Source organism: Nicotiana tabacum, chromosome 5 (assembly GCF_000715075.1).
Source record: "Nicotiana tabacum cultivar K326 chromosome 5, ASM71507v2, whole genome shotgun sequence".
NCBI classification, from domain to species: Eukaryota; Viridiplantae; Streptophyta; class Magnoliopsida; order Solanales; family Solanaceae; genus Nicotiana; species Nicotiana tabacum.
This window is the reverse complement of record NC_134084.1, coordinates 161,699,568-161,843,746: the sequence shown is the minus strand read 5'-3', so window position 1 is coordinate 161,843,746 and position 144,179 is coordinate 161,699,568. Positions and strand designations below refer to the sequence as shown.

The window sequence follows — 144,179 nt, the reverse complement described above, 5'->3', positions numbered from 1 at the left end:
CAAGATATGTACAGTTACTGATCTGGTAACTGGTGAAGTGATACTTGTGGCCAAAAGATACAAGAACATCTATGTTGCTGATTTCGAGTCCTTACAAAGTGATGATCTGAGTTGTCTGAAAGCTATTGATGATGATGCTGAACTATGGCACAAAAGACTGGGCCACACAAGTTTTTCTCTTCTGAACAAACTAATCCAGAAGGACCAGGTCCATGGTCTGCCTATGTCAAAATTCAAAGCGCAAAAGGTCTGTGATGCCTGTGCTAGAGGAAAACATGTGAAGTCCTCCTTTAAGTCTAAAAGAGATGTGAGCACCTCAAAGCCACTACAGCTTCTGGATATGGATCTATGTGGCCCTATGAGAGTGCAAAGCAGAGGAGGAAAAAGATATATTTTTGTGATAGTGGATGACTACTCCAAATTCACATGGACTCTGTTTCTCAGAACTAAAGATGAAACCGTTGAGGTGTTTGTGGCTTTTATGAAGACAATTCAGGTGAAGATGGAGTCTAGAGTTGCATGCATTAGATCAGATCATTGGAAAAAATTTGACAATGTCAAATTTGATGAGTTCTGCAATGAAAATGGCATCACTCACAACTTCTCAGCTCCTAGAACTCCCTAGCAAAATGGAGTAGTAGAAAGGAAGAACAGAACTCTGGAAGAGATGGCAAGAACAATGTTAATCGACAATGGAATTGCAAAGAACTTCTGGGCTGAAGCTGTCAACACTGCCTGCTACTTGGTGAACAGGTGCATGATCATATCACTTTTGAACAAAACCCCCTATGAATTGTTGAATGGAAGAAAACCCAAGCTGACTCACCTAAGAACATTTGGGTGCAAATGTTGTGTTCTCAACAATGGAAAGGATCATCTTGGTAAATTCGATGCCAAGAGTGACGAAGGAATATTTCTTGGCTACTCTTCTCAAAGCAAGGCTTACAAGATATATAATAAGCAGATTCAATGTGTTGAGGAAAGTGTTCAAGTTATTTTTGATGAGTATTATCCATCCTGTGAGAAGAGTGCTGAAGAAGATCAAGACGGAGAACCCTTACTAGTCTCTGGTGAAGTCATTGACATGACAAACAGAAAGGCAGATATGATGAGTCAAGTAAAAGAGCTGAGTGAAGACAATACTGCCTCATCTCCAATGGAACCAAGTACTTCAATTACAACCACTGAAGCTGAAGAAAGAGTGGTTGATGCAGTTCAGGGAACTCCACTAGCAGCTGAGAGAAGAACGCTGGAAAACCAGCCAAACGCACCCACATCCTCTCAAAATGAACCTCAGACGTCTAACTGGAGACACCAAAGCTCTCATCCAATGGACAACATCATTACTCCTCTAGATTTCGGAGTACAAACCAGGTCAAGAGCCAGAAATTTACTTGCCTTCTCAGCTTTTCTTTACCTAGATAGAACCCAAGAATATCAAGGAAACTTTAAAAGATGCAGATTGGATTATAACCATGCAAGACGAGTTACATCAGTTTGAGAGGAACAATGTTTGGCATCTGGTACCCAGGCCCTCAGATCGAACCATTATAGGAACCAGGTGGGTATTCAGAAACAAGCTTGATGAACATGGAATTACCACAAGGAACAAGGCTAGGCTAGTGGTTCAAGGCTACAATTAGGAGGAAGGGATTGACTATGATGAAACGTTTGCTCCGGTCGCTCGCATGGAAGCTATTAGAATTCTAATCGCTTTTGTATCTCATATGGAATTCACCTTGTTCCAAATGGATGTTAAAAGTGCTTTTTTGAATGAACTTCTTAAGGAAGAAGTCTATGTGAAGCAATCTCCAGGGTTTGAATATCATGAACACACTGAATATATTTTTAAATTGGACAAAGCATTGTACGGGCTGAAGCGGGCTCCTCAAGCTTGGTATGAAAGGCTGTCAAAGTTCCTCTTAGAAAATGGCTTTAAAAGAGGGAAAATTGACAACACCCTGTTTCTAAAGAAACGGGGAAGGAACCTGCTCATTGTTCATGTCTATGTTGATGATATCATTTTGGGGTAACAGTTGATTCTCTGTGTGAGGAATTTGCAAAACTCATGGGAAGTGAGTTTGAAATGAGTATGATAAAGGAATTGAACTTATTCTTGGGTCTTCAAGTAAAACAGTCCCCAAAGGGTACATTCATTTGTCAGCAAAAATACATCAAGGAGCTCTTGAATAGGTTTGACATAGAAGCATCAAAGGTGATAGACACTCCCATTGCTACGACCACTCGACTGGACATGGATGAAGCTGGGTCTCCTGTGAATCAAACTATGTATAGAGGCATTATTGGGTCTTTTCTCTATCTTACTGTCAGTAGACCTGATATTGTCTTCAGTGTAGGGCTATGTGCAAGGTTTCAATCAAATCCCAAGGAATCTCATTTGAAGGCAACCAAAAGAATTCTGAGATATCTTAAAGGAACACAGGACCTGGTCCTTTATTATCCCACAGGTGACAGTTTTAACCTTATTGGATATGTTTATGCAGACTATGCAGGTTATCTTGTAGACAGGAAGAGCACTTCTGGAATGGCTCATTTCCTAGGTTCATGTCTCATCTCTTGGGGAACAAGGAAGCAAAACTCAGTGGCTCTTTCAACAACTGAGGCAGAATATGTAGCCGCAACATCCTGTTGTGCACAACTTTTATAGATCAAGCAGAAACTAGAGGACTTTGGGGTACTCACTGAGAGTGTGCCCCTTCTATGTGATAACACCAATGCACTCAACATGGCCAAGAATCCAATTCAACACAAAAGGACCAAGCATATTGATGTGAGGCATCACTTTCTGAGGGACAATGTGGAGAGAGGGTTGATATAGGTTTTGTAGCACAGAAGATCAAATTATAGTCATATTCACCAAGGCATTAAGTAGGGAACATTTTGAAAGAAATAGAGTGAAGTTGGGGCTTTTAAATCCCAATTGAGAACCTGATTCCTCCCATTATTTGGCTATGAAAATCATCTTCAAGAAAAATTGGCTAAAAGTATTTTTTGGCCCTGTCTAACTCACTTCAATACCATTTCTGGTAAACGCGCATGATGAGTATAGAAGTTGTAGATGCAGTGCATAGATGATAAATGAGGATTAATAATTTCAAATAACAGGTCAAGAACCTGGTTCATGTACCAAAGGTTAGTAGTTCTGTGCATCCTTTAATACACGTCTTAAAAAGGTACAAAACACAACTGCCATGTCATTCAACTTTTCAGATCCTGTTGTCACGTCTCTTCACTTCAAATCGTTCCATCTCTCTCTGAAATGTTGCACTTCTCCACGCCCAACCGCCATTTCAAAACTGATGCTTATTCCTCTCTCTTCATAATTATCCTCTCCTCATAAAAACCCTTTTTTGTTCTCCCTAACCATAAGTCCTCCATTAGAACTTCCCAAAGCATTTTCACACTATTTATTCAATGGCTGAGACAAACTCTGACCTCCCTGCCTCAGTCGTACCTGCTACTGATAAACCCATAGAGACTTCCGTCTCTATTGAGCCTTCCTTACCCACTCTTACCCTTCCCGCTGAAATCACACCTTACCTAGATTCTCCGTCTCTCTATATTTCAGAAACCCCTAAAATTGTTGATCCGTTCTCTCCATCTTCTGAGAATCCCACTAGTCAAAGACCAAGTGGAGAACAAGGTCAAAATCCTGAGGTCACAGAGGGTTCTGCCATTGTTGCTACCGATTCCATGGTGGCAGTAGTGCCAATTGAGGAAGAGAATGTTGCAACCGTTTTTGTGGTGTCTACTGATGGTGTACTGCATGATATCATCTCTCAGAAAAATAAGGTACAAGGTGTAGGGGATGAAGGGTCTATTGTAACTACTGAAGGCGCTGCACTAGCAGAAGCTACTGGGCCCTTACATGAGGAACCTGATCCTTCTCCGGAGGACCTAGGTTAGGATTCTCATGACCAGGACAGTTCTGCTCCTGCATTCTCTATTGTGCCTTTGGACATACATGTACCTGAGATGAGGTCCAGTGATGAGGAGGATTTAGATAATGTGGCTTATGATGCGTTCATAGTTAAGAGGAGCGTTGTATCCACTCCTGAGCCCTCCACCAAATGACCTACTACTAGATTGCAAGATAAGGAGGCCTACGACTCTGCCTTTCAAAAGAGCAAAAAAAGTAGTAAAAAGCAAAGGAGGAAGCTGGTGAAAGATGGTGTGCCCGTAAGTGATAAAGGGATTCATGTGGTAGATGTGGAAGAGGAAACCCCAGATGAACTTGGTTCACTGGTTAGATGGTCTCAGAAAAAGAAGCAGCATGCTTCAATAGAGAAGGGGTCAACCTCTAACTCCAAGTTGCAGAAGGTGGTGAGTGAGTTCTCGATGTCTGATGAGAATGCGGTAGTCAAATCCAAAGAAAAAAGGAAATTAAGTGGTGAGAATTCCGGCAAACGCAAGTCTGAAATTGTTCAGGAACCTAGTTCTATCAAGAGGATGAGAAGTGAAGTCAGACTTGGCTCAGAACGCCTAAGGCACCAAAAAGTTCTACTAGGTCGTACTTTTGACCCAACAATCTCTGAGATGGCTGTTATGCGACAAATTCTTGAAATGGTCGAATTTCAATGATGGTTGCATCTATTCCAAATAGATTCACCTAAGGTATATGAGGATGAGGTACAAAGCTTCTTTGCTAGCCTCTTTCCCGTTGAGACAGACCATATCTGTGTTGTGGTGAATGAAGTGGACATTGTGTTCGATGTAAAGTTGCTTGGAGATATTCTTAAAGTTCCTACAGCTGGTGTGTCCAGTGTAAAGGATGTGTGTTAATTTAACTTCAAAAATGTCGTGGTAAAAGACAATGCAAACCAGAAGGGGGACCAGATCCATAAGAAAGCGCTACTCCCTGTCTATCAGTTGCTGTTTGAATTGGTTAACAAAGTTCTATTGCCTCGAGTTGAGAGGACGTCGGTGTTTTCTAAGTCTGACCTGTTCTTGATGGAGCAACTGGATAGCTTTACTCCTGTGAGTCTTCCTGCTATTATGATTGAACACATGCAAAAGGTCGCCACCTTCAAAGATGGTAATCATGGCCTTCCCTACGGGTTCTTACTTACGCAAGTGTTTAAATTCTTTGAAGTGCCACTAGGGCCAGCAAGGTGGGGACTAAGAAGCAGACTTTCTCACATACCACTTTGGAAGAATACGAGTGCATAGAAAAGAATGGGGGGGGGGGGTAGGAAGTACATCAACCGTCTCACAGCTTATTAATGCTCAGAACAGTGCAGCTGAGGAAATTCGTCGGTTGAAGGCTAGGAATGCTATCCTGGAAGGTCAGCAAGCCCAAAGGGGTCCCGGCATCAAATGATGAAGTAGCTCGTTTGACAAAGGAGAATGTTGATCTCAGGGCGCAAGTAGAGAACCTGAAAGCAGAACTGCTCAATGAGCAAAAGTCGGTCAATGCCCGTATAGACCTTGTTCTCCAAACACTTGATGCAGCTTCCAAGCCCTTTACTCCTAGTGCCCCCAAGTACCCCTTCAGTGACCAGTTTCTGGAAATGTTTTTTTAGTTTTTCTTGTTTGGCAGATGTTTTTTTTTTTTTTTTTGATGTGGTTGGGATGAAACGGTGCTGCTCCCGTCTTAACAGTCCAATGTTTCCTTTGCTTTTTAAGCAAAGACATATAAAATTTTCATCAATATCAAATCTATCCTCTTTTATTATCTCAAAGCTTAATTTCTATGTTTCTCTTCTCTATCATGTTGTGTGCACATATGTGGCATGAGTTAGCTCGGCTAGACTTCTTTATGTTGTTTATCTGTTTGTGCCTTTTTAGTGATGCCAAAAGGGGGAATAAAGTCTGGGGGAACTAATCGTGAAACTTTTAGTTAATCTTGTTCTCAAATATGTGTAGTATTTAAAAATGAGAAATAAGGAAGGCATAAAGTCAGGGGGAACTAATTGTGAAACTTGTGTTCTCCTGTTACTTAATCTGGTTCTCACTGCTCTAAATCCACATTTTCGATGTTAAGTTTGTCATCATCAAAAAGGGGGAAATTGATAGGTTTTAAATGTCCTTGCCTTATGTTTTAATGATCTAAAACTTACTGTTAAGAACCAGATAAGGAACTGACCCACTTGGACTACAATGCAAGTTTAACGGATTCCAGCTAAATGTGAATTGCTACAGCTTCAGGAGCTAGGAAACCAAACAAGGACATGATACCCTTGTGGTTCCCTCACAGTAGTACAAAGTTAATTGGACACAGCTGGAAACGAAGTGACCACCTGCACTGTTTCTGCCGCACTGCACTATTTCCAGTGCCCACTCATTCCTTGACCAACTAAAGTGCTCACATCATTTCAAGTGATGTGATCAAGGTGTACCAACAATGAGTTGATATTAAAACATCACTTGAATGTTTCAGTTTCTCATTTAAGACTTTTGCAAAAACAGAGAAATCAATTCTCACGAGCTTGAAGAACAAAGTTGAACGCTACTACGGACCAGTTCCTAAAGTCAGTATTTTGTTGTCCTTAGTTGAGTTGTAACTTTGTTATTGTACTTATTGTATTTCCTAAATTTCTTAGCTAGAAATATTGATTAGGAATCTTTTTGTAAAATCCGTAAACTCTTTGAGTTTATATCGTGACTAGGTCTAGTCATAAGCAAAAGCCTTTGTAACTGTAGAGTGACAAAGTGGCTTATAGTGAGAGCATCACAAGTTAGTGAAAGTCTTTGTAACTAGGGAGTCACAAAGTGGCTTGTGGTAAGAGTACCACAAGTTAGTTGAGTTGAATTCTTTGTAATGGAGTCATTACAAATTGGCTTGTAATAGGTTTTTACAAGTTAGTGAAGTTGAAAGCCTACAGGTGTAGGTCGTGGTTTTTGGTCCCCTTGTGTGAGATTTTTCCACGTAAAAATCCCTTGTCTCATTTACTTACAGTTTATTAGCATTCTCGGCAGAATCTCGAGGAGGACCAGGTACTCTACTATTTGGTAGACTCATACAAACTAACAAGGTATCATGGTGTCAGTCCCATAGACTAGTGAATATGGCGTTTCGTTTATGCTCGTTTTTGGCATGGTGCGGTAGGCCCATAGTACCTTTGGTAGCAATTCCAGCCATAACCCTTTGGGGTCCTCGAGCTTTTTCTTTAAGATGTTCAATATTATTTTGTTAGAGGATTCGGCTTGACTGTTGCCAGCGGGATGATATGGCATGAAGAGTATTCGCTTGATGTGCCATTTTTCGAAGAACTCGGTGGTCTTTTTCCCAGTGAATTAGGGCCCATTATCATAGCTGATTTCTTTGGGGAAGCCGAAGCGGCATATGATGTTCCTCCTTATGAATGTGATGACTTCCTATTCGCGTATTTGGGTGAACGCACCTACTTTCACCCATTTGGAAAAGTAGTCAGTTAAAATCAAAAGAAAATGTATCTTACCTCGCCCCGCTGGGAGGGGTCCGACAATGTGTATTTCTCATTTGATGAATGGCCATTGCAAAGTGACAGAGTGAAGATGTTCACCAGCTTGATGTATCATAGGTGCGCACTTTTGGCACTGCTCGCACCTTTTGACGTAATCTGCAGCTTCCTTTTTCATAGTGAGCCAGTAATATCCTGCCCAAGTGAGGCATCTAACGAGGGCTCAGTTGCATGTATGGACACCACAATGACCTTCGTGCACTTCTTCGAGCACGAGCCTTGTTTGATTCGGCCCTAAGCATTTCGCCAAGGGGCCCCTGAACGTTCTCTTGTACAGGTCGTGATTTATGATGTTGTACCTGGCCGCCTACTTTCAAAGCTTTTTAGCTTCCTTTTTGTCTTGTGGGAGTACTCCTCCTACAAATATGTCATGATGCGGTTGCGCCAGTCCCAAGTCAAATTTATGGAATGTACCTCAAGTTGGTCTATTGACGAGTGGAGGAGGGTGACCACATTTTCTTTAGTGATATTTTGGTGGCTGGTTCTAATTTGGCGAGGCCATCTGCCTCGATGTTTTGCGCTTGAGGTATCTGGTCGAGTTGACATTCATCAAATTCTGGAAGTAGTTTATGAATTTCTGTCTGGTACTTTTGTAGCCTTTGCTTTTTGATTTGGAAAGTCCCTATAACTTGGTTAATGACGAGTTGTGAGTCGCATCTGAGGATGACTCGTCGTGCTCCGTATTTGAGAGCTAGCTTTAATCCTGCAATTACGGCCTCATTGTTAGTCATATCGGGGAACCGTATGGATTGGCGGATTACTTTGCTTCTTGGGACCTCGAGTACGAGTCCCAAGCCAGATCCCGACGCGTTGGATGTGTCGTTGTTGTAAAGGACCTAGAGGTCGGGTAGCCCTGGGGGGTACGAGAAGCTTCCTGATCGACCTGGGGCATTATTTTGGCACTGAAATCGGCGACGAAGTCGGCGAGTACCTATGATTTTATTGTTGTTCGCGGCTGATATGTTATATCGTGCTCGCTCAATTCTATGGCCCACTTGGCTAGTCTTCCTGACAATTTTTGTTTATGTAGGATGCTCCGCAGGGGGAAGGTCATCACTACCGATATAGGGGTGGCACTGAAAATAGGATCTAAGCTTTTGTGAAGCTATAACCAATGCTAAAGCCAATTCTCGAGGTGGGGGTACCTCATTTCGGCGTAGACGAGGGTTTAGCTAATATAATAAATTGGAGATTGCATACCTTTATTTTCATGGACCAACACTGTGCTTACTGCGACTTTTGAGATGGCCAAGTATATTAGGAGGCATTCGCCAGGTTCTGCTTTGGCGAGCAGTATATTAGGATGCCACAAGTATGCCTTTAGTTCTCTTAAGGCATCGATGCATTCTGAATTCCATTGGAGCTCGTTGTCGTTTTTCAGCACATTGAAGAATTTGTGGCATCTATCGGATGACCGTGAGATGAATCTCGACAGGGCGGCTGTACGGCCAGTCAGGTTTTGCACCTATTTCTTGCTGGTTAACACTTCAGGTATCCTTTCAATGGCTTTGATTTGATCTGGACTGACTTCGATGCCTCTTTGTACACTAAGAAATCGAGAAATTTGCCCGAGGTTATGCCGAAGGCCTATTTTCGGGGTTTAGTTTCATGTTGTACCGCCTTAATATATCGAAAGCTTCCTTCAGGTGGTCGATGTGGTCTTCTTTCCTTTTTGATTTGGCCAACATGTCATCGATGTAAACTTTTGTTGTCTTGCCGAGTTGATCTTTGAACATCTTGGTGACCAACCTGTGGTATGTTGCCCCTGCATTATTCAACCCGAAAGGCATGACTCTGTAACAGTACATTCCCTGATGGGTGATGAAAGTAGTTTTCTCCTGGTCCTCTTCCTCCATGAGGATTTGGTTGTAATCCGAGTAGGCGTCCAAGAAGCTTAGCAATTCGTGCCCCGTTGTTGCATCGATGAGTTGGTCAATGTGAGGCAATGGAAAGGAGTCTTTTAGGCACGCCTTGTTTAGGTCTGTGAAATCCACGCACATTCGCCATTTCCCGTTTTTTCTTTTTTACCATGACCACATTGGTGACCCATTGGGGGTATTTTGATTCCCGGATGGAACCGTTGGCGAGCAGCTTATCCACTTCATCACTAACGGCCTTGCTGATTGTGACATTGAATTTTCTTCTTATTTTTTGCATTGGTGGATAGAGTGGGTCGACGTTCAACTTGTATGTGGCAACATCTTTCGGGATGCCCGGCATTTCTGCATGGGAGAAGGCGAACAAATCGGCATTGTTAATTAAAACCTTGTAAAATTTACCTGGTTCTAAGAGTTTATGTCCGATGTAAGCCTTTTTGTTGATGTCATTGTTGTTCAGTTGGACGGGATCGAGGTTTTCTGCGTTTGACTCAGTGGCTTCTACGATATCGAGGTCCCTGATGATGTCTGTTTGTATGTCGAGTCCGATCCCCGACTTTGGTAATTGCTATGTTTCTGCGTCTGTTCCCGTTAGTTATTGGGTGTACGTGCAATCCTGGGCGATACGATAACATTCTTGGGCGGTGCGTTGTTCGCCTCAGATGCTGAATATTCTTCATGGAGTAGGGAACTTGATTACTTGATATAGGCTTGATAGGATGGCCCTCATGGCGTGTATCCATGGCCACCCTATGATGGCGTTGTAAGTTGTGTCTTGGTTCATGACATGGAACATTGTTTCTAGGGTGACACCCCCGGCCAGTACGTGTAGCGTTATCTCCTCAGAGGTTCACTCAACTGCATTGTTAAAATTTGTTAGTTTTATGCAACGCAGTACTATCTTGTCTTCGAGTCTCATTTGTGTGAGGACTCGATGGTGGATAATACACGCATCGCTTCCATTTTCTACCATTATTCTTTTCACATCAGTATCTGAAATACGTAAAGTAATACAAGAGCATCGAAGTGAGGTAAAGTCAAACCATCGGTATCTGACTTATCAAAGATGATACTGTCTCCGAGGTCGTCATACCATTTGTGAGTGATTGACCGCTTCAGTTTGTGTGTGGTGGTGAACTTCACATGGTAGAACGCTACTTCATCGCCTCCGTTAATGATCATTTGGATGGTACGGGCAGGGGAAGGTGGCTTTAGAGGTCCCTGGTGTTGTTCATGTCTGCGGCCGAAGTTGGCTCGTCCATGGTCGCTCATCAGTTCCCTCAGGTGCCCTTGATTCAGCATGTTTACTACCTCTTGCCGTAGAGCTATGCAGTCCTCAGTTTTATGACCCCACTCCTGGTGAAATTCACAGAGGACATTTGACTTTTGAGTACTTGGGTCGGACTTCATCTTTTGTGGCCATTTCACCTTTGTGCCAAGCTTTTCTAGTGCGTACACCATTTCTGAAGGGGAAACACAAAAATTGTGAGCAGATAAGAGTGGAGGCATACATCTTTCATTTCGCTGAGTCCTTGTGTGAGACCTAGGCGGCCCTTACGCATGTCGAGGAGATGGTGGGATGGCGATTCTGATGTAGGGCTGATGTATTTCTTGATTGAGAAGGGGGCCTGACTGATCTCTTTGACCGTCATCATGACGATCTTTTCTCGACTCTGTTTGAACTGATGTTAGTCGTTGGGTTGGACTGTTAAGGTTGTCCTCGTCGGCTCTCACCTCAGCGCAATAGGCATTGTGGATTTCTTCCCAAGTGGTGGAGAGTATTTCATGAGCTTGCTTAATAGTTTTCTAGTTGCTCTCGACCCGGTCCTATTCAACCCTTTCTGGAAAGCCGATACCGCCATCCCTTCTAATACATTTGGTAGGCTCATTCTCACCCTGTTAAACCGGGTGAGGAAGTCCCTGGGTCCCTCGCCAGGCAATTGCCTAATGGCGAATATGTCATTCACCCTGGCTTCTACCTTTTTAACCCCTGCATGGGCGGTGACGAACTTGTCGGCCATTTCCTCAAATGTTGCCATTGACCGCGCCAGCAGTTGTGAACACCAGGTTAAGGCTCCACCCATTAAGGTTTTGCCAAACCTTTTTAGCAACACTGATGGTACTTGCTCCTTCGAAAGGTCGTTGCCCTTCACTGCTGTGACGTAATGGATGATGTGATCATCGGGGTCTGTAGTACTATCGTATATCTTTAGGTATGGTGGCATTTTGAAGGTTTTGGGAATGGCATGTGGAGCCGCTTCCTCGCTATACGGTTGTTTGACGAATAGACCAACATCTCGTTTTGGTAGCAACTTTGAGGTGCCCGGTATCTTATCAACCCTTTCTTGATGCTCCCTTATTTGATCGCGTAGCTCCTTGTTTTCATTTTCCATTTATTCCATTTTCTTTATAATGGATGTGAGAGCATCATTAACTGCATCAACAGTGGTGTAAGTGTTACCTATTTGAGGGACGGGCTGCTCGCTAGTGGTTGTTGTGATATATGCTTGTGTTGTGTTTCTGTTCTCCCTTTGAACGGGTCTGTCGAGTATGTTGTTTAGAGTGCTTGTCAGCCACTCTTCCAGTAATTTTTTCACTACTGGTGGTGCTTCCTCAGCTGTAGACATGGAGGCTCCCCTTTCGCGTGAAGTTGTTAGACTTTTGTAAGGGGGAAGTGAAGCACTCCGCTTGGGCATAGCGTTTGGTGCCAGGTTCTCGTTGTCTTCCCTGCCATCTTCGTTGATGGTGTTCAAGATGTTGGTAGTGACGTCTGCTATCGCTTTCAGTCTTGCATCTCCTTTTCCTGCCATCGTTAGTTTGTGCAAACGAAGAATAGATGGTTGTCTTTTTTTTACGATCTAGAAGGAACTATAATTTCAACTAAAAATTCCCCACAGACGACACCAAATTGTTTGAGCAAATAAGTGCTAAACCAATTAGTGATAAGTTAAAGGGTGAATCTTAGTTGAACTTAATAAATTTTAGACCGAATAAGATAGAGCTCTAGTATAGCGAGTAGAGCTCAAGAGCATTAAATAGCAAACTTAATGTGCTATGATTGACAATAAATAAGATAGCATAAATGTATAATAACTGTAAGTAATGACAATGAATGTAATGGGAAAGGATCTACCACCCAATGATTATATGATTGGGATATTCGTTTTCTTTGACGGTAACGTGGAGAAGTGAGAAGTCAAGATGTATATGGGATCTTGAGATTTATGGATAAAGATTGAACAACCTGTGCTTGAATAAATTAATGAATAAGACAACTTTTTCGTATATTCTTCTCTCAACCTTTACAATATGTTCTAGTTCAGAAAAATCAAATCCCCCTTTGTTCCCTATCTCTTCCTATTTATAAGGGATATTTCCCAAAAACCCTAAAAAGTACAGCATAAAGAATATCCAAAGGAATATTCTTTATGTCCACTTCTGAATCTATGCTACCATTACTTTCTTATCTCGGCTGCCCACCTTTGGCATCAACCTTTATGAGAACAACCTTTAGTTGTTATATCATGGTCGACGGCGTCCTTTGTCTTGCTTATCTATTACCGTGGTCACCAAATTCGGACCTATACAACTTCGTCCTGCAAATATGACATAATACGGTTGCTCCAGTCCCAAGTCAAGTTTATATTGCGTACCTCAATTTGGTCTATTGACATACGGAGGAGGGTGACCAAGTTTCTTTTCCTGCTTATGTTCTTGGTGGCTACTGCTAATTTAGCAAGGCCATCTGCTTCGATGTTTTGTGCTCGTGGTATCTAGTCAAGTTGGTATTTGTCGAACTCGGGCAGTCGCTTATGAATTTCTGCCTCATATTTTTGTAGCCTTTGTTCTTTGATTTGGAAAGTCCCTCTGACTTAGTTGACGATGAGTTGTGAGTCACATTGGAGGATGACTTGTCGTGCTCCATACTTGAGAGCTAGTTTCAGTCCTACAATTATGGCCTCATACTCGGCCTTATTGTTAGTCATGTTGGGACACCGTATGGACTGGCAGATGACTTCGCCTATTAGGGCCTCGAGCACGAGTCCCAGTTCAGATCCTGACACGTTAGAGGCACCATTGGTGTACAGGACCCACATGTCAGATAACTTGGGGGACGTACGGGAGGCTTCCTGCTCGGCCTCAGGCATTATTTTGGCGCTGAAGTCGGCGACGAAGTTGGAGAGTACTTGCAACTTTATCGTTGTTCGCGGCTGATATATTATATCGTGCTCGCTTAACTTGATGGCCCACTTGGCCAATCTACCTGACAGCTCGGGTTTATGTAGGATGCTTATTAGGGGGAAGGTCATGACCACCGAGATGGGGTGGCATTGAAAATAGGGTCTAAGCTTTTGTGAAGCTACAACTAATGCTAGAGCTAGTTTTTCGAGGTAGGGATACCTCATTTCGGCATCGACTAGGGTTTTGCTAATGTAATAGATTAGAGATTGTGTACCTTTGTTTTCACGGACCAAGACTGCGCTTAATGCGATGTCAGTTACGGCCAGGTAGATTAGGAGATGTTCGCCAGGTTCTGCCTTGGCAAGTAATGGGGGTGAGGACAAGTATGCCTTTAATTCTCTTAGGGCATTGATGCATTCGGAATTCCATTAGAGTCCGTTGTCCTTTTTGAGTACGTTGAAGAATTTGTGGCATCTGTCAGATGATCGTGAGATGAACTTTGACAGGGCGACTATACGGCCGGTCAGCTTCTGCACCTGTTTCTTGCTGGTCAAAATTTTAGTTATTCCCTCTATAGCCTTGATTTGGTCAGAATTGACCTTGATGCCTCTCTGTGACACCAAAAAGCTGAGGAGCTTTCTCGAGTCACGTCGAAAGCACACTTTTCGGGGTTCAGCTTTATGTTGTATCGTCTAAATATATCGAAGGCTTCCCTCAGGTGGTTGATGTGGTCCTCCTTTCTTTCTGATTAGACCAATATGTCGTTTATATAGACTTCCATCTTTTTGATGAGTTGTTCTTTGAACATCTTGGTGACCAGCCTCTAATAGGTCACCCTTTGCATTTTTTAACATGAACGGCATGACTCTGTAGCAGTACATTACTTGGTGAGTGATAAAGGTGGTCTTTTCATGGTCCTCCTCCTCCATGAGTATTTGGCTTGTAGCCTGAGTAGGCATCCAAGAAACTTAATAATTTGTGCCCTGTTGTTGCACCAATGAGCTGATCGATGTGAGGCAACGGGAAGGAGTTTTTTGGGTAGGCTTTGTTTAGGTCCGTAAAGTCTACGCACATGTGCCATTTCCTGTTTTGCTTTTTCACAATGACCACGTTGGCGACCCATTAAGGGTACTTTGACTCTCGAATGGAACAGTTGGCGAGCAATTTTTCTACCTCTTCGCGGTCGGCCTCATTGATTACAGCATTAAACTTTCTTCTGATTTGTCATACCGGTGGGTAGAGTATATCGACATTCAGCTTGTGTGTTGCAATATCTTTTGGGATACCTGGCATATCTGCATGGGAGAAAGCAAACTGATCAGCGCTGTCAGTTAAAAATTTATGGAATTTACCTAGTTCTGTGAGTTTGTGGCCGATGTACGCTTTTTTGTTGTGGTCACTTTTGTCTAGCTGAACGGGATCGAGGTCTTCCATTGTTGAACCTGTGTCTTCCACGACGTCAGGGTCTTTGACGACGTTTATTTGTTCGTCGGACTCAAGCCCCAACTTCAGTAATTGCTATGCTTCTAAGTCCTCCCCTCTTAATTGTTGAGTGTATGTGCAGTCTTGGGCGATGCGATAGCATTCTTGAGCCGTGCGTTGTTCTCGTCCACAGTCGTCCTATAATGGTAGGGAACTTGATGACCTGATATAAACTAGACGGGATGGCCCTTATGGCGTATATCCATAGTCGTCCTATAATGGCGTTGTAGGTTGTTTCTTGGTTCATGACATGGAATGTTGTTTCCAGGGTGACGTCCTTGACAAAACGGGCAATGTTATCTCTCCGAAGGTTCGTTCAACTGCATTGTTAAAACCTGTTAGTGTTATGCAGCGTGGTACTATCCTATCCTCGAGTCTCATTTGTGTGAGAACTCTAGGGTGGATAATACATGTGCCGCTCCCATCGTCTACCATGATTCTTTTTACATTGGTATCTGAATTTGTAAAGTAATGACAAGAGCGTCAAAATAGGGAAAGGTCAAATCGTGGGTATCTGACTTATCGAAGACGATACTATATTCAAGGTCATCATACCGTTCATAGGCGATCGACCGCTTCAATTTGTGTGTGGTGGTGAACTTCACATGGTTGATTGTTGCTTCGTCGCCTCCGCCAATGATCATTTGGATGGTGCGGGCAGGGAGGGTGGCTTTAGGGGGCCTTGATGTTCTCGTCCACAGGCGAAATTGGCTCGCCCTCGGTCACTCATCAGCTCCTTTAAATGTCCTTGGTGGAGCATGTTCACTACTTGTTTTCGTATGGCTATGAAATCATTGGTCTTGTGGCCCCGTTCCTGATAGAACTCGCAGAGGGCGTTCGGCTTTCTGGAATTTGGGTCCGACTTCATCTTTTGTGGCCATTTCATCTTGGGACCAAGCTTCTCTAGGGCATAAACTATTTCTGAAGGAGAAACACAAAAATTGTGAGCAGATAAAAGTGGAGGCATACCTCTTTTGTTTCGGTGAGTCCCCGTCTGTAGCCTGGACGCCCCATCGGCTTGGCGGGAGGTAGTGGGATGGCCGCTCTGATGTACGGTTGGTGCCTTTACCGATTGAGGCGTGGGCCTGCGTGATCTCTTCGGCTATCATTCCAACGATCTTTCCTTGGTTCCATTTGGACTGTTGTTAACCGTTGAGTTAGACTATTGAGGTCGTCTTTGTCTGCTCTCACCTCGGCACAGTAAGCATTGTGGATTTCTTCCCAGGTGTTGGCAGGGTATTTCATGATTATGCTTAATAACTTTCTGGTCTCTCTCGACCCATTCGTATTTAACCCATTTTGAGAGGCTGCTACCACCATCCCCTATGACACGTTTGGCAGGCTCATTCTTACTCTATTGAACCGGGCGAGGAAGTCCCTGAGTCCTTTGCCAGGTGATTTCTTGATGGCGAATATGTCATTCACTCTGGCTTCTGCTTTCTTGGCCCCGGCATGGGCGATGATGAACTTGTCGGCCATTTCCTCAAACATCATTATGGAACGTGCCGGTAATTGTGAGTACCATGCTAAGGCTCCCCCCGTTAAGGTTTCGCCGAACTTCTTCAGCAGCACCGACAGTACCTGCTCTTTCGAGAGGTCGTTGCCTTTTACCACCTTGACGTAATGAATGATATGGTCTTTAAGGTCCGTTGTGCCATCGTATATTTTCAAATATGGTGGCATTTTGAAGGTTTTGGGTATGTCATGTGGGACTTCTCCTCACTGTATGGTTGTTCCACGAACCGGCTGACGTCCCATTTTGGTAGAAGTTTCGGGGCGCCTGGTATCTTATCAACCCTTTATTGGTGCTCCCTCATTTGGTCGAGGAGTGCTTTATTCTCATTCTCCATTTCTTTCATTTTCCTTAGAATAGCTACGAGGGCATCGTTACATGCATCAACAACAGTGAGTGTTACCTATTGGGGGAGGAGCGCATTGCTCGTTGATGGTTGTTGGGGTGTCAACTCGTGCGGTGTTCCTACTCGCCCCTTGAGCGGGTTTATCGAGTATACTGTTTAGGGTACTTATCAGCCAGGCCTCCAATAACTTTTTCAATGCGGGCAGCGCTTCCTCTGTCGTGGACGTGGAGGCTCCCTTCTCATGTGAAGCGGTTACACTCCCATGAGGAGGAGGTAAATCACTCTGTCTGGGTGAGGCGCTTGGCGTCACATTCTCCTCGTCTTCCATGTTCACCTCGTTAATGGTGCCTAGGAGGTTAGTAGTGACACCCATCATTGCTTTCAGTCTTTCCTCTACTTTTCCTACCATTATTAGCTTGTGTAAACAAGAAAAAGGAAGCTTTTGTTGTTGTTTTTTAAGATCTAAAAGAAACTAAATTTTTTAACTAGGAACTCCCCACAGATGGCGCCAAATTGTTTGATCAAAAAGTTTTAGACTCTTTTTGTTAAACTAATTTAATAAGTAGATAAAGGGTGAATCCTAGTTAAATGTAATAAATCCTAGATCTGGAGTTCAATAATTTTGGTAGTACAGGACCGTGTTCAAGTCATTGAATATCGAGTTAATGCACAATGACTATCAATAAATATGAGAATGAAAACATCAATAAATGTGACAAATGACATTAAAATGTAATAAGAAAGAATTTGTCACTCAAATGTTGAAGGAGATGGATGATTCATTCTTTTGATTATAGTGTATGATAACAGACTATGAAAATGAACAAAGTGTTCTTGGATTTTGTGAATAAAAGAGGAATGTTTAATAATGAAATCAAACAGAGGAGAGAAGACAAGCTTTTTTGTATATTCTTGATAGTCAAGCCTTTACAAGATGTTCTCTCATAAAAGTCCAGAAGCCCCCTTTTTGTTCCCTCTCTCTTCCTATTTATAAGGGATATTCCTAGAAAACCTTAAAAAAAGTACAATTGGGGGAATATTCCTATTCATAATCCTAAGATTATTAACAGTTGTTGTTGTTTGTTCTCTACTCGACTTTGGCACTGGTCCCTCTCTCTAGGCGACTCCTCGCCACTGGACCGTATTTGGCTTCGATCTCGGCCTCAGCTCGTCCATTTGCATTCATTAAACCCGACTTAATTTTGATCCATACAACCCCAAAACTCTTATTAGCCCCATTTCTATCAATTAATTCAACAATTTCCAAATCGACCATCCTAAAAATTTCATCATACTTAATTATAATCGAGTCTCTGAAATTTTCACGCAAACCCAATCCAGTCCTCAATATTTAAAGCATGCAAATGTATAGTACCGTTAACAGACATCATTAAAATCTTCCTTATTATCATCACCAGCTCATGTTCATTTTGTGATATAACATCCTTTTCTTGCTTAAGCAAAATAACAAATTTATCCCTAAACTTGAAACATAAATTACGCTTATTATATATGCCATAAATCATATAAGTCCGAGAAATGTGATATATAAGATTTATAATACTTTTATACGCGCTTTATGAGTCGCAATAGATGGATGTGATGTATAAGTCGCAATTGAAGAATGCGATTATTATAAATGCCATAGGCCATAAAAGTTCGAGAAATGTGACATATAAGATTTAAAATGCTATATGCACTTTATAAGTTGCAATAAACGAATGCGATTTATAAGTCGCAATTGTTGAATGCGATTTATAATATAAAATGTGAACCCTATCAAATCAGATCAAAAAGGCATGAGCGGTGGGCCCTATGTTGAGTAAGGGGGGATCGCATAAGAAGAGTTGGTGAATACTATTTATAAGTGGCAATTGAGATTTATAAGCCGCAATTGTTGAATACGATTTATAAGAATGCGAGGTATATGAATGTGATTTATAAGATGCAATTTCTAAATGCGATTTTTAAGTCGCACTCCACTAATGCAATTTCTTTTTGCGATTTATAAGTTGGAGTCGCCTAATTACCTGTCGTACTCGGTTAATCGATTTACATATGTTTCCCTTCTTATTCACCAGTGAAGGGGTTGTTGTAATAGGCTTAATCCAGAAAAAAAATTCCAAAGCGGGAGAGATGGCCGTACTGTGCAATACCACTCCAACTACTCCTATGTCCTCTCATCCTCTGATGCATCCTCCATAGTTTCCAAGTGCAATCTCTGATATGTTATGTAGGATATAACTTCACCTACATGTATCGGTACATTCTTCTACTATTAGTAAGCTAAAATGTTTAGTTGCATAAGTTATCAACTAATCAAAGAATAATTAGAAAACAAACTTGTCTTTTGTTGTTAAATACTAATACTGAAAATGAGGTAAGCTATTCATATATACCAAGGCAAGCTAGGAGGGAAGAGACGGATCTGAAAGGTTCGGTATCTATGACGTCATTTGATACAATAAGGACAACGATCCAGTAAAATCTCACAAGTAGGTTCTGGAGAGGGTAGTATGTACGCAGACCTTACCCCTAGCTGATGGAGTAGAGAGGCTATTTTCGAAAGACCCTCGGCTCAAGAAGACGAAAAAGACGAAAAGAGAAGGGAAGGGACAATATACTAGTATCATCAAATAGAAACCAAAAAAAAGAATAACAACATCATAAGAACTAGAAAATAGTTGAAATGCAATAGTAAAATTCCCTGGGACCGGAAGGAGAAAGATTGAACTTGAAAGACTGAGCCCCCGGCTAGCAAGATAAAATCAGAAAATAAGCCCAGATGCTATGAATAACGGAAGAATAGTGTGAACACAATATTAACTACTAGCAGTCTAGGACCATTGTTCATAGTTTGTTTATACTCACTCGTAAATGATTGGTGTCAGAATTTCTTGCTAATCAGGTGTGATCAGTCTCATCCGTATAAGAATTAGGAATTCCTCTTCCAACTCGTCCCGGAATGAGCATTATGGCAAAAAACAAGAAGAAAACTAAAGGAGAAATTTAGCCAATAGTAACAAAGGGTGCCTCTACAGGTCGACATCCGATCCAACCTAAGTAGTAAGCAATCCGCCAAAAGCAACCAAAATATTCCTTGGTGAATCAGGTGAAAACTTGAACTACATACATACATAATTTTAAAAAAGGGTAAAGCCAACAAACATATAAAAACCGGTGCTATTGCGGCTGCACCTCCTACGAAGAATAGCATAGATCGGTAAGAAATACCATTCTGGCACAATATGAGGGGGGATGGACATCGGATTAGCAGGTATATAATTTTTTGAGATGCCCCAAAACATTGGAAGCATAAAGAATCCAAATGGAAAAAAGATAGCAACCTACCCAACCTACTAGATCCTTTATATAAATAAAAAAAAAGGTAAGAAGCAATTATATCTATCTCTGAATGTACACCCAATGGGTGATTGGATCCATATTGAAGCAATGCAGCCAGATGAAGAAGACTGGTGCCTGCTAAAATAAAGGAGAGTAAATGATGAAGACTAAAAAAGATTTAAGGTGGCATTATCCACGGAGAACCCACCCCAAAGCCAAGTCACTATAATATCTCATACAACAGGTATGGTGCTAGCTAAGCTTGTAATTACTGTAGCTTGTTTCGGATAGAGATAGTTATGTTGATGTTGATGTCAAAGCTTATCCCACTATGGATACAAAAAGACAGAAAAGGGATTATTCCTCCTTTTTGGGATTTCGAAATTCATTTTCTTCCTTCCTCGAGCCCACCTTTAGCCCTTTCTTCAACTACTATTGTGGTAGGAACACATTCTTCGAGAAGGAGAACATTCTGATTTGAAAGAAAGTAAAAGGTAGGCTAGTTGCAGTGTCATCTTAATCTTCTAGTTTGTCGCGTCCTCTTGCTGCTTCCTTAGTAGATACTGAAGAAGCATGCAATGGAGATGGCGAGAACTTATGACAAGGTGCAGCCCTGAAAGGAATAAGGTGGAAGCAGAGTATGAAGAGTTGTCACAAAAGAGAAGGAACGGGTGAGGAATTGACACATGTAAATTCTTTAGCAAGTAGTAGAGCCATCAAATTTCAGAAGCAATGATAACTAACGCTTTGTATTTAGCTTTTGCACTAACGCGGGCAACTGTTGGTTTCTTTTTAGAGCCCCAAGAAATTAGATTGTCACCAAAGTAAATGTAGAATTCAATAGTTGAACAACGAATAATTGGACAACTAGTCATGTATAAGAGTAACAAAAAAGTGTTGAGATAGGGCGATGAGGAAATCTAAGACCATAATATAATGGAGAGTTCCTTTCAAATACCGTAAAATGCGTTTAAGACACTTATTATGAACAGTGATAGGATTGGCCATAAACTGGTAGGCATGATTAACAGCATAGAGGAGGTCCGGTCGAGTGAGAGTGATATATTAGAGAGCACCAATAGTACTTTAATAGGCCTAAGGATCAGAGGGAGGTGTACCATCCAAAGCTGAAAGTTTAGAACCAGAAGCAATTTATGTAGCACAAGGTTTGAAACCAAGCATGTTGGTCCGGTGGAATCAATCTAAAGCATATTTAATTTGTGACAGAAGAAGGCCAGAGGAGTCACGCTGAGCTTTAATGACAAGGAACTCATTGAGATGACCCAAGTCCTTCATGGAAAAATATTTACTGAGACGGTGAATAAATTGAGTGAGAAGAGATCTGTTGTCACCAATTAAGATGATGTCGTCAACATAAAGCAAAAGGACGATACAACCAATAGAGGACTGGTAAAGAAAGATAGATGGAGGTATTTGCAACACTCTAACGAAAGCCACTTTGGAGAAGATAGGTACTTAACTGTTGAAAGCATGCCAATTGTGCTTGACGAAGACCAACAATGGCCTTATGAAAGTGACAAAGATGAGTAGGCTTAGAAGGATCAACAAATCCAAGAGGTTGTTGCATGTATACCTCTTAAAGTCAAAGACCATAGAGCAATGTATTTTTTACGTCAAGTTGGTGAATAGGCCAATTTCATGAGATGCCAACAACTAGAATTGAATTTAGTAGTCCAAAACAGTAAAGAAAACCATAATGGACTAAATTGATGAGAGGCATCCTTTCTTTAAGCGGTCTATATCCTGGCCACCACATCATTTTGAACTATTCACGTACTAGTCCAATATTGAAGCATGTATCGAATCTATATGATTGTAGTCTTAATTTGAATACCACTCCGTGGGGATCTTGAAGAATGAATTTTTTTAGTCCAAGTAAAAGATAAGCATACATCAAGATCTATGGGTTCGGCCACGCAAGAAATGCGTTCGGGTTCATTTTTTAAAGATGGTCCCCAATCTTTTCATGGTATAACCATTCTGATAACGAGCATAGTTGACAGCACTGATTCCTTCTCGTTTAGATATTTTTGTAAGTGGATCGATCTTCTTCGTATAGAATTGTCTCTTCTTGGTCCCATCTAAGTCTAGATCCTTCATTATAGAAGTCATCTTACCCCTGTATTTCTGAAGGATGAGCGTATGAAAGAAAATAGGGAGCCATAGTGGTAGGGCATTTTTGGGTTATGCCTGTATTGTGACCTTATGAACCGCGTCAGAATAAGTATCAAATAAACCAAAAGTTATCAGCTTCTTTCTTAAGTGCTTCAGTTCGACGTGATCTATCACACACGCGTTTGAATCAGACTCCTCCCCTATTTTTCACGCATCATGAGCGGATTATTTCTCTCTCTAAAACTCCACCCAAATTGTTCAGGGATGATGGTAAACCCGTTTGCAAATCACAAAGCAGACAACTCATCGATCTTCGTCTAGCTCCCTAATTACTTACTAATAAAGGGAAAAAATAAAAATGGGTAGAGAAAGATTCTATATTGACCGTCAAGACGTGATAATTCATGATTCCCTACCAATTAGTCATCTGAATATTAGAATGTGCTAATGGTTGGGGGCACCCAAGCTTTCTCGATCAATAGAAAAATTGACCCTCCCCTCTTTGACTTGAGCATTGAATTGACCTTTTGTACTAAGGACGACCTATGAGATGGTTTGAACAGGTTCTCAAACCTACTACTATACGAACAGTCTTCTTCGGCTAAAGTTGGAAAATTCAAGTCTTTTTTATTAAAAAGAGATCTCGGATCAAGGTCTATTGACCCGACCGTACTCTGTTGGTCCATTTAGTGGATCCTCCCCCAGACCAAGATCATATTGAGCAGAAACTTCGAGGAAGATAGCATTGGATATGCTATTACCTATCTATGGTGACAGGTGTCATGCCAGAGTCTATCCGGGTGGGCTCAAGCTAAAGCAGGAAAAGAGAGTTAGCTTTCTACTGAGTGAGCTCAAACAGGAGCGGATGAACACTAGATCAGAGCAAGTCTAGTTGGCCCAATGGCGCAGACACCTACTAAGATGAGGCATAGCGAGAATTGAACCCAAATCTCGTTGAGCTGCTCTAGCAATAACCCTTTTTGGAAGCTCAATTTGTAGGACCGGGGAGAACACCCGCAGGCATGCATGCATTTTGAGAGAGCGCAAAACTCCAACTAGAGTAAGTGTCAGCCAGACAAAAGGGTTATCCTGAAGTGGTGGTTTAGACAAAGGGAGAACGTGCAAAGGTTGGATTCATCAGGCTCTTAGAATAGCTATGGAAATCCGAACGCCTGTCCCAACACAGAGAGCTTATCCACTACATCTACATAAGGAATAGTCTAGTCCAATATTTCTTGTCCTTAACATATCATGTATGCACCGCTACTGATCCTTTCTAAATCCATCTTCAACCGAGCATATGTCTGCCACGAGAATAGGAAGAGTGGAAATTTACTTTTATGTTGAAGTCTTTCCCGTTGGAAGGCTGGGGGACGCCTTGCACGTCTTGGAAAAATCATGCTTTGTATATGAAGGTATTAGCTCATGGTCATCAGTGAGGAAAGGATCTAGAATAGAGAAGAGGGCCGATAGGAAGTTAAAAACAATTCTTATTTCTTCTTTCTCAAAAACCTGATTTGAGGAGGCCCACTGAGATGTCCATAATTGAAGCATTTTTCTTCATTAACTGTCGGTTTTTTACTAGGTGGCCAATGTCTTTGATGCTTTGGTTTTCGCAAGAAATGGTAAGGGTTCCAAACTTAGCGTGTGAGCTTAGATGAATACTTGCATCACTATTCATTTCCTCGTGGCTCGATTGCTCATTTGCTTCTTCCTTTGGGCATGACGTGTTTGGTGAGGCCTTTCTTCGTCTATTGAAAAGCTAGCCCTTGCTCAAAGATCTTTTTTATTTAGCACTAGAGGGAGCCCTCCAATCTTAAAAAATTGATGGAATGCAATCTCATAGGCAATTTCCTATGAGGGCTGGACCCCCAACATCTGTAGAAGAAAGGGGAAACTCAATCATGAAACTGAATTTCCAAGCGGAAGGATGAGAAAAAAAAATTCACTATTGCAAAAAATCTTTTCTTCTCTTTTAGTAAGGGTGTCAGCCGCAAGTATGAGGTAACATTTCCTATCATAGAGAAAGTAGGACAAGTTGCCTATAAACTTCAGCTTTTTTCCAAGCTAAAAATCCACCCTGTCTTCCATGTGGGGTGTCTAAAGACATACCATCCAGACATGGAAGACCCTACGAGAGGCGTTCCCAAGAGGCCACCGGAAAAGATGACGACTTCCTTGTCTAAGGAAGTGGAATATGTGATGGCAAAACGCAAATTTAATCAACGTGGCGTCCCAACTTAAACTTTTGACTTTGTAAAGTAGAAGGTTCTACCGAAGCAGGGAAGCTCTAGGGTTTTTCTAACCAATGTGAAGTTGAGTTCTATCTTTCCCTAGTTCATGCAAGGCTAACCTTCGGGTTTTTGCTTTTTGGAAAAAAATCTCTTACTAGATGGTTGTTCGCTACAGCCTTTAAGTCTCGCCTAGCATCTCCCCCCGTTCTCCAGGAAACTAGCAGCTCACATTTGTTCAACCGCTTCTCTAGGAGATAGGAGATGTGCCGCTGACTAGGTTCAGGACACAACCATCGTCCAAACTGTTTGCTACTAAGTCTATGGGTTGGAACCCATAACAAACTGAAAAATACTTCTGTCGGTCGATGAATGCATGCATAGGTTGTAGCAGTATTGAATGAACGGGCGATTTGGAACCAGATCAGGTAACTTTAAAGGTGGTCCCGATGTTAGATTCTGAAGAACCGATGGTTCTATTAGTGACCCATTCAAAAGAAGCTGGCCGTTTTGACTTTGATTAGCCAATCGAGTGCGGAGGGTGCTTTATTGTCCGATTTGCTTTCTTAACGACCACAAAGCCCAACACTGCTCCTACTCGCTACTTGCCCACTTGCCCTTTTTTACTACTTTGACTAGCACCCGGTAAAGGAATGATTTTTTTCCAAAGCCAACTTCCTTTATCGAGTGGCTCTCTCTGTTGACGATAAAAGCATCGGCTTTCTGAAATAAGCGGTAATTTTTCTCAAACCTAATCCTAATAAATACCAAGTGAAACGCGTGATCACCTAAATTTCTATTGCCTTAATTATCTTATATATATAATAATTTATCAACATCAACCCCCTTCCTACTCCAGCTAATGGTAAAATGCCTTTGAATGGTCATAATTGTTGATAACCCAACCGACGTCCACCATAGGCTCGGCGAGCTGTCCTCCTAAATTTCCTAAAGGTAATGCCCGCACCTTTTTAGTACTGACGACTCTTGATGCCAAGAAGAAGACCAACTAGACGAGACAGACCATTGTTCATAGGTTGGTTATAAGCCGGAGATCGAATCATCCTCATTTCTAGTATGCTCCACCTCAACATCCTTATTTCTTCTACTTTCATCTTCTGGATATGAGAGTTCTTAACCAGCCAATACTCTGCTTCATACAAAATGGTGGGTCTAATCACGGCTCTATTAAACTTACCTTTGTATAATGATGGCACTTTCTTGTCACATAGGACTCCTGATGCTAACCTCCATTTTATCCACTCCCACCCTTATAAGGTGTGTGATGTCCTCACAGATCTCTCCGTCCCCCTAGATAATCGACCCAAGGTACTTAAAACTACTTTTCTTGGGGATTACCTCTGATCCAAGCCACAAGTCCATGCCTACTTCCCTCGACTCGACGTTGAACTTGCACTCCATGTATTTTATCTTAGTCCTACTCAACTTGAAACCCTTAGACTCAAGGGTATATCTCCAAACCTCCAGCCTATCATTAACTGATAACAGGCTAGATTCATGTAATTTGGCGACTGTTTATGCCCCAACTTGACTATGCTTCACTATTCTAGGATAGTTAAATGGCGATAAATTGGCTCTAATTGTGAGTTTCATGTTTTGCAGGAATGAGTGGCACTTATGAGAACTTAAGACAGTGTTTGGAGATAAATTAAATCAAGGGAAGCCTCTTGGAGCTGAGTACATGTGAAAAAAGAGATAAAAGAAGAGATAAAATGATGACCCAGCTTAGCACGACCGCGCTAGTCTAAAAACTCGAGAGAGAATACTATGTTATATGATCGGCCATTAGCGCGGGCACGAGCGTAGCCGCGCTAGTCTAGTTCGGAACATATAATTCAGGGTTAAATTTGGAAGTTTGGGGGTAATTCCACTTAACCTATAAGAGGTGCAGCTCGCCCAAATGGATATTATCAAGGTTTTTATAGCTTAGTTGAAGGCAAGGAGGATAATTCGACATCGAGTACTTCCTTTCTTCCTTTTGTATTTACCATTTATGATGAATTTTGTTGTTGTTAGTATGAATACGATTATGAGTAGCTAAATATTTAGTCTAGGGTTTTGATGGAACCTGGTGAAAGATGAACTTCATGTTATGTTAATATAGTTTGCCCAGTTTAATCTCTATTTATTCAACTACGTTCTTGTTGTAGTTAATTGATAGGATCCTCAATTAGCTGTGCCTATTTAGTATGTATTACTCGGGAGAGAGTACATATTTAGGTAATTGTTGAACCACACCGCTCCCAAAGTATATGAGGAATCAATAACCGAGGGTTTAAAGGTGGGATTAGGGATAACGAAACCTTGGGTGCGGTCTAAAGTGAGCCATAATAAAAGTCAGCTAGCATAACTCGGGAGAGTGTGTCTAGTAAATTGTCGTAATTACTCGAGAGAGATTTACGGTAGTAAGAGTGCTCATGATCGATAGAGACGATTAGGCAATTCTATGCGAAACATAACATGAAGGGATTCCATCAATATGGGAAATTACAACCTTAGATCCTTCTCTTATTTGTTTACAACTCAATCATAGTTAGCTTTTAGTTTACTTAACGTTATTCATGTGTAGTTAGTAAAAACATCTCCAATTATTATTCAAAATATCTGGGAAGTTGATTAAGAAGAATTTAGTGAGTCTAACAAGAGTAATTGGTAGGTTAATTCCCTGTGGATTTAGCTCTGGGCTAAATACTCGGATTACATATGCAGCGGCCGCTTTGTCCTTTTTATAAGGCATAGTTGGGCGTGTGATCGCTTCCAACTCCACACTACTAAAAAGTAGGAAGAGAGGGTCGCAATAGCTTTTACCCGATATGAGGGTCGGGATCGATTTCCACAGGGAGCTAGGAATGGAGTCGAGTATCTATCTAGGCTAGAAGTGTGTATTTGTTTCAAATGTCACTTCCATACATTTTTGGGTTTTAGGTTATAAACTAATATTATCAAACTATTAATTGAAACTAGATTATGCTACGAGATAATTGCTAAGTTGAATGGGAAGAAGGGCACTAGGGTCGTGACCTTACCTAGGTGGCTAATTGATGGGTAGATGTTACTAAGGTTCGATTGACATACTTGGGGCTTATGCTATAACCGTTGCACAATTTTACCCACTCTCACACCTCTCGGTAGAGAGAGTGATTTTGCCCAATTGACTCTCTCGGGACCAAATGGGTAGGCAAATTATCTCAAACAACTAGGGTTCTAGTTGGGTAATTACTCTCTCGAGGTTTAACCCTTTAATTGGTACTATCAATTCTCTTGAGTCCATCCCAATTCCTTGTTGGGTCAATTTTGGAGACTTAGGCTCTTTTTTTTTTATTAACTCATATTGTATTAATCAAAGTATAACTGTACAAAGCCATGTAACTGCTGACCAGCTACAATCCAGTATGTAACTATGCTTATCCTAGTTACAATTGCATTGCTATCTAACCAACTAGGCAAACTACTACTGACCTTATAATTACAACCAATTATACAGACAATTACATGAAACTCAAGAAAAACTATCAAGCCTCTGTAGTGTTTGATGCTATTTTGGATGCCCTCTGCCTCGTGTGTGTACATGTAGGACTATTTCTCTGCATAATCTTTGCTCCTCAAAATTACCCTGCTAAAACCTTATCATGTTTCTCTCCCTCCATATACTGTATACCAGTATTGTAAACACATAACTGGTGATTGCTGCTTTCCCTGTCTTTTTCCTAGCCATATTGCTTGCCCAGTTGAGTTCTTATTTCCATCCCTTTATGCTTCTCTTCATGTTAAGCCATAGTAATAACCTTGCCCATACTCTATTTGTGACTGTGCATTCAAACAAGAGATGGTGCAGTGTTTCTGTGACTGCTTTGCAGAAGACACAATCTTGTGGCACCTGTATTCCCATCTTACTTAGTCTTTCCACAGTAGCTAATCTTTCATGTGCAGCCAACCATGTTATAAATCTGTATCTGGGGTGGATGTTTGTCTGTATGATTATGCTCCTCCACTGAACTTTCTGGTACTGGGGCATCAACATGAAGTATGCCTGCTTTATAGAAAATTTGCCCTGTACCAATAGTGGCTTCAGTCTATCACACAGGGTCCCATGTACATGTTCTCGACTTAGGCTCTCTTTCTCAAGAAGAGCCAAGTCAACTTAGCATAAATCAATGTTTGCAACCACCAATTCATAGATTAAATCATAAAATTGACCCAAATAACACACCCATAGTCAATCTAACAATAGATGGCAACACCCATCAATTACCCACATTAGGGTTGAGCCACAACCCTAGCTAATAGGTTTAGCTACTCATGCTTGAAAGGAAAAATAGAGAAATAGATGAAGAACAAGACATATTAATTAAATGCTAAATTAAAATACAAGAATCTATCGTTAATTTGAAGCTAAGATCCAAGAAATGGCTACAGATCAAGTTCCCACGAGCGCAGCTAAGTTCTGGATATATCTGATGACCTAAAAATGGTAAAATGTTCTATTTATACTAGGCTGGAAAAATTGGAAAAAAATACCCCTACGGGGTCAGCGCGGGTCGCATAAAATGGATCGCGGCCACGCTAGGCTCTTGGACTTCAATTCTGGGCTCTCTAACTTGGGTTCTGCGGATCGCGTAGAATGGACCGTGGCCGTGGAGGCAGCTGTTGCGGTCCGCACAACCATGACCGCGGACCGCATCGGCATTTTGCCTCTCTCTAAATATCTCTTCCGCGGACCGCAAAAAAAAGGTAGTGCGGTCGCGGAAGCTTCACCGCAAACTGCACAATGTGTAATGCGGCCGCGTTGCCTAGGACTAGTTTTTGTCATCTCTTTGAATCTCTCTTCCGCGGACCGCACAAAAAGGTAGTACGGCCTCGGAACCTTCACCGCAGGCCATACAGTGTGGACTGTGGCTGCGTTGCTTGAAGCCTGATCTTGCCATCTCTCTGAATCACCTAGTGCGGCCGCATTCCATTTTGTGCGGTCCGCACTAGGCTTGTTTGCCCTCAGTTTACTTTGCCTTTGATACTTGAGCAGGTTTCACTTCTTTTGAGCCGATCTTTGACATTTCGTCACTTTGTCGATCAAACCTGCAATCAAGCACAACTTATGAGCCTTTTGGGACTATTTTGTAATGATTTATAATCAAAGCATAGGCAAGATGGAGCATGAAACTCGTTAAAATCCCTATTTATCAACTCCCTCAAACTTAAGCCTTTGCTTGTCCTCAAGCAAATAAAATAAGACCCACCCCTTAATGGAAAATCCAAGTATTTCCAACTATCCTAAAGTAACCTCAACAAGCATTAATTGGGACTAACAATTGCCCTCAATACGAATGAATCATTAACAATATTTAAACTTTGAAAAACTATGGATCAAGTGTGACACAAGAGCATCAAGAGTTGACTCATTGCATCAAAGAACTCTCTCAATTACTTTGGTCATTATGGAACCCAAACTCACACATCCTCAACTCTCTCTAAGCAAACCTCACCTTTTAGAGTATTAGCACACAAACCAAGGCTAATGGGAATTCACTCATCTCTCTCAAGAAAAGGTCACAAGTCCGACTCTAAGTACCATATGCTTGCCCCTCATGTAAGTATCCACTAATGTAAGCGTCCTTCAACTCAAGATCATATAGGGATTTTGAGGAGTCAATGTGAAGGCTTTTGGTTCAGGGTAGGAAAAGTTTGGTTAAATGGGTTCCATCTTCCCTTAAGCACTTCTTTTGATTCATTTGGCACAATTCTCTTGACTCATTGAGTACCCACTTCTTTTTAAGGGGTTAGAGAGACGTAATGTCACTTTTTTATTGCACTTCAAAGCGTTTCTCCTTTTTCAACTTTTTCCACACCTTTTTCTCTTTTGTTTTTTTTCTTGAATCCCTTTTTATTCTTTTTCACATTGGGCTTTCTTTGCTTTAGTACATTTTACCACTTTGTTCCTTCTCTCGCCTCTCCCCCCCAAACTTAGACTTTTGTCATTGCTCAAGGGAAGATCAGGTTCCAAAAGAGGGTATATTTTAGAACGGATATAAGCTTATAGAATTGGTTCTTGAAAGAAAAAGGTTTAAAGCTCAAAAGGGTTAACTAGGGATTATATCATTGGTGGGCTATGGAGTTGTTCAACTATCATTTGGATCAAGGAGAGCCTATAATCACTTCTCAAGTCAAATTTCACTAAAGATTTCTCCTCAACAGACATTCAGGGAAAGTTCTATACCATTGGCTCAGAACTTGGACTCACAATTCAATTTCTCACCACACAAGCTCAAGGATTGCTAAAGACATTGAGTCGGGGGCCCACAACAACCTTAGACACGATTGAGCCCACAATAGTCCTAAAAACCCACATGATGATTGTTTGGTCAACACAAGAGTCTCAAGGTCACGAATTTCACCATCCTAAACACAACAACTTGTCTTGATCATGGGATCAAAGGCAAATGTGTTAGGCCCAAGTGAAGCTTTGCTTGAGGTACCCTTAACTATAAGCTACCAAAAATAAAAATAAAAACGGACTCAAACCCTTAAGAAGGTTGTCACGCCATCCATCATCGGGAAGAGTCACCCGGTTCATACAATATTCCGCCTTTGGAAAGAACCGTGGCATTTAAGAAAACCAAAGGCTTATTAAAGCGCCAAAAACTAAACAAAAAGCTACGAGCCTATCTAAGAAGCTAAAAATGAAAAAGAATTACGAAAATAGAAAATAGAATGAATATGTACAATAGGGGATTTGAATATACAACGGGGGATGAATATATACAATAATGTAACTTTATATACAGACCAAATGAAAGATAAAAAGTGCGATAAAAGTAACGAAACATAAAATTATATACAGACCAAAGATGAAAATCAAAAAGACATAAAATGTAACAATATATACAGTCATCCAAAAATGTAGGGCGCACCCCCTCAAATAAAAGCTGGCATTGTCCCCAATGCCAACTAAACAAATAAGCACCAAAAAACATATACGGAAAAGATATGGGAACTCCCTAAGCTGTGTCCGTCTGCATGGGATCATCAGTGGTCCCCAGGTCCTCTGTATGCGCGGGAACCTCAGACTGGCTCCCGGTCTCCTGCTGCTCAGCTGCTGGGACTAGGGCCTAGACCTGGACGGGCTGAATATCTGGAACATCCTGTGGCTGACTAGAGGAAGCCTCTGGTGGGTCCGCCAAATGGATGATCGCCTCATCTACACTGGGGAGCTTCCTCTTCTTCTTAGGAAGCCTCTATGTATGCTCCTGTTGTGGCTCTGATGCTGGTACTGCTGCTGGAGCTGGATCCTCAATAGCAAATCTAAAGGCAGTTGGTCTGCCTTTAGTCTGTCCACATCCGCTCTAAGCTCCTTAACAGACTCCTTGGAAGCCCGTGTTTTTCGCAGCTTCTTGAGCCCCCTGGCAAACTCCTTCAGGGCCTTGCCATATGAATCCACTACCTTAGCCAAGGCAGCTTGAGAATCAAGGATCTTCTGCTGGTTGGCAAGAATCTCCTTAAGTGAATCCTCGATAGACTGAAGCACATGCACTGGCTGTGGTGCCGACTGAGCCGCAATGGTGAAAGTCAATGTAGAGGACTTGGACGAAGCAGTTACCATCCAGTTGTTCAAGTTATGAAGTGTCTGGCTTAGCTGGTGGGCTGTGATAGAATGGGCCCGGGAAGATGGAATCCCCGGGCCAGCTGAAATAGAGGGACCAGCAGTAGTGGAAGGTCCGGGAGGCATGTCAGCAACTGTGGAGGCAGGCTTAGTGGAGGGCTCTACCGCAACTGGCTCTTCATACTGGCCAGTTGGGAGAAAAGCAGGCAGCATGTAATTCTTGTCCTTGGGGTTGTCTGACCCCTTCAAACTATACTACGAAAACGGAGCCACAGGTTTGACCTTGATGTCAAAAGGTCTCTTCTCCACCTCCAGGCCCTAGAAATACATAGTGATGGTGCTGGGAAAAGGGTAGTTCCGGTCATGCTCAACCCTCACTACAGAAATGACGCGGAACATCACATTGCCCACATTGATAGGGTATCTCGCCATAATAGATGCAACAAAAACAGCCTGGGCAAGTGGAATAGTCTGATCATGGGTAGTGGGGTCGAGCCGACTGCATACAAAAGTCAACCACCCTCTAGCCTCAAAGTTAAAGGTTCTCCGAAGTATTTTGGCCCCTACTTGCAACCACTCTGGAACCGTACTCGGGATTGCCAGGTATGAAGCTAACCATAGACGAACCTCCTCGCCCATTGCCAACTTCTCATTGTAAAGGGACTCATCTTCTTCATTGAACCCCAGGTATTCATTTAGTGCCTTCCCAGTAAATACCACATTTTTGTTTCGCACTTTGGTCACTTTAGTGCCCTTCAAGATGTGGGCCACATTGCTATAAAATTCCTTGATCATGTGCTCATTCTCATTCATACAACTATCTTTGAAGTGCTCCCACCCCACTCGAGCTTGAAACTGGCTATGTACATTGGGGTGTAGGGGTAGAAGGTCTTTGTCAATGAAGCTCCTTTCAAGAATCAACTTTTGTGCCGGCCACCATTCCCTAAACTTGTGGAATGCCACCTGGCTGACGAATATATCTTCCCAAACAGTGGGATTTCTCGTCCGGTCAACACCCCCAACCTAAGGCACACCACCTCTCCAGATATTGACGTTGTGGGAGAGGTAGAGTATTCATACCCACTACCTACCGCTGAGCCCTCATACGACCTAGAAGAAATGTTGATTGAAGCTTGAGCATCGAGGGAAGAGGGAGAAGTGTCTCTATGTATGGCTCTCTCCGGATACAGGATGTATAGTGGGACTGAATCTGAAGAGATCTCTCGGGAGGGCTCGTACTCACTCCCCAAGTTGTCAATGGCTCTATCAGCTGCTTTGATTGTTTTCCTCATGTCCTTTATGTTTTTTCTAGCCTGGAGAGTGAGTTTTACCATCCTTTGCTTCCCTCATCGGGAAGAATCACCTCGGCCGGGTTGTTTCGAGCCTTTGCCTCATTGTTTAACCATTATCTGCAAGCACAAACATCTAGCTTTGTTAGTATCAGCACAAGCAGTGAATCAGTTGTGGAAAATGAATTGCAGAACAGAAGCCACAAGCTGCAGAACATGTTGCAGAAACAGTGCACCGCCGCCCGCACAAAGAGGAGTGCGGCCACACTGGGGGCACTGCGGACCGCATAAAGGTGACCGTGGTCCGCACTAAGGCAACGTCTATAACGCTACCTCTCTGAATCCAACCACCACAGCCCGCACAAAGTAGCTGCGCGGACCGCACAAAATGCAATGCGACCGCGCTGGGCAAGAGGTCAAATCCTGAAAAATCCTCACTGCAGTCTGCACAAAGTGGTACCGCGGATCGCGTCGAAGCACCGCTGACCGCACAAAAACGATCGCGGTCCGCGGTGGGTGCTTGGTCAAGGCACTGAGTTAGGGTTCTTGGTCTTGCATTTTTGTTCAAATTTTCACCTAATTTTGTCCCTACTTAATTTACCCAGTTAATAATACTCCTCAAGCATACAAAACTTAACTGTTAAACTAAACTAACATCAAAATTGAAGAATTACGGGGGGGAAGAAGCCTACACAGTTAATAGAAAATGACATAAAATGAAATTAAATAATTAAAATAACAAGAAGTGGTTGAATTGTTACCAGATATTGAGAAGAAGTGAAGAAACACAAAGCAAACAAGCTAGTACGAAGAAGAGGGAAGATGAACAGTGATTTTTAGGTCTCTGACAATCAATGTTTCGAAAAGGGTAACCGGTGACCTCTGAGGTCTATTTATAGAAAAGCACGTGGCACCCACCCTCACTTACCAGCGCAGCCGCACAAAACGACCGCGCTGGATTTGTTCACAAGAAGCTTGAGAAGGCAACCTCTGCGGTCCGCACAAAACAGACCGCGGCCGTGGAGGTCCACCGCGGTCCGCACTAAATGGGATGCGGCCGCGATGACAAATTTTAGAGAGTACCTCACTTGGTCTTCACCAGTGCGAACCGCACAAAGTGCAATGTGGCCGCACTGGCGACTTTAGAGGCTGTTCAATTTTTCCAAAATATTTTGCACTATATCAACACAATTCCTGCAACATCTCACAACCAATTAGCTCAAAAATCATCCCTACACTACAAAGAAAATCAAAGAAAACAAGAAGAAAAAGACATGGGTTGCCTCCCAAGAAGCGCCTGATTTAACATCGCGGCACGACATATGTTACCAGCACATCACTTTAGATGAAGAAGTGCCACCACGTGGCTGTCATCAAATTTTCCAAGATAATGCTTGACCCGATGCCCATTAACTCTGAAAACTTCACCATTTTTGTTCCTTAGATCAAGAGCACCAAATGGGGTCACAAACACAACTTTAAATGGCCCACTCCACTTTGACTTGAGCTTACCCGAAAACAGACATAACCGGGAATTAAACAAGAGCACCATATCTCTAACCTTGAACTCCTTACCCCGAGCATATTTGTCATGAAGGTACTTCATTTTGTCCTTATACAAGGATGAACTTGAGTAGGCATGGAATCTAAAGTCATCGAGCTCATTGAGTTGTTCAACACGAAGATTTGCCGCAACATCCCATTCCAAATTCAACTTCCTCAAAGCACACATGGCCTTGTTCTCTAACTCGACCAGAAGATGACAAGCTTTTCCAAACACCAACCGATACGGAGACATACCAATAGGAGTTTTGTAAGCCATCTGATAAGCCCATAGAGCATCATCCAACTTTTTCGACCAATCGATCCTATTAGCATTGACAGTTTTTGACAAGATGCTCTTAATTTCTCTATTGGAGACTTCCACTTGACCACTAGCTTGAGGATGATAGAGGGTAAAAACCTTATGATTGACACCGTACTTGGAAAGCAACGTATCGAAAGCCTTGTTGCAAAAGTAAGACCCCCTGTCACTAATAATCGCATGAGGAGTGTCAAACCTTGTGAAAATGCTCTTTTTAAGAAATGCAACAACACTCCGGGCTTCATTATTAGGAAAAGCGACGGCTTCAACCCATTTTGAGACATAATCAACCGCCACAAGAATGTAGGTATTCCCACAAGAGCTAACAAAAGGACCCGTGAAATCGATGCCCCAAACATCAAAGATATCCACTTCTAGAATCGTATTGAGAGGCATCTCATCTCTTTTTGAAATTCCACCCGCTCTTTGGCACTCATCACACCTCTTCACCAAATCGCCCGCATCTTTGAATAAGGAGGGCCAATAGAATCCACAACTAAGAACTTTTGAGGCAGTCCTCACCCCACCATAATGGCCACCATAGGGCAAGCCTCTAAGATACTCAATTGTTCTTCCTCTGGGACACATCTACGAATCACACCATCTATGCAAATCTTGAACAAGTATGGCTCATCCCAATAGAAATCCAAACTATCCCGCTTGAGCTTCTTCCTTTGGTTAGAAGAGAGCTCACACGGGATTATTCCGGTCACAAGGTAATTGGCAATATCAGCAAACCATGGCATATCCTTTATTGACACCGCAAGGAGTTGTTCGTTGGAAAATGAATCATTAATCTCAAGGCCGTCACAAGGCCTCCCCTCCTCCTCTAAACGGGACAAGTGGTCCGTCACTTGATTCTCACTACCTTTCCGGTCAATAATTTCTAGAACAAACTCTTGAAGAAGTAACACCCATCTCATCAATCTCACCTTGGAGTCTTTCTTGGTCATCAAATACCTAAGGGCGGCATGATCGGTGTGCACTATAACTTTGTCCCCCATAAAGTAGGGTCAGAATTTTTCCATAGCAAATACAATAGCCAACAATTCTTTCTCGGTGACTATGTAGTTCCTTTGAGCCTCATTCATGGTCTTGCTTGCGTAGTACACCGGATGAAACATCTTGTTGATCCTTTGGCCCAAAACAGCCCCGACCGCAACATCACTAGCATCACACATGAGCTCGAAAGGCAAGCTCCAATTAGGTGCGGTAATGATGGGGGTAGAAGTCAACTTGAGCTTGAGAAGCTCGAATGCTTGCATACAACTCTCATCGAACAAGAACTTTGCATCTTTATCTAGCAACTTTCACAAAGGGTGTACCACTTTATAAAAATCTTTTATGAACCTCCGGTAAAAACCCGCGTGCCCAAGGAAACTCCTCACCCCTTTGACAGAAGTAGGGGAAGGAAGCCTCGAAATCACCTCTATCTTGGCTTTATCTACTTCAATTCCTAACTTTGAGATTTTGTGACCCAACACTATACCCTCTTCTACCATGAAATGGCACTTTTCCCAATTGAGAACAAGGTTGGTGTCTTCACACCGGGCCAGTACTCTATCCAAATTTTTCAAACACTCGTCAAAAGAATCCCCAACCACGCTAAAATCATCCATGAAAACCTCCAAGATATCTTGCACCATGTCGGTGAAAATAGCCATCATGCAACATTGGAAGGTCGCCAGAGCATTACACAATCCGAACGGCATTCGAGAGAAGCGAATGTGCCATAAGGACATGTAAAAGTTGTCTTCTCTTGGTCCTCCGGGGCAATTAAAATTTGATTGTACCCTGAGTAACCATCCAAAAAATAATAGAAAGCACGCCCCGCAAGACGATCTAGCATTTGGTCAAGGAATGGCAATGGAAAATGGTCTTTTTGGGTCACCTTGTTTAGCTTCCGGTATTCTATACATACTCTCCCCCAGTGACCGTGCGAGTAGGAATGAGTTCATTGTTGTCATTGGTCACCACAATCATACCACCCTTCTTCAGCACACATTGCACCGGAGAAGTCCAAGAACTGTCAAAAATAGGATAAACCACACCGGCGTCTAACCACTTGATAATTTCTTTCTTCACCACTTCTTACATCACCTCATTTAATCTTCTTTGATGCTCCAAGGAAGGTTTTGCATCCTCCTCCAAGATGATTTTGTTCATGCAAAATGTGGGGCTTATTCCCCGAATGTCAGCTATAGTCCACCCAATTGTCCTTTTTCGCTTTTGAAGCACCGCCAACGTGGCCTCAACCTGCATGTTAGTAAGGCAAGAAGAAAGAATAACTGGTAAAATAGAATTTGAACCCAAGAATTCATACTTGAGGTGTGGAGGAAGTGGCTTCAACTCCAACACCGGTGGCTCCTCAATTGATGGCTTTGTTGGTGGAGTTTTCCGGTTTTCAAGATCCAAAGATAGCTTCCTCGGCTCGTAAGAATAAGAGCCCATCCCATGTAGGGCATTCATGCACTCCACTCTACTAGCATCATCATTGACATCCATGTTCAAGAGCACTGCTTCAAGAGGATCTTCCACGTTTATCATAGCAATGGTATCATCCACAATCACCGCTATGACAAGGTCTACAAATGAGCACACCTCGGTGCTATTGGGCTGCTTCATAGATTTACAAACGTGGAAAACGACCTTTTCATCTCCCACTCGAAAAGTGCGCTCACCTGCTTCAACATTAACCAATGCCTTCCCCGTTGCAAGGAAAGGTCTACCCAAGATAATAGGAACCTCATAGTCCACCTCACAATCCAAAATCACAAAGTCGGCCGGCAATATGAATTTGTCCACCCGGACAAGCACATTATCAATAATGCTCAAAGGTCGCTTCATCGATCGATCTGCCATTTGAAGTCTCATTAAAGTTGGCTTAGGTTTCCCAATACCCAAAGTTTTGAAAATCGAGTAGGGCATCAAATTGATACTAGCTCCCAAGTCACAAAGAGCTTTGGCAAAATCCGCACTTCCAATGGTGCAAGGAATGGTGAAGGCACCGGGATCTTCAAGCTTCGGGGCCATTGAATGCACTAGAGCACTAACTTGGTGAGTCATTTTTATAGTTTCACAGTCCATAGAATGCTTCTTTGTGACCAAGTCTTTCATGAATTTTGCATAGCCCGACATTTGTTCAAATTCCTCCACCAATGGCACATTAATAGATAAGCTCTTCATCATATCAATGAACTTTTTAAACTAATTATCATTTTTCTGCTTTGCAAGCCTCTAAGGATAAGGTGGAGGTAGCCTTGGTAAAGGAGCCTTGGCTTTTGGCACAACTGGTTCGGGCATGTTAATCACGTGTTCCCTAGACGGGTTCACGACATCTTGGGTTTCTACCTAGGCCTCACCAATATCAATCCTCACATCATTTTTCACATTCTCTTCAACCACATCTTCAACAAGCAAAGGTAAATCATCATTCTGCAACTCAGCATCTTCATCCACAACTTTTTTTTGCTTTGAGGCATTCATATCACTGCCTCTCCCACTTCTTGTTGTAACTGCCATCACATGATTGTTATTTCCACCCTTCGGGTTCACTACCGTATCACTTGGTAGAGCACCCTTCGCGCGAGTATTCAATGACTGAGAGATTTGGCCTAATTGCACCTCCAAGTTTCGGATAGAGGTGTTGTGAGAAGCTAATTGTGCATCCGAATCCACATTCCTCTTCATCATCTGCTCGAACATCATTTCAATTCTACCCATATCATTACCAGAAGAACTAGGACCCTGAGAAGAGAAAGGGGTGGATTGTTCGGTTGTTGGTACATTGGGGGCCTCTGAAAGTCTTGCCCCCTGTTGCCTTGGTTTCCATTGTTGTTCCACCCGCCTTGATTGTTTTTGTTGCCCTAGTTGTTGGTGTTTCCATTCCAGTTGCCTTGATTGTTGTTCTGATTACCCAAATTGTTGTTTTGGTTGTTGTTCCAATTGCCACCACTTTGTTGTTGATTGCCCCAATTTCCTTGGGGTAGCCATTGTTGGTTTGAAGAGTTGCCTCTATTGCCTTGATAGTTGTTGACATATTATACCTCTTCACTTTGGTCATCATAACCATCATTTTGACACCCATCATATTCATCAACAAATTGCTCAGAATTTCCTTGATTTTGTTGCCTCCTTTGCCTTCTCTTGTTGACAAGCATACTAACACCCTCCATAGCATTCACTTGGCGAGGATTCTGAACTTGTTGCAACTGTGCCTTAGCCAATTGATTCATCGTGGTAGTAAGCTCAGTTATCCCTTGCCCGTCATCATGTAATTCCTTGTGCAAATGGATAACCGTAGGGCCACCTTGAGGCACATTTGCTCTACTCTGCCATGCTGAAGAAGTGTCTGCCATTTCTTCAAGTACATCACATGCCTCCTCATAAGAAAGTTTCATAAAATTTTCCCCGGCCAATTGGTTAACAATGCATTGATTTGTAGTATTTATGCCCCGGTAGAAGGTTTGCTGGATCATGGCCTCGGTCATATCATTATTTGGGCACTCCTTCACCATCGTTCTATACCACTCCCAAATATCATGCAAAGGTTCTGTTGGTTCTTTCTTAAAGGCTAATATTTCATCTCGAAGTGCTGCCATATGACTAGGAGAAAAGAATTTGGCAATAAACTTATCCGCCAACTCATCGCAAGTTGTGATGAAATGGTTGCGGAGTCTCTCGAACCAATCCAATGCCTTTCCCCGAAGTGAGAACGGGAAAAGTCTCAATCTCAACGCATCCTCGGACACATTCGTCTATTTGCTCCCCCAGTATGTATCTACGAACCCCTTAAGATGTTTTTAGGCATTTTGATTTGCAGCGCCCGTGAAGTACCCACGCTGCTCAAGTAAGGTCAACATCACATTGGTTATCTGAAAGTTGTCCACCCGGATTCGGGGTGGGACAATAGCACTTGCATAGCCCTGGTTCGGTAATACTCTGGGAGCCACTCTTAGAGGAACCGGGGAGGGTCTGGAATATTGTCATTTGGATTAGCATTGGCATTCCGGCCTCTCCATTAACCTTGAGGTGCAAGAGGCACCTCATGTTGCTCAAGATCATCTACCTCCTCCCCCGCTATCACATTTCCAAGAGGATCATCAGCGTTGTTTAAAGCCATGTTGGTACCTGAGTAATGACACAAACAAGTAAGTAACAAGGAAGGAAAGCAGAACAATACACAAAACTAACTAAATAGATAGCAAAAACCATTAGCTCCCCGGCAACGTCGCCAAAAAGTGATCGCTTCCAACTCCACACTACTAAAAAGTAGGAAGAGAGGGTCACAATAGCTTTTACCCGATATAAGGGTCGGAATCGATTTCCACAGGGAGCTAGGAATGGAGTCGAGTATCTATCTAGGCTAGAAGTGTGTATTTGTTCCAAATGTCACTTCCATACATTTTTGGGTTTTAGATTATAAAGTACTATTATCAAACTATTAATTGAAACTAGATTATGCTACGAGATAATTGCTAAGTTGAATGGGAAGAAGGGCACTAGGGTCGTGACATTACCTAGGTAGCTAATTGACGGCAGATGTTACCAAGGTTCGATTGACATGCTTGGGGCTTATGCTATAACCGTTGCACAATTTTTACCCACTCTCACACCTCTCTGTAGAGAGAGTGATTTTGCCCAATTGACTCTCTCTAGACCAAATGGGTAGGCAAATTAGCTCAAGCAACTAGGGTTCAAGTTGGGTAATTACTCTCTTGAGGTTTAACCCTTTAATTGGGACTATCAATTCTTTTGAGTCCATCCCAATTCCTTGTTGGATCAATTTTGGAGACTTTGGCTTTCTTTCTCAAGAAGAGCCAAGTCAACTTAGCACAAATCAGTGTTTGCAACCACCAATTCATAGATTAAATCATAAAATTGACCCAAATAACAAACACCGATAGTCAATCTAATAATAGATGACAACACCCATCAATTACCCACACTAGGGTTGAGCCACAACCCTAGCTAATGAGTTTAGCTACTCATGCTTGAAAGGAAAAATAGAGAAATAGATGAAGAATAAGACATATTAATTAAATGCTAAATTAAAATACAAGAATCTATCGTTAATTTGAAGCTAAGATGCCAAGAAATGGCTAAAGATCAAGTTCCCACGAGCACAGCTAAGTTCTGGATATATCTGATGACCTAAAAATGGTAAAATGTTCTATTTATACTAGGATGGAAAAATTAGACAAAAATACCCCTGCGGGGTCAGCACGGGCCGCATAAAATGGACCGCAGCCGCGCTAGGCTCTTGGACTTCAATTCTGGGCTCTCTGACTTGGGTTCCGCGGACCGTGTAGAATGGACCGCGGCCGTGGAGGCAGCTATCGCGGTCCGCACAACCATGACCGCGGACCGCATTGGCATTCTGCCTCTCTCTGAATATCTCTTCCGCGGACCGCACAAAAAGGTAGTGCGATCGCGGAACCTTCACCGCGGACCGCACAATGTGTAATGCGGTCGCGTTACCTAAGCCTAGTTTTTGTCATCTATCGAATCTCTCTTCCACGGACCGCACAAAAAGGCAGTGCGGCCGCAGAACCTTCACCGCGTGCCGCGCAGTGTGGACTGCGGCCGCGTTGCTTGAAGCCTGATCTTGCCATCTCTCTGAATCACCTAGTGCGGCCGCATTCCATTTTGTGCGGTCCACACTAGGCTTGTTTGCCCTCAGTTTACTTTGCCTTTGATACTTGAGCAGGTTTCACTCCTTTTGAGCCGATCTTTGACATTTCGTCACTTTGTCGATCAAACCTGCAATCAAACACAACTTATGAGCCTTTTGGGACTATTTTGTAACGATTTATAATCAAAGCATAGGCAAGAAGGAGCATGAAACTCGTTAAAATCCCTACTTATCAGCGTGATCATTAACACTGCTTCGCGTTTTATCAATCAGAACTATGTCGTCAATGAATAACATATACATGGCACCTCCCCTTGAATATGGCGTGTTAGTGCGTCCATCAACAGGGCAAATAAGAACGGACTGAGTGCAGATCCTTCGTGTAACCCCATAACAATCGGGAAATACTCTGAGTCGCCTCCAATTGTCCAAACCTGAGTCTTAGCTCCATCATACATGTCCTTGATCGCTCTAATGAAAGCTACCAACACACATTTTGCCTTCAGGCATCTCTAGAGAACCTCCCTAGGGACCTTGTCATATGCTTTCTCCAGGTCAATAAACACCATGTGCAGATCCTTCTTCTTATCCATGTACTACTCCACCAACCTCCTAATAAGGTGGATAGCTTTCATAGTAGAACGACCTGGCATGAACCCGAACTGGTTGTCAGATATAGACACAGTCCTCCTCACCCTCACTTACACCACCCTCTCCCAAACTTTCATGGTATGACTAAGTAACTTGATACTCATATAGTTGTTACAACATTATATAACACCTTTGTTCTTGTACAACGGTACCACCATACTCCACATTCACTCATCTGACATCCTCTTCGTCCTGAAAATAATGTTAAACAGCTCAGTCAGTCACTCCAAGCTTACTCTATCCACGCACCTCCAAAATTCAACTGGAATTTCGTCTGACCCGGTCGCTCTGCCCCTACTCATCTTACGCATAGCTCCCATGACCTCCTCAACCTTAATGCACCTACAATATCTAAAGTCTCAGAGACTCTGTGAATGCCCCAGATCACCTAACACAATATCCATGTTTCCCTCGTCATTCAGAAGTCCATAAAAGTAAGTCTACTATCTCTGCTTAATCTGAACCTCCCCATCAACATTCTACCGTCCTCGTCTTTGATTCACCTCACTTTAATGAGCCTACATTAGAATTTGCAAACTTTATAGTACATTACGCCAGCAGAACCAACAAAGCAATTAAGAAACTAGCATGCTAGAATAATTTTGGCAATCTGGATAGAGAGAAATATAGATGGAATAGGATCCCTGCATGTATATAGTGGACTATATAAATAGAATAGATAAACTCATCCAGCACACAAGCATAAAGAAACAGGGTCGAATGCACATTCACATAGGTCCACGCCTTATCGATTTTTTTTTTACAAAAATTATATGTACAATAAAAATAAAAGGGAAACATTTTGGATTAGCCAATATTTTAAATGAGAAAAATAATACTTTAAAGAATAATCTACTTGGCTTCAACAACTCATTTTCATGTTTGTTAGTGTTAGGGATGTACAATAATAATCTACTTGGCCTTGTGTATTCATGTTAGCCACCAAAATTAGTATTATATGTCGCCATTTATTGCGGTAACCCAAATTTTTAAGGATTTTTTCGTACCTATATGCTATTTGAAACTTTATTACTTTTAATGTCTATGTTTAGCTAATTACTTGGCATAAACAAGTTGTTTACAAAATATATACAATCTACCTTAGAAGGCTCCCAATTCATTATTTGTGGCTTCAATCAAGGGATTTAGTTACACCCCTTCCTTTTTTCCCTCCTCTCTCTCTTCCTCTCTAGATTGAACTTATATTTAGGGACTTAGATAATCTAATCCCTCAAATCTCAACTGATGTATATATCTTGAGTTGAAAACGATGATGAACGATAGGAGTACAGGTGTGACTACTGAGTACACAAGGCCTAGTAGGAAGTACAGTTGTATGCGAGGTTCTGATACAGAGAAATTCAACGACCCAGGATCTGTAGCCTGCTCTCTATCCTAATATGTCTTTACCATAAATGTATTCTTAAGATAAAACATTACTAATGGAACAAATCTAAGAATCTCTGCAGCAATTCTAGCCCAACCATCAACCATTATGTAAATAATAAAGAAAGTAGCCTTCAATGAAATAGCTACACCAATTGTTTTAGGAATTCTGAACTAAAAGGAACAGGTTAAACAAGCTGTGTATATAATCAAGACGGAAAATACATAACCACTAAACCAAGGGATCCTTTTATATCAAATACAGAGAAGTTATGTAATATTAAGGAACTTCCTGTAAACACATTCACACTCCTTTCACAATAATCTAAAGTGTCGCTTAAATAATCCAAAATCTTGGAGGCTTGGATGTCATGAAATCGGATGGAAATAGGTTAGTCAAAGGTTAATGGTGCAAGCATACTCAGGTATTTGGACAATATTTGGTTGAAGTTAATGGAAAAAATAAAAGTATAAAAATATAATATATATATATATATATATATATATATATATATATATATATATATATATATATATATATACATACATACATACATACATAATATACAACTTATCTACAATTTATCTACAACTTTCATACATTATTTATACCAAGTTATATACAACTACAATATCATACCACTTAAATACAAATTTTATACAATATGTCTTTTGTATATTTTGTATCCGATTTATATATATAGTAAAAATAAATTTCATACAACTAATTATATATTATATAACTTATCCACAACTTTCACACATTATTTCTACTCAGTTATATATAATTGCAATATCATACCAAGTTATATACAACTACAATATCATACAACTTAAATACAATTTTTATACAATATTGTTCAACTTTCATACAATATTTAAATAAAAATATATATATAAACAGCAAAATATAATTTTTCTACAATTTTACTACAACTTACACAACAAAATATATATAAACAACAGAATACAATTTTTCTACAACTTTACTACAATTTCTGCAGTATAATGTATGTTATGTCTTCTTCTTCTTCTTCTTAGAGTTTCAATCTGAAATTCAGCCAAAATCAAGTCTAATCTTCACCAAAACACCCTTAAAATTGAGATATAAACTCCAAACCATATTCCCAATTGTTTGCAACAACACCCAATCCAAACAAATAATGATTTTTTAAAACTCAAATTCGAATTCAAAGCTTCAAAGCTTTTTAATGGTTGTCAATGGTGGAATTGCTGCTCTTTTTTTCTTAGATTTACATTACTGAAATTAGGGATTGAGAGATAGAGAGAGACGTAGAGAGAATTCTCAATTCTTTGCAACAACATCCAATTCAAACAAATAATATTTTTTGAAAACCCAAATTCGAATTCAAAGCTTTTTAATGGTTGTCAATGATGGAATCGTGGGTGGGTGCAAGATACGTGGAGGAGGGGGGGTGGGGAGAGAGAAATGTTGGGGGGGTGGGATACGGAGAGAGAAACGCGGGGGAGTGGGATTTGTACGTTACAGTGATTGTAGGAATTGATTAATTATCCTTAAATCCTAAAAATGTACATAATTGGTAATTTTGTACATAGGAGGTAATTAAAGTAAGACTTGAGTAGGGAAGGTAATAAAGTTTCCAATAGTGTATAGGTATGTAAAAATCCCAATTTTCAATGACGTCCTTCTATCACCACTAAAATTTAATTTGTGGCATTTGCTTACTTTTCCTGATCTAAAATTTAATTTGTCGCGCATTTGTTTACTTTTTGTGGCGAGCTTAATCGCCGAATAAACTAATAATAAAACAATAAAAACAATGAAACATGGGTGGTCGCATTCATATTGCTTCACGCCATAGTGAATCTTTTTTACAAATAAAAATAAAAATAAAATAATTTGGATTAGCCAATATTTTCTGTGAGAAAAGTACTTTTTTAAAGATAATCTATTTGGCTCAACAACTCACTTTCATGTTTGTTATTGTTAGGGCATTATAGGAAATAAAATTTGCAGTGGCGACTATTAGGCACCACCAAAGGTAGTCTAATATCGTCGTTGCGGCGACCCAAGTTTTCAGTGACGTCCTTATGTGAAGACAACTTCAATCGCCACTAAAATTTAATTTGTGGCCACTTTTGTACTTTTTGTGATCTAAAATGTAATTTGTGACGCATTTATTTATTTATTGTTGTGAGATTCGTCGCCACAAAAGCTAATAATAAAGCAATAATAACAATGAATCACGTAGCGAAAAATTTGTACATAAAATATTAAAAAAGTAAATTAGATTAGCCAATATTAAATAATACTTTAAAGAATAATCTATTTGGCTTCAATAACCGACTTTTATGTTTGTTACGGTTAGATCACTATAGAAAATAAAATTTTCAGTGACGATATTTGGTGGTGACAAAGGTAGTACAAATTGTCGCCTATGTTTTTAGTGGAGACCTTTTGTGGCGACTAATTTCATCGCCGCTAAAAATTAATACGAGCCACCAAAGTTCCTACAAAATGTCGCCATTTGTGAGGGTGACCTATGTTTTCAGCGGTGACCTTTTGAGCGATTAATTTTGTCGCCGCTAAAAGTTAATTACTCGCCAGAGGTTAAAATGTCGTTTCAGTGGCGACCTTTTTGTGTCGACAAATTCAGTCGCCACTAATAGTTAATTACTCGCCCCCAAAGGTCATACAAAATGTTGCCTTTTACAAATGTGACCTATGTTTTTAGTGGCGACCTTGTGTTGGCGGCTGCTAAAAGTTAATTAACTCGCCACATTAGGTAGTATGAAATAGTTTTTCTCTGCCGACTCAAATAGGTAGTATGAAATAGCTTTTCTCTAGCGACCTTTGAGTCGCCCCTAAAGTTAATTACTCCTCACCAAAGGTATAAGAAAAGTCGTCATTTGTAGAGGCGACCTATATTTTCAGTGGCGACCTTTTTTGGCGACAGTTTTTGTCGCCGCTAAATGTTAATTTGTTGCTATTTGTTTATTTTTTGTGATCTGAAATTTAAATAGTCAATATTTAATATCACTAGTACAATATGTCGCTATGGTGGTGACCTTTTCTGTTGCAAAAGTTAATTTATGGCCATTAGTTTATTTTTTGTTAGCTAAAATTTAATTTGTGGTGCATTTATTTACTTTTTGTGGCGAGCTTAAATCGTAACAAAAACTTATAGTAAAAGAAAGAATAACAATGAAACATGGGTGTTCATATTCATATTTGTCTAGGCCTTGGCGAAATTTTTTTACAAAAATTATACAAATAAAAATAAAATAAAAAATTCGAATTAGCCAACTTTTTTTAATGAGAAAAGTACTACTTCAAATAATAATCTACTTGAATTCAACAATTCACCTTCATATTTGGTACTGTTAAGGCACTACAAGAAATAAAATATTTGTGGCAATTTTTTGTCACAGCCAAAGGTAGTACAATGTGTCACTATTTGTAGCAGTGACCAACGTTTTCAGGGCGACCTTTTGTAAGCGACATCTTCAGTCGCCATTAAAAGTTATTTGTGGCCATTCAGAATTTAATTTGTGGAGCACTTGTTTACTATGATAAACTTAGTCACCACAAAAGCTAATAATAAAACAGTAATAACAAATGAAACATGGGCGATCACATTCATACTGGTCCATGTCTGGGCGATTTTTTTTTAACAAAATTATATGTAAATAAAAATAACTCGGGTTAGCTAATATTTTTCTACGAGAAAAGTAATATTTTAAAGAATAATCTACTTGGCTTCAACAACTCACTTTCATGTTTGTTACTATTAGAGTACTACAGGAAATGAATTTTTCATGGTCGATATTTTTAGTCACCAACAAAAATAGTGTTATTTATTTGTAATGGCGACCTACCTAAAATCTATATTGTTATTGGAAAAAAAATTAGTGATTCCGTAGCGACCTCTTCAGTTGCCAGTAAATATTAGGGGTGGGCGTTCGGTATTTCGGTTCGGTATTCGGTTTATCAATTGTGTATACCAAATACCGTACCAAAATATTTCGGTACGGTTCGGTATTTACTATTTTGGTTCGGTACGGTTTCGGTTTAACAATCAATGAATATTGAATAATCAATGCTAAATGCTAACGCCTAACAGTGCACAACTGCACATGCAGTCATGCACAATTGGAACTTGGAAGAGGAATCACAAATGCAGTTTTTTCAGTCAATGTTTGCACTTTGCACAACTGCACAATGTGCACAAGTTTGAAAACACTGAAAAGCCTGCACAGTGCATACTGAAAACACTGAAAAATTTGCACAAATTTGGAAGAGGAAGCACAAATTTGCAAGTTTGCATCTGCAGACAACAACTTCACAATCTGGCAAGTGGCAACTGCAGATGCAAACTTGCACGCCAGATCTGGCAATCAACTTATTAGTTAACACTTAACACTCACAGTGCAATAAAAACACAGTCCAAACTTAAACACATGGCAGCTGAACACTTAAACTGTTAAACGTTAATTAAAATGCAGATGCTAACTTGCACAACTGCAGTCTGCAGATGCTAAACACATTAACCCAGTGCAATAAAAACAGTCCAACAAATGCAGTGTTTGCACTTTGCACAATCGAAATTCTAAAGTGTTTGCACTTTGCACAATGTGCACAACTGCACATGGCTCATGGCTGAAAGCCTGAAACAAGAAAGCATATCATTCTGCAGACAACAATTTCACAATCTGGCAAGTGCAGATGCAAACTTGCACGCCAAATCTGGCAATCAACTTAATAGTTAACACTTTAAACTGACAGTGCAGTAAAAAGTTAAAAACACAGTCCAAACTTAAACTCATGGTAGCTGAACACTTAAAACTGTTAAACAGTTAAACTGCAGAAAGAATAGGCACAACTGCAGTCTGCAGACAACAAACTTGCGAACTTCTCCGTTATCTTCTTTCACCACAAAGTATTCCCAAATATCGGAGCGTTGAGCAGTAGCACGGGGCATGATTGCACTTGAACTTGAACCTAAAAAAAATATAAATCATATGTTAGAATATTATAGTTTGATGATAATAAAACAAAACTACAAACTATTAAGTATATCATTATCACCAAACAAATAGAGTATTAAACTTACCCCTCAAGATGCAAGTTGCAACTATACATCAAACAATGCTAGTAGTGCTTCCATTATTTTCCATATCTAAAGATAATACGACCAAATATGTCATACAAATGAAAAGGCATGATATATTATTTTGAATTAAAATACAAACAAAATATTAAAGCTTACCAAGCTCGAGTTCCTCAAGATACTTCAAGTCTTCTTCAACACTAATATGATTCTTCTCTTCTCTAATCCAATCTTGAACACAAATAAGAGATTGCACACATTTAGTAGTCAATGAACTCCTAAATGAATCAAGAATACGGCCACCAGTGCTAAACGTGCATTTCGACGCCACACTAGAAATTGGAATTGCCAACACATCACGAGCCAATATGTTATTGTTTGAAATAGCGACCTACCCAAAAATTATTATGTGCGAGCTTAGTCGCCATAAAATATCATAATAAAATAGTAATATTATTATTTACTATTAGCTTTTGCAGCGACTATATAGCACTGAAAAAGTCATCATAGAATATCGTCTATTGAAGACCTTATTTTGTTGTGATTACTTTAGTTTTGAATCAACATTTAGAACTGTTTGACTCAAAAAATATTGAAACCTTTTAGAACAAATCAATCAAAGAAAGTGAAGGCGTAAATCTTAGTCAAACATAATAAATTCCAGATCAACGAGCTAGCAGAATAAATAGTATATAAGATGAAATAGATATAATCAATCTTATTGAAACTTTCGTTGTGTCTCCCATTAATCAATGGAGAGGTAGTTTTACATGTTTTTTCTGCAGATTACTTCTTTCCTATGAAGATTACAAGAAAAGAGCTTAGGGGAGAGAATGGGAAGGAGAGCCCCCTCTTATCGAGGGTTTTCCCCTACTATATATAGTGAAGGCACATTTGTCATGTACTTGGTCCGATGCTCTCTCGCACCAAGTATACCTTGGTTGTCGTTTAGACATTGCTCCTTCTAACTCGACGGGTGTTGAGAGTGTCGGATGTAGAGTGGTCCATGTCGTCTATACTTCCCTGTCACTTGGGCGGGACGTTGGTCAGCTCGGCCATGACGGTCAGATTTTGACCAATACAGTTAGTCCCTCCGTTTGTCGGGGTCGTCCCCTGTCGGGCCAAGAAGACGGATCATGATTGCTACGAATTCGAGAGAAATCTGATTGCTTCTTTCTTGGTTATGCTTTTTAGGTTTCAAGTAGGATGATGGCGTTCTTTCGATATCCTTGGACCGTTGCGGCTGTTTCAGAACCAAAACGTCATTTGCAATTGAAGCGTTGTTTCGTGGCTGCAGCCATTATGACACACGTTCCTGGGGAACTGAAACATTTCGTGCCATATCATATTTGATTGGCGACTCTTGGGTTTCGTGCTTGGGGGATTTATGTCTCTTATAAATAGAAGGAACTCATCATTCAATTGACACACTTCTTTGCCTTTTGCTTGAACGAATTTAGCAGATATACTTTCTTACTTATACTTCGACTTCTCATTTGCCCTTAGTTAACTGAAAACTTTCATCCTTACTTTTTGTTGTCTTTTTGCCGCATCATCTTGACAAAATGGCTGGTGATTCCTCTCGCACCGATCTCCCTGTCACAATTCCGGCACCGAAAAATGTTGCTCATGCCACTGGAAGGGCAGAAGTGGTGGAAGACGAGGAGGTCCCGTCAGTAGTTGAGATTTTGCCTCGTCTTGGGAGAGAATTGACTGACTTCAGCAATCGCGCCGGGGAGGAGCTGGAACCTGTCCCTTTTTTTATGAGAGAAGAAGACATTGTAGAGTTGAAAGCTAGGTGGGGGATCCCCGGTTACGTTGACATGCGACCGGCGGTAGGGAACGACATAGTTCATTTTGACCGTCCTGGGTACTGCGTGTTTTATGCATGCCCCTTTCTTATTGGATACACACTTCCTCTCCCTCTCCTGGTGGTAGATTTCTGCCATTTTTATGAGGTATGTCCCGCCCAAATTTTGCCATACCTGTACAAGCTATTCCTTATGTTGCTCAAGTTCGCGGAACTCACCGGCCGTGAGATCACTTTGGATCACATGCTCAATATCTTCGCCCCTCAGCTTATCCACGACACAATGCTTCACATGCATCCTCGATGGTCGAAGAGTCTGGTACGGAAAATGGACGACAAGGCTAACCGTCATTTCTACAAGAATTATTACTATGTGCGGACCGAGCACATTGTGGCGGATCCAACGGGGTTCCCTAAAAAGTGGTACTTTGCACGTAAGTTTCTTATGTTTTTAGTCGGAGATATATCCGATCACTTTCTGTTACAGTACTAAACCCTGTTATGTCTCCGCATCCGAGAAATTGCCTCCTCCATCTGTCGAAGGTATCCGCAAGTGGGTGAGTGCCATCCTTCCCCATACGGTGGGGGTTCGCACATGGTCGGCCTTTTATGAAAACTTTGGATGCAGACCCCTTATAGGTGAGATGTCGTTTCTGTTTGCTATTTTTTCTCTCTTTTTACTTAGTTTCTCATGTGCTGTTTGTCGATGCCAGGGAGAGTGCGGAGAGTGAGGGCACCTCCATTGGCTTTTCGTCAACCGACCTTGTCTGCTCGCCCCATTGCAGCACCTGCCGCTCGGCCTTCATCGAGGGCTGCTTCAGTCGAGTCGGTGGCTGTGGTTATTCCTGCGGAGGCCACTTCTCAAACTGAGGTCCCGACTCATGTTGTTCGTCAGACGGGTGAATCTCCCCACGCTGAGGAAGAAGAAGGGTCGTCTAAGAGGCAGCGAGTGGAATTCGAGGCAGCCCCTCCGACTGTAATTCACCTGGACGACTCTCCCTTGACAGAATATGGGGCGGGGGTTGATACCGCAATGCCCATAGAGATGGAGACAATCGTCATATCTTCCCCGTCGACGGAGATTCCTGCTGCTGTTGTTGATCAGCAACCTGTCGTGATGAGGGCCAGATTTTCGAGGTCGCCGTTGTAGTTTCGGACGTACCCTCGTCCTCCGTACCTGGTCATGTTTCGTCCTCAACTTTTGAAAGAGGAAAAGGTGTTGTGGTCGACGATTATGAATTCGAGTCGTACCTTGATCCTAAAGATGTTAGGATGTTTGAGGAGGGTATTACCCACTCGGTGATTTGTGCGGGAGGGCCGACCCATATTCTTGAGATTTCTTTGGATGTTAATCTCCTGGGGGAAACGGAGGATCTGATGCCACAATTCGACATTTTGTGTTCTACTGCCGAGAACTAGGGGTGTTCATAAAAATTCGAAAAACCAAACCAAATCGAAAACCAAACCAAACCGACCAAAAAAACCGATACTTTTTGGTTTGGTTTGGTTTTGGCTTTGAATTTTAAAAACCGATCAAATTTGGTTTGGTTTTGGTTTTGATATTAATAAAAAAATAACCGAAAAAACCCGAACCAAACCGACTATAGGAGTAGCTATTTCAAATTTATTATTACACCTATATATAAACACAAACACACACACACACACACACACACACACACACACACACACACACACATATATATATATATATATATATATATATTTATACAAAGTTTCAAAACAATTATGGTTAATGTTAATCGTTTGCACTTTTAGTACCGTTCTTTACCTTTATATTCTAGTTTGATTGGTAGTTTTTTTTTAAGTGTAAAAATCCATTTCATGTTAAAAAATATATATTTTTAATTGAGTCCTTAAATTATTCATCACTATTTGATTCAATTATCATCAATATATTTTAGTAAATAATAGATTTCTCAAAGGGCAATTGATTTGATAGTGTTACGTTGAAAATGTGGTTTCCGAAATATGTGTTTGGTAGTGTATGTCTTATATTTAAGAAAAAACCGAAAAATAACCGAAAAACCGAAAAACCGACAAAACCCGACATAAACCATATCGAGAAAAAACTGACTTAATTGGTTTGGTTTGGTTCTAATATTTGAAAAACCGACTTACTTGGTTTGGTTTCTTTTTATAGAAAAATCGATCCAGACCAAACCATGAACACCCCTACCGAGAACAAGGCTCTCCGGAACGTTCCTGATATCGATTTGATGAATGAGGTAGCCGCTATGGGTTTGAGGGTAGTTGCAATTTTCTTTTATACTTCTCCCCTTTTTCTTGTTGATATGGCTTTAACCCATCTTCTTGTTTTTCAGACGTACATGGTGGAAGTGAAGAGTATGCGCAGGGCCGACATTCAGGCCAAGATTTTCTTGAAGATGTTGGAAAAGTATTAACGCTATCGCAACAAGTGCCGTGAGATGCACGGGCAACTGAGGGAGAATCCGGTGCTCGACCTCGCGAGGAATTGGAGAAGAGAGATCAGTAGTTGATGGAGTCCATTTGCAGGAAGAGTGTGCTCGAAGAGCAGCTTCACGCGAAGGATGAAGAGCTCGAGGTGGGAAGGGGTGGCTGCAGAGTATGACTATCTGCAGGGGAGGCTGAGGTCAATGCAGGCCGAAATGGACCAGAACCTTATCAAGGTCGAGCGATGAGTGCAGAGTGGATGGGAAAGATGGCCGAGTTGGAGAGAAAGGTCGTCGGGCTGGAGAGTATCGAGAGTGCCTGGTCTGCGGCTTCAGCAAGGGCGGTAGCCCTGAAGAACACTATCCGCATCCTCCAGTCTGAGCAAGAGTCGGAGAGAGCGACGACAACGCTAATAGAGGCGAGGCTTGAGGAGCACATTGGTGAGATCGATCGGGAAGCTTCGACCTTAGGAGATCAGGTCGCCGCTCTTGAGGCTGAAAAGGAGCGACTGTTGGCTCAAATTGAGTCTTCCCCACCGCTGTTCCCTGCTGCCTACACGAGCTTTGGGTTCATGCTGAATCTCAACGGGATATATACAAGAGCTTGTGGAGGCAGGTAATATTACTAAGGCCGCATATGAAAGAGCACGAGCAAAGGCGCGAGAGGCCCGTGTCAACTGTGGTTATTGACTCTGTGACTCCAGAGGCCGAAGATGGCGCGGATGATGAGGGAGAAATTCTTGGATATGATGGTGGCGGTGATGACGCCGAGTGAAAGAATGTTGTCTTAGTCTGTTTTCTATTTTTTTTATATTCATCGTCGATTGTTGTTGTTCCTTTCTCTTCTTATTTTTATTGTTTGCTTGGGTCGTATGTAATCTGCGACAGTTAGCACCGTGACCTTGTATAAAAAAGAATTTTATCGTTGTTATCTACCCCATACTTTATCTTTGTTTTCTCTTTTTGTGACTTTGACGCGGGATGGATTCTCGTATGGCGAGTCCCAGTCTTTTCTTCCTTTTTTGTTTGCTGACGGCCCTTGGCCTTAGATATATTCTGAACTTTTCCCTTTGGCGATGGCTCGTGGCCTTGAGGGTTTGATTTCAAACTTTTGTCGAAATATCGACCCGTCGTTGTTTGATTAAGGTCGAACTTCTTCTTTTTGGAGAAGGCCCTTGGTCTTAAAGGGTGTTATTTCGAACTTATCGAAATAGTAACCCATCGTCGTTCAATCGAGGTTGAACTCTTCTTTTTGGCGAAGGCTCTTGGCCTTAAAGGGTGTTACTTCAAACTTATCGAAATAGTAACCTGTTGTCGTTCAATCGAGGTCGAACTCTTCTTTTTGGCGAAGGCCCTTGGCCTTAAAGGGTATTATTTCGAACTTAACGAAATAGTAACCCGTCGTCGTTCGATCGAGGTCGAACTCTTCTTTTTGGCAAAGGCCCTTGGCCTTAAAGGGTGTTATTTCGAACTTATCGAAATAGTAACCCGTCGTCGTTCGATCGAGGTCGAACTCTTCTTTTTGGAGAAGGCCCTTGGCCTTAAAGGATGTTATTTTGAACTTATCGAAATAGTAACCCGTCATCGTTCGATCGAGGTCGAACTCTTCTTTTTGGCGAACTTGGCCTTAAAGGGTGTTATTTCGAACTTATCGAAATAGTAACCCGTCGTCATTCGATCAAGATCGAAATCTTCTTTTTGGCGAAGGCCCTTAGCCTTAAAGGGGGTTATTTCGAACTTATCGAAATAGTAACCCATCGTCGTTCGATCGAGGTCGAACTCTTCTTTTTGGCGAAGGCCCTTGGCTTTAAAGGGTGTTATTTCGAACTTATCGAAATAGTAATCCGTCTTCAGTCCCAGTTTTTGGAGAATCAGATATCCTTTGGGGGAGTCCCAGTTCGTTTGACATTATTTGCATCAGAGACTGCAATGTCGGAGAGTACAAAATGTTGTTGTTTCGCTTAGGTTCGTTCTGCGCACACATTGTAGTTTCCTTGTCTGATTCGTGCCTTCCGGTTTTGAGGTGTCACCGGCGGGCGGTATTTCGGTTGTCTTGTAGTAGTTTCTCATTCTTTAATTGAGATGTTTCTTTGCTTGCTCGCCCGCGCGGCATTTGCGTTCCTGCTTGAGGAAAGAGCAGAAGGTGAGTTAAAATGATACTTCCCTTAACCCCATCCAATGGACCGGTGAATGAGAGCAGGTTTTGTAACGTTGCTCGTTTTGTTTGGCATTTCGATGGTTGATGGGGCGAGGATTTCTAAATTCGGTGACTCTACTCGGCTCTCTTTCCCCTTCTGTGCTGCGCCTTTGTCCCGCGTGGGTTGGGTTTTGCCTCAGCGCTCTTTTCGGTGGGTAATCGTGTTTCTTGTCTTTGATCTGGAAGAGACTAGGAAATTTCACTAAGAAATCCTCACAGACGGCACCAAATTATTTGACTCAAAAGATATTGGAACCTTTTAGAACAAATCAATCAAAAAAAGTGAAAGGTTAAATCTTAGTCAAACATAATAAATTCCAGATCAACGAGCTAGCAGAATAAATAGTATATAAGATGCAATAGATATAATCGATCTTATTGAAACTTTCGTTGTGTCTCCCATTAATCAATGGGGGAGGTTGTTTTACATATCCTTCTTTGGAGATTGCTAAATTGTTCCTTTTGTTTTTAGGAAGATTGTATAAGAGAGAAGTAAGGAGAGAAGGAGAAGCCCCCCATCCCTCTTAACCGAAAGTTTTCCCTTACTATATATAGTCATGAGACCTTTGCTATCTACTTGGTCCGACGCTCTGACATTATGTCTGTCTTGGTCGTCCTCTAAATATCATTTCTTCTGGCTTGACGGGTATCAAGAATGCTTGATGTGGAATAGGCCATGTCGTCTTTCACCGCCTTGCCGCTTGGACGGGACGTTGGTCGGCTTGACGGCAGCGGTCAGATTTTGTCCAATACAAGAACATCAATTTGTATTGATGCCATCTGCACCATTGCAATATGAATCATTGTAAGATTAAAGCTTTTCTCAAGACTCAATTGTTTGTTCAATATTCTTGGTGGTGTACAAAATTTTAACTCGTTATTTATTGTTTAATTACAAATAAATTTGACCCTTTCATTAATTAAGCAAATGCCCCATCTTCATCCGATATTTTTGTAACATTGTCAAACAGAAATATCAATGGAAGTGTGGCCGCTTTATTAGAGGCCAAGAACTTTTCCAGCTTTAACAAATTCAATTGAACCTGAAATATTTTCTGGTTTTGTTTAAAGAAATTGAACAACTATGTAGATTATTGGACTTTGTTATATGACTTGTTGTTTCCGGTGTATAAGAGTTAGCCAAGGAGCGATGGTGCTGACTCGCCAAGATTGAATGTATGAAGGTGACTCAAAAATTCCTTTAGGTTCAAGAACTTTAGGTGTGGCGTTCTATTTGCATCGAGGGTCTATTGGAAACAACTTCTCTACCTTTATTAGGAAGGGTCTATTCTGCGTACAAACTCCTCTCCCCAGACCCCACCTGTTGGAAATATAGTGGGTTTGTTGTTGTTGTTGTTATATTTGCAACCCCTCCTTAGAATTTCTGGCTACGCTAATGCATGGGGCGTACTAGCGAAGACGTGACCGGGGAGGGTGAGGAAGAAGGAGAGGAAACGGATAGAGAACCTACCCCGCACACACATATTCAGGAAAATTCCTACAGTTACTCAAGTTTTTCGTGTGGTGTCAGGTAAAAGGCCTATATGTTTGATGGAGAAGGGGATTATTTCGACAAGGAATGGGATTTATCAGAAGGAAGAGGCAAGGAATTTTGCTGGTACCATGTTGAGCTTCCAAAATGGAACAAAAAATATATATTTTTAAGTGTAAGAATCCATTTCATGTTAAATATATTTACCATAATTTTTTTTAAGTGTAAGAATCCATTTCATGTTAAAAAATATATATTTTTAATTGAGTCCTTAAATTATTCATCACTATTTGATTCAATTATCATCAATATATTTTAGTAAATAATAGATTTCTCAAAGGGCAATTGATTTGATAGTGTTACGTTGAAAATGTGGTTGCCGAAATATGTGTTTGGTAGTGTATGTCTTATATTTAAGAAAAAACCGAAAAATAACCGAAAAACAGACAAAACCCGACCATAAACCGTATTGAAAAAAAACCGACTTAATTGGTTTGGTTTGGATCTAATATTTGAAAAACCGACTTACTTGGTTTGGTTTCTTTTTATGGAAAAATCGATCCAAACCAAACCATGAACACCCCTACCGAGAACAAGGCTCTCCGGAGCGTTCCTGATATCGATTTGATGAATGAGGTAGCCGCTATGGGTTTGAGGGTACGTTGCAATTTTCTTTTATACTTCTCCCCTTTTTCTTGTTGATATGGCTTTAACCCATCTTCTTGTTTTTCAGACGTACATGGTGGAAGTGGAGAGTATGCGCAGGGCCGACATTCGGGCCAAGATTTTCTTGAAGATGTTGGAAAAATATTGACGCTATCGCAACAAGTGCCGTGAGATGCACGGGCAACTGAGGGAGAATCCGGTGCTCGACCTAGCGAGGAATTGGAGAAGAGAGATCAGTAGTTGATGGAGTCCATTTGCAGGAAGAGTGTGCTCGAAGAGCAGCTTCACGCGAAGGATGAAGAGCTCGAGGTGGGAAGGGGTGGCTGCAGAGTGTGACTATCTGCAGGGGAGGCTGAGGTCAATGCAGGCCGAAATGGACCAGAACCTTATCAAGGTCGAGGCGATGAGTGCAGAGTGGATGGGAAAGATGGCCGAGTTGGAGAGAAAGGTCGTCGGGCTGGAGAGTATCAAGAGTGCCTGGTCTGCGGCTTCAGCAAGGGCGGTATCCCTGAAGAACACTATCCGCATCCTCCAGTCTGAGCAAGAGTCGGAGAGAGCGACGACAATGCTAATAGAGGCGAGGTTTGAGGAGCACATTGGTAAGATCGATCGGGAAGCTTCGACCTTAGGAGATCAGGTCGCCGCTCTTGAGGCTGAAAAGGAGCGACTGTTGGCTCAAATTGAGTCTTCCCCACCGTTGTTCCCTGCCGCCTACACGAGCTTTGGGTTCATGCTGAAGCTCAACGGGATATATACAAGAGCTTGTGGAGGCAGGTAATATTACTAAGGTCGTATACGAAGGAGCACGAGCAAAGGCGCGAGAGGCCCGTGTCAACTATGGTTATTGACTCTGTGACTCCCGAGGCCGAAGAGGGCGCGGATGATGAGGGAGAGCTTCTTGGATATGATGGTGGCGGTGATGACGCCGAGTGAAAGAATGTTGTCTTAGTCTGTTTTCTATTTTTTTTATATTCATCGTCGATTGTTGTTGTTCCTTTCTCTTCTTATTTTTATTGTTTGCTTGGGTCGTATGTAATCTGCGACAGTTAGCACGGTGACCTTGTATAAAGAAGAATTTTATCGTTGTTATCTACCCCATACTTTATCTTTGTTTTCTCTTTTTGTGACTTTGACGCGGGATGGATTCTCGTATGGCGAGTCCCAGTCTTTTCTTCCTTTTTTGTTTGCTGACGGCCCTTGGCCTTAGATATATTCTGAACTTTTCCCTTTGGCGATGGCTCGTGGACTTGAGGGTTTGATTTCAAACTTTTGTCGAAATATCGACCCGTCGTTGTTTGATTAAGGTCGAACTTCTTCTTTTTGGAGAAGGCTCTTGGTCTTAAAGGGTGTTATTTCGAACTTATCGAAATAGTAACCCATCGTCGTTCAATCGAGGTCGAACTCTTCTTTTTGGCGAAGGCTCTTGGCCTTAAAGGGTGTTACTTCAAACTTATCGAAATAGTAACCTGTTATCGTTCAATCGAGGTCGAACTTTTCCCTTTGGTGATGGATCATGGCTACAAAGGGTGTTATTTCGAACTTATCGAAATAGTAACCTGTCGTCATTCGATCGAGGTCGAACTCTTCTTTTTGGCAAAGGCCCTTGGCCTTAAAGGGTGTTATTTCGAACTTATCGAAATAGTAACCCGTCGTCGTTCGATCGAGGTCGAACTCTTCTTTTTGGAGAAGGCCCTTGGCCTTAAAGGGTATTATTTCGAACTTATCGAAATAGTAACCCGTCATCGTTCGATCGAGGTCGAACTCTTCTTTTTGGCGAACTTGGCCTTAAAGGGTGTTATTTCGAACTTATCGAAATAGTAACCCGTCGTCATTCGATCAAGATCGAAATCTTCTTTTTGGCGAAGGCCCTTAGCCTTAAAGGGTGTTATTTCGAACTTATCGAAATAGTAACCCATCGTCGTTCGATCGAGGTCGAACTCTTCTTTTTGGCGAAGGCCCTTGGCTTTAAAGGGTGTTATTTCGAACTTATCGAAATAGTAATCCGTCTTCAGTCCCAGTTTTTGGAGAATCAGATATCCTCTGGGGGAGTCCCAGTTCGTTTGACATTATTTGCATCAGAGACTGCAATGTCGGAGAGTACAAAATGTTGTTGTTTCGCTTAGGTTCGTTCTGCGCACACATTGTAGTTTCCTTGTCTGATTCGTGCCTTCCGGTTTTGAGGTGTCACCGGCGGGCGGTATTTCGGTTGTCTTGTAGTAGTTTCTCATTCTTTAATTGAGATGTTTCTTTGCTTGCTCGCCCGCGCGGCATTTGCGTTCCTGCTTGAGGAAAGAGCAGAAGGTGAGTTAAAATGATACTTCCCTTAACCCCATCCAATGGACCGGTGAATGAGAGCAGGTTTTGTAACGTTGCTCGTTTTGTTTGGCATTTCGATGGTTGATGGGGCGAGGATTTCTAAATTCGGTGACTCTACTCGGCTCTCCTTCCCCTTCTGTGCTGCGCCTTTGTCCCGCGTGGGTTGGGTTTTGCCTCAGCGCTCTTTTCGGTGGGTAATCGTGTTTCTTGTCTTTGATCTGGAAGAGACTAGGAAATTTCACTAAGAAATCCTCACAGACGGCACCAAATTATTTGACTCAAAAGATATTGGAACCTTTTAGAACAAATCAATCAAAAAAAGTGAAAGGTTAAATCTTAGTCAAACATAATAAATTCCAGATCAACGAGCTAGCAGAATAAATAGTATATAAGATGCAATAGATATAATCGATCTTATTGAAACTTTCGTTGTGTCTCCCATTAATCAATGGGGGAGGTTGTTTTACATATCCTTCTTTGGAGATTGCTAAATTGTTCCTTTTGTTTTTAGGAAGATTGTATAAGAGAGAAGTAAGGAGAGAAGGAGAAGCCCCCCATCCCTCTTAACCGAAAGTTTTCCCTTGCTATATATAGTCATGAGACCTTTGCTATCTACTTGGTCCGACGCTCTGACATTATGTCTGTCTTGGTCGTCCTCTAAATATCATTTCTTCTGGCTTGACGGGTATCAAGAATGCTTGATGTGGAATAGGCCATGTCGTCTTTCACCGCCTTGCCGCTTGGACGGGACGTTGGTCGGCTTGACGGCAGCGGTCAGATTTTGTCCAATACAAGAACATCAATTTGTATTGATGCCATCTGCACTATTAAGCAAATGCCCCATCTTCATCCGATATTGAACATCAATTGTTTGTTCAATATTCTTGGTGGTGTACAAAATTTTAACTCGTTATTTATTGTTTAATTACAAATAAATTTGACCCTTTCATTAATTAAGCAAATTCCCCATCTTCATCCGATATTTTTGTAACATTGTCAAACAGAAATATCAATGGAAGTGTGGCCGCTTTATTAGAGGCCAAGAACTTTTCCAGCTTTAACAAATTCAATTGAACCTGAAATATTTTCTGGTTTTGTTTAAAGAAATTGAACAACTATGTAGATTATTGGACTTTGTTATATGACTTGCTGTTTCCGGTGTATAAGAGTTAGCCAAGGAGCGATGGTGCTGACTCGCCAAGATTGAATGTATGAAGGTGACTCAAAAATTCCTTTAGGTTCAAGAACTTTAGGTGTGGCGTTCTATTTGCATCGAGGGTCTATTGGAAACAACTTCTCTACCTTTATTAGGAAGGGTCTATTCTGCGTACAAACTCCTCTCCCCAGACCCCACCTGTTGGAAATATAGTGGGTTTGTTGTTGTTGTTGTTATATTTGCAACCCCTCCTTAGAATTTCTGGCTACGCTAATGCATGGGGCGTACTAGCGAAGACGTGACCGGGGAGGGTGAGGAAGAAGGAGAGGAAACGGATAGAGAACCTACCCCGCACACACATATTCAGGAAAATTCCTACAGTTACTCAAGTTTTTCGTGTGGTGTCAGGCAAAAGGCCTATATGTTTGATGGAGAAGGGGATTATTTCGACAAGGAATGGGATTTATCAGAAGGAAGAGGCAAAGAATTTTGCTGGTACCATGTTGAGCTTCCAAAATGGAACCAAAAACTCTCACAATCTGCACAGTATCTTATAGATGTACTTTGTCCACCTTTAAATCTTCAAGATTGTTGAAGTTTGGCAAAATGCCAAAGTCCCACATTGGTTGGGAGTTAAGTTTGGAGGGGATTTTTCCCCTATAAAAGAAGGCCTAATGTTTAGGATTGAGACACACCTCTCATTTGCCTTCTCATCTGTTTAAGGCATTTGTAACTTCTCTCTTTAGTATTATTTCACTTGTATTTTTGGAGTGGAATAAAATATTGGTTGTGTCCGAGGAGTAGGCAAAATTAGCCGAACCTCGTAAATTCTGGTGTTTCCTTTATTGTTGTTTTATTGTCTTATTTATTATTTGGTGGCTGTCATAATTTTTGGTATAGTAGTTGTGACTTATTCACACTATATACATTTGGCTTCCGCAACAATTGGTATCAGAGCCAAGGTACTGTCTAAGTATGCTCTGTGGTTGCAGCTTAGTCTGATCTTCTACATCAGAAAGGAAATAATCTTGATTTGTGTCGTCAGCTATTAAATAATATTTGTGTCAAATATGGGAGACAATAAACAAGAAGAATCTACATCAAGTGTCAACAATACGTCATCATTGGCATCTTCGCTTATGACAAGAATTGTGTCAAATGCGAAATTTGCGGTAGAAATTTTTGACGGGTCCGGACATTTTGGGATGTGGCAAGGCGAGGTTCTAGATGTCCTTTTTCAACAAGGGCTAGATCTGGCCATTGAAGAAAAGAAACCAGATGTTATTGGAGAAGAAGATTGGAGAATTATCAACCGTGTTGCTTGCGGTACCATTCGATCCTACCTTGCTAGAGAGCAGAAATATCCATACACAAAGGAAACTTCTGCAAGTAAATTATGGAAAGCACTGGAGGATAAATTTTTGAAGAAAAACAGTCAAAATAAATTGTACATGAAGAAGAGACTGTTTCACTTCACCTATGTTCCTGGTACCACGATGAATGAACATATCACCAGTTTCAATAAGTTGGTCACAGATTTGCAAAATATGGATACAACTTATGATGATGGTGACTTGGCCTTAATGTTATTGGCGTCACTTCCTGATGAGTACGAGCACCTTGAAACTACTCTACTCCATGGAAATGACGAAATTTCTCTCAGAGAAGTTTGTTCAGCTTTGTACAGCTATGAACAAAGAAAGCGAGAAAAACAGAAGGGCGGAGAAGGAGAAGCATTGTTTGTGAGGGGTCGTCCTCAAAATCAAACGAGGACAAAGAAGGGAAGATCCAAGTCAAGATCCAGACCCAGCAAAGATGAATGTGCCTTTTGTCGAGAAAAAGGGCACTGGAAGAAAGACTGTCCGAAGTTGAAGAATAAGGCCAAACATAACAATGGAAAGGCTATTATGGATTCAAATGTAGCCGATTGTGATGATTCAGACTTCTCATTAGTTACAACAGAGTCATCAACATCATCAGACATATGGTTGATGGACTCGGCTTGTAGCTATCATATGTGTCCCAACAGGGACTGGTTCGTGGAATTTCAAGAAGGAGAATATGGAGTCATCCACACAGCGGATAACAACCCTCTTACCTCATATGGCATTGGTTCAATACGATTAAGGAACCATGATGGAATGATCAGAACATTGATAGATGTTCGATATGTACCGGATTTGAAGAAGAATCTCATCTCTGTGGGAGCCCTAGAATCAAAAGGATTCAAAATCATTGCAGAAAATGGAGTGATGAGAGTATGCTCCGGTGCACTAGTGGTAATGAAGGCTAATCGGAAGAATAATAATATGTACCGCTATCGTGGCAGTACAGTTATTGGGACAGCGACAGTAACATCCAGTGACGACAAAGAGGCAGAAGCAACCAAGCTATGGCACATGCGCTTGGGACATGCTGGAGGAAAATCCTTGAAAACTCTATCAGATCAAGGATTGTTAAAAGGAGTAAAGGCTTGCAACTTGGAGTTTTGTGAGCATTGTGTTAAAGGGAAACAGACAAGGGTTAAATTTGGTACAGCGATCCATAATACTAAAGACATTTTGGATTATGTACACTCTGATGTTTGGGGTCCTTCCAAAACACCTTCATTGGGTGGGAAGCACTATTTTGTAACCTTTGTTGATGATTTTTCCCGAAGAGTATGGGTGTATACAATGAAGAGCAAAGATGAAGTGTTGGGAATTTTTCTCAAATGGAAGATGATGGTGGAGAATCAGACAGGCAGGAGAATCAAGTGTATTCGCACAGACAATGGAGGTGAATACAAAAATGATCATTTCAATAAGGTCTGTGAAAATGATGGCATCATCCGACACTTCACTGTTAGACATACACCACAACAGAATGGAGTGGCAGAACGTATGAACCGGACCTTGCTGGAGAAGGTACGGTGTATGTTGTCCAATGCTGGCTTGGGCAAAGAATTTTGGGCTGAGGCAATTACATATGCATGCCACCTCATTAATCGTCTACCATCTGCTGCTATTGATGGCAAAACACCATTTGAAAAATGGTACGGAAAACCTGCTGTAGATTATAACTCTTTGCACGTGTTTGGCTCAACTGCATATTATCATGTGACGGAGTCAAAATTGGATCCAAGGGCAAAGAAGGCTATTTTTATGGGAATTACTTCTGGAGTCAAAGGATATCGCTTATGGTGTCCTATGACAAAGAAAGTAATGTTCAGCAGAGATGTTACCTTTGATGAATTTGCTATGGTAAATAAGGTAACAGAAGATACCAAACAAAATGAAGGTGCTTCTAAGCAGGTGGAGTTTGAGGGAAAATTTATTTTTCCTACACAAGAAGCAGAGGAGGAAACAAATGAAAATTACCCTCTGGAAGGAGAGCCAGTAGAGGAGATTCCAACTCAGGAATCTCAACAACAACTTGAATCAATAGCAACCAGCAGGCCAAAAAGAACAATAACGAAACCTGTTCGTCTCATAGAGACGGTTGCTTGTGCAACCTCAATTGTAGCTGATGATGTTCCTACTACTTACAAAGACGCTGTCCAAAGTTCAGAAGAAGATAAGTGGAGGATTGCCATGAATGATGAAATACAGTCCCTTCATCAGAATCATACATGGAGATTGGCCAATCTCCCGAAGGGAAAGAAAGCAATTGGGTGCAAATGGGTATTTGCAAAGAAAGAAGGATTTCCTAACCAATTAGATGTTCGCTACAAAGCAAGATTGGTGGCCAAAGGATATGCTCAAAAGGAGGGAATTGATTACAATGAAGTGTTTTCTCCAGTTGTAAAACATTCCTCCATTAGAATTATGTTGGCTTTGGTAGCACAATTGGATTTGGAACTAGTTCAGATGGATGTAAAAACTGCGTTTTTACATGGAAACTTGGAGGAGGAAATCTACATGACTCAGCCAGAAGGATTCAAAGTTGCTGGAAAAGAAAATATGGTGTGCAAACTTGAAAAATCGTTGTACGGATTGAAACAATCTTCTAGACAATGGTACAAGCGATTTGACGAGTTTATGTTGCAGCAAGGGTACAAGAGAAGCAAATACGATCATTGTGTGTATTTGCACAAGCTTAAAGATGGTTCCTTTGTATATCTTCTCCTATATGTTGATGATATGTTGATAGCTTCCAAGAATTTGGAAGAAATTGATAAGTTGAAGATTCAACTGAAGAAGGAGTTCGAGATGAAGGATTTGGGTGAGGCAAAGAAAATTCTTGGCATGGAGATAATTAGAGATAGACGTTCAAAGAAACTCTGTTTATCTCAAAAGGAATATTTGAAGAGAGTACTTCAACGTTTTGGCATAGATGACAAGACTAAGCCAGTTAGTACTCCACTTGCTTCCCATTTTAAGCTAAGTACTACTATGTCGCCAATGGATGAAGCTGAACGAGAGTATATGTCAAAGGTACCATACGCAAATGTTGTTGGTAGCTTGATGTATGCAATGGTTTGCACAAGGCCTGACATTTCACAAGCTGTTGGAGTTATTAGCAGATATATGCACAATCCAGGGAAGGAGCATTGGCAAGTTGTGAAGTGGATTCTACGGTATATTCATAATACTGTAGATGTCGGGTTAGTTTTTGAGCAGGAAGACAATCAGTCTGTAGTTGGATATTGTGACTCAGATTTTGCGGGTGATATGGACAAACGAAGATCAACTACTGGTTATGTGTTTACTTTTGCAAAGGCACCAGTTAGTTGGAAGTCTACTTTGCAATCAACAGTTGCTTTGTCTACAACAGAGGCAGAGTACATGGCTATTACAGATGCTGTGAAAGAGGCAATTTGGCTTCAAGGATTGCTAAAGGAGCTTGGTGTTGAACAAAAAGGTATCACATTTTTTTGTGATAGTCAAAGTGCTATTCAATTAGCGAAGAACCAAGTTTATCATGCAAGGACGAAGCACATTGATGTTCGGTATCATTTCGTACGAGAAATCATAGAAGAAGGTGGAGTCACGGTGAAGAAAATTCATACTACAGAGAATCCTGCTGATATGCTGACAAAGGTGGTGACTGCGGTCAAGTTTCAACATTGTTTGGATTTGATCAACATTGTTGAACACTGAAGATTGAAGATGAAGACACAACCAAAATTTGTTATTGAGAGAGAATTGAAAATGTGGAATTTTGCCAAGGTGGAGATTTGTTGAAGTTTGGCAAAATGCCAAAGTCCCACATTGGTTGGGAGTTAAGTTTGGAGGGATTTTTCCCCTATAAAAGAAGGCCTAATGTTTAGGATTGAGACACACCTCTCATTTGCCTTCTCATCTGTTTAAGGCATTTGTATCTTCTCTCTTTAGTATTATTTCACTTGTATTTTTGGAGTGGAATAAAATATTGGTTGTGTCCGAGGAGTAGGCAAAATTAGCCGAACCTCGTAAATTCTGGTGTTTCCTTTATTGTTGTTTTATTGTCTTATTTATTATTTGGTGGCTGTCATAATTTTTGGTATAGTAGTTGTGACTTATTCACACTATATACATTTGGCTTCCGCAACAAAGATATTCTATCACTAGTTAGCAACGGACCATTTTGCGGGCATGTAAATGGCGCTCTCATTTTTCGAGTTAATTCACCGGGCCTTGCATCTAGCAACTTTACATTTCGAATCGCTGCAAGAGTTACTGAGAATTTAGTCATCACTGTGTCGTTAGGCCGTGTTCCAAGATTGTGTTTCTCCCCTGGAAATGAGTCTCTTTTATCGGAGATTCCTATAGTCGAAAGTCCAAGTTATGATCCTCTTGAACAAAAGGAAAGGGGTGGGATTGTCATCAAGGAACATGTTCTTGATTTTCTATTGATGATGAATCATTTTGAAGAGGCTGATAATACAGTGCCTAAATCCGTGTCAAATCTTGTTGTTCACGTTATAGACACACATGTGGATCACCTTCAAGATATTGTGACTAAGTTGGAGATTGAGTTGGATTCTGTTGAACTGGAATTGGAAAAAGGTACATTTTGATGTTTATATTAAAGTAAGCAAAAGAGACTAGAATTCCTGTTACTATAGCTGAGTTTCTTATTTGCATTATTAGAAACATACTAAAAAAAGGGCAGTCCGGTGCACTAAGCTCCCGCTATGCACCGGGTCCGGAAAAGGGCAGGACCACAAGGGTCTACTGTACGCAACAACTTTACCAGTTATTCATTAGAAATAGACTAGTGTTTCTAACTTTCAGTATGTCATGGGGATAGGGAAATTTTGCCTTGCTTCCTAATATTTGTTTGGTTGCAGGTGGTTTTGCTTTGAAGCAACAAATGTTGGATGACAGAAGATTCCCAAAGGTGCATCTTGACTCGCAACGCCTCCTCCAGGTAGTTTTTGTAGTCCTGACTCTCCAAAATACTGTCCCATCCGCGTCGGATTCTCCAAAAATATACTACTTTTGGAGAATCCGACACACACCCGGCTACATTTTCGGAGAGTCCAAGCAACATAGGACATTTATAAAAGCAATAATACTACTTTAGTTAATAAAAACCAAGAGGATGTGTTTACTCTAGACATATGTTTTCATTTTATTAGTTAATGTTATTGTAGGTGATTGCATATGGGGAGCAAGTAATTCCAAGAGTGAAGGAGAAGTGTTCTTCAAAAGATTGGTTTTCCAGTGATGATATTAACATCCTTGAAGAGATAATTGGTCAACTGAGAAGTTTAAAAGAGAATATTGGATTTATAGCTAATAGAGTTACAGGAATACAGACTGGTCTTGAAAGTTGGCAAGCTGACCAAATAACTAGAAAACTATATTACCTTTCTTTCCTCTCCATCATGTTTCTCCCCTTGTCAGTAGTAACTGGAGGTAATATTCTTAAGTAACTTTTGTCCTTAATTTCATATTATGTTTCAGTTTAAAAGGAGCCTTGGCACAACCAGTAAGAGTTGTCGTTGTAAGACCAAAGATCACGAGTTCAAGTTGTGAAAATAACCTCTAGCAAAATTGCGAGATACGATTGTGTGTAGTAGCAACCCAATGCACTCCGGTCAGTGGCAGAACTGTAGTGTCAAGGAGATTGAACTTCCTTCGTCGTAAAATTACATTGTGCGATTAGAGTAAACATGATCTTTTTTCGTTATATGTGAGCAATTGAATCCTCTTGACAAGAAGAAAAATTCACATATAGTAGTAAATAGGATTTTACTGGGTTGTTGTTGTTGTTGATAGTAGTAAATGGGATTCATTATTGCTTTAAGTCATAGTTCAAATTCCAACTGTGACATTCTAAAATTATTTTGAATCCCCTTGTATAAATTTTTGTTCTGCCATCGGCTTCGATCCTTCCCAAACCCCGCACATAGCGGAAAATTTAGTGCATCGTGCTGTCCTTTTTCCATTTGAAAATAGTCTCTTGCAAATTGCAAGGTAAAACTGTTCATAGTAGCAACTCAACGCACTCCGGCCAGTGGCGGAACTAGATAGTGACAAGGGGGTTAACCCCCCTTGTCAAAAAATTATATGGTGCAAATAGAGTAAAAATAATTTTTTTTTGTTATATGTGAGTTGTTGAATCTCCTTGATATGAAGAAAAAAAATCAAATATAGTAGTAAAGGGGGTTACAAAATTGCCTAAGGTCATAGTTCATATTTCAACTGTGACATCCTATAATTTTTTGAATCCCTTGTATAAATTTCTGGTTCCGTTATTGACTCTGGTCCTTTCCAAACCTCACGCATAGCGGAAACTTAGTGCATCATGCTATCGTTTTTCCATTTGAATCATTATATTTGCATGCATCTGATGTCACTAACATTGTCTGGTTTATGACAGTGTTTGGGATGAATGTGGGAGGTGTTCCTTGGACAAACCAAAATGAACCTGAGCTGAAGGAGGGGTTCCACAATGTAATGTTGCTCTGTGTGGCTTTAATACTGTTGGTCCTCTTATGCTTCCTTTTCCCAACTTTTTATGCTTCTTTTGTGACTTGGAAGAGAAGAAGAGACATGAAAAGAAGTTGGTCTCTCAACCACAAATCCTTCCATAGAAGAACTACAAGTAGTAGTAGGGAAAGAAATGATAATGGAGGTTACCAACAGTTGTATTGAATTGAAAATAGGTAGGAAACAATTTGCAGTTACTCTGCCTGCTGCTTTCTCCAAAAGTTAACGGAGGCGTGCAAAGGTTATCTCAGGCGGGGATGGAAGTTGGCCTTCGAGTGCAAAAGCGGGAGCTTGACTACAAGACCCACCAATCGAGCAAGGGCGAGAGTCGGCTTCAGTACTCACACGAGTGGAAGGGCCGTCTCTCAGCGGATAAAAGTTACTTACTTTCCGTGAACATAGATTCTGACATAATTGTTACTTAGAGTAGTGATCAATGAATTAGTGAGTTGAATGTAAGCCAATGTTCAGTTAATTTCTTTCATTTGTTTAACGTTTTACCCTGTATAAACAAATCATTATTCTGACTAATGCCTGAAATTCAACAACTGTTACATCAAATTTGACATTTTTCTCAACCACTAGTTTTAGACATTAGATTGATGAATAGGAACAATGAAAAAACACTTAAATTAAATTATGTTTCTTTAGTATATTTCGAAATTGAAAAACTTTTATTTGCAAACTTTGCATTTCATATGTTCTTAATTTGAGGGAGGTTTTTCAAATAAAGAGAGAATAGTCAGGAAGAGTATTTACATTAAATCACATTAATTTATTATAATTTATTATTATATTGAAGTAAAATGATACATTAAAGGGGCAACCCGATGTACTAAGCTTCCGCTATGCGCGGGGTACAGGAAATGGCCGAACCACAAAGGTTTATTGTACGCAATTTTACTCTATATTTCTGTAAGAAACTGTAGACAGGAGTTGAACCCGTGACCTCAAATGATGCGAAGGCTCCACTTCTAAAATGATGCATTAATAAATCATATTTAAGTGATAGAACAATGCATAAAAAATACACTTTGATATTGCACCACAGCGTGTCACGTAGTCATATTGTCCCTTTTTTTGTGTGTGACCATTGTCGAATTAGGAGTAATTTAATTACCAATTTCTGTGACCAAATAGTATAATAGGTGAATTAGAAAAAAAGGAAGAAAAAAAAAAAGGAAAGGAGGCGAGATCACATACGTCTAGAACTTTCTGACCCAGTAGTTTAATTTAATGGTACACCGCCACGTCACCTTACATTTCCCCTTCTCCAAGCCACTACTAGAAATTAGAATAGAATAATCCCTTTTTCTTTCTCTAAAACCCTAAACCCTAGCAACAAACAGCCTCCATAAAAAGAAGCTGCAATCAACCTCAATTCGTCCTTTTTTACTGTATTCTCCAATGGCGACCACCGTATTGCTCAGATCTCTTCGTCGCCGTGAAATTGCTACCTCTTCTCGTTCTGCTTATAAAACTGTATGTAAAGTCTCGATCTTTCTTATCCTTCAACTGTTTTCACAACTGTTATCTCTTAAATCTGTACTCTTCTCCTTAAATTTGTGATTTTAGGTCAGATTGTGTTATTAGTTAGGGGGGGGGGAGGTACTGGGTTTTGATGTTAAATTCTGAAATTGAACTTCACTAAGGTGCTAAATTGTAAGTGGAAACCTAGTTTAATATTACATTTGAAATGCTGACCAACTTAGGAGTTCAATATTTGCAAATACTGAAATAGTATGCGCAGATGGGCCTCAAGTGTTTGTTGTTTATATTTGTTTTTGGTCATTACTTTTGTTGTTTGACAGTGATTGTATGTTAGTATAAGGATAAGCGTTGGGCTTAGAAAAAATCTAGTTTTAGAGTATTCATAATCTACTGTAAAAGCAAAATGATATGACTTATAAAATGAAATCGCTACTGATTGATGGATTTATATAATTGATACTAAGTAATTTGGAATTGAGGGATAGTTAATTGAAGATACTTCTGAGCGGGAGAGAGTGCCTTTACTTTTGTGATGGGTATTGTGTGTTGTGTTAGGACATTCCCCACTCTGAGTGGGATGGTGATATTTAGGACATGTTGCTATCAGGGGAGGAAGATGTGTTTGTAACTCCTAATGCGTTTTCCTTAAGTGGGTGGAAGTCTATCATTTTGTTTGTTAAGATAGATATGGAGTGAATTTTTTTGTAGTTCATCTGGTATGTGCTTATGTGGAGTTCTGCTATGCCGGCTTCGGTGACTGGTTGACATTCAGAAATATATATTTTTGGCAGTTAGTGGTTTTCTCGTGCGAGAACTTTGCTGTTTTTTTTCCCTTTCCTTAAATCAAGATGAGAAAACTTTTGTTGATAAAATAACTTTTGCTTATGTGGGTGCTATGTATGGCTTGTGCAGCTTGCTTCAAACATTAAGCCGTCATGGTGTCCAACACTTGGTGGTGCTAAATTGGCTGGTCTAGCCAGACCGTTTTGGTAACTGCCTTAAGTCTCCTATTTTCAGCTTTATTTTAAGATGAATGATATTTACTTTTCTACTGGAACTCATCTTTCATATGGTGCAGCTCTAGACCTGCTGGAAATGAGATTATTGGGATTGACTTGGGTACCACAAATTCCTGTGTTGCAGTGATGGAGGGCAAGGTAAGAGTTTTGTTCGTTGGCCTAGGGTAAAATTGTTCTTTTAACTCCTCCTGAGACTGAACTAGTATGGTGGATTTGGTACATCTTTTGATGCTTTTATTCATGCAGAACCCGAAAGTGATTGAAAATGCTGAGGGATCTAGGACCACTCCGTCAGTGGTTGCATTTAACCAAAAGGCAGAATTGCTTGTTGGTACTCCGGCAAAACGTCAGGCAGTCACCAATCCTACAAATACCGTTTTTGGGACCAAGCGTCTAATTGGTAGGCGGTTTGATGATCCCCAGACACAGAAGGAAATGAAGATGGTTCCTTACAAAATAGTGAGGGCTTCCAATGGAGATGCTTGGGTTGAATCCAATGGGCAGCAGTATTCCCCAAGTCAGGTTGGAGCATTTGTTTTAACAAAGATGAAGGAAACTGCAGAAGCCTATCTAGGGAAGTCTATAAATAAAGCCGTGATCACTGTTCCAGCTTATTTCAATGATGCTCAGAGGCAGGCAACCAAGGATGCGGGGCGAATTGCAGGCCTTGATGTGCAAAGGATTATTAATGAGCCTACTGCAGCGGCACTTTCCTATGGTATGAACAACAAAGAAGGTCTTGTTGCAGTCTTTGATCTTGGTGGTGGCACCTTTGATGTTTCTATTTTGGAAATATCAAATGGCGTTTTCGAGGTAAATGAAGCAGTTTTGTGTTCTCTTATGTTGTTCATCTTGTTGTTTTGGGACTCCTCTAACTATATACCACTCAGGTCAAAGCAACAAATGGAGACACCTTTTTGGGAGGAGAAGACTTTGACAATACGTTGTTGGAATTTTTGGTGAATGAGTATAAAAGGACAGACGGAATTGACCTGTCAAAAGACAGGCTTGCCCTGCAAAGACTTCGAGAGGCAGCTGAGAAAGCTAAGATAGAGCTATCATCGACCTCACAGACTGAAATTAATTTACCTTTCATCACAGCTGATGCATCAGGAGCTAAACATCTTAATATAACTCTAACTAGATCCAAATTTGAGAATTTGGTGAACAGTTTAATTGAGAGGACAAGGGATCCTTGCAAGAATTGTTTGAAGGATGCTGGAATATCGACAAAAGATGTGGATGAGGTCCTCCTTGTTGGTGGTATGACTCGTGTCCCTAAAGTGCAGGACATTGTTTCTGAGATTTTTGGCAAGAGCCCGTGCAAAGGTGTAAATCCAGACGAAGCAGTTGCCATGGGAGCTGCAATTCAAGGTGGTATTCTCCGTGGCGATGTGAAAGAGTTGCTGCTTCTGGATGTCACTCCATTGTCTCTAGGTATTGAGACTTTAGGAGGTATCTTTACCAGGCTGATCAACAGGAATACCACCATACCTACAAAGAAAAGCCAGGTAAGTTTTTAGGTTCGGACATGTCATTTTAATCTTCATAACTGGCGAACTGCCTATATTCTCAATGTTATATGGACAGGATTTGTTTGTCTTTGGTCATGCCTTCTAACATTTTGCTGCCTCTCCTCTTGATATTCCAGGTGTTCTCTACTGCTGCTGATAACCAAACCCAGGTTGGCATTAAGGTCTTGCAAGGTGAGCGAGAGATGGCATCTGATAATAAGATGCTGGGAGAATTTGAACTTGTTGGTATTCCTCCTGCACCAAGGGGTCTGCCTCAGATAGAAGTCACATTTGACATAGATGCAAATGGACTTGTCACGGTCTCTGCCAAGGACAAGGCCACTGGCAAAGAACAGCAGATCACTATTCGATCATCTGGTGGACTCTCAGAAGATGAGATAGACAAGATGGTCAAGGAAGCTGAGTTGCATGCCCAGAGGGATCAGGAGCGGAAGGCACTGATTGATGTCAGGAACAGTGCAGACACAACCATATACAGTATCGAAAAGAGCTTGAACGAGTACAGGGACAAGGTCCCCAAGGAGGTGGCAACAGAAATTGAAACAGCTGTTTCCGACTTGAGAACGGCAATGGGAGGTGATAACGTTGATGAAATCAAATCGAAGCTTGATGTAGCAAACAAGGCTGTTTCTAAGATTGGACAGCATATGGCTGGTGGTGCCGGAGGTGCCTCTGAAGGCGGCTCTGATGGAGGTTCTCAAGGGGGAGCCCCTGAGGCCGAGTATGAGGAAGTGAAGAAGTAAAATTTCGTGGTGAACACTGAGGATGGCATATTGGAGTTGTTTTTTATCCTCATTCTTTTGTTGAAAATGAAATTTTCTCTGTCAACGTCCTATTTTCTCCCCTAGCATTCTGTAACTAGAAAGTTGATTCGAACTGCTTATGCTTCTGATTTTTTTGTTCTCCAAGTAGAGAGATGAGACCAACCTTTACATTGATTAGCCAATAGTAGAATTTTTGTGAACGCATTCACAGGTGAAAATGAACCACGCCGGCTATTGCCAAATAAATTGCTTAATTCGAGATATATTGCTCCCCTTGTCTTTTAAATTTCTTTTCTTTGGCTTTGTGTTTCTGGGCTGATCTTCAGTGTGGTTGAGCTGCTAGTGCGACAGCAATTAAGACGAGACCCTTGTCGCCTTCTGCCTAATTAAATGTTGTAGGGGTAAGGTCTGCTTATATTTTACCCTTCCCAGATTGCACTTGTGGGACTATATTGAATTTGTTGTTGTAAATTCGAAAACAGTTTAATCCATTTCGAACTCAAGTAGTTTTCAGTTTCAAAAATATTTTCTATACTAACTTTGCAAACTAAGGCAAGCTAAAATTGGGAATATATGTTGAACCGACAAAAATTGGGAAGCGGTGAGCTGAACAAGTACTGATTTTCTCCCTAAAACCGTGCGCAGTTAATAAAAATCTCAAATATGCATTGTGATCAAATAAAACGATCTAATACTTTTAAAAGAAATGGCAGTACCGTACTATCTATCTATATTATATTAAAAGGAGAGTAGTATACATTGTGATTAAGCCAAGTGGCAAGCTAAAATAAAGTCACTTCGCAATTTTAGGACAACATAAATAATTAGAAATTATATATAGAAACATAATTAATGGAGGTAGTTTACTGAATCTTATACATCATCTAAATAGATCTAGACAAATCTAATCTATATATCTATATTTAAATTTATATGTATTGTGGGCATATAAATTTTATTAAAATTAAATCCGTAAAATAATTTGGACTATATTTTAAATTCAAGATACATTGGTCCAAATATATGTTATGGGATAATATAATTGAATTAATTATATAAGTTCAATATAAATGGATTAAATAAATAAGTCTTAATCCATTGGGCTAGCCCATTTAATCTATATTATATTAAAAGGAGAGTAGTATGCATTGTGATTAAGCCAAGTGGCAAGCTAAATTAAAGTCACTTCGCCATTTTAGGACAACATAAATAATTAAAAATTATATATAGAAACATAATTAATGGAGGTAGTTTACTGAATCTTATACATAATCTAAATAGATCTAGACAAATCTAATTTATATATCTATATTTAAATTTATATGTATTGTGGGCATATAATTTTTATTAAAATTAAATCCGTAAAATAATTTGGACTATATTTTAAATTCAAGATACATTGGTCCAAATATATGGTATGGGCTAATATAATTGAATTAATTATATAAGTTCAATATAAATGGATTAAATAAATAAGTCTTAATCCATTGGGCTAGCCCATTTAATTGGGCTAAAGTGATGAGCCCACTTCATTAAGCCCAAATTGTCATATTCCTAGAGGCCCAGTTCCGTGCCACGTGTCAAATGATGTGGCGCGCCAAGTCAAGCGGAAGAGCCAATAGGACCATGCCACGTGTAAAAATGACAAGGCATGTCCAGTCACACTAAAAGGCCAATGAAATCGCGCCACGTGTGCAAGTGACATGTTCTGGCCAATCAAATGCAGTCATGTCATGCTTCAATTTGATTGGTCGGAAAGAGTTTGTTCTTATCACAACTCCTCCCTTCCACAACTATAAATAGGGGTCTTCATAATTCAGAAAAGACACCAGAAGTTATAACAAGAAGCAAGAAAGAGCTCGTGGATCAAACGCTGCAAAATCCTCCACAAGTTTCAAGCTTCAAGTTCAATTTCAAGAAATCAAGTTCAAGCTCAAAAACGAAGAACAAATCAAGTTCAAGCTCAAGAACGAAGAACAAATCAAGTTCAAGAATCAAGCTCAAGAACGAAGACTAAATCAAGTTCAAGTCCAAGCAATCAAGCTCAAGCTCAAGAACAAGATCATCGTTCGTGGCAATAAACATAGATTCAAGATCAAGTTCAAAGGCCCTTGAATTTATTTACCATTAAAAAGAAGAATCAGAGGATTCATACAGATTGTACACTCAAATATTCGAAATTAAATACTACGATTGTTGCGATATTTTCGGTCTTAATTTTATTTTCTCGAACCAAATTTATTATCTACAAATTCTGGCATGCCCATTGGGACAATCTCTACCTCTCATCTCAACTTTTCAATCACCAAAGTTCAAGAACATTGAAATGGCTTCAAAGGAAATCAACTCCGATTCAACTTCCGCCAAGGCTGCTAACTCCAGGTTCTATGCTGATGTGGAAAGCATCCTCGATGTTACCTTTGGAAGCTTCGGACCAGTTACGAGGACCAAAGCAAGCTCTCTAGGACAACAAGCACCCCAAGTGCCATCTGCATCAACCCCTATTTTCGGATCTTCGTCCTCAAAAGGAGCAAGATCTTCCACAAACGCATCTGAAGGAGGAAGCGATGTTGCTGAAAAGATCAAGAAAACTCTTGCTTTGCTTGACCTCTCCGGATCCAAGCACTATGCTGTGAAGGAAGATGATGATGCTTCAAGTGATGGATCCTCCCCACTTACACCACATAGCGTGAGCCAATCAAGGATCAATCTGTGTGAAAATCCATGCTACTCTCCGTCGTCCACGACAATCATGCAAGCCATGGTGACAAACACTTCATCTATGGAGGAGCAGTTGGCAAACTTGATGAAAGCAATCGCTGGCTTGACCAAATGCATGCAAAATCAAGAGGCTAGAATTGACAAGCTAACAGACAAGGTGGGAATCTTGGTGGAAGAAGAATCCACCCATGCACCCGGCAAGCTCCCAGAAGTTCTAGAGAGTGACTCTCCCCCAAGACAAGCAGCATCCACTAAGGCTATCCCTGTCTCATCTGAAGGGATGATTCCAATCGATCAACTGAAGGAGTTCATCGAAGGAACCATTAAGAACAAATATGAAGTTGCTGCCAAATCTTCCCTTACATATGCAAAGTCGTACACTGCAAGGGTCGATATGTTGAAGATGCTTGCTGGCTATCAACATCCGAAGTTTCAACAGTTTGACGGTAAAGGTATCCCAAAGCAACATGTTGTGCACTTCGTGGAGACATGCAACAATGCTGGGACTTATGGAGATTACCTCATCAAACAGTTTGTCCGCTCGCTAAAGGGAAATGCTTTTGACTGGTACACGGACCTCGAGGCTGGATCTATCGATAGTTGGGATCAACCAGAGCAAGAGTTACTCAATCGCTTTTATAGTACGAGACGTACTATGAGTATGATAGAACTTACAAATACTCGTCAACGAAAAGGGGAACCAGTTATCGACTTTATCAATCGTTGGAGGAATGCAAGCCTCAACTGCAAAGACAGGCTTAGTGAAGCTTCAGGCATAGAGATGTGCATCCAGGGAATGCATTGGGGATTGCGCTACATCTTTCAAGGTATCAAGCCTAGCACATTTGAAGAACTTGCAACTTGTGCCCATGACATGGAATTGAGCATGGCCTCCGCTGGAAATGAAAGGTTACCCATCTATGAACCTCGCAAAGGGAATGACAAGCAAGAAGTCATGAAGTGGGGCAAGTTCGTACCTAAGTCTGAAAGCAAAGAAACTATGAATATCAACTCGTCGCCTGTGAAGTTCACGACGAAGGTGAGCAAGAAGCAGAGTATGAAATCCACTTCTTTTCAAGATAAGCCAAGTGGAAAGTTGACTCTAAAAGAAATGCAAGAGAAGGAGTACCCATTTCTGGATTCTGATGTGCCAGCCATTTTCGAAGAACTCCTCGAGTTAAATCTTATTGAGCTTCCGGAGATGAAGCGACCAAATGAAGTTGGGAAAACAAATGACCCAAATTACTGGAAATATCACCGACTTGTAAGCCATCCTATGGAGAAGTGCTTTGTCTTCAAGGACAAAGTCATGGACTTGGCTCGCGAAAAGAATATCGTGCTTGAAGATGAGAAAGCAAGTGCAAACCAAGTCTCTATCACCTTTGGCTCATTTAGTCCGGATGAATTATGCGGTTTTAAAGAAAGCAAAGATGAAGGATTACTGGAGAGCGACGAAGCTGAAGTCAATCAACCTGATGATGATGAAGGTTGGACATTGGTGACTCGTCGTAGGCACCACAAAAGGAGCTCACGAAAAGGATCAATAGAACAACCAACAAGGAAGATGATGGTAAAAAGACCAACGAAAAAGAATCCAGTTAGGCATTTGAAGAAAGCAAAAGTGGAGATGCACCATCCTCAAAAGCCGCAAAATCCAGTGACCTTGGAGGAGTTTTTACCAAGTTGGTTCCGCACGAAGATTTCCCTTGAGGGAATTGACGCCTCTTGTTGCCATGCTGACAAAGGGGAAGAAAAGAGTGATGACCTACAGTTGGCACCATCTTCGGAAAAGCCCGTCGAGTCCACTCCTCAATAAGTTAATGCTTGTGAGTAAAAGGCCACGCTCACAAATGACAATCTTTTGCTAGGTGACACTCCTCATAACCGCCCATTGTACCTGGTTGGCTATATGCGCGCGATGAAAGGGTAAATCGGATTTTGGTTGATGGAGGATCCTCAGTGAACATTTTGCCAATCCACACAGTGAAAGAACTTGGTATTCCCATGAACTAACTCTCAGAAAGTCGTGTGATGATCCAAGGATTCAACCAAGGGGGGCAAAGAGCCATAGGCGCGATCAGGCTGGGAATCACTATTGAAGATATGCAATCAGGTGCATGGTTGCATGTGATTGATTCGAAGACTTCATACAATGTTTTGCTTGGGAGGCCTTGGATACATGAGAATAAAGTAGTTCTATCTACCTACCATCAATGTTTAAAATACTACGAGGGTGAAGTCGAGAAGACAATAGTTGCTGATGATGAGCCATTCACCGAGGCTGAGTCACACTTCGCTGATGCAAAGTTCTACTTGAAGAACCGCGTTGTGAAGGAGCTGAAAGCTGATGATGGCATGAAAAGCAAGAATAAAGAGCCCTCAACAAAAAGAGAAGAGGTGACTACTGGTGAAGCCAAAGCTGTTAGTAAGAAGGTACAACTCAATGCAAATAAATCTTATAGAGGGAATATTACGTCTTATGGAAAGAAAGTAAGTCTGGCACTCCAATATGTCCCTAAAAGGAAGAAAGAAGAAGGTGAACCATCTAATCGCCAAGCTAACATGCTAAAGGAGTTAACTCTTCCGATTAAACGAATTGAGGCAGTAAAGTCGTCCTCAATGCCGCTTTCAGGGTTTGTAGCCCAAAATCATTTGCAGAATGTGGCACTCCCTACAAAGCGAATAGATGAAGGTTTTGACCCTAACGCTTACAAGCTATTTGCAAAAGCTGGATACAATCCCAATGAGTCATCAAAGTTAGGAAAACTCCCATCAGAAGCTGCAACAAGGCAACCACCTGAAGGTTTGGGATACAAGCAGTCGTCACCAGTGCGCATCTCAATAAGAAGGGCGAGCAACATTTATATCACTGTAGAAGATGAATCAGCCGCTTCTAACAAGCCTTCTGTCTTTGATCGACTTGGAAAATCACCTGTGAGGACCTCTGTGTTTGAAAGATTGGGTCCACTAAAGAAGGGGAACAAGTTTCGGAGAAACTTTCAAAGCATAAGAACACCGGCTTCACCCAAAATCCAGGAGATCTCTAAGGATTTCCAAAGTTTGGTTCCTTCTAGAATGAGGCGACAAACAAAGCTTGTGGTTTTATGTAAAGAAGTACTGAAGGTAAAGCCATATACTGTGGTCTATACTAAGAAACGTGATGTAGACGAAGAAAGTGTGGGTTCTTCGTATCATGTTACTGTACAAGTCGAGAATGGCATTCCATCTTCAATGGAAGATAATGCAGAATTGGAGGATGTTTCGTTGTGTTATCACATATCCTTCAATGATGGGGACCCTCAAGAAGATGAAGATGCGAAAGATGCTCCACCTGAACTTGAAAAAGGAGTGAAGACGACAGTTGATGCCTTAAAAGAAGTTAACCTTGGCACCGATGAAGAACCAAGACCCATCTACCTAAGTGCTTTACTAGAAGCTAATGAAGAGAGCACTTATATTGAGTTACTCAAAGAGTTCAGGGATGTCTTTGCTTGGAGTTACAAAGAGATGCCTGGATTGGACCCGAAAGTAGAAGTCCATCACCTTGCAGTCAAAAATGGTGCTCGCCCTGTTAAACAAGCTCAAAGGCATTTTAGGCCGGACTTGGTTCCCCTGATTGAAACTGAAGTTAACAAACTCATTGAAGCTGGATTTATTCGGGAAGTTAAATACCTAACATAGGTTTCAAGTATTGTCCCTGTAAGGAAGAAGAATGGCCAGATTCGAGTATGCGTTGACTTCAAGGACCTCAATAATGCATGTCCCAAAGATAAATTCCCGCTTCCTATTCCAGAGCTGATGATCGATGCTACTACTGGTTACGAGGCAATGTCTTTCATGGACGGTTCATCGGGCTATAACCAAATTCGCATGGCACCAAAAGATGAAGAGCTTACTGCGTTCCGCACCCCCAAAGGGTATTTATTGCTACAAGGAAATGCATTTTGGCTTGAAAAATGCTGATGCTACTTACCAAAGGGCTATGCAGAATATTTTCAACGATCTTCTCCACAAAAATGTCGAATGCTATGTTGACGACTTGGTGGTGAAATCAAGAGAGAAGGGCGACCACATGAAAGACTTGAGGATGGTATTTGAATTACTCCGGAGGTACCAACTTAGGATGAATCCGTTGAAATGTGCCTTTGGAGTTACTTCTGGAAAGTTCCTTGGTTTCATTGTCCGACATCGGGGGATCGAAATTGATCAAGCCAAAGTGGATGCCATTTTGAATATTCCTGAGCCTCGAGATATACATGAATTGAAAAGTCTGCAAGGAAAGCTAGTATACCTTAGAAGATTCATATCAAACCTGGCTGGGAGGTGCCAACCATTTTGTCGTCTCATGAAGAAAGGCGTTCCTTTTAAGTGGGACCAAGCTTGTAGCAATGCCTTCGAAAGTATCAAAACCTACTTGATGAAGCCTCCAGTTTTAGCAACACCTATACCTGGATATACATTGCAGCGCAGGAAAGGTCTGTTGGAGCACTATTGGCCCAAGAAAATAGTGAGGGGAAAGAAAACTCTCTTTACTACTTGAGCAGGATGATGACACCTAACGAGTTGAATTATCCGCCAATTGAAAAGTTGTGTTTGGCGCTAGTCTTCTCAATTCAAAAGTTGAAGCACTACTTTCAGGCTCACGTTGTTCGTCTTGTTTCTAAAGCAAATCCCATCAAGTTCGTGATGTCAAAACCTGTTCTTAGTGATCGACTAGCGAGATGGTACATCTAATTTCAACAATTCAAGATTTTGTACATCCCTTAGAAGGCTGTAAAAGGATAGGCATTGGCAGACTTCTTAGCAGATCATCCGATACCTGATAACTGGGAGCTAACTGATGAACTACCTGATGAGGACGCAATGGTCGTTGAAGTTCAACCTCCATGGAAGATGTACTTTGATGGTGATGCGCATCGTGGGGGAGTCGGGGTTGGCGTAGTATTTGTCACTCCCCAAGGTGAAGTCTTGCCCTACTCCTTCACCTTGACACAACTTTGTTCCAACAATGTTGCTGAGTATCAAGCATTAATACTTGGGCTCGAAATGGCCGTTGAAATGAAGCAATTGCAATTGCAAGTATTTGGTGACTCCCAGTTAGTGGTCAATCAACTTTTGGGTAGTTATGAGGTTAAGAAGCCTGAACTATGCCCATATCATGATTACGCTAAAAAGTGATGGGGTGGCTCGGTGATATGACTATTCAGCATGTGCCAAGGAAGAAAATAAGAAGGTTAATGCTTTAGCTACTCTAGCTTCATCATTAGCCCTGCCTGGCCAAGTGCAAGTTACCGTCTACAAAAAATGGGTAGTACCGCCGCCAAATGAGGCTGAAGGTGAAGAAGACGAACTCAAGCATTTTGTTGCTGTTTCTGAAGCTGAGAAAGAAGAATGGCGACAACCCATTATCGATTACTTATGCTATAGGATACTTCCAGAAAATCCGAGGAGAAGGACTGAAATCCGTCGTCGTGCACCTCTCTTCCTTTACTAAAAGGATACTCTATACAGAAGGTCATTCGAGGGAGTACTCTTACGATGCTTAGGAGAAGAAGAAGCTCTCCAAGCTTTACAAGAGGCACATTCTGGGGTATGTGGGTCACACCAGTCCGGACCAAAGCTCCACTTCTATATAAAAGGATGGGATATTATTGGCCAACGATGGTAAAAGATTGCTTGGACTACGCTCGAAGATGCAATGCTTGTCAATTCCATGCGAATTTTATTCATCAACCTCCTGAAGTGTTGCACCCGACTATTGCATCTTGGCCATTTGATGCTTGGGGATTAGATGTTGTTGGACCACTGCCAAAGTCCTATGGTGGGAACCTATACATCTTGGTTGCAACTGACTACTTCTCGAAATGGGCTGAAGTTATTGCTCTTAAAGAAGTAAAGAAGGAAAATGTTGCAAGTTTCATCCGAGTAAACATTATTTATCGCTTTGGCATTCCTCGTTACATAATAACGGATAATGGAAAGCCATTCGATAATAGGTTGATGAACAAGATTTGTGATCTCTTTGGCTTCAAGCAACGTAACTCTTCGATGTACAATGCTGCCGCCAATGGTCTAGCTGAGGCATTCAACAAGACTTTATGCAACTTGTTAAAGAAATTCGTCTCCAAATCCAAATGAGATTGGAATGACCGTATGGAAGAAGCTCTATGGGCATATAGGATGACTCACTGCACGCCAACACAGGCGACTCCTTATTCACTTGTTTATGGAGTCGAAGTCGTCGTACCACTTGAACGTCAAATACCTTCATTGCGACTGGCTATTCAAGAAGGGATCACTGATGAAGAAAATGCTCGACTTCGATTAGAAGAGTTGGAAGCTCTTGATGAAAAGAGATTGGAAGCTCAATAGAGTCTTGAATGTTATCAAGCTCGATTATCTCGCGCCTTCAATAAAAGAGTTCGCCCGAGATCCTTTCAAGTAGGAGATCAAGTCCTTGCCGTACGAAGACCCATAATTACTTCCCATAAACCTGTAGGGAAGTTCACTTCAAAATGGGATGGGCCATATATCGTACAAGAAGCTTACTCAAGTGGGGCTTACAAACTGGTTGATGCAGATGGTATGAGAATCGGCCCTATCAATGGCAAGTTTTTGAAGAAGTATTATCCTTGAAGTTGCAACACTCCTCGACGTACGAGCCTAAACTGCAAGTCATGATGCTCCTTGACGCATGAGCCTAAACTGCATGTTGCCACACTCCTGGCCCGCAAGAGTATAAACTGTGTACGGCCCAAAAAAAGTCTGCTAAGTTGAAAATCTCGAAAGAGGCGGCCTAGGCAAAAGTTAGGACGTAAAAAAAAACTACCCAGTCTGAACTATGGTATGACTTGATCCTTTTCACCGAGGTACGTAGGCAGCTTAGAGTTTCATTCTAAGTTCAGTCGCATAAGTTCAAAAATACATATTGCCCCAATTGTTATTCGAATGAAGTATGAAGGAATGTAAGATCAAGCTGAAATGCCATCCTCCTACTGAACTTTGACCTCATTTGATTTAAAGGGGGAAACCCTCCATGGTAAATTGATATCTTCGATGGGCCGATTTTAGGAGGATGTCAAGTATTTGCATTGAAGTCCAGGGATTCTCTATGTCTTCAGGTTCGCCAAACCTTCAAGTTTGTTAGTCTCCAAGTCCGCCCTCTGCCTTAAAAAAAAGGGAAGAGAAGAGAGACATCAAAAGGAAACACAAGTATAAGGAAAGGATTGCTTGACACACCGTTTCAAATTCCGTGAGACTTGAACTCAAGATATTTGTGAGAATATAGCTCTTAAATTTCTATTGATGATAAATAAGACATCTTCCGATCTTGAGGTTTCCCTACCAAGATATGAATTTTTGTGAGACTGCGCAAACCTGGAATTGATGGCGTGGTGCAATATAAAGTTGATTTTAAAATATTATCTGGGACGATTCTGAAGTTGTTTGATTGAGAATTTTGGATATATTCTAAATCTGGAAGTCTAGTTTTCTTGAAATCAATAAAGTTAAAGTCTTCAAGTCCGTCGGTCTTCAAGTTGAAGTCTTCAAATCCGTTGATCTTCAAGTTGAAATATTTAGGCCCTCCAAGTCTCAAAAGTTGAAGTCTTCAAGTTCGTCGATCTTCAAGTTGAAGTCTTAAAATTCGCTGATCTTCAAGTTGAAATATTTAGGCCCTCCAAGTCTCAAAGTTGAAGTCTTCAAGTTCGTCGGTCTTCAAGTTTCAGTCTTCAAATTCGTCGGTCTTATAGTTGAATTGTTTAAGCCCTCCGAATCTTCGAGTTGAAAGCTGCAAAGTACGCCAAATCTTCAACGTTTTCCAAGTGTTCAAGTCGATGTCTTCTTCGAGTTGAAGCTTTATAACTTTCCAATCTTAAGGTGGACATATAAGTCCCTTTGCACCTTAAGTTGGCCTCGCCGATAGTCGAGGCACATTGAGAGTAATCTCTCCGATAGTCATGCCACAATGAGAGTAATCTCTCCGATAGTCAGGCTATTTTGAGAGTAATCTCTCCAATAGTCAAGCCACATTTTGTGGACATTTTGAGAGTAATCTCTCTAATAGTCAAGCCACATTATGTGGACATTTTGAGCCAATAGTCAAGCCACATTCTGTGGACATTTTGAGAGTAATCTCTCCGATAGTCAAGCCACATTCTGTGGACATTTTGAGAGTAATCTCTCCGATAGTTAAACCACATTCTGTGGACATATAAGTCTTCCAATCTTAAGGTGGACATATAAGTCCCTTTGCACCTTAAGTTGGCCTCTTCGCGGGTTTGTCCTTAAAAGGAACTATAACTTTTCAATCTTAAGGTGGAAATATGAGTCCCTTTGCACCTTAAGTTGACCTCGCCGATAGTCGAGCCACATTGAGAGTAATCTCTCCGATAGTCAGGCTACATTGAGAGTAATCTCTTCGATAGTCGGGCCGTTTTGAGAGTAATCTCTCCGATATTTGGGCAGGGATGAGTATCTATCCCCTCACACTCTAAGAACGCCTTCTTCATGTGTAGATCATCTTGTTGAACAAGAACATATCTTTCTCGTTTGACCTACAAAAAAAGGACAACAAAACAAGAAAAGCACAGGAAAAGAAGAAGAAATTACCTTCGCGTTAATGCTTTCGAGTCCACAAAAGATAGACTCAAGTGGCTTGCAGATACTTCAAATTGATGCTCAATAAATACGAGCATGTCTTTATATAGATCTTCATAGATGATTTACTTTAGCATATTGACGATGTGGGAATCACGGAATCAGTTCCCGAAAAGAATTTCGACTGCTAAGGCGGCGGTGTAATTTCACGGAATTACCTAGTTGGCTCTAATCTTATGACTGCTTAGCTTCTTCGAGTTCAAGTGGGAATCAGAAACTAATATACGACAAAGTTCAAGTTAACTGAAGCTCATGATTTCCTATTTTCTAGTCATATGGGAATAAGCAAATACGATGTTTGTATGCTATGTGTACGTGGGTTCCTCTGTGTTACTTTTCCATGAGAACAAATGTTTGGTATAAGGTACTAATGTGAGGAAAAGTTCCAAATCAAATAAAAGAAGCTTGGCCTACGTGCTTACACTAGTCCACGTGATTAATATGTATTGTGAAATACAAATATATTTTACATTACTTGAATATGTTTCCGGGAGTATTCATACTAAAATAAATATTTTGCTAATACTTCAAGCCTCGTCTTTTGGAGTTGGATACGCTTAAACCCGTCAAGTCTTGAAGTATGGGGCATTTGTGGGCATATAAATTTTATTAAAATTAAATCCGTAAAATAATTTGGACTATATTTTAAATTCAAGATACATTGGTCCAAATATATGTTATGAGCTAATATAATTGAATTAATTATAGAGAAATTTTCATAAAGCACTATCTTTTAGTGGTAATTAACTATCTATAGATATCATTTGCTATATTACGGATTGTAGATACGTTTTATGTTGTTATAAGATGTATTAGATGTATTTAAGCTACTGTATTCATGAATACAGTAGCAAAAGTAGGCGTGAATCAGGGAAGTCCAGCTAATCAGTCGTTGTATTCGAGTGTATTCGAGTGTATTCGAGTGTATTCATGGCGTGAAACATTGGATTATAGCTGGACAGATTATTGTATTCGATTGTATTCACGGCGTGAAACAGGGAATTACACTGTTTTTAAATAGAAAGTGAATCAATTAACATAATAGACTCCTAATATAACTCAATAAACTCAATTATAACACACAAAATTTGTATTTTCAGTTATAAAAAAGATTCTCAACCGAAAAATACCTCAAAAATATAGCAATCTTCAGAGAAATTATATAATACATCTGAATACATAAATTATATTAATTAAAAAGAATATGAATATATTCATGGCATATAGCGAGACGGTGAATACAATAAAAAAAATAGAATACAGGGGGATACATTGAAATACAGTGGAAAAAGATAGTGAAAACAATGAAATACATGGAATACATTGAGATGCATTGAATTACAATGGGGAAAAAAGACAATTAATACAATGAAATACATAAAAATACAGCGTGATACGTTGAAAAAATATTGAAATATATTAACAAAAAATCAAGTTGCTCAGCCACATACTCCGCCGTCTTTGTTCAAGAACAAACCCTAATTTACGTGAGGACACGCACCGACGTACAAAAACAACTTTGGGTACCCAATAACAAGCCCATTATCCGAAGACAAATTCGCTTATTCAAAATTTAATTCAAAGAGTGAATTGATTTGCCTTTGAAATTGAAGGAGACGTTCTTCATATCACATGGTTCCCCTACTCTTTCCATAGATGAGTCTTTGCCCGCCAGACACTTCTTAAAAGGCTTTAGAGAAAGAATTTTAAATCAAAAGTCGAATGTAATATTGATGATTTCTGCTCATTGGGAAACTTCTGAACCAACTGTTAATTCTATTCGTGGCTGCCATGATACCATTCATGACTTCTAATTTCGTTCAACAATGGAGATGAATCAGGGGAGAATCATGGTTGTATTCATGGAGAAAGAATGACTTTGAGAGAGAGAGAAGGTGGAGAAAAATCTGAAAGAATGAGAGAGAAAAATAATACAAAGCGTATTTTATGGCTTAAGGGTAGGAGATGACCATAAATAGATATTTGGCTATAAAAATCAAAAGGTAGCTATGGAATATAATTTTTTAAAAGGGTATTTATTTAAAATAAATAAGGTATCAACCTTTGCTATAGGAGGTAACTATTCCTTAATTATATAAGTCCAATATAAATGGGTTAAATAAATAAGTCTTAATCCATTGGGTTAGCCCATTTAATTGGGCTAAAGTGATGAGCCCACTTCATTAAGCCCAAATTGTCATCTTCCTAGAGGCCCAGTTCCGTGCCACGTGTCAAATGATGTGGGCGCCAAGTCAAGCGTAAGAGCCAATAGGACCATGCCACGTGTCAAAATGACAAGGCATGTCCAGTCACACTAAAATGCCAATGAAATCGTGCCACGTGTGTAAGTGACATGTTCTGGCCAATCAAATGCAGCCATGTCATGCTTCAATTTGATTGGTCGGAAAGAGTTTATTCTTATCACAACTCCTCCCTTCCACAACTATAAATAGGGGTCTTCATAACTTAGAAAAGACACCAGAAGTTATAACAAAAAGCAAGAAAGAGCTCGTGGATCAAACGCTGCAAAATCCTCCACAAGTTTCAAGCTTCAAGTTCAATTTCAAGAAATCAAGTTCAAGCTCAAGAACGAAGAACAAATCAAGTTCAAGCTCAAGAACGAAGAACAAATCAAGTTCAAGCTCAAGAACGAAGACTAAATCAAGTTCAAGTCCAAGCAATCAAGCTCAAGCTCAAGAACAAGATCATCGTTTGTGGCAATAAACATAGATTCAAGATCAAGTTCAAAGGCCCTTGAATTTATTTACTATTGGAAAGAAGAATCAGAGGATTCATAGAGATTGTACACTCAAATATTCGAAATTAAATACTATGATTGTTGCGATATTTTCGGTCTTGATTTTATTTTCTCAACGCAAATTTATTGTCTACAAATTCTGGCACGCCCAAGGGGACAATCTCTACCTCTCATCTCAACTTTTCGTTCACCAAATACCAAGAACATTGAAATGGCTTCAAAGAAAATCAACTCCAGTTCAACTTCCATATATATATAAAGACGTAAATTGAGATAACATATGACTAAATTGAGATAACTTATGACTATTTATATTTTAGAGTAAGTTAAAATATAAAATAAAACTAAAATTACTTAAGATATTAAAGATTTATTGAGTTTAAAAACTAAATAAATTCAAGCAGCAAAATAAGATCTTACATAAAGTATACAAATTAATTATAAGGAAGAGAAAAATTAAATAATCAACAAAAGATATTTTAATAACAATAAAAATAAATTCATATTAATATTGATAAATCGTGCAAACGAATATTTTATACGTAAATATTACTACAACATTTAGATATAATGTGTTCAAATAATTAAGAAAATATTTTTCTATTATTAATATTTGAATTGATTTTAGTTAGTTTAAGTTTGAAAGCATACCATAATTTTTTGAAAATATAGTCCAATTAAGAAAATAGAATGATAAAAAATTATTTGAATTTGAGATGAGAAAGTATTTTAATTTTTATCTATATTATATTAAAATGAGTGTGGTAAAAATAGATATTAAATTCAAACAAGCTAATAAAAATTCACATGACAATGTAATAATAATAGGTATTGAATAATATAAAATCAATAATAAAGAATAAATAGAAAAAAAACTAAGATTGTTTATCATAGGAAAGAGTGTAAAACTTATTTAAACTTGAGGTGAGAAAGTTTTTTATATTATGATAAGTAAAGTCATAATATAAGTCCACATAACTCAAGTCTAATAATAAAATAAAAAACTAAAAATATTGAACAATAAAAATAAATTAGAGATAATGTAAGGACACTTATAAATCATAAGTTTAGAAAATAAAATAAAGTAAATATACAGTACTTAAAAATATTATTAAATTTTAAATAATTTAAAATTTTCGAGCAATATTTTTGAAACAAAATAAATATTTATTTTATAATTTAAAAATTATATATTTATCTTATATTATTAAATAAAAGTAGTTGAGAATGATATTAAATAAAGTTACGAATTAATGAAAAGCCACATAAAACGTAATAAGACTATATATTAGATTTAAAAAATAGGAAAATTATGTTAACCTATTAGAAATTTACTATTAGAAATGAAAAGAAAAGACTATTTGTATTTAAGATTAGAAAGTTCTTAAAACTACGATGCGAATGCTCAAATTATGAATAATACCACGAAATTGAAGTCTTATTTATGAAAAATAAAATAATAATAAAAAAACAAATTTTTAAATTATAAAATAAATTTCTAATATAGGTAATTTTACAAAAATTAAATTTGTATCTTAAAACTAAAAAAGAAAAAAAATTATGTAAAGAAGTAAAATGACAATGAAAATATTACTACAACATTTAGATATAACATGTTCAAACAATTAAGACAATATTTTTCTGTGATTAATATCTGAATCGAGTGCAGTTAGTTTGAGTTTGAATGCATAGCATAGTTATTTAAAAATGCGGTCCAGTTTACAAAATAAAATGATAAGAATTATTTGAATTTGAGATGAGATTTTTGTTTGAAAATATTACGTAAAGAATTAAAATGACAGTAAAAATATTATCACAATATTTAGAAATAATGTGATCAAAAAATTAAGAATTTTTTTCTATGATTAAATAAATGTTTAAAAATACAAAATAAATTTCTAATATTGGTAATCTTAATAATGAAAATTAAAAATTAAATTTTATCTTATAGCTAAAAAAGAACAAATAACTGCATCTAATACAAAATTAATTATAAGAGAACTCAATACATTTGGAACATGATAATCAAATAACTTATGTATTAATATTTTAGACTTATGATTAATATCTGAATCAGTGCAGTTAGTTTGAGTTTGAATGCATGGCATAATTTTTTGAAAATGTGGTCAAGTTTAGAAAATAAAATGATAAGAATTATTTGAGTTTGAGATGAATTTTTTTTTAAAACAAATTATGTAAAGAATTAAAATGATATAAAAATATTATTACAATATTTAGAAATAATGTGTCATAAAATTAAGAAATTTTTTTTCTATGATTAAATAAATTTTTAAAAATACAAAATAAATTTCTAATATTGGTAATCTTAATAATGAAAATTAAAATTGAAATTAAATTTTATCTTATAGCTAAACAAGAAAGAAAATTTAACTGCATCTAATACAAAATTAATTATAAGAGAAATCAATACATTTGGAACATGATAATCAAATAACTTATTTATTAATATTTTAGACTAATTAAAAGTTACAATTTAAAACAAAATATGACATTATTTTGGTTATAGGTAAAATATTAATATAAAACTAATTAACATTTATAGTAGGAAAGAGAATGTATATTAAAAAGAAAATAGAGGTAGTGTGAGGATACTTATACTTTAAATTAATTTTAATATAGATAAAATAAAATAATTAATTATATTTAAAAATATTACTGACAAATTTAAATGATTAAAATATTATGAATAAGAGGATAAAAGCATAAAAATATATCAAATTTCGAGAATAAAACATTTATTTTATCACATACTATTAAAAGAATAATAAGCAAGACATTAATTTAATTATAAGCTAACAAAAACTTATATGATGGTATAATAATATGAAATATTAAATAATACAATAACTATAAGAAAAGAACAAAAAAAGAATTTACGTAAAAATGATGTGATGAATAAGACATATTTGACTTCCTGATAAAAATAAAGTGATTGTAAGAATTTGTTAAAATAATATGATCTAATATGCTCGAACAAGACATATCACAATATGACATGTTTAGTATTCTTTAATATCTACAACGAAACGAAATGCAAGTACTAAAATCAAGGAGTTAGGTTGCTACAAATATATGTTAAAAAGATTGGTTGTCTACTATGAGATTTGATCAATAATTTCATATCCTGCTTCATAATTAAATTCTCATGTTATATAATTTTATCTGAGAGATATATATTTTAAGGTTATTTGTACATGATTCAAACAACATACATCGCAATTTGAAATGATTTGTCCGCGCATCACGCGGGTACTAATACTAGTTATAAATAACAGGAAGAAATTGAACTCCGGTTTTGGGCTAGTTACCAACTAGATAACTCCACTTCTTACAGAGCTATTTTCAATGTAGCATTCATCTTTGAGAAATTTTCATAAAGCACTATCTTTAGTAGTAATTAGTCATCTATAAATACTATTTGCTATATTACGGATTATAGATACATTTTATGTGGTTATAAGATGTATTTGATGTATTTAAGCTATTGTATTTATGGATACAGTAGCAAAAATAGGCGTGAATAAGGGAAGTCCAGCTAATCAGTTGTTGTATTCGAGTGTATTCGATTGTATTCATGGAGTGAAACATGAGATTACACCTGGACAGATTATTGTATTCAATTGTATTCACGGCGTGAAATAGGGGATTACACTGTTTTTAAAAGGGAAAGTGAATTAATTAACATAATAGACTCCTAATATAACTCAACAAACTCAATTATAACACACAAATTTTGTATTTTCAGTTATAAAAAAGATTCTCAACCGAAAAATACCCCAAAAATATAGCAATCTTCATAGAAATTATATAATACATCTGAATACATAAATTATATTAATTAAAAAAAACTTATGAATACATTCATGGCATATAGCGAGACAGTGAATACAATGAAATACATAGAATACATCGGGATACATTGAAATACAATAAGAAAAAAAGACAGTGAATACAATAAAATACATGGAATACAACGAGATACACTGAATTACAATGAAAAAAAAAAATCTTAGAGCATGAGTTTGAACAGTAGAAGAAAGAAAATGATGAATAAGAAATGAAATTTTTTAGATAACAATCTGGTGGAGGGGATGAGTCTTGCGTTTGAAATACTTCAAATTCATGATGAGCATCTGAATATCTTCTTTAGGGTTATAATCCTCGGGGGTGAATTTTCAGAGGAATTGCTGAACGGTGAAAATACATCGGAGAATCCGGTTGAGATCGATTAGATCGATGAGTGTTTAAGCTTTTAGACCATACGGTTAGTATTACAAATTTAGCCATCTCACACTTTCAGGTGCATATTTCCATGGTTGGTGAAGACAAGATGAGGATTTCATGGATTAAGAAGACTTCGGCACGGCGACGACGGTGCAGTACGATACAACTCTGGGAAGCTAACCATTTTTAGCAAATGGGGAAACTACATCATACAAATATATTTTGTGCAAGTCGGGGGAAATTCATAATGTTGTATCGACGGAGGAGAAATCGCAAGCGAACTAGACAGAGAAGAGGAAGAGAATCCAAAATTTTAATGGGATGTGGGAAGAGAATGAAATGTATCAAAATAGAGAGAGAAAGAAAATATTGTAACTGATTAGCGTATTTAGTGGCTTAGGGCTAGGAGGTAACCAAAATTAAATATTTTGCTTTAAACCCTAAAAGGTATCTATAGAATATATATTTTTTTAAATGGTATTTATTTAAAATAAATAAGGTGTTAACCTTTGCTATTGGAGGTAAAAATTTCTTCATCTTTTACAATAGTTGCATATGCAAAAAGACATTTTTAAATTTAAAATTAATAAAATCTTACCTAAGGTCAATAACCAAAAGAAGTTAAATGAATTATTTTTATATATATTATATTAATTAAAAAAATTACTGGAAGAAATTGACTATAAAAAATTACCAATAAGTTTGTATCTTAAAATGTTAGAAATAGGCTTCAAAAAAATAAAAATACAAAGTTTTGTTTTATAAAACTTAGGGTTATGATCCAGGTTTGATTTGAGCCGCCCACTGCAAAGCAATTGGTGCCAAATTTAAGCGACTGTCAATATATTTTATCTTTATATTGAATAGAAAAAATTAAGAAAGTGATACGGTTATGTTTATTGTCTAAATTTTGACATGTGAAAATAAAGATCTTTGAAAATTTTATCACAAAAATAAAACTATAGTAATGAGTCACAAAATTAATTTAGACAATTATTAGAGAAGGAAATTATTCAAAAAAAATAAAAATTATGGACGCAAAAAAAAAAAAGAAAAAGAAAAAAAGAAGAGTATAGAAGGCGACATCACATACCTCTAGAACTTTCTCACACAGTCGTCGTTTAATTGTACACCGCCACGCCACCTATATTTTCCCTTTTGCCGAAGCCACTACTGGAATAATCTCTAAAACCCTAAACCCTAGCCTCCATTAACAGAAGCTGCAAGCTCGTCGTTCCTTACTGTTTTCTCCGATGGCGGCCGCCGTATTGCTCAGATCTCTTCGTCGCCGTGACATTGCTACCTCCTCTCTTTCTGCTTATAAAGCTGTATGTGAAGTCTCCCTCTTTCTTATCCTTCAATCATTTTCACAACTGCTGTCTGTTTAATATTTAATCTTCTCAGTTTTGTGATTTCAGATCAGATTGTGGTGTTAGTGAAAATATTCTGTTATATAATTTCCCCTTGTAGTTAAAAAAAAGAAGAAGAGAAATGTGTATTTTTAGCGGATTTCAAAAATAATAGCCCACAAAATGTATATTTTTTTTGTATATATGTGTATTATATACATATAATATAAATATTTTTTTTACACTTTTTGGCTAGCTAATGTAATTAGTGTTGCCGATCCGCCAATCCTGTATTTTGCCCAAAAAAAAAATAGGGGTGTGGAATTCTAATGTTATATTCTGAAATTATCACTAAGGTGCTGCTCGTATTTTTGGCTTTTAAATTTTCGTAGGGATTTGCATCAAATGGATTCTGATCAACCAGAAGTGTTTGTTGTTTATAATACTATTTGTTTTTTGGTCATTGCTTTTTTTGACAGTAGTTGTAAGTTTGTATAAGGATAAGTGTTAGGTCTAGAAAACATCTAGTTTTAGGGCGTCTTTGGTACGAAAGAAGTCATTTTCCTAGAAAATATTTTTTGGTATTTGGTTGGTGAGTGGAAAATATTTTTACAGAAAAAACAAATTAAAGAGTGTTTTGATGAAACTTGAGAGTGCTAGAGATGGGTAATAATGTGTAAGTGTTGAAACAAGTAATATGAAGCTAGAAGTTAAGATAGTTGCAAGTAAAATGATTTCGGACCATAAGTGATGGAACTCATTTTCCTCCTTTTGATGGAAAAGGTTTTCCATGGAAAATGACGTGTCATACCAGACACCAGAAAATGACTTTCTCATGGAAAATATTTTCCTGGAAGTCCTTTCCCTGGTAGCAAACACACACTTAAAGAACTCATATTTACTGTAGAAGAAAAATGATATATCGTTGGGATGAAGTGGCCCTGGTTACTGGATCAAATAGTTTTGAGAGAACTCATAATTCACCTTAGAAGTAAAATGATATAACATGGGGATGAAATGGCCCTTATTGCTATTTTTCAAATAGTTGATATCAACTAGTTTGGGATTGAGGGATAGATAGTGGAATATATTCCTGAGAGGGAGGGGAAGAGGGAGCCTGCCTTTGTGATCGGTATTGTGTGTCATGGTGGGAGACTATTTACTGTGAGTAGCATGGTGAAATTTGCAGGCTTGCTAGGCAGATTTCTATCAAGGGAGCAAGATGTGTTTGTAACTCCTAATCCATTTTCTTAAAGTGGGGAGAAGTCTATCATTTTGTTTGTTAAGATAAATGTGGAGTGATATTCTCTTTAATTCATCTGGTGATATGCATCCATCTGTCGCATGAATGACTTTGTGGATGCTGTCTATGCTTGGTTCTTTCACTGGTTGACATTCATAGGTATTCTTTGTTCGCAATTAGCTGATTCTTGTATGAGAACTTTGCTGTGTGTTTTTTAATTAAAATTAAAAATCAAGATAAGAACTTTTTTGTTGAAAAATAAACTTTTGCTTATGTGGGTGCTACATATGGCTTCTGCAGCTTGCTTCAAACACTAAGCCGTCATGGTGTCCAACACTTGGTGGTGCTAAATGTGCTGGTCTAGCCAGACCGTTTTGGTAACTGCCTTATGTCTCATCTCTTTCACCTTTCTGTATGATTAGAATATGTACTTGTCTATTGGAACTCATCTTTCATATGGTGCAGCTCTAGACCTGCAGGAAATGAGATTATTGGGATTGACTTGGGTACAACAAACTCCTGCGTTGCAGTGATGGAGGGCAAGGTAAGAGTCTGGTTCATTAGGAATGGGTTAAACTTGTTCCTTTGTGGTATCACTGTTTAAGTGCTCCTTAGCCGGAGTTGGTTTTGGTGAATTTAAGACATGGTTTGATGCTTTTATTCATGCAGAACCCTAAAGTGATTGAGAATGCTGAAGGATCTAGGACCACTCCGTCAGTAGTTGCGTTTAACCAAAAGGGGGAATTGCTTGTTGGTACTCCAGCCAAACGTCAGGCAGTCACCAATCCTACAAATACCGTATTTGGGACCAAGCGTCTAATTGGTAGGCGGTTTGATGATCCCCAAACACAGAAAGAAATGAAGATGGTTCCTTACAAAATAGTTAGAGCTCCCAATGGAGATGCTTGGGTTGAAGCCAATGGACAGCAGTATTCTGCAAGTCAGATTGGAGCGTTTATTTTAACAAAGATGAAGGAAACTGCAGAGGCCTATCTAGGGAAGTCTATAAATAAAGCTGTGATAACTGTTCCAGCTTATTTCAATGATGCTCAGAGGCAGGCAACCAAGGATGCAGGGCGAATTGCAGGCCTTGATGTACAAAGGATTATTAATGAGCCTACTGCTGCGGCACTTTCTTATGGTATGAACAACAAAGAAGGTCTTGTTGCAGTCTTTGATCTTGGTGGTGGTACCTTTGATGTTTCTATATTGGAAATATCAAATGGCGTTTTTGAGGTAATTGAAGTTTTTTGTGATCTCTGATGTTCGTCTTGTTGTTTTTTATTCTGACCATCCTCTAAGTATCTACCACTCAGGTCAAAGCAACAAATGGGGACACCTTTTTGGGAGGAGAGGATTTTGACAACGCGTTGTTGGAATTTTTGGTGAATGAGTATAGAAGGACAGATGGAATTGACCTGTCAAAAGACAGGCTTGCCCTGCAAAGACTCCGAGAGGCAGCTGAGAAAGCTAAGATAGAGCTATCATCAACCACACAGACTGAAATTAATTTACCTTTCATCACAGCAGATGCATCAGGAGCTAAACATCTTAATATAACTTTAACAAGATCCAAATTTGAGTCGTTGGTGTCCAACTTAATTGAGAGGACAAGGGATCCTTGCAAGAACTGTTTGAAGGATGCTGGAATATCGACAAAAGAGGTGGATGAGGTCCTCCTTGTTGGTGGTATGACTCGTGTCCCTAAGGTGCAGGATGTTGTCTCTGAGATCTTCGGCAAGAGCCCATGCAAAGGTGTAAATCCAGACGAAGCAGTTGCCATGGGAGCTGCAATTCAAGGTGGTATTCTCCGTGGTGATGTGAAAGAGTTGCTGCTTCTGGATGTCACTCCATTGTCTCTAGGTATTGAGACTTTGGGAGGTATCTTTACCAGGCTGATCAACAGGAATACCACCATACCTACAAAGAAAAGCCAGGTAAGTTGTTAGGTTCTGACAGTGTGTCATATTAATCTTTGCAATTGCTTATACTTTGCAATTGCTTATATTCTCAATGTTATATGGGCGGATCTTTTTCTCTTTTGTCATGGCTTCTAAATTTTGCTGCCTCTCCTCTTGTTATTCCAGGTGTTCTCTACTGCTGCTGATAACCAAACCCAGGTTGGCATTAAGGTCTTGCAAGGTGAGCGAGAGATGGCATCCGATAATAAGATGCTGGGAGAATTTGAACTTGTTGGTATTCCTCCTGCACCAAGGGGTATGCCTCAGATAGAAGTCACATTTGACATAGATGCAAATGGACTTGTCACGGTCTCTGCAAAGGACAAGGCCACTGGCAAAGAACAGCAGATTACTATTCGGTCGTCGGGTGGACTCTCAGAAGATGAGATAGACAAGATGGTCAAGGAAGCTGAGATGCATGCCCAGAGGGATCAGGAGCGGAAGGCGCTGATTGATATCAGGAACAGTGCAGACACTACCATATACAGTATTGAAAAGAGCTTGAATGAATACAGGGACAAGGTCCCCAAGGAGGTTGCCACAGAAATTGAAACAGCTGTTTCCGACCTGAGAACAGCAATGGGAGGCGATAACATTGATGAAATCAAATCAAAGCTTGATGTAGCAAACAAGGCTGTTTCTAAGATTGGACAGCATATGGCCGGTGGTGCCGGAGGTGGCTCTGAAGGAGGTTCTCAAGGGGGAGCCACTGAGGCCGAGTATGAGGAAGTAAAGAAGTAGATTATCTTAGGGAACATTGAAGATGGCACGTTGGAGTTGGTTTAGATCTCATTCTGTTGTCGAAATGAAAATTTTCTTTGTCAACCTCCTATACTCTCCCTTAGTATGCTGTATAACTAAAAAGTTGATGTGAACTGCTTTACTTCTGAAATTTTTTGTTCTCCTAGTAGAGGGGTGAGACCAACCTCATTATGATTTAGGCTATAGTAGAATTTTTGTGATCTCATTCTCAAGGTCAAAGTGAACCTTGCGTTGTGTTGCAAAAATAAATTACTTCATGAGATGTAGAGTAGATTGTATGACTAGATTACCCTTGCCTTTTAAGTTTCTTTTCTGTGGCATGTTTTTCTTGGGGGATTTTCAGTGTGATTGAGCTCCTAGTGTGACAGTAGTTAATGTAATGTTGCCTGCTGAGGTATCTCCTCGGTTGTGGTTTTTTTCTTGAAAGCTAAAGTCAGCGTCAAATTAGGACAGGGAGTACTTATTATAAATAGTTTTTTTAATTGAAAAGATAGAGATTTTTGTTCGTGAACTCGGTGTAATTATATTGATTCAGACAAATTATAAATAATCCTTTCTGCTACAAATAGTAGTGTGGATGCTCATTTGCATCCACTGCTCTAGAAATATAACCTCCACTATTATCCGTAACTTTTATTACTTCACTAATGTTTGTAATTCTCATTATGTATCTATAAGCTCAATGTTTAATACAATATTCATAGCATCCCTTTGTATTATTTCAATGCAATCCTATGAATACAGAATTTGGACATTATATTATGTACGCTTGGAAGAAATAAGAAAAGCTCAACTCTATTGTTTCTCTTATTTTTATCTTTTATATTGTTACCTTTTAGCTTTGATTTCTTAAAACTTTTTACATTATTAAGTCATACTTATCGTAGATATTTCCATATGATTAAAACTCAAAGCTTGCGCGATTGTTTGTACTCTTTATGAAAATAATTTTTAAAAATTTATCACGATTAATAGTTTTAACTTAGAGCTAACTTAATACCTCATGCAGAAGCTGTCAAATGAGAAGTAGCGGAAGTCCATCTTAGCTTTCTAGGAATTATTATGCAAATATATATATATATATATATATATATATAAATGTGTGTGTGTGTGTGTGGAAAGGTATGATGATTATGAGTGAAGAACATCATAACTGAGATCTCATTGATAACTGATCAATTCTGTTATTATGACAACTGTTTGTTATATCCGTTAATTAATCATTTTTATTTGGTAATTGGTGCTTATAATTTTTTGGGTGGGGATGTTCGACACCTTCAGTTAGGTAAAAGCCTAAAAAGCAAGCGGGAAAAAATAATAAATAAAATTGCAACTCTTCCAAGAAACAAAATGGGTTCAATGATTAAAGATGATCACTGTACAAATCCAAACTAAGTTGCAAAAGGATCAAGAAAATGTAAGATGTATATTGTGATATACAACAAAACTAGCTGATCCTAGCTAGAATTATTTGCATAAAATCTTTTCAAAAAGAAGAAGCAAAGGACTAATTCCCATGATTGCATCTTAGAACAGGAAGATATCAGAGGGATCACAGCAACACTCGTCTAGGAGGCAACAACAACATAACGCTGCCAAGCTGCAAGAGAATTACAATAGGAGTAAATCCAATGTAGAAGTAGCTAAAACAAACAAAGATTGCTCGTCTATTAAATATGTAAAAAATATTTATACATTACTACTATAAAATAATAGTCGGTAAAACCTAATAATCAACGTTATATTTAAATAATTGTTACTATAATATTCCATAAGCTCAAGAATTCAAATTTATTCAACATATTTATGCTATGTTCTATATAATAAACTAAACTTTTCACTTTTCAGCTGTTCTCTCTACATAAAACCTCTGTTTAATTATATGAAAGGGAGAAGCAAATCAGTTTAATTAGGAGGCTAATTATGCTATTACCATCCCTTAAGAAAACCTCTGTTTTTACGAGGTGGAGGAACAGCATATGTTGGCGGTGGCATCACTGGAGGGGGAGGACCCTGATAATAACCTGCCACCAAAATTAAACAGCATTACGTACAAGATCAATAACTAAAAGTAAACAACACAAGTGACATTCCCAGACTGTAGGTTTTTGTTCCCAAAATCATTATCTAGATCTGAAATTTAAGCATTCTAAGAGATATTACCATGTCAGTAATTAGGTTCTTAATTTAATTTTTGTTCATATTTAATGAATTTCTTGAAAAAAATACATTAATACAAATACAAAAATTGGACTAAAGCTATTGAATTCGGTCTAACCCAAATATTTAGTCGTTCAGCATCATCGCTCCTGTCTCCACCATTCATTTCTTCACAATGCATTTTTATCTTCTCACTATTTAAGAGAACTTGCAACCATTCTAGTCATACAAGACCTCAAGTAAAATTGCATTACCTTAAAATCACCGAATATATGTATCAAGTTGCCATCATTGAAAACAGAAGATCGATGTTTAGAACATCCAGTACAATAATGTGTTTATAATCTAGCACGACGAACAATGTTAAGGCAGCATCATGTACGAAATATTGTTACACCAACAACTCATTTGTCATAATATATAGACCTACTTAATTAAATACATAGAAGTATGCAAATAGAATAATTAAGAACGACTATAGAATAATATGCATCTACGTATAACAACACTTTCACTATAAAAAGCCAAACTTTTTCAAAACCAAATTTCATGTTATGTTATAATATATTTTCTTTCGTAACAACACTTCACCATAACATTCAAAAATATTCAGAACAAACAAAACTGTTATAGAGAAGTTTGACGGTATATAATATAAGTACCTTGGGCTGGGTATGGAGTAGCGTACTTTGGAGGCTTGTTCATTTTCCAAAATCCAAGAGCTAGAAGAGAAGAAAAGAGATGAGATGATACTCTATATAGCTTAAATATGAATGCAAGAAAAGCTTGAGGAGAAAGAGAATATATAGCCGATCGAGTAGGATTGTGGATATAGAAAAGAAGTGAAGATGGAAAAGACAGCTCTTGGATTATATATAGTGAAATAATGAGACAGATTTGAAATGTTTTATTTCTTTTTCCTTAATTAGTAGGATGATTGGATCAAAGGTAACCTCAGTGGTAGTGTTTCGTACGAATGAAGCATCTGGGGGAGTTGAACACGTACATGCTGAATAGGGACACGTGGCGACAGTACAAGGGCTTTGAATCGTCACTGATTTGCAATATTTTTTATTTTTCATTTATCCTATGTGCAATATTTTTTATTTGACATTAAAGGTTTATCGATAGGGTAAGTAGAGGTTAAAAAATTAAGATTATTCATTTTCAAGATCACTAGTGACATTTTGCTTAAACTTTTACTGCTAGTCAAAACTCGCTAATGGGCGTCCACAATAGGCCAATATTAAATTCAGTAAAATTTCACCAATAAGATTTGGGGAGGATAAAATATAAATTTTACACTTATTTTATGACAGTATAGGAGGAATTATTTTTGAAAGACCCCAGTTCAAGAGAACAACTGCAGACGACATATCGCCAATTCCGTCCACAATAGTCCACGTTGATGCCCTGGCATTGTACTCTAAACATATCTGCATTATCCTTGGACGTGCCCAAGCAACCTCAAAAGTGTTACGCCTTTGCAAATTGCAAATACACTTTTCAAAGAACACACTCAAAATTTGCACACAAAAAGTAAAAACTTCACAATACATGCTCCTTCCGTCTCAATATGTGGCGGTGGTCCGATTTCGAAAGTTACATTAAATATTTTAAATTATTAATTATCGTAATTTATAATATTTTTTATATAACATTTAAATTTATAAATTTTATTTTAAAAAATTTATGACACAACTAGTACTTCCTCCGATCCAAAATAAGTGACTTTTTGATTATTTTCATATTAAGAAATTTATCTTTTAACATTAATTAGCAATAAAATTGACCATATTAACCTTATTCATATAAACACTGCTAACACATATTCCAACATTATTTATTCTAAAAATAATATGGAAAAAAATAATAATCCCTTATGGTGTCGTAGCAAAGAAGAAGAAGAGTGCAGGTACAACTGGTTAATGCAGAGCTACGTGAAGCGGTGGTAGTTAGAGAATCATCTCCAAAGCACTAGACAAATGCGTTGAATTGGTCTTTGCGTTCACCAATAAAAAAACAAATAATTACTCCTCTGTATCTTATCTTTAATTAATGGGTTCTCAGATTCTCAAAATCTCACCTTTTGCGTCTTCTTCAATTTTCAACGCCACCCCATTCTTGAGATTCCAAGCCAAAACGGTGGTCACCATTTCTAAGACCCAATTCAGGTCAAATTCCCTCGTTTCCTCATCTGGGTTTGTTCCTTTAAGTAATAATAAGAGAGGTTTGAGTGGTGGGGTTGTTGCTATGGCTTCTGCAACAGGAGGGTCCGTTCAGAAATCAGAGGAGGAGTGGCGTGCTATTCTCTCCCCTGAGCAGTTCCGTATTCTCAGACAGAAAGGCACTGAGTATGTTGTTTTGATTTCTCTCCCCTTTCCCCCCTTTATCTGTGTAATTGCAACAGTTTGAATACATACTATATGCACTCTAATGTGGAATAATATTTAAAGAATTAATCTTTTTTTAATATCCCAGAAACCCCACTGGTTTAGAACTTGTTGGATAATGGGTATGTCCCTATACCTTCCTTACAAATACCAAACCAATAGCAGGATTTTGTGTTCAAACTCGTTTGGGTGCCCCTAATCCACACATCATGTAGTCCCTTCGTTTCAATTTAGATGAGCTAGTTTGACTCGACATAAAATTTAAGAAAAAGAAAAAGACTTTTTAAAACTTGTGCCCTTAAAAGCTTAGGGATAAAAGCTTTGTGGGACCATGACATTTGTGTGGTTATAAAAGCTTCTCATTAAGGGTAAAATAAGTAAAATGAAAGAGTTTAAAGTTTAATTTTTTCCAAATTTAAAAATGTGTTATTTGTTTTGGAACAGACTAAAAAGGAAAGTACCTCATCTAATTTGAAACTAGACCACCAAATCTCTGGGGCAAATTTTGAAGAATAATCTTAAAATATGTGTATGAAGGGAGCCTTGGCGTAACTAGTAAAGTTGCTGCCATGTGACCAGGAGGTCACCGGTTCAAGTCGTGGAAACAACCTCTTGCAGAAATGCAGGGTAAGGCTGTGTACAATATACCCTTGTGGTCCGGCCCTTCCGTGAACCCCGCACACAGTTGGAGCTTAGTGCACCGGGCTGCCCTTTTTTAATCTTAAGATATGTGTATATATAGTAGTATATATTATGAGGTACCTCCATTAACTCTACATCATGCCTTTGTTAATCCTGTGGGGTTTGTAATTAGGAATACTCTAGTGGTTTTTATGGTGTTACTCATTTTCTTATTAGTATAATTTTGCTTTCATTTTATTGTCATATAAGCTATAAAAAAAATCTGGTTTAGTTTCTTTATTTAAATTTATTGGTTGATGATAAAATTAGCAGTTATTACTGTTGGTGCAAACTTATTGCCTATGACTAGATGTGTAATGTTCAACATTTTTAGGTTTACTCTCTCCGTGTGGAGGGTTACGGATGGTCAGTTTAGGCGATAGTTACCAAATTCATGGCCTAATTTGCATGCTGAGTTCTATTTTCCTTTTTCGTTGATTCAAGTTTTCTGGAGCTGCTGTTCTTATTTTAAGCAATGCTTGTTATTTCAATTTACTTTTTAGCTTGTAAACTGATGTCAGTAACCTGTTTTAGGCGCTTATATCTTTAAAAATTGTTGTAAAATTTCTAATTGCTAGAGACATTGTTGAGATTCTGCAGTTTTGTGACTCCACTCAGTATAATCTATGACTTCCACTGAACAATATGAAACTCAGTTTTTTTATTTATGCAAGGTCGGTGAGAAAGTGTGTTACTTGACCAAGTTTAATGAAGAATAGAATGCAAGTTTATGGAGTTACTTTCTGAATTCACCCAATCTCTTGCTGGAATGGCAAGAAATCTTGAAAATGTCAGATTTTTAATGAGATTTACCAAAAGGAATTGCTTTTTGATCTTGATAAGAAAGCTGAATTACTTTTGAAATGAATATTTGTCGTGAGAGTCATTTTTATTCAAAGAACACTAGATGGGTTCTGCTTATATTGGGGGTCACATAATCAATTGCAAAGGGTTCTTCATACGACTCTTGCTTTCCTTGGTTATTTGGTCCGTCCCTATCTCTTTCCTTTTTCGGGTGGGGGTGGGGGGAAGAGGTGCGGTGTATGTTGGAGTTTAATGGTGCTTACTAGACTGCTTAGGCTCCCTTCAAGATTTATGCACCACTTTGGCATGAGGATTAACACAATTTTGTGATTCTTGAGGTTTAGCTTCTTCATATGTTACCTTTGGAGTGGACACCATTACATATTCTGGAGATTGCCAATGTCTGACAACCAGCGCTCAGCCACATTCTATGCACGAGACACAGCTCCTAGTTGTAGAAGGCTTATTATTTAAGTTTATCACTTTTGGGTGTGCATATTATATGCTAATTTGCAGAATCTCATCTTCCTAGTTGTATGATGCGAGATACGAGCTTCTTCAAGGATAGTTGCTTGAATTTGTTCTCTTCGTATATGCTCAGCATGTCGATTTATAAAATTCTTCACCAAGCTTGTGATTCAATATATTTTATTTCTTCTACTTTGGACTCAGATATTCAATGGGGAAAACTAAGTAACTAACGTAGTTGATTAACCCTTATTAATTGATTAAGATAAACAATTTACTATATCGAATTACTTCACAGGTATCCAGGTACTGGGGAGTATGACAAGTTTTACGGTGAAGGAATCTACCAATGTGCAGGATGCGGCACTCCCCTCTACAAGTCCACAACAAAATTCAACTCAGGCTGTGGTTGGCCAGCTTTCTTTGAGGGTCTTCCTGGAGCTATTAATCGCACTGTGAGCATCTTTCTTTTCCTCCTGGCCACATAAATATGGTTTTGTCATTTTCTTAAACCTTTAGATCATAATGCTCATTAACTGGGAGAAACATTGTTTTTGTGGAAGGGTCATCACTCCCTCTAACTTTTGGGATAGAATATAGAATTCCTAAATGAGGTTTTGTTAATATGAATGCCCTCCCTGCCTTTGGGACCAGAAGTAGGGTCTAGTCTTTCGATTTTGGGAGGATACGACTCTACGTCCCTATGTTGGCACCTTCTTTTGACTTCCTTTTGCTATGTTCCATGTTTCTATTTCTTCCTTTCCTTTCCAAAGGATACTGGAGTAAATTGTTTGTCATTCTTGAAGCTATTTGGTGGAGTAGTTAATATTTTGAATTTGAGAATGAAAACACCAACAACCCCTCCAAATATTGACAAAGTAAGGGCTCTATGAAATCTTAATTCTAGTTTGAACCTTTTGCATTTATATTTGTTTTAATTGCTCTCCCCCCACCCCTCACGACCACAAAACCCTTAAAAGAACTGCTTAGTTTTTCTCATCTGTGATTTTATGATCGATCTCACATGTCCGAACTTATTGTTATTCATATTTTCAAAAACATTAGAAATATAGAAGGTATTCCTGTTGATTTTTCTTGAATGTTTTTGGTAATGAGATTACTTGTTCAATGTTTTTATGTTGTATGGTTCCTCCTAGCAATTTTTCTAGATTTGACATTGTGGCACTGTCTAATGTGTGATATCATGGTACACTTTTCAGGCTGACCCCGATGGCAGGAGGATCGAGATTACTTGTGCAGCTTGTGGTGGCCATCTTGGTCATGTTTTCAAGGGTGAGGGGTTCCCTACCCCAACAGATGAGCGCCATTGTGTCAACAGTATTTCCCTCAAGTTTGCACCGGCAAATTCCTAGTCCATCGGACTGAGGATGTTATGGTTATCACAGCTTTATAAGATACTACATTAACTACTGATGACAGTGTTGTGTTTTGGAAATAAAAGTTACTTTTAGCCTTGCGCTCTCGTGGAACTGATCCTTAACCTTTTGTAATGTAGCTTCAACATATAGGAAAAACTGGGCGAGTTTGATATAAATATTTCATGAGTTTGATGTAACTGCCATTTTAGGTACGGAATGCTGCTCATACGTCAAGTGCAAGTCCTGTTTCCTATGTAAGGGTAGAGCCTGAGTATTAGATATTCCATCGATGGGAATGGTTTGAGAGTGTCACCATCATAGAACTCTTCACCAGTATATGCAACTCCATCCATCGCTTGTATACAAAGTGTTCTGAGAAGCTGAAGCTTCCCAAGTATAGGTAAGTTATAGATCTTCAATAGTTGATCAAAACAATCAGCAGCAGTTTCAGAAAGCCCCAATCTGGAAAGTTGATTCTGGATATGCTCTGATACATAGTTTTTTGAGTTTAAACTATGTATCAGAGCTATTAACCTTTCTATAAATTACCACATATGAAGTGGGGGCCTTTGTCAGTTTCAAATTGTGCTCTTCATTCCCACTTCCCATTGGAAGTACCGAAGCTAAAAAGGCGACTCAATTAGGTTATCACAAGATGGCAGGCGCAGGATTCACAAATTACATGGGTTTCGGATAGTATGTGGGAGCTTCTGGATTGACTGAGAGAGAGATCTAGGTTTCTCAGACATATCAAAGCTCTAATATATTCATGCATTCTTTTGATGCATCCACTCAAATCCAGGACTCGCGAGTATATAAAGTTTACAGGTAGAAAGAAGGAGTATATCTGCTGCTACTAGGAAACAAGAATTTGAGTGTTCATGGATGCCTAAGGTGAATGAAGCTGGATTGAAAATTACAAAGGACTGACAAGTGATGAACATGTACTAGGTTATCTTGGGCAAAATTCTCACCCGACGAAGCTGCCCGCAGTTCTTGCAAGATCATGTAGAGTCAAATATCTTGACTTCTTGAATGGATGATAAGCACAGTCATTGAGATATTGGCTGCAACTGTGATCTGTTCCTCTTGACATGATAGCCACAGAAATTCTAAAACGAACAAAGCAGACCTTCCTTTGGTACTTGTTCATATACAATCAAGGGTACATTTCTTGAATTCTTATCTATAATGCCAACTATAACATCACTCACCTCAATAACCTAAAGATTTGATCATCTTGATCGCATAAAAAGGGTAGCCCGATGCACAAGCATCTTGTGTTGAGGTTCGTGGAAGGACCGCACCCAAGGGATGTGATCTAGTAGCCTATTTTAGCGCAAGCATTAGTAGTCGCTCCCACAGTTCGATCACCTTGATTGCATGCCTCCAATAAATTGCACGTATAAGTTAACTCAAAAAAGCATAGCCTTTTGCATTACCCAGAGAATATTAACATAAAATAAGTGTTAAACAACAACAGCAGCCAGGTGAAAGTCCACAAATAAAAGAAGTCTTAAGCTCATAAAAATTGTACCAGCGATTATAAATAAGATCAACTATTAATGCCTAAGTTTACCCTTTAGGACATAAATGCTGCTCAATAATGGCATATATTTTACACCCGAATCAACTAGACAGCTTCCTCACTGTACAGGTCATTATTTACTAATCCAGCTTCTGAGTTAGTCCCAATTGCTCATTTATCGGCCACCATATAATGATATCCTATATTCTACTATTTGGTGTAAGAGTATTCTCTTTTGTATAAGACACCTTTGCTAATCCGATAGATGAATGTGGTTGTGTCACACATTCCATATCTAAATATTTCTCACATTGACTTGGTGTACCACTAATGAAATATTTTTCAGTTGTCAAAAGAATTACTGTAAAACATTTTCAGCTCTGCTTCAGTCAACAAGATTCAGGGATCAGGAGTTCAGTACACAAGAGAGTCCAGGCTTGATACCCATTAGTCTATGCAAATCCATGGAAGTAACAATAGTAAAAATAGCACGGGTTAGCCGGTCTGAAAACTGACTATTCAAAAATAGCCAGCGTTTGCAAAGTCATTGAAAGATAGCTACTATTTTGCTGCAACACGAAAAGTTCCAGCATAATATACTGAAGATCGGTGCACCTGTGTATGAACTTCCAGCATATTATTCTGGAACTCCAACGCGCGGAGAGTTCCAGTATAATATACTGGAGATTGGAGCACCTGTATATGAACTTCCAGCATATTATACTGGAGTATTTTTCGGATTTTGAACAGTGTTTTCGTTCAGATTTATTTTTACATGGAAAATGGCTAAATTTCGATTACTTTTCAAACTGTGGCTATTTTTGAATGACCACTTGTAACCTGTTACGACTGCAGCTAATGGAAAATAGGGTAGGTGGAATCATGCAACACCCAGGAAGCTTGCAAAAAATCTCTTGTAATTTTGTAATCAAGAAACATTGATACTCCTTGATTTATGCAATTAGAGGTCAAAGATCAATTAAGCTATATCTGAATCTTTTTCCTCATATAGCTTTAAAAATCAAATTCGTGCAGAGATACGTACAGATGAAAAATCAGTATCTTTTTATACTGAGTGAATCTTATGAACTCATTTCCACCTCACACATGAGGACAGAGTAAAAGAATTACAAGGGTTTCAACATCCAGTTCAGTTTACAGCAAAAAAACTCTCTGTTCAAGCTTTATCAATCCGCATCTACACAAGTGAAAGGTCACCAGCAGGGATAGATCTCTTAACAAGCTTTGCCCAAGACTCGTTGGTTTCCGTAATAATCTTAAGGGAATAATCCTGTGATTGCAAATGAATAAGATAATCAGCAGGGTCATGCAAAAAAAGCAGAACAGGCAATTCTAACTATGCAAAGCCAACTAGCACAGGCTTGTGTAACTGGACAAAGTTTTTAACCTCCTTTGTTTTACGTTCTTTTGGGGGCATTGGGAGATAAAATGTATGCAAAAGTAATAAATATCATTATTCTTCACTCACTCATGTCATTATGTGCTAAACTTTCACTCTTACAGGAAAACACATAAAAGATATTATATAATTATTCACTGCGAAAGAGGGACAAAAAGATTTTATCTTCACATGGAATAACTGAGATGCGATCCCCAAATGTGGAGATCAAAATTTTGCTTAGCACCAACAACCATTAAAAACTTAAGATCGGTCTCTTTCAATGCATATAATCTCAACACAGTAATAGATACGCAGAAAGTCAGAAACAGGGAGCTTTAACAGATAGTAACAAATTTTCCCAATATTTCATCAGTATGAAGAAATCAACATAATAATGTTCAAGAGGGTACCTTGTTAGCTGGCTTGTTTCCAAGTCCAAACTTGTTAGCAGGCTTTCCGTCAGGAATCTTATAGTCTCTAAACCAGTCTCTGATAGCTGTCAGAGTGCCCTGAAAATTTCAGAGGATCAGTTTGAGATATTCACAAGTTGAAAGAATAGAAGATCTCAGTATATATATACACACACACACATATATATATTAGATTATTATGCAAAGTGCTGATTTAGCTCATTAATAGCTACCTTAGTCATGACTTGAAATAACCATTTTGAACCTACACTGTTAAATGCTATAACAGTGTTGGCTTTCTAAAGGCATTGAAGCATTACTTGAGCACAGTATAGAACAGGTTTGCCTCTTTTTTGCTGTTAATGTTCAAGAGAATTTGGTCAATCCAAATGAGATAGCAAAAGAAAATCAAGGAACCTAACTCAGCACTTAGTGGAAATCTTTTCAGTAAGTGTCCTTAAGAACCACAGCAAGCTTTGATAAATCAGAAGTATTCATTAATACCACACCAAATAGAGTGGAAAAATATGTACAAGACATGGATGCGGCTCAACCCCAATTATCTGCCCAACCATCTATATATCATTGACCTTTTAAAGTACCACAGTCGAGAACCTCCAAAGTTTCATTCCACGTAACTGATTTGATCCAGTAAGAATTACTAATTGTGGGTATTGATGCACTAAACATTGGAAGCAATGCAGTTCAGTAAAGGTCATCAAAAAGGTATGGAACACTAATATCATAGAAGTTAAGGATCTGGGTAGAGGAAACATGTATAGGACTAGGATAGACTTTGAGAAGTGCATGTAATTACTTCAAGTAAGAAGACGAAGCAGCCACACTTAAATGCAACAAAAACTCCGCAATGAGGATTTCTCCTCATGCAATTTGAATGGATCATCAAAAGCAATGTGGCCGTTTTTGCATGATTACTGCAATGTTTGTGGAAATAACAGAAAGCCTTGAGGATCTTGTTGTAGAGACCAAATTTCTTACCTTTTCCGCGTGATATATGGTATGGATACTTGGCATGCTCTGTTATTCTCTTATTCATCGTACTAATATTTAATAAGGAGGCTATTGATTTGCCTATAATAGCCAATAAATAATAGAGAGGAAGCGTTGGTGTCCATCTTCATCTGTACTACTACAGTTGTTTGTGCAACTTAAATGGTGGAACTTCACATAAGGACTGGTGACTGTTACTTAGACAAACTAGGCCTCCTTCAAGCAAAAGTTCATTTGGGAGCAGAAATTTGCAATGAACGGTTAGTGTTTTGCTGGGAAAGATTCGTCTACCAGCAGTTATAAGAGGAGCTTTGCCTGGATAACTTTGACCATTGTCTACTTGCTTTAAACCCTCATTCCAACAAAGTATGTAGCTAATTTCTGAAACCAGCAAGGTCCGCATAAATGTTACTTCTTTCTATTATTTCTATTGCTGTTCTTAGGCAATGATCATTGACCAACTTTTCAGAACTTCTACTCACTGGTTCCAATTGAAGAAGTAAATTATGGATAATTAACTAAACCAAAGAACACAGCCGTAAACATATAAAGTTGAAAAATCCACAAAGAAAAATATCTTTAACAGGACACATATGCACAAAAAAGAGAGTGCCAGACAATGATGATGCATGAAGATTTATAAAATCATCTGCAGCCTGAGAGTAAAGAAGAGTGAAAAAAATAAGAGCTTTATTGCATTCAAAGCATACCGGAAAATGTTTCTCCACATCATCAATATCATTGACAAGTGACGCTCGGGGATCATCTAGGGAAATAGCAACTATTTTCCAGTCAAGTTCTCCTTCATCAATCATTGCCAAAGCAGCTAAAGGTTTGACCTTCAAGACCTGGCGAATTTTAGCACGGCTTTCCCCAATCTCGACAACATCAACTACATACAAATTAGTCATCAAGAAAGTTAATCAGCTAAGCCATCTTCTAACTTGTTTGTTGCCTTTTTGATGGATGGTTAGAAGAAAGCTTGTTTAACAATTTATGAGTGATGGAAATATACCAGGGTCATTATCTCCAAATGCCCCCTCAACTTCAGCATTTGCAAATGAAGGGTCTTCCCAGGTTTGAGGAAGCAATCCATAGTTCCAATGAATATTATATCTGAGAATGGTACAAAGACGTGCATCAAATCAAACAAGGAACCAACACGACATCATGAATTTAGTAACTTCATGCAACTATCATAACAGATTATGTGCGAAAAGCTATTAGCTTTATCAGCCAAAGATTGATGATCGAGATGTGTCTGTCAATGTTTAACAATAAGCATTAGACAACAGACTAAACCCTATTGGTCCTCAGCAGTTAACTCATGTAGCACAAGGCCACAGGGAAACTGATGGGCCAAATAGACTAGTCCACAGGACACAACAAGATAGTAATAGATCATACTAAAAGTAAGTTGGGAAATAGTGCCACAGAATGGTCTTACGGGTAGTATCTAAGTTTCCCCTTCTTTGTGTCTTGTTTAATTGGTGTGTACAGCTCATCTGTAGCAACTTCCATCTTTGCACTCGATTCTTTAGGAATTTCAGCAATAAAATTGAAAACACCATCACCTAAATGCAGTGGTATGTCATGCCAAGGGGACACCTGCAGATCACATGAATGTGAAAACAATGACTAGAACTAATATGCTCATGTGAACTATAGAGTTCAAACTTATGTTGACAAGTGAAAGTTAACAAAAAATGAAGAACATTCAGAACAAAATACATTAAAGAAATAAAAAGGGCAGCCCGGTGCACGAAGCACAACCTACCCTAATGCAAGCATTAGTGGCTGCTTCCACGGCTCAAATCCGTGACCAGATTGGTCATGCAAAGATAACTTTGCTTCAAGACTCCTCTTCAAATATATTGTAAGAAATATAATAGTAAAATTATTATGTGACTTCATTCTTTTTCCTTCTTTTAATTGGATTTCGTTTGTTGCTTCCTCTTATCTGTATCTTCTTAATCGAGACAATATGCAAACGGCTTAACTTTTATAAACTGATAGCATAAAGAACTTGTACTATAGCCATCTTGTAGGTGTGAATCCATAATTTGGAAAATCCCTGCTACAACAGATTAAAGTACACCAACATATAACTTCCCTGCACTGTCAGTATATACCTTAAAATCCATGTGCAAAAACTTCAACATTTCACATGAACAGGAATGACAGAATGAAGCTCCAAATTAAGCCTTCAATCCATGAATTTTAAACATAAAATACATTTCAACTCTCTCCAAGTCTCAACATAAGTACGACGCAACAAGACACTGACTTTTAAAATTCTCAATTCCTCTTTTTCGGAAGTAAACTCGATATTACTAAATGAATAATATTCCAATAGAGTGATAAATATATCCAAGGAGTCAACAATTCAACGTCCAATTGAACGAAATGAATGCAGATTCATATACAGTAAACTCTAACTAGTTCAGCATTAACATCTAACTGATTAATTAATTGATTTTGAGATAAGCAGAGGGAAGTGTTCACCTTTTTGCCTGAATCGTCAACGAAAAAGACACGATAATCTAAAGTTTCGGGCTGGCCTTGTTCTTTGATTTGAATCTGAGGATTATAAATAGCAGTGCAAGTGAAAAGTCGGCTCCTGTGTGCAGCAGCAGGTCCATTGCGAAAACAAAGGTTGAAACTATTGGGCTTTTGGAGAGGAATTTTGGATATAAGAGAAGTTGTTAGAGTGTTGTTTGCTGATACCATTACTCTTGCAGCCGCCATTGTTGCCTTTGCTGCTGTTTAATAGAGAAATGGAGAACTGAAAAAACAATAGCAGCTGCTGTTATCACTGATTTAACTGCAACCGCAGGCTTGGAATAAATTTATACTTTAGTTTGACTCTAGAGTTTTAAGAAAAGAAAAAAAGAAGAAGATTTTGGTAACTCGGGGTCTTAAAAGTTTAACGGGTAAAAAGTTTGTGGGGCCATAACATTTGTGTGGCTATAAATGCTTCTCATTAAGGATAAATGAGTAAAATGAAAGAGTTTAAAATTAAATTATTTCCAAATTTAGAAATGTATCATTTATTTTGGAACGGACTAAAAAGGAAAGTAACTCATTTAATATGAAACGGAGAAAATAGTAACACTTTCTCTTTGTCTCTTTCTTTTTTTGGAAAATAAAATCATTCAATTTTTTTTTGAAAAAATAAAAAAGTAAACATACAACAAAACTAAAGGTATTCAAAAGTTAATATTTTTACGTAAAAAAATTAATTTTATATACATAGTTTAATTTGTGGAGGGTCTCTCGAAAATAGCATCTCTTATTTTAAGGTAGGGATAAGGTCTGCGTACACTCTACCTTCACAAACCCTCACTATATGGGATTGCACTGAATTTTTTGTTGTCGTTGTTGTTGTTGTTGTTGTATATACATAGTGTAATTTGGCAGCGAATGGGCTTCACATAAATCCTCTTTTTCCACTCTAGCTTCGCCCATGTTCAAAATGTATGATATCATGTTAATCTTATATAAGTTTCATATAGATTTCAATCTAATTCACCTTAGAAAATTTAATTTACTTTTTCTATTTTATCAAAATAGTTTTTAATTTTTTTAAAATTTCTTCCACATTCTTTAATGTAAGTAATTCAAATAAAAAATCATAATTATATTTTTAGTCAAATGCTCAAATATTATCAGTATGTCTCACAAAAACAAAAATTCAATTTTATATCCACAACTTACTACAAATACCATCATATGAAATGCAAAAAAGTGACTATTTAATTTGTTATCACTCCACATTTAATATTCACATTGCAGTACCACTAGTTTCTGCCTTTCTTGTATATTCTTTTTTATCATTTTCCATTAATGCAAAACGGAAATTAGTGGTAACACATCATAAAGAATTTGACCAAAAAAGTAGGAAACAAATCATAAAGAAGACTGTTATTATACAACAACAACGACCCAGTATAATCCCACAAGTGGAATCTGGGAAGGATAATATGTACGCAAACTTTACCTCTACCCGAAGGGTAACAAAATAAAAGAGATACGTAAATGATTTTGGGAATCATAAGAATCGGAGCCCAATGAGATAAAATATTGTCAATCTGTTGTAATAAATACTTACCTTAATCTACGCTTCTAAAAAAAAAATCCTTATGTTACTACAAAATACAAATTGACGCACTAGAAATTGCAAATTGCATAAGAGGAATAGTTTTTTTCAAAATTAGGGTGCTAAATTAACTTATGTTCTACTAAATAATTTTTGCAGAAGATTTAAATTATTTATTATCACTTTGATTTAAGTAGGATATTTGCTCGCTCAATGATTGGAAGAAATGTAACTTTTTATTTCGAGGTGTAACTCAGTTAGCACAAAAAGAAGAAATACAGCGCAATATAAAAAGTATGGATTCATATTTTTTAGTGCCCCTAATTGGTTTTGTGATTTTGCTCATTGCAGCTAATCGAGCTGTTGAAGTAAATGAGATGTGGAAGGTGTTGGAAAATAAGTGATAATATTGATCAAGAACAAAGGAAATTTGTATACGTTAGAAATCGGGGTTACCCGATTTCGTGGGCTCGAGGGTCACTTCAAAAGTGAGATTGAAATAGACCAGGAGCGAGCTCGATGGGAGGCTTCGAAGATCGAAGTGCTCGATGAACACCGAGGCCAAGTATGACCGACCTCGAGATAATACCGTTATGGTCCCATAACAGAAAGAGCAAAATTCTCGCAGTGATCCTAGGATCACGGCGTAAATTCCGGAACGGATTTGTACTAGGCGGTTAGACAGCAGTATAATAAGATTCCCTACTACAATTAGAATTGTACCTTATTAAAAATTTCCGTACTATATAAAGGGGACCCCAATCATTTGTAAAGACCATCAATCATTGAGAAGAGAATATACGTCTTCACTGTCTTGCCTACTGCTCATCTGAATCATTTTATTACTGTTTTATTGTTGTTGTTCTTTTACCTTGAGGTCGTTCTTGCTCGAGGTCGAGGTCTATTTACACTATTGGTTTGACTTGCCTTACTCTTAAATTTACATATTAGATTCCTTGTTTATCAATTAGTATTGGATTAAATCACATATCTTTAAAACCACAAAACAAGTTTAATTGTTACTCGGATTTTAGGGTAAACAGTTTGGCGCCTACCGTGGAGCTAAAGATAATAGTAATCATTTCAGTACTGATTCTGATAACACACGTTATTTTCACACTTGTTCTTGTCATGAATTTTTGTTCTCAGGTTAAAATATGTCAAACTCACAAAACGCACACGTCCATGGCGATGAGGGTCTTCGATTTCACGGGGAAAATAACAATGTAGTTGCTCCGGGAGCCGGTGTACCACCGATTAACCCTGGGGAAGTGCCGATTGTAGAACTAGTCGACATGTTCACACATTGCTTTGAACGGAGACTTAGGCGCAGGCCCCGGAGGAAGTGTACGTAGGGAAGCCCGATCTGGTGGCTAAGGAACGCAAGGTATAGGAGACGGGGGAGTTAGTCTCCAAGTAATATTCGAGATGCTACAGGCTTAACAGGTTGCTATCGCTCAGCTTCAAAGCCAACATAAAACTCCAAGTGTGGTCGAACTAGAAATCACTCGCCGAACCAAGCCAGTGCCAGAAAGATCAAACGATAATGGGTCGGGGACCGATCCCTTGATTATGAGGATGCTTGAGCAGCTCACCAAAAGAACCGAGTCGTGAGAGAAAAGGATTGAGGATAATGACAAAAAAGTGGAAACATACAACTCCCAGGTTGACCAAATACCAGGGGCACCACCGATATTGGAAGGACTAGATTCTAAAAAGTTTGTGCAAAGACCCTTCCCCCTAGTGCGGCTCTGAAGCCAATCCCCAAGAAGTTCCGTATGCCTGAGATTACCAAGTATAACGGAACGATCGATCTGAATGAACACGTCACCTCGTATACGTGCACCATCAAAGGAAATGACTTGGAAGATGACGAAATTGAATCCGTACTGCTGAAGAGGTTCGGGGAGACTCTATCCAAGGGTGCCTTAATATGGTATCACAACTTACCTCCTAATTTTATTGGTTCGTTTACTATGCTTGCAGATTCTTTTGTAAGAGCACACGCCGGAGTCGTTAAAATTACAACGAGGAAGTCAGACCTTTTCAAGGTAAGGTAGAAAGATAACGAGATGCTCAGGGAATTCGTATCTCGGTTCCAAGCAGAGAGAATGGATTTGCCTCCAATCACCGATGACTGGGCTGTTCAAGCTTTCGCTCAAGGCCTCAACACCCGAAGTTCCATAGCTTCACAGCAGTTAAAGCAAAGTTTACTTGAGTACCCGGCTGTCACTTGGGCCGACGTACATAATTGGCATCAGTCGAAGATTAGGGTCGAGGATGATCAACTGAGGACTCCTTCGGGTTCTGTTTATCCTAACAGGCCCATGGATAGGATCGAAAAGGACATTGATCGAGAGCCGAGGTCGAGTAGAGATTAATATCAACCATATAACGGAGACCGTAGAGGCAGCGGGTCTAGGCAAAGCTTCGCACAAAATGAGAGGAGAAATGATACGAGGTCAAAATTCACGGGGTCTTGATGCCGAGGAAGATCACGTTAAATATCCAAAATCTGAATAAAGGTATGATGCCAGTACAATCCTTTCTATTTTTTCGACCAACACTTGCAGGTTTTCGACAAGGATCGACATGAGGCTTTGGACCTTAAAGCACGCATTGCACTCTTTTTCCCTTAGACCTTTTTTTGTCCCAAATGGGTTTTTCCGGCGAGGTTTTTAATGAGGCAACCATTATTCGTGCTAACTTAGAGCAATTCAACAGTATCCGAGGTTCCCTACAATAATCATCGAGTACTGGAGGGCATTACCATTGATGTCTACTTTGTGACAAGGAAATCACTTCGTGACAGCGGGTCTCGATAGGATATTGTTGTAAGGGTCAAACGATCAGATGAACCGTGCCCCTATAGGTTACTTGAGCCCTGATATCAAACATGCCCCCATGTAAAATCATCTATTGAGAGAAGTATTTTTCTTTGCCGATATCTCATGCCTTTAGAAAAATTTCCTATTTTATACTCTTGATCTATTGTGTAAACAGGCTTAAGGGCCGATCGAGAAGGAAGATTCGAACAACTAACCTCGCGCTTAAGGACTGCCGTCTGAAAAACGAACGAAATCAAACTACTAAAATTTTGAGACCATAAGACCTTAAAGGCAACCCTTGATTTTACAGGCCACAGCCACCTCACTCGGGGACTGACACTTCGGGCAAGCTCGAAGTGAAATGGAAAATAAGCCCAAAGGGCGAGTTCCGAACCAAAAAGGCTACGACCAAATTTAGCGCGGATCGGAGACATCCGAAATCCGTAACAAATACAAAAGCCCAGGGGCTATCTTAACCCGAGTTCGAGTACACTCTCATTTGGGGACTATCTATAAAGTCTAAGGGCTAACTTTACTTCGAGTTTGAGTAAATCCTCACTCGACTATAAAGCCTAAGGGCTAACTTTACTTTGAGTTCGAGCAAGTCCTCACTCGATCATAAAAGCCCAATGACTATCTTAACCCGAGTTCGAGAAAATCCTCACTTGGGGACTATCTATAAAGCCTAAGGGCTAGCTTTACTTCGAGTTCGATCAAATCCTTACTCGACTATAAAGCCTAAGGGCTAACTTTACTTCGAGTTCGAGAAAGTCCTTACTCGATCATAAAAGCCCTAGGGCTATCTTAACCCGAGTTCGAGAAAATCCTCACTCGGGGACTATCTATAAAGCCTAAGGTCTAACTTTACTTCGAGTTCGAGCAAATCCTCACTCGACTATAAAGCCTAAGGTCTAACTTTACTTCGAGTTCGAGCAAGTCCTCACTCGATCATAAAAGCCCAAGGGCTATCTTAACCCGAGTTCGAGCAAATCCTCGGTCGAGGACTATCTATAAATCCTAAGGGCTAACTTTAGTTCGAGTTCGAGCAAATCCTCACTTGACTATAAAGCCTAAGGGTTATTTTTATTTCGAATTTGAGCAAGTACTCACTCATTAAGCCCAAGGGTTATTCGAGTTCGAGAAAATTCTCACTCGGGGAGTATCTTTCGAGCCCAAGGGCCACCTTATCTCAAGTTCAAGCATGTCCTCACTTGGCCATAAAGCCTAAGGGCTATTTTAATTTCAAGTTCGAGCATGCACTCACTCAACCATCAAGCCCAAGGGCTACCTTACCTCGTCGACTGTTTAGCCTAAGAGCTACTCAAACTCAAGTTCAAATGGTCATTCAGGGTCCATTGATTAGAAACGATCGAGGGCAGTACTTATTGTCGGTCATTACCATCTCAAAACTTTGGACATTCAAAAAGAATTTTATGCTAAGACGCTTTGACCCGCACAAAAGGGTAACAGATTCAGAAGCAATGAAAGGAACAAAAGCTTTGTATAAACCTTTTTACAAGGGCTATATGTCACGATCAAGAGTTCCTCGCAAGGGCCGATTAGCCTCAAAAGCAAAAAATTACAAAGAGCACAAAACCTAAGCAGCACGATCCTTATCGGCAGAAGTGTCTTCACCCTTAGAATCTTCTCCACCGCCGGACTCGCTAGAGTTCTCGGAGTCTTCCTCGGGAAAGGCCAGGTTCTAAGCTTTTGTTTCCTCAGTCGCTTATGTCACGATGATGATGTCGTGGCAAATCAGAGTAAAGATCAATGACTCAATTCGTTTCTTGTTGTTATACTCCAAAAAACAAGGGGACTATCTGTATATGGTAGAAATTGAGGCTACCCAATTTCGTGAGCTCGAGGGTCACTTCAAGAGCTAGATCGTAATAGACTAGGAGCGAGCCCGATGGGAGACTTCGAAGATCGAAGTGCTTGATGAACACCGAGGCCAAGTATGACCGACCTCGAGATAATACCGTTATGGTCCCATAACAGAAAGAGCAAGATTCCCATAGTGACCCTAGAATCACGACGTAAATTCCTGAACGGATTTGTACTAGGCGGTTAGACAACTGTATAATAAGATTCCTGTCATGACCCCGGTTTGCCCTTTGTAAACCATCGTGACGACACCTAGTTCCCTGCAACTAGGTAAGCCTAATAATACAGAAAACAACCAATTTTCAACATAAAATAATTTTAAACAGAAATAGAGTAATAAAATAGCGTTTAAAAGTGCCGCTTGACATACACGACATTAACTCTCAAAAATTAATACATATTCCCAAAACCAAGAAACCCATGAATCACAAGCTAAGGATACTACATAGTGCACTAACTCCAGAATAGTCTAAAACAAAGTAAATACAGAAGGGTGGTAACTACAATGAGAGAATGGAGAGAGACTTCTCGGTCTGCGGACGCGGCAGATATACCTCGAAGTCTCCGAAGGGTCGCCTCACCTCAAGGATGGTAAGTCTGAGTCGGAGTACCTAGATCTGCACATAGAAAAACAAGCGCAGAAAAGGCATGAGTACACCACATTGGTACTCAGTAAGTGCTAAGCCTAACCTCGGTTGGGTAGTGACGAGGAAGGTCAGGGCCCTACTAAGGTTAAATAAAATATAAAGTTCGACAGTGTAGAACAGAACAGTATAAATAAGTACAACAATAAAAGTAACACAAGATATAAAAGGGCAACAATAACTATTACAGAGACAAGGTAAACAAATAAAGAAGTACGGTTCAGCACCAAGATAGAAACCGGGGATCTCCCAGGATATCGTCCTGTAGTCCCAAAAATACATATCCAATGGATCTCCCGGGATCCCGTCCCATAGTCCAACTCATAGTGCGCGAGGATCTACCGGAATCCCGTTCTGTAGTCCCAAATGTAAATACCTAGCACTGGGGGAATCTACCGGGTGCATTCCCGTAGTTCCATATAACTGTGCAGGGGGATCTACCGGAATCCCACATCTGAAGTCCCAAATGTAAACAGACAAGGGGGGAGCTACCTGAATCCCACATCCATAGTCCCAATGTAAATACACACCAGCAACAGGAAGAATATTCAGAAATGTCAATTTTCATATTAAGGCAAACAAGTAATTCTAGCCTAGCATGCTGTACAGAATTCAGGTAAGGCAGTTTGAGCAAATACAACAATTAAATCACTTAGACATGCTTTCCTAAGCTAACAACAGGCTTAATAGTGCAAGTAATAAAAACATGAAAGGAAACATACTAGTAATTACTTAATGAAAAAGCGGATTTCCAACAATTAGCACACGTACGCACTAGTCACCTCACATACAAGGCATATCAATTACCAAATAAACCAAATCCTAAGGGGAAGGTCCCCCACACAAGGTTAGGCAAGCCACTTACCTCGAACTAGCTCAAATCAATCCGAAACCACGCTCTTGCCATGAGTACTCGAATCCAAATGGACCAAATCTATTCAATTAAATTTTATAATGTAAATAACACTTCAAGTAACTGATTCTACAAAGAAATTCTAAGCTAATGTGCGAATTTAGGTAAAATGACCAAAATGCCCCTCGGGCCCACGTCGCGGAATCGGATAAAATTTACATTTCTAGAATCCTAACACTCTCACGAGTTTAGCCATACCAAAAGTACCAAAATCGGACCTCAATTGATCCCTCGAATCACCACTCAAATGCCTCTAATTAATCAAGCCCTAACCCACAAATTACCACTGATTTTCCTTAATTTTTCATGCTTAAGTTGATAAAAATTATTCCAATAATGAGTTTAGGGACCAAGGACCTTACCCCAATGAACTCCTCTAAAAATACCTCTTGAAAAGTGCTTCCCAATCTTCTCCCCGTTTGAAATATGGTGAAAAATAGCTAAATTTCGCGAAAGCAAGTATTTATATATTTCTGCACAGCGATTTCTGCATCTGTGGCTCTAGGACTGCATCTGCGGTCCCGCTTTTGCGGACCAATAGTCGCATCTGCGACAATCACTAACTCAGCCTGATTTTTGCATCTGCGACTCCCCATCCGTAGATGCGGTACTGTTCCTGCGGAAATTCCACCGCTTCTGCGGCTCCTGCTGAACCTCCCCATTTCCACTTTTGCGATGCCAAATGACGCTTCTGCGGCTCCACACCTGCGGTCCAGGTGCGATTATGACAGAAAACCAGCTGAAGCTGCAACTCCAAACTCCAAAATCCTTTCGTCAACCATCCGAAATCATCCCGAGGTCCCCGAGACCTCAACCAAAAGAACCAACAAGTCTAATACCATTGTCCAAACTTATACCAATCCTTAAAACACCTAAAACAACATCGAAACGATGAATCAACCACATATTCAAGCCTAAAAATCTCAAAACTCTAAAAATACACTTTCGATCAAAATGTCTATCAAACCTCGTCCGAATGACCTGAAATTTTGCACACACGTCACATTCAACACTGTGGAGCTACTCCAACTTCTGGAATTCCATTCCGACCCTCAGATCAAAATCTCACTATCGAACCGGAAACTTCAAAATTCGACCTTTAGGCATTTTAATCCTAAATTAGCTACAGACCTCCAAAACACAATCTGAACATGCCCCTAAGCCCGAAATCACCCAACGGAGCTAACGGAACCATCAGATTTCTATTTTGAGGCCGTCGTCACATTGTTCCAACTACGGTCAACTTTCCAATACTTAAGCTCTCATTTAGGGCTAAGTGTCCCAAAACTCTCTGAAACTTAAAACCGAACATCCCGACAAATCAAAATAGAAGAAAATAAACATGGGGAAAGCAGTTAATAGGGGATCAGGGCGTAAATTCTTAAGACGACCGGCCGGGTCGTCATAATTCCCTACTACAATTAGAATTGTACCTTATTTAGAATTACCCTATCATATAATGGGGACCCCAATCCTTTGTAAAGACCATCAATCATTGAGAAAGGAATATACGTTTCACTTTCTTGCCTACTGCTCATCTAAATCGTCTTATTACTGTTTTATTGTTCTTGTTCATTTACCTCGAGGTCGAGGTCTACTTTCACGATTGTTTTGACTTGTCTTATCTTAAATTTACATATTAGATTCCTTGTTTATCAATTAGTATTGGATTAAATCACATATCTTTAAAACCACAAAACAAGTTTAATTGTTACTCGGATTTTAGGGTAAACAAAACTGAAAAATAACTTATCTAGATTAACATGTAGTCGTGGACTCGTGGTAATAAGTCGCCACTTTAAAGATGATTTCAGCCCAATTAGGATGCAAATCGTTTTGATCGACGCTCCCCAAGGTTCTACAATACTCCCAAATACGTACACTTGTGGCCAAAAGTTTGGAGCTTGCACAAATACAATAGTCTAGAAATAAAGAGTAGAGCAAGTGATAGGTTACAAGTACTTTGTTTTATGTTTTGATGATCTAACAAACTTACTATCAAGAACCAGATAAGGAACCTGTCACACATTCTCAAGACCTTATGATCACAAGGTTCCAGCTTGGGATATGATTCAACTCTTCAGAGTAGAAGGAATAGTTGAGGTAACAGGTCCCTACCAGTTCCTGAGGTGACTGTACAAAGTCAACTCTCTACCTGGAAAGTTGCTACCTGCACACGCTACAGTACAGGAACAGTGCAACACTCAATTTTTTGTGGAAGACTTTTTACCTACCTTGCTTGCATCATTGTAAGTGATGTCACACATGTATTATTAACATCAAGGAAGGTAAAATATTTCACCTGAACACTTAGAGATTCCACTCAAGCTCTCTCACATGATCATCTAGCAAGCAACTCTCAAGTGCTTCAAGAACAAAGAACAAACAACTACGGACCAGTTCCCATATCGAGTTATTGTATGTCCTTAGTTGATTTGTAGCTTTGTTAATGTTCTGACTTGTTGTTTACCCTAAAATCCGAGTAACAATTAAACTTATTTTCTGGTTTTAAAGATATGTAATTTAATCCAATACTAATTGATAAACAAGGAATCTAATATGTAAATTTAAGAGCAAGTCAAGTCAAACCAATCATGTAAGTAGACCTCGACCTCGAGAGAGAGCAACCTCGAGGTAAATGAACAAGAACAACAAGAATAATAAAACAGTAATAAGACGATTTAGATGAGCAGTAGGCAAGAAAGTGAAAATGCATATTCTCTTCTCAATGATTGATGGTCTTTACAAATGATTGGGGTCCCCTTTATATAGTAGGGGAATTCTCAATAAGGTACAATTCTAATTGTAGTAGGGAATCTTATTATACAGCTGTCTAACCGCCTAGTACAAATCTATTCCAGAATTTATGCCGTGATCCTAAGGTCACTGCGGGAATCTTGCTCTTTCTGTTATGGGACCATAACTGTATTATCTCGAGGTCGGTCATACTTGGCCTTGGTGTTCATCGAGCACTTTGATTTTTGAAGCCTCCCATTGGGCTCACTTTTTGTCTATTTCGATCTCGCTCTTGAAATGACCCTCAAGCCCACGAAATCGGGTAGTCCTAATTTCTACTATATACAGATAGTCCCCTCATTTTTTGGAGTATAACGACAAGAAATGAATTGAGTCCTTGATCTTTACCCCGATTTGCCACGACATAATCATCGTGATGTAATCGACTGAGGAAACAAAAGCTTGGAAGCTGGCCTTTCCCGAGGAAGATTCCGAGAACTTTAGTGAGTCCGGTGGTGGAGAAAATTCTGAGGGTGAAGACTCTTCTACCGATAAGGATCACACTGCTTAGGTTTCATGCTCTTCGTAAATTTTTGCTTTTGAGGCAGATCGGCCCTTGCGAGAACTCTTGATCATGACCTATAGCCCTTGTAAAAAGGTTTATACAAAGCTTTTTTCCTTCCATTGCTTCTGAATCTGTTACCCTTTTGTGTGGGTAAAAGAGTCTTAGAATAAAATTCCTTTTGAATGTCCAAAGTTTTGAGATGGTAATGCCCACAATAAGTACTGCCCTCGAACGTTTATGATCAATGGACCCCGAATGACCATTTGAACTTGAGTTTGAGTAGCTCTTAGACTAAACAGTCGATGAGCTAAGGCAACCCTTAGGCTTGATGGTTGAGTGAGTGCATGCTCGAACTTGAAATGAAAATAGCCCTTAGGCCTTATGGCCAAGTGAGGACATGCTTGAACTTGAGATGAGATGGCCCTTGGGCTTGAAAGATAGTCCTCGAGTGAGAATTTTCTCGAACTCGGATAGCCCTTGGACTTAGTAGTCGAGTGAGTACTTGCTCGAACTCGAAATAAAAATAGCCCTTAGGCTTTATAGTCAAGTGAGGATTTTCTTGAACTCGAAGTAAGTTAACCCTTAGGCTTTATAGATAGTCCCCGAGTGAGGATTTGCTCAAACTCGGGTTAAGATAGCCCTTGGGATTTTATGATCGAGTGAGGACTTGCTCGAACTCAAAGTAAAGTTAGCCTTTAGGCTTTATAGTCGAATGAGGATTTGCTCGAACTCGAAGTAAAGTTATCCCTTAGACTTTATAGATAGTCCCCGAGTGAGGATTTGCTCGAACTCGGGTTAAGATAGCCCTTAGACTTTTATGATTGAGTGAGGACTTGCTCGAACTCGATGTAAAGTTAGCCCTTAGGATTTATAGTCGAGTGAGGATTTGCTCGAACTCGAAGTAAAGTTACCCCTTAGGCTTTATAGATAGTCCCCGAGTGAGAGTTTGCTCGAACTCGGGTTAAGATAGCCCTTGGGCTTTTATGATTGAGTGAGGACTTGCTCGAACTTGAAGTAAAGTTAGCCCTTAGGCTTTATAGTTGAGTGAGAATTTGCTCGAACTCAAAGTAAAGTTAGACCTTAGGCTTTATCGATAGTCCCTAAGTGAGGATTTGCTCGAACTCGGGTTAAGATTGCCCTTGAGGTTTTATGATCGAGTGAGGACTTGCTCGGACTCGAAGTAAAGTTAGCCCTTAGGCTTTATAGATAGTCCCCGAGTGAGAGTTTGCTCGAACTCGGGTTAATATAGCCCTTGGGCTTTTGTGTTTGTTACAGATTTCGGACGTCTTCGATCCGCGTTAATTTAGTCGTAGCCTCTTTGGTTCGGAACTCGCCCTTTGGGCTTATTTTTCATTTCACTTTGAGCTTGCGCGAAGTGTCAGTCCCCGAGTGGGGTGGCCGTGGCCTATAAAATCGAGGGTTGCCTTTAAGGTCTTATGGTCTCAAAATTTTAGTAGTTTGATTTCATTCGTTTTTCGGACGACAGTCCTCAAGCGCATGGTTAGTTGTTCGAATCTTCCATCTCGATCGGCCCTTAAGTCTGTTTACACAATAGATCAAGAGTATAAAATAAGAAATTTTTCTAAAGTCATGAGATATCGGCAAGGAAAAATAATTCTCTCAATAGATGATTATACATGCACGCATGTTTGATGTCAGGGCTTGAGTAACCTATACGGGCATGGTTCATCTGACCTTTGACCTTTACAACATTTTCCTATCGAGACCCGCTGTCACAAAGTGATTTCCTTGCCACAAAGTAGACATTCAAGGGTAATGCCCTCCAACACTCGATGCTTGTTATAGGGAACCTCAGATACTGTTAAATTGCTCTAAGTTAACACGAACAATGGTTTCCTCATTAAAAACCTCGACCCATTTAGGACAAAAACCGGTCTAAGGGAAAAAGAGTGTAACGCGTTCTTTAAGGTCCAAATCCTCATGCCAATCCTTGTCGAAAACCTGCAAGTGTTAGTTGAAAAAATAGAAAGGATTGAACTGGCGTCATACCTTTATTCAGATTTTGGATATTTAACGTGATCTTACTCGGCATCAAGCCCCCATGAATTTTGACCTTGATCATTTCTCCTCTCATTTCATGCGAAGCTTTGCCCAGACCTGCTGCCTCTAAGGTCTCCATCATACGGTTGATATCGATCTCTACTCGACATTGGCTCTCGATCAATGTCCCCTTTGATCCTATCCATGAGCCTGCTAGGATAAACGAACCCCGAAGGAGTCCCGAGTTGATCATCCTCGACCCTAATCTTCGACTGATATCGATTATGTTCGTCGGCCCAAGTGACTGCCGGGTACTCGAGTAAACTTTGCTTCAACTGATGTGAAACTATGGAACTCCGAGTGTTGAGACCTTGAGTGAAAGCTTGAACAGCCCAGTCATCAACGACCGGAGGCAGATCCATTCTCTCTGCTTGGAACTGAGATATGAATTCCCTAAGCATCTCGTTATCTTTATGCCTTAAATTGAAAAGGTCCGACTTTCTTGTTGCAATTTTAATAGCTCTAACGTGTGCTCTTACAAAAAAATCCGCAAGCATAGTAAACGAGTCAATAGAATTAGGAGGTAGGTTGTGATACCATATTAAGGCACCCTTGGATAGAGTCTCCCCGAACTTCTTCAGCCGTACGGATTCAATTTCGTCATCTTCCAAGTCATTTCCTTTGATGGTGCACGTATATGAGTTGACGTGTTCATTCGAATTGGTTGTCCTGTTATACTTGACCTACGGAACTTCTTGGGGATTGGCTTCAGATTCGCACTAGGGAGAAGGGTCTTTGCACAAACTTTTTAGAATATAGTCCTTCCAATATCGGTAGTGCCCCTGGTATTTAGTCAATCAGGGAGTTGTATATTTCCACTTTTTGTCATTATCCTCAATCTTTTTCTCTCCCGACTCGATTATTTTGGTGAGCTCCTCGAGCATCCTCATAATTATGGGATCAGTACCCGACCCATTATCGTTCGATCTTTCTGGCACCGACTTGGTTCCGCGAGTGATTTCTATTTCGATCACACTTGGAGTTTTATGTTGGATTTGAAGTTGAACTATAGCAACCTGTTGAGCCTGTAGCATCTCGAATATTACCTAGAGAATAACTCCACTGTCTCCTATACCCTGTGTTCCTTGGCCACCAGATCGGGCTTCCCTACGTACACTTCCTCCAGTCTGCACCTAAGTCCGCATTCAAAGTAATGTGTGAACTAACATTGACTGGTTCTACAATCGGCACTTCCCATGGTTAATCGATGGTACACCGGGTTGGATAATGAACTTTTTAAAAACGGGTCGAATATGGATAAGAACCATATTATCCATTGTTGATACCCAATTTTTCCCTATATATTTTCAATATGGAAAATACCGTCAAAATAGCATATATATGCATATATAAGCATGTCCAAGGTTTTTATTATTTTTTTTCATAATTTTAAGGTTTTAAATTGATTTATTTTCTCCCTTTTTATACATAAAATCCCCAATAATTATTTCTAAAATTATTCTTTTGATAATTCATCTATTCGATTTCTATATTTATGCTAAAATATGGCTAAGTTAATTTTATATATTTTTATAATTACATTTAGTATTTTTAAAGCTAAATTGCACATTATTGTAATATTAGCCCATTTAAGATTTAATTATGTTTTATATGCATAAAATTAGATACTGTATTTTTAAATTGCTAATTATGTATTATAAATTATTTTAGCATTTTAAATTATTTTTTAGAAATTATCTACTATTTTTTTATAAATTAAATAGGGAAAAACATACTATTTAAATTATAGCCAAATTGGCTTTTAATTATGGCCAAATCGGATCCCAATTCCCAGCCAAATTTTACAATTAAAAAACCTGACCCACACCCTACTAACCCATACCCAAATCCAGAACCCACCTACCCCATTTAATCTCGACCGTTGATCTCCCAAATCAACGGTCCACATTATTTCTTTCCCTTTTTAATCCAACGACCCCCCAAACTAGGGTGGGCATCGGTCGGTTCGGTTCGGTTTTGAATATTATCGGTTTTGCCTATCGGTTATCGGTTTACAAATATCATAACCCGATAACCAAACCGATAAGATATTGGTTATCGGTTATCGGTTAATCGGTTATTGATCATTATCGGTTCGGTTATCGGTTTACCCGATAAGGTAAAACTAAAACTAAGAGTGCTGAACGCTGAATATTACCTAAAATTAAGAGTGCTGAACGCTAATATTTGTACAAAGTTTACTGGAAGCTGCTATATATGACACTTTAAGGTAAGGACCAAGGAGCGGGTGTGGATTTCAATCCAACAAAAGAAATTCTCAATATACCATTTTCAGTATAAAACTAAAAGCTAAACTACAGCTGAGTAACAATTTTAAAGGTTCCAAAATGAGATTTAAACTTCTATTCAGTATCAAGAATCAAGATCTTGTGGCAGAACTACAAGCATTTGAAGACTGTCACAAAGCTGCACATAGAACAACAATTCAAAGCTGCACATAGAAAAATTAAACACATATTACCAACACCCATAAACAGATCCAAACTTTCACAATCCATAAACAGCACACAAACGTACAAATATTACTGTGTATAACAGAAAACTGCACACAAAGCTGCACATAAAACCAATATTTCTCACAATAATTTCAGTTTAAAGTTAAACTTCTCACTGAATAATTTCAGCACACAAAGCTGTACATTTTTTGCCTCAAACTAAACATACTCAGTACGGCAGTACCTCAATTGCCTGTGCATACAAAATGCAAACAGCTCAAAATTCCAATCTAACAAAAATAGGAGATAAAAAGATCCCAACTTTCACAACCCAAAAACAGATGTATACACAGTAATGTCCAAACTCCAAAGTAAGAGTTCAAACACATTAATAACAATGCAAAGTAGTAGCAACCTTAGGATTAACAAGTCCAAAGTCCAAACATAATACATAAAACAAGATGACAATAACTACATCTTACTTTCCACCATCCATCATCACCTTCTTCAATCCTTTCATAGTGACTCCAAACATGTGAGATAGCTTTGAGACCTATTAAAAATAACAAGAAAATATATTAAGCAAGTAATATTTGTAATCATACTATGTGTTATATAAGTTGAATAATTAACTTACCAAAGTTTTAACTTACAACTATCTAAGATTCTACATATCATCATCGCAGGGTTCGTTTCCAAGATTGGCAAAATCTATGATAATATATATTAACAAGTCAAACAAAAAAATATTAAATAAACTATTTATAAAAATAATATACAATCAAACAAATTAAAATATTGCTACCTTGTTCTAGTTGCTCGAGAACATCTAAATCTTCCTCAACACTTACAGGTAATGGCTCACTTCGAAGCCAATCTTGAAGGCACAGGAGAACTTTCACCAATTTATGAGTCAATGAACTCCTAAATGAATCAAGAATACGCCCTCCAGTACTAAATGCACATTCAGATGCAACACTTGAAATAGGAATAAATAATACATCCCGAGCCATCTCAGTAAGAATGGGGAATCTAGGTGAGTTTACTTTCCACCAAAGCAATATATTACCGTCTGCTATTTCATTTTCAACTTCTTCTGTAAGATATTTTTCCAATTCTGATTTAGAATTTGAACCTCCAATCCTAGCTTTATGCCTTTTTAATTCTTCAAAGAAAGAACCAAAAGATCCATTTGAAGTTTCCATTGTGTCCAGTGAAGAGTTAGATAAACATGAAGAGGGACGACAAACTTTATCTTTTGAATAAGACTTTACATACTCATCAAACAATGAAGTCATGTATGTATGCACTCACTTCGCGATAATTGGCCCTTTCTCTTCGAACATCTTCGCAAGTGCAAAACTAACAGAATCAAACTTGTACCGAGGATCCAAAACACATGAAATGAAAATCATTTTGCTAATTTTTTCTGGATCACCCCAATACTTATCAAATTTCTCCTTCATCTTCTTTGCTATTGAACCCAACAAAACATCTTCATTTAATATCAATTGTTTCAAGTAAACAACAACTTCACAAATTTCAAGAAAATGATGATTTGATGTAACATAAAGTGAGCCAGATACCTTTACAGTAAGCTTATAAAAGATTTCAAGAAATTTTGTCAATTTCTTTACATCCTCCCAATCACTACTCAAAAGTGTACCTGCAGGACTTCCATTTACAATATCAACAAACTCAAGATGATGTGACAAGCCAATATCATGATCAACATATTCTAAAATTGCACTCTCATATTCAATAGCCCTATTCAACATCAAGTATGTAGAATTCCACCTTGTAGGAACATCCAAACATAAAGATTTCCTAACTAGATTTCCTTCATCACAACATTCCTGAAACTTTTTCCACCTAGCAGGAGACTGCCTGATATATCTCACTGCTTGCCTAATACGTTCAATAGACACAATTGATTCTTTTATACCATCCTGAACAACAAGATTCATAATATGAGCCATATACCTCACGTGAAGGTGCTTACCATTCATAGAATTGGTCCCCCATTTAGTTAACTTCTTAGAAAGCTCTTTCACCGTCACATCATTTGAACTAGCATTATCAACTGTGACAGTGAAAATCTTTTGTAACCCTCACTCTTTCAAACAATTAACAATACTATTTGCCATATCTTCCCCCCTATGACTAGAAATTGGACAAAAGTTGACAATTCTTTTATGCATTTTCCATTCACTATCAATCCAATGAACATTAATACACATATAATTTATTCGTTGTAAGGAAGTCCAAGTATCAGTGGTAAGGAAAACTCTCTGATCTTTAAAAAGCTTCACCAACTTACGTTTTTCATCATTGAAACGATCAAAACTGTCCCGAGTCACAGTTCTACGTGAAGGAATTCGAAAAAAAGGTTGTGCAACTTTCATAAAATTCATAAAACCTTCCTTTTCAACAAAGCTGAAAGGAAGTTCATCAACGATCACCATACGACACAAAGCCTTTCTACATTGTTCTTGATCAAATTTTCAAGGAACAACAACTACATCACCCTTATTACCCCCGGAATAGGGTTAAAGCCTAGTTTTGATTGATTTTTTGCAACATATAAAGGCATTTTTAAACACTTGGCCATATGTGTAAGGAGTGATTTCGTACCATTATCTTTTGAATCGGCAAAATATTCTCTTTTGCAATGTTTACAAACACCCTTTTGATTTCCTTCCGGATCAATAATTTGGTCGAAATATTCCCATGCAACAGACCTCTTTTTTCTTTGTTTTTTGCTTTCGATTGAACTGATTGAGATTGTGATGTGGCATTTGAATTAGAAGCTCCACTTTCACCAATCCCCTTATCAATCATGATATTTTCAGCCATGTTTTTGTGTCACTGTGAATTTGATTTAAAAGAAATCAAGCAGCGAGACAACAAAATCTTAAAATGAAACACATATAACTACAAATTTAGCTTAAAATCTTAAAATGAAACACATATTTTTTGAATAAATGCTCAATACTTCCTGCCACAACATAGACAGTAAACAAGTGAGGATGGGAAACAACTCAGTCTATATAAGTATAAATCAGTATAGTATGAAAAAGGAAACCAAACAATCAGTGTAGTATAAATTCAAGAAACCAAACATTTTAGGGAAACCATTTTTCGAGCTTCATAAAAAAGGAAAATATGCAAAAATTGATTTCTAAGATACCAAACTAAGACGAATTCAGAAATGGGATATGAAACACTAACCTTAGTGCAATGCTCTGCCGGAAAAAGATATAGAAAACTGAGTTTTGACGGGCTCAGTCGTGTGGGCGTGACTGCGTGAGTCATGAGGCAGAGAACTGGTGAGGGCTTGACTGCTTGAGCTGTGTGGCCGGTGGCGGACTGGCGGAGAACTGGTGAGGTTTGACTTCTGAATCTGAGGGTGAGGAGACAGAAGACTGAGGACTGAGGGCTGAGGGTGAGGACTGAGGACTGACCGAGGGAGTGAGTGGGCGGACAACGGAGAAAGCAAAGCACTGAAGGTCTGAAGCAGTATATGAAATAATGAAAATGAAACCCTAGTATTACTAGACTAAAGGGTAGACTAGTAAATTAGTAAACCCTTATTGGGTTATCGGTTTACCCAATAACAGAATTGATAAACCGAGCCTGAACCGATAACACAATAAGAATTTTTTTTACCCGTTACCGAACCATTAGCCCAATAACCCAATACCGATAACCCAATAAGTAATTAACGGTTCGGGTTATCGGTTTTACCCGATATATGCCCACCCCTACCCCAAACCATACTTCATTCTCTCATTTGCACCACCCTTGAATCCCTTCCTCTCCAAATTCTCTCTAAGACCTAACCCTAGCCCTAAAACACCGTCACCGGCGTGAACCCCTCCTACGATGTTTCTATGTCTTCTCCGACCGAACCTGGTCTTCCACACACCATGGCTCTTTGATTTCTTAGATACTTGAGATTTTCTCAAGGGAACCCCAACTGGTTCTAGTTTGGAACTTTGTTTATTAGCCTGTCGCAGACCATTTTCCGTTTGTGAGTAAGAACTTCTTCTTGTTTTATTACGGATCTATGAGTTCTTGACCTATTCTATCATTTCTACTACTTTTCTGGAAACCCTAACTTTAAATCCTCCGATCTTTTTAGATCTGTGATGGATCTATGTGTCTTTTAAGGTTTTCACCTATTTTCCTCAAAAGATTTCTCTGATTTCAAACGATTTCCTCATTTTCCAGACAAGGGTTTCAAAACCCTTTTGCAAAAACGATTTCTTTCTGATTTTTAGCAATTACTTTGTGATTTTTAGCATGTTCAAACATCACGTGAGTCTTTCCTTTTGCTCAATTCATTTTTGTTAAGAAACCATAATACTTTTGAGTTCGATTTGAAGTTTGAGTCTGTTTGCGATGTGTTTGCATGTCTCTCATGAACATTCTAGGTTTCATGCATGTTCTATATGATCTTGGGTTTCCTGCTCTAATTTGTTCTTAGGGTTTCTCTGATTTTTGTTCAACACGTGTTATTTATCGTTTAATAGGTCCGACTATTTATTTTATTGATTGTTTACATAATTTATATTAATTTTGTGTAGTCTCCTTAGACCTGCGATGTCTTCCATGAATATGTGATTTTGTGTATTTTCCTTGTAATCCTGTACTGATTTTTCGAATTGCTTCCTTACTTTGTGATACTTTCCTTAGTTAGTGTTGATTCCTTATGATTTTCAATCTCATTCGTGATTCTTTGAACTAACTTTCAGAATTAAAATTGTACTCTACCTTATTTATGTGCACAGATATGCTGTTAGTTATTTAACGTGTACTTTCCTTACTTGAAAATGTTCTGTACTTAGTCCTTATTACATGCTACATGCTACATGCTTTTACTACTCCTAATTTGGCAAAATCAGTCTTATAAGCAATTCTTTTCCCTATTTGATACAACTTGTACCCGTTTAAACTATGACTCCCTAATTGAAGGGAGTCCGGGTCTTTAATTGATTTTGATTTGTATTATTTCTATAATTGTGTTAAGTCAGTACTTATTACCTTATTTTCCTGCCTGTTCTCAGACTATAAATGCTCTACCCTCTCTTTAGCATAGGACACGAACAATTACATTGTTCTGAACTTTCTCTTATACACATACATACTCTCTTGTTTCTCTTGTTGTTGACTTGATACTCAGTCGGCTGCAAGCCAAAACTGAGTGATTATATTGTTCTACCGCTCTACTACTCTACACACTATTGCTCTACTTTCTTTCATTATACTGTTTTTCACTCCTCATTCTGCACTTATTCTCTCATTTTTACTGGTATGTTTTCAGTTTAACTTACATCACCCAAAACAATATGTCTCTATTTGTATTGCACTTCCTTTTGTTTCTCTTATGCTTCTACTTGTGGTTTTGCTGTCTCCCTTGCAATTAGCATGCCTATTTTGCCATATGATTACCCCCTTCCCTGTAATTCAGCATGTCTAGTGCTTTCTTATATTTTTTTCTACTGCTTTTCTGCCCTACCCCCTAACCCCCAATACATCATAAGCATGACACCTAGTCACTATGTGATTCTGAACCCTTCCCCCTAAACCTAATGAGTAACTCTGTTTAGCACCCCTTAATCTAATACTGTTCAGCTCCTGGCATGAACCTTTTGTTATAGGCTATTGCTGTGACTATTTAAGTTCTGTAGTACTTCTATGATGTTAACCTGTGTGCAAATATGCTTTCACATATGAACTACTTGTCCCCAATTCCTCCTTTCCCTGTCTGTGTTTGAACTATGTATGTTGATTTAGTTTTGAGTTACTGATTGTTCTGTTTCTTTTCTTCTTCAAACTGGTTTTTCACCAAGGCAAACTCTCCTATTGCTTTCCAAAGCTTATTCCAAACTAATCATTGTCAAAACTGTTTCCAACTCAACTCTTTTAATCTATGTCAAGCATTCTCACATATACTCTTACACCACTAGGTTCTGCTCCTTTTGTGTGAGCCTTGCCTTGGGACCTTTGAGCTTCCTCTGAACTTGGACACATAAAAGCTGATCTTTCCACACTGCACTTACTCTGTCTTGGCTATGAAATCTGGTTGTGAGCACTGCCCGGGATCCCTTGAGGTCCTTAGGGAACTCTGACACACCCAGATATGAGAAAGACTATGGAACAGTCTTGGCACTTGAGGTGATTTATTACATAACTCAGGGAGGAAGTTCTAATTAGGTGTTGAAAGTCTAGGCCTATTTCAGGCTCTCTATAGTGTAATTTTTTACTTTTCTTATGTAATTCATTTCAGTATTGATCTGTAATAATTTGTAAATGACTCTGGGGTTGGATAGTGAAAGAGGGTGGGTAATATGCATGCTGTAGTATAATCCAGGGTAGAAATCATGTTCCTAGGTTTACTTTCTCTATACGCAATAGAATCCATATTTAGGTACAACATGGAAAGCATGCCATGCATTAGATATCATGCTAATTAGGACTTATATGTACTGTTTTCAACATCTCATCCACACTTAGAAATCCTGTCCATAGGGTAGATAATAATAATAAAATAAGCTGCTATTATGTGATTCTGCCCATGTAAACATGTTCTGAAATTTCATTAAGAAATACTGCCTTAGGGTAAACGTGTTAACATACTTTGTTATTCATGCACTCACCATATTGCAACCATGCTCCGCACTTAGAAATCTTGCTTTAGGTAAACATAAAAAAAAGCTGTCACTCCTGCCTATTTTGAAACTGTGCATAACTTGATATGCATTTAGAAATCCTGTTTGAGTTATTATGCATCATGTTGCATTAGACATCATGTTATAAGATCACACTTATTCAATCACACCTAGTCTAAACACAGAGGTATAAACGGTCCTCCTGTTCTAAATAAACCGGTAATTAGTCTCTGGATGTTTGCAACATTTAGAACTGCATGCTATTGGGTATAACAACCTGGAATTATTAACAAATTTGAATAACTATTACATGTTATTTTACGCCTAGGAAATCCTTAGGCAATCAACTTTAAAATAAAACCAGAACCATCTTTTTGATTAGTGTTTAACTGTTAATGTGTTAAAAATCAATAGGCAAGCCTAATTCGAACTTTCTTTCTGAGTCATGTAATAAATCTAGTTCTGCTGTTATCACTTAGATAACTTGTTAGGATCTGAATTTAGACCATAATTGCGTATGAGTCATGCTGTTTATGTATACTATGTGTGGAGGTATATCTGAGCCTTTCATTTGTCTTCCATGCTCCCCTTTATTGAAGTCCTACTTGTTTATTGTATGTCGCCTTAGTATTTTACCTTTAATCTTGAGGGTCTGCCTAGAACCCCCTTTATAGGATAGGAGTCCTAAATTCCTCAGGGACTGATAGAAAGGGATGGGTAACAACATGCAATAGGTGTCGAGACCAACTTTCACTTTAATTACCTTCACGGGGCGGGAAAGGGTAGATATGGACATGATGACCGGTGCGTTAATACCCCGTGTAGCCCCTCTTTGAGGAGTGTCATACCGGGTATTGTATTGATGTGATCCATATTATAAACAAACCTAGGACACCCCCCTTTACATTCACAAATATGCTTAGATTGTAATTCTTTTTAAACTCTTGCTTTTTCACTAATTGTTTTTCAAGCACTTGTGTATTTAAACTTAAATCCCCTACTATTTGAGCCATACTTGTTTATTTGCTACTTGTACAAATTCACAAAAACTTTTTGGTCGGGAGTTATACTAGTGGATCCTGAGGGGTGCCTAACACCTCCCCCTTAGGATAATTTCAAGCCCTTACCATGTCTCTGATTACCAAACATAGTTATAAATAAACCCCATAGGTGTCCTAACATACCTTAAATCGTTAGGTGGTGACTCTTCAAAAATGCAAACCCCCTTTCCAAAAAGAAAGAGTTGTCCCAACCAAAATATCATAAACCCGATTCCGCGAAGGAAAAAGAGGGCGCGACAGCATGGCGACTCTGCTAGGGATATTTAGGCTTTTACCATTTCATATCATTTTTGTGAATTTGTACCCCTCCCTATGTGCAATTATTTGTTTAATTTTTTAAGCGTTTAATTTCTTCTTCAAAAGCAAAACTGACATATCTTTCTTGTTTCCTTCCTTTATAACTACTTTAAATTATAAAACTGTTGTATTTATTGCTTTCTTAACGTGCAAATACATGTCAACATGCTTTTAATTATTGCATAATCATGCTCAACATCATACTCCACTCGTGCCAAACAAATACTATAGCAATGCTTGATGAGTGGTTGCACACTTCCTATATCATTACCCCCTAAATTTGGAAAGACTTATTTGCGGTGAAACTAGTAGATCAGCGGTGCAGTCGATAGTTCCGTGCCTTCCCCCTTAAGTTGTCCGCTCAAGGGTACCAGCCTAAAATCCCATAGAAACCTTACTCTGTTTAAATTGTGCATGCATCATGGTCAAACCTAGTCGGGTCAGTTATATTGTCCACATAATGATCCTTTAAGATAAACTTGTCCAAAGTTCACTGGGTTTCTCTAAACCCAAACGGACATCATCACGTTCTGTGCATTTATTTGGAGAACTAAATGCTTCATGCTAATTGTTGATATTAAATAGTCGAGTCTGGTGCGGGGTAAGGGTCTAACCTTTTTTGTTTTGCAGAAATATGAGGCACGAAGTCCCCAGATTCGGCATGGTCACCAATATCCACCCAAGATTGCTAAGTTGGTAGGAAGATTTACATTATAGTGACAAAACCCTCATCAGAAAATATTTGGTTAATCTACCATCCCTCCTGGAGATCCAGCCTAACAACATGATAATAGAAGTGCTACCTTATTTTGGGATTGTGAAAGGGTCGTGTTCCGCTTTGGGGACATCGAAATGATACCTTTGCTAAAGGAGATAGGAAAACTGGCTGGTCTAGTGTAGGAAACTCCAGGTTTGCTAATGCCTGAGAACCGCACCTAAAAATGATGGGTTTGAAGAAGAATGCAGAATTGGTATGCCTGAAGGAATCGTACATCCCTTTTGACTACCTGTATGAAAGGTACGATCAAACCAAATCATACCGTACCTACCATGACAAGTTTTCTATCACGTCCTTGGGACATATCCATCGTAGGGTTTTCATCTTCATGTTTTGCTTCCTGGGTCTGATCGTGTTTCCAATGAAGAAAGGGAGAATCCATACCAGGCTGGCTATGGTAACCAAGACCCTAATGGAGGGGATTGGTGGGCATACATTCAACATTGTACCCATGATCATCACAGACATATATCGAGCCTTAGAGAAGTGTCAACGAGGAGCAAGACAGTTCGAAGGCTGCAATCTACTACTTCAGTTTTGGGTCATGGAACATCTCCAAAAGGGCGAATACCGACAAGAATTCAGCGAAGGGCCTGGGATGATCACATCGCTTTCCACCACCCAAAGCGAATGAATTACATCCCCAACATGTTCTCTCAACTGAGAATGCCAAAGAATGGGTTGAGCTCTTTGATAGTCTGACTGAAGAACAGGTTCAATGGATGTTCAAGTGGTTTCCGATAGAAGAGTTCATCGCCCGATCTAGATATGCACCTTTCCTGATACTGATTAGTCTAAGAGGAACATACCCTTATGTCCCTCTTCGAGTTATGAGACAAGTAGGTAGGAAGCAAGTCATACCCAAGGTCGACAAGATGAGCCATCTTCGAGCTGACTTCCAAAATAATGATAGTCCCCACAAGTGCCAAGACCAGCACATGTGGCACTGCAAGATCATAATAGGGAAAGACACCATCGAGCCAGACATATATCATGCCAGTTGTACCCCTTTCTATTCGGGTTGGTTTTAAGACAATTGGGATGGTCTGGGCCATCCAGGGTTCGTTCGAGGTCACAAAATTATAGATGAAAAGGCCGAGGCGCAAGTCAAGTACAACCAGCTGCGCAAAAGGATCTGTGAATGCGAGAGCGAACACCACGAGATACAAGAGTCCAACAAGAAGCTGATTGAGGAATGGAAGGACATGGCTATCAGTGCCAACAAAAGGCTAGGATAATTGGAGCGAGGCATAGTATAACTAGAGGGAAAATTTCTCAAAAGGGTTGAAGACTGTCAAAAGGCTGAAGGGACTGAAGGTGGACATCTAGACAGAGCATACATGTTGATGGGACTTCACAAATTGGGGAAGCTGTTCGACGGAGCCAAGGATGTTGAATCTGGGGACGGTCCTTCTGGGACCAAATAGATAGGAATTTACTTTTTCGCTTTATGAATGCAATAAGGCCAATGACCATTAGTGACTTTTATTTCTTGCTTATTTAGTACCGTTTTGGGATTCACCTATCTTTATTAATAAAATGAGGCATTTATTGGCATTTGAAGTTCTCCAAATCTATTTGTCGCTAGGCCTACCTCGGGCACAAAGAGGTTTCCAAATCAGGACACGCTTTACATTCCCGCACTATGTGTTTAAATATTGCAATACTTTTTATAATCCTCACTGACTTGATTACCTTTTGTTTTATTTTTGTTTTTATTATTCCCCTCCCCAAAGGTTAGTTCATGCACTTTGGCATCATCATCTTATTTCACAAGATCCAGTGGCCACTCATCCACTCCTCCTCTTAGTTCCATTAAAGGCAAGAACTAAGGCAAAATGGAAGATTTAAACAATATCAGGAAGGAGAATACAACTGAATGGGTAGAGGCCACTGATGGCCAGGGTATTCGGGTTCCTAACGAGAATGTGTCACAACTTGAATAGAAACTGTTGAAAGTCTAGGAAGAGCTCGATCATGTTCGGAATCTGGCAAACCTATCATTTTCCCTCAACGCTCCAGATATCAACTTCCCCAACTCTCAAAACCCTACACCTCCTCAAAATATCCTAAAACAGCAGAATTACCCCACACCTCATCATCACATTGCTCCACCAAAGAACCAATGTAACACCTGCCATACCCCAAACAACACCCCACTACTCATCCCAGAACCTCAGAACTCCACAAATGACTATTTTCACAACCATACACCAGGCCACCATAACAATCCTATCTACGTGGAGACCATGCCACACTCCACCCAACCTATCTCATGCACACCTGAGTCTGATGAAAAGGATCTGCTTATCAGGAACTTGGCCGAGGAACTTAAGAAACTGACCAGCCAAATTTAAGGCATTGAGGGAAGCAAAAGAATCGAGGGGCTGAACTACGACGACCTTTGCATACAGCCTGATGTCGAACTACCTGAGGGGTATAAACCTCCTAAGTTCGAATTGTTTGATGGTACGGGTGATCCAAGGGTCCATCTGAGGACATATTGCAACAAGTTGGTTGGAGTAGGGAAGGATGAAAGAATCCACATGAAGCTGTTCATGAGGAGTTTGAAAGGAGACATATTATCTTGGTACATCAGCCAAGATCCCAAGAAGTAGTCAAGCTGGGTAGGCATGGCGTCTGACTTCATTGACAGATTTAGGTTTAATACAGAGAACGCGCCAGACGTGTTCTATATCCAGAATATCTAGACCATAGAGACATTTCGCGAGTATGATACTCGCTGGAGGTCCGAAGCTACTAAGGTCAGACCCGCCTTATAGAGGAGCAAATGAATAAGTTCTTTGTCCGAGCTTAAGACCCACAGTACTATGAACGAGTGATGATGATTAAGAACCACAAGTTCTCTGACATTATCAAATTAGGTGAAAGAATTGAATAAGGTATTAAAAGTGGTATGGTTACAAATTTCGAAGCCTTGCAAGCTACAAATAAGGCTCTACAGTCTAGTGGTGTGTCCAAGGAAAGGGACGTAGAGGCTGTGATGGTTGCACAAAGGACCAAGTCTCCCCTTAAATACCAAGCTTACCCAACGCCTCCACTCACATATCAGTCGACCCCAAATTACCAAGAACCCTCGTACCAAGCTCTGCCACCAACTTATCAGTCATCTCCACCTCCTACATATCAACCTACCTCACCTAGATACTCCCAACCCGCTCATGTCTATCAAACTTATAATTCTCAACCATCCCATTATCAATTACCCCATGCATGCCAAAATTTCCTTAGACCCCGACCTAATTTTGATCGCAGACCTCCAAAACAATATACATCCATCGTTGAACCCATCGATCAGCTGTATGAGAGGCTCAAAGTTGCTGGTTATGTCGCCCATATCCCTGCTGCCACCCCTAAGAATCCTTCTCAGTGGGTTAACCCGAACAAGTCTTGTGCATACCACTCCGGTATGAAAGAGCACACCATCGATGAGTGCCGCTCCTTGAAAGACAAGATACAGTCCTTGATTGATAACAAGATCATTGTGGCAAAAGAACCCGCTCCAAACGTCCGCAACAAACCTTTTCCATACCATAAGGGTTGGGGTATCCACATAATTGAAGTAGAAGATGACTTGGATCCCAAAGGATCAATCAGGTTGTTCGCAGAAGGTGATGACTCGAAGAAACCGACAATTACTCTCAATCCAATCATAGTCCAGATCCAACCGTCAGAGGACGCTGAGGTGAATATGTATGTACCTCTTGAGTTTGAAGCAGTGCCATCCGCAAAGACACCAGTACCAAGTGAGGTTGAATTTGAGTCTCTGACAAATGCACCCGCACCATTTGAGGTCGCAGTCTTGCCACACAAGGAACATGTTCTATTCGAAGTAAGGATAGCCACACCGGTCCCAGTGGAAATGTCTAGCATGCCACCATTCTATACAAATGCTATACCCTAGGACTATACAGTCGAGGCGAGAAGGAAGGGCAAGGTCAGGATTGGAGAAACTGTCGCAGCACAGGGTATGACAAGAACTGGTAGAGTCTATACCCCTAAACATCTAGCTGAATCAAGCAAGCAGGCCTCCAATTGGCCGCCCCTCATTGAGACAGGTCCAGACGACCTTTAGAGGAAAATACAAGCCAAGGAATATTCGGTCATCGACCAGTTAAACAAGACGCCAACACAAATATCCATTCTTTTTTTGCTGCAAAATTCTGAGATGCACAAGAATGCTTTGTTAAAAATTCTAAATGAAGCGTACGTACCAAGTAAAATCACTAGTGGGGAAGTGGCTAATATGGTAGGACAAGTGCTGGAAAGCCATAAGATCACCTTTCATGAGGACGAGCGGCCACCTGAAGGGCTGGGGCACAACAAAGCACTGCACATCACCGTGCAATGCGAAGATTATTTCATCACCAGAATCCTAATCGATGGAGGTTCCAGTCTTAACATTTGTCCGCCGGTAACACTCAAGAAGTTGGGTAAAGGGCCGCATGAGATAAAAGATGGAGCAATCAATGTGAAAGCTTTCGATGGTTCTCATAGATCCACCATTGGTGATATTAGTCTATGCCTGCAGATGGGACCAACCTAGTTCGAGGTCGATTTCCAAGTGATAGATGTATCAGCATCTTACAACTTGCTACTGGGACGGGCATGGATTCAGGCTGCTGGGGCCGTAGCATCAACACTGCATCAGGCAGTTAAGTTTGAATGGAATCACCAGGAAGTGATCATTCACGGCGACGATAACAACCCTATCTACAGTCGCCAGACCATTCCGGAAATCGAGGGAAGAAGGAAGCTAGGTGGAGAAACTTACCACCACATTTAACGGTTTAATGCTATCGATAAAGAGAAATGGTGGAATAGCAAAATCAAGAGTATACTGAATTAGAGTGGCTACGAACCTGGCAAAGGGCTCTGCAAGAACCTCTAAGGAATCTCTAAACCTATAAAACTCAAGAAACATGGCAGTACCTTCGGTTTGGGATATGAATACACCTGGTAAGAATTCAATAACTGGTCGCCACCATGGCGCGGTCCTTACTACCCACTAGAGCAGCCAATACCACATCTGGAGTAGACATTCCAATAGGTCGACATTATTTATGGGTCAGATAAAGAAGAAGCACTTGTAACAGTAAAGAACTTGTTTCTAAAAGATAGTAATATGGACTGCTGTGTTATTCTCGAGGAGGAGGGGGAGGAAGGCCCTTCCATACAAGCTGTGAGCAGAGGGGCACATCTCAAGAATTGGACCATCAGGACAACCAAAGCCCGACGTGCCTCAGGGTAGCAAGGCTAAAACAAGCATTATTCACTATTTTATTTACTAAATGATTTTCTTTTCGCATTTTTCAATTCCCGCAATAAGATCTTCGATGTTCAAAACAGTATTCAGTTTATCAAAAGCATTTTCGATTTTTCTTGTGAATTAATATTTATTGCTATCATTTTTCTCTCCTTGCTTTACCAATACAACATTAGTATTACTTGTCTTGATGAACCAATGACTGTGACATGCAATGAGACAACGCAACAAACGAACATGGATTCAGAAGAAGATGACATACCTAACGAGATTGTCAAAGAAATTGAGAACTTTGAGAACAAACCTAAGTCCAACCTGGATGAGACCGAGATTGTTAACCCAGGAGATGCAAAAAACATCAAGGAACCGCGAATCAACATTCAGGTATCGCCATCAGAGAAGGAAGAATACATAGAATTTCTAAAGGAGTGTGAGGACGTATTCACCTGGTTGTATGATGACATGACTGGTCTGAGTATGTCTATTATGGCTCACAAACTACCAACCGATCCAATGTGTCCACCGGTAAAGCAAATACTCAGAAAGTTCAAGCCTGATATGAGTTTGAAAATCAAGGAAGAAGTTACCAAACAGATCAACGCTAAGGTTCTCAGGGTAGTAGAATACCTGACATGGTTAGCCAACATTGTGCCAGTGCCAAAGAAAGATGGGAAGGTCAGAGTTTGTGTCGACTACCGGGATCTCAACCGGGCCAGTCCGAAAGACGACTTCCCTTTGCCAAATATACACATCCTGATTAACAATTGTGCCAAGAATGAGCTACAGTCATTCGTAGATTGCTTCACTGATTATCATCAGATCTGGATGGATGAGGAAGATGCTGAGAAAATGGCTTTCATTATGCCATGGGGAGTGTACTTTTACAAGATGATACGATTCAGTATGAAGAATGTAGGGGCCACCTACATGAGGGCCATGACTACCATCTTCCATGATATGATACACAAGGAGATAGAGGTATATGTGGATGATGTTATTATCAAATCCAAGGAAGGCCACTGACCACATAGAAGATCTGGGGAAGTTCTTCAATAGACTACGAAGATACAACCTGAAACTAAACCCCGCAAAGTGCATATTTAGGATTCCTACTGGGAAATTACTTAGGTTTATTGTGAGCCACCGAGGAATAGAACTTGACCCATCGAAAGTCAAATCCATTCAAGAACTACCACCGCCAAGAAGAAAGAAGGATGTGATGAGTTTCTTGGGAAGGCTTAACTACATCAGCCAATTCATAGCACATTCTACAGTTATCTGTGAGCCGATCTTTAAGATGATAAAGAAGGCTGCCGCCACCAAATGGACCAATGACTGCCAAAAGGCCTTCGATAAAATCAAGGAGTACCTATCAACACCACCAGTCTTAGTCCCGCCCGAGCTAGGTAGACCCTTATTACTCTACCTTGCAGTGTTAGATGGAGCTTTCAGTTGCATTCTGGGATAGCATGATGAAATAGGGAGGAAGGAGCAAGCCATTTATTATCTCATTAAGAAGTTCACCCCATACGAGCCCGATATTCTCTATTGGAATGCACCTGTTGTGCTTTGACTTGGGTAGCTCAGAAGCTGAGACATTACTTCTGCGCCTATACTACATATCTCATATCGAGAATGGATCCTTTGAAGTACATCTTTCAGAAGCCCATGCCCACTGGCAAGCTAGCCAAGTGGCAAATCCTGTTGAGTGAGTTTGACATTGTTTACGTAACTCAAAAAGCGGTCAAAGGACAGGCACTGATAGACCACCTTGCCAAAAACCCCGTGGATGGAGGATACGAACCCCAGAAAACATATTTTCCTGATGAAGAGGTATCATTCATAGGGGAAGACATTGCAGAATCCTATGACGGTTGGAGAATGTTCTTCGATGGAATAACAAACTTCAAAGGGGTTGGCATAAGAGCAGTCCGAATATCAAAAACCGGTTAGCATTATCCGGTGTCTACCAAACTCAGGTTCCCCTGCACCAACAATATGACCGAGTATGAAGCCTGCATCTTAGGACTCAAAATGGCCATTGACATGAACGTTCAAGAGCTGCTTGTGATTG

At 39.3% G+C, this 144,179-nt stretch overlaps 5 protein-coding genes and 1 long non-coding RNA gene across 6 annotated transcripts; 4 read left to right on the top strand and 2 right to left on the bottom strand.

Moving 5' to 3' along the window:
- Positions 1–61,456: 61,456 nt before the first annotated feature.
- On the top strand, positions 61,457–69,329 carry LOC107775922 (uncharacterized). Its single transcript, XM_075253188.1, has 5 exons — positions 61,457–61,769; positions 66,696–67,148; positions 67,433–67,512; positions 67,739–68,003; positions 68,971–69,329. The coding sequence occupies exons 1-5, from the start codon at positions 61,457–61,459 to the stop codon at positions 69,243–69,245; spliced, it is 1,386 nt and encodes a 461-aa protein (XP_075109289.1). The 3' UTR covers positions 69,246–69,329.
- A 1,010-nt stretch (positions 69,330–70,339) lies between these two features.
- LOC107775921 (heat shock 70 kDa protein, mitochondrial) lies at positions 70,340–74,150 on the top strand. The gene is made up of 6 exons (XM_075254272.1): positions 70,340–70,562; positions 71,484–71,560; positions 71,650–71,728; positions 71,837–72,403; positions 72,481–73,101; positions 73,242–74,150. The coding sequence occupies exons 1-6, from the start codon at positions 70,488–70,490 to the stop codon at positions 73,866–73,868; spliced, it is 2,046 nt and encodes a 681-aa protein (XP_075110373.1). The 5' UTR covers positions 70,340–70,487; the 3' UTR covers positions 73,869–74,150.
- Positions 74,151–93,371: 19,221 nt separating this feature from the next.
- LOC107779402 (heat shock 70 kDa protein, mitochondrial) lies at positions 93,372–97,870 on the top strand. The gene is made up of 6 exons (XM_075254271.1): positions 93,372–93,599; positions 95,164–95,240; positions 95,329–95,407; positions 95,533–96,099; positions 96,180–96,800; positions 96,951–97,870. Exons 1-6 carry the CDS (start codon positions 93,525–93,527, stop codon positions 97,563–97,565), a joined length of 2,034 nt encoding a protein of 677 aa, XP_075110372.1. The 5' UTR covers positions 93,372–93,524; the 3' UTR covers positions 97,566–97,870.
- A 1,057-nt stretch (positions 97,871–98,927) lies between these two features.
- On the bottom strand, positions 98,928–100,639 carry LOC107764274 (uncharacterized). Its single transcript, XR_001643222.2, has 3 exons — positions 100,409–100,639; positions 99,520–99,610; positions 98,928–99,186 (listed from the first exon to the last, which is right to left on the bottom strand). It is a non-coding gene; the product is annotated as an uncharacterized LOC107764274 (long non-coding RNA).
- A 1,151-nt stretch (positions 100,640–101,790) lies between these two features.
- LOC107764271 (peptide methionine sulfoxide reductase B5-like) lies at positions 101,791–105,587 on the top strand. Its single transcript, NM_001324834.1, has 3 exons — positions 101,791–102,100; positions 104,391–104,547; positions 105,313–105,587. Exons 1-3 carry the CDS (start codon positions 101,805–101,807, stop codon positions 105,463–105,465), a joined length of 606 nt encoding a protein of 201 aa, NP_001311763.1. The 5' UTR covers positions 101,791–101,804; the 3' UTR covers positions 105,466–105,587.
- A 2,397-nt stretch (positions 105,588–107,984) lies between these two features.
- Positions 107,985–112,662, bottom strand: LOC107800870 (soluble inorganic pyrophosphatase 6, chloroplastic-like). Its single transcript, XM_016624122.2, has 6 exons — positions 112,328–112,662; positions 111,270–111,430; positions 110,838–110,938; positions 110,533–110,714; positions 108,812–108,910; positions 107,985–108,290 (listed from the first exon to the last, which is right to left on the bottom strand). The coding sequence occupies exons 1-6, from the start codon at positions 112,568–112,570 to the stop codon at positions 108,198–108,200; spliced, it is 879 nt and encodes a 292-aa protein (XP_016479608.1). The 5' UTR covers positions 112,571–112,662; the 3' UTR covers positions 107,985–108,197.
- Positions 112,663–144,179: the final 31,517 nt, after the last annotated feature.

What these genes read in the sequence shown, in the direction of transcription:
- LOC107775921 (XM_075254272.1), top strand. Translation starts at nt 70,488, where the DNA reads ATGGCGACCACCGTATTGCTCAGATCTCTTCGTCGCCGTGAAATTGCT. An exon ending in GGTCTAGCCAGACCGTTTTG is followed by an intron (nt 71,561 to 71,649) that starts GTAACTGCCTTA and finishes CATATGGTGCAG; the next exon opens with CTCTAGACCTGCTGGAAATG. An exon ending in TTGCAGTGATGGAGGGCAAG is followed by an intron (nt 71,729 to 71,836) that starts GTAAGAGTTTTG and finishes TTATTCATGCAG; the next exon opens with AACCCGAAAGTGATTGAAAA.
- LOC107775922 (XM_075253188.1), top strand. Translation starts at nt 61,457, where the DNA reads ATGGGGCGTACTAGCGAAGACGTGACCGGGGAGGGTGAGGAAGAAGGA. An exon ending in TGAACTGGAATTGGAAAAAG is followed by an intron (nt 67,149 to 67,432) that starts GTACATTTTGAT and finishes GTTTGGTTGCAG; the next exon opens with GTGGTTTTGCTTTGAAGCAA. An exon ending in CTTGTCAGTAGTAACTGGAG is followed by an intron (nt 68,004 to 68,970) that starts GTAATATTCTTA and finishes GGTTTATGACAG; the next exon opens with TGTTTGGGATGAATGTGGGA.
- LOC107764271 (NM_001324834.1), top strand. Translation starts at nt 101,805, where the DNA reads ATGGGTTCTCAGATTCTCAAAATCTCACCTTTTGCGTCTTCTTCAATT. An exon ending in CTCAGACAGAAAGGCACTGA is followed by an intron (nt 102,101 to 104,390) that starts GTATGTTGTTTT and finishes ATTACTTCACAG; the next exon opens with GTATCCAGGTACTGGGGAGT. An exon ending in CTGGAGCTATTAATCGCACT is followed by an intron (nt 104,548 to 105,312) that starts GTGAGCATCTTT and finishes TACACTTTTCAG; the next exon opens with GCTGACCCCGATGGCAGGAG.
- LOC107779402 (XM_075254271.1), top strand. Translation starts at nt 93,525, where the DNA reads ATGGCGGCCGCCGTATTGCTCAGATCTCTTCGTCGCCGTGACATTGCT. An exon ending in CTCTTTCTGCTTATAAAGCT is followed by an intron (nt 93,600 to 95,163) that starts GTATGTGAAGTC and finishes TGGCTTCTGCAG; the next exon opens with CTTGCTTCAAACACTAAGCC. An exon ending in GGTCTAGCCAGACCGTTTTG is followed by an intron (nt 95,241 to 95,328) that starts GTAACTGCCTTA and finishes CATATGGTGCAG; the next exon opens with CTCTAGACCTGCAGGAAATG.
- LOC107800870 (XM_016624122.2), bottom strand. Translation starts at nt 112,570, where the DNA reads ATGGCGGCTGCAAGAGTAATGGTATCAGCAAACAACACTCTAACAACT. An exon ending in TTGACGATTCAGGCAAAAAG is followed by an intron (nt 111,431 to 112,327) that starts GTGAACACTTCC and finishes TGTGATCTGCAG; the next exon opens with GTGTCCCCTTGGCATGACAT. An exon ending in ATGTGGAGAAACATTTTCCG is followed by an intron (nt 108,911 to 110,532) that starts GTATGCTTTGAA and finishes TGAAATTTTCAG; the next exon opens with GGCACTCTGACAGCTATCAG.